This window comes from Panulirus ornatus, chromosome 12, assembly GCF_036320965.1.
Source record: "Panulirus ornatus isolate Po-2019 chromosome 12, ASM3632096v1, whole genome shotgun sequence".
Lineage (NCBI taxonomy): Eukaryota > Metazoa > Arthropoda > Malacostraca > Decapoda > Palinuridae > Panulirus > Panulirus ornatus.
Window position 1 is genome coordinate 62,105,730 of NC_092235.1, and position 144,179 is coordinate 62,249,908.

At 44.3% G+C, this 144,179-nt stretch overlaps 2 protein-coding genes and 1 long non-coding RNA gene across 4 annotated transcripts in view; 2 read left to right on the forward strand and 1 right to left on the reverse strand.

The window, feature by feature from the left end:
* LOC139752107 (cytochrome P450 2U1-like) overlaps window positions 1-11,442 on the forward strand; it is a 12,700-nt gene extending 1,258 nt beyond the window's left edge. Inside the window, exons 2-10 of one of the 2 annotated variants that reach the window (XM_071668002.1) lie at window positions 3,851-4,071; window positions 5,105-5,268; window positions 6,169-6,308; window positions 6,597-6,787; window positions 7,143-7,342; window positions 8,503-8,665; window positions 9,297-9,477; window positions 10,164-10,257; window positions 11,155-11,442. In XM_071668002.1, coding sequence (XP_071524103.1) covers window positions 3,908-4,071; window positions 5,105-5,268; window positions 6,169-6,308; window positions 6,597-6,787; window positions 7,143-7,342; window positions 8,503-8,665; window positions 9,297-9,477; window positions 10,164-10,257; window positions 11,155-11,348 — 1,491 coding nt within the window. In that variant the 5' untranslated portion in view covers window positions 3,851-3,907 and the 3' untranslated portion in view covers window positions 11,349-11,442. Of the gene's footprint in view, window positions 1-3,838; window positions 4,072-5,104; window positions 5,269-6,168; window positions 6,309-6,596; window positions 6,788-7,142; window positions 7,343-8,502; window positions 8,666-9,296; window positions 9,478-10,163; window positions 10,258-11,154 lie in introns of both variants that reach the window. The other variant, XM_071668001.1, reaches the window with a different exon arrangement.
* Window positions 11,443-18,982: 7,540 nt separating this feature from the next.
* On the forward strand, window positions 18,983-78,023 carry LOC139752116 (GTP-binding protein Rhes). Its single transcript, XM_071668027.1, has 7 exons — window positions 18,983-19,227; window positions 57,040-57,586; window positions 62,935-63,092; window positions 64,351-64,537; window position 66,419; window positions 66,878-67,059; window positions 76,022-78,023. The coding sequence occupies exons 2-7, from the start codon at window positions 57,240-57,242 to the stop codon at window positions 76,251-76,253; spliced, it is 1,107 nt and encodes a 368-aa protein (XP_071524128.1). The 5' UTR covers window positions 18,983-19,227; window positions 57,040-57,239; the 3' UTR covers window positions 76,254-78,023.
* On the reverse strand, window positions 33,071-106,920 carry LOC139752117 (uncharacterized). The gene is made up of 3 exons (XR_011713479.1): window positions 106,841-106,920; window positions 89,154-89,264; window positions 33,071-33,723 (listed from the first exon to the last, which is right to left on the reverse strand). It is a non-coding gene; the product is annotated as an uncharacterized lncRNA (long non-coding RNA).
* Between the last annotated feature and the right edge of the window lie 37,259 nt (window positions 106,921-144,179).

Genomic DNA, 144,179 nt, shown 5'->3' on the forward strand with positions numbered 1-144,179 from the left:
TGGTCTCGTGTTTTTAAGCGCTTGTATTGATTCACTCAAGTCCAATCCTGGCATGCTACTGTTGATGAAAATTTGTTTTTGCTTGTGTGATTACTGACTGGTTGTTTGGGGCTAAAGGCCTAACAACTGCCAGTCATTAAGGCCGTCAACGTCAACTTATAAACATCATTCGAAAAATCTTGAACACTCTTCAAGTGTACTATCTATCAGTCTATCCATATATCTATCTATCTATCTTATATCATACACCTTCTCACTGCTTCTACAGCCAGTCTTATATTTTTCACAACTTTATTGTACTTAAATTATCTTTTGATAGACCTTAACTCGCCTCTGCCTAGCAGGACTTACAACAGGGCAAAACTATAAAACATCACTAGCTTTCCAGTGTTTATCAGTTCTATTATGGATAGCAAGACAAGAGAATATGGACGACATCATACAGAAAAAAAAAAAAACTGGTACCAGCGTTATCCCTAACATACTCTCTACACCCCGGATGCCGCCTCGACCGAGCATCACCCGTCAACTTAAGAAATTCTGTATTCTGAGTATCAAATGATGGGTGGAGTGTTTCTGGGGAAGCTACGGCAATAAGACATATTTTCGTAGTTGAATGAGCCACGGGTCCTTTACTGGGCAGCTAGAAGGTAGGGTTGTGGGGAGACTGCTCTCTTCACTTTCAATATAATAAAAATATACCGTTTTCTATATAGCCTTTGTACCCATAAATATAGGCTGTGCTGGATAGTGCTAAAGTACACACTTAGTCTTTCGCTTGTTTCCCTTTCTCTATGAATCTTCTCGGTGTCATAACCTGAATTATATCTCGTGATATAAGCTACGAGCTCTGTATTCTCTGAAGAGACGGGACTAGGCATAACCTAGCGACAGCGATAGGTGTGAAGCGCAACCAGACGATTAAGCTCTCGGTTAGGCTATTTGGCAGACGCGTCGTCCGGGATCGGCGCCTAGTGGAGATTATGTCTATCATCCTCTCTCTCTCTCTCTCTCTCTCTCTCTCTCTCTCTCTCTCTCTCTCTCTCTCTCTATCTATCTATCTATCTCTCTCTCTCTCTCTGCATGACGAGACACACCCGCGATCCATGAGTGAATGACTGGATAATCCAAAATGACCACGAACGAGTCACATGAGGAGGGTTGGGAGTAAGCCTCAGTAATGGTGTATCTGAACTGATTCTAACTTGTAAATACGGCAATCAATTACACTGGTCGACAAAAGTGAACTTTTTCTCCTTTCCGAAGCAGATTACGCATTTTTGGTCCGTTTCAGTACAATATCTCATTTTCTTTCTACGGATACATCCTTTTTTTCAACTGCAGCTACATGATGCATGGGCGAAGGTAAAATGATAAGATTTGTACCAGTTCAAACTTTGTATTGTAGAAATTCAGTATTTCTAGGTAGAAGGTATACAAAGAAGATATTATCCAGAAGGACAAACTACAAACGTTGATCTTCTACCCTTCAATGGCGACCTTCACAAACTATAAGCGCTGAGCTCTGGACCTCCTGCGGTATTCTGACTCAGGTTCGTCCCTGTATACCATCTAGTAGTAATCTACAAGCATTCCCTTCATTCCAGAAACCCTGGTATCGATGCTCCAACGCGCTGATGACCTGATGAAAGCGTTCTCCTTCTTCGTCAGATGTAAGTGGAGGAAAGTTGTCGAGACGTGTGCTTAATTGGTGGTCTTTCAGGAGTTCCTTTATCTGCGAACCGACGAAGATGCCATCTTTCAACTTGGGCCTCCGTGATCTTCGGAAATTTTCCACCACATACTCGAATCCTTTCGAGCTCTTCTCTCGTGGCTAGTGTTGTTGCAAGTTGCTTCACGAGAACCAAGATTTATGTGGAGCAGCGGGGGGGAAGAACATCATTTTGTGGATCAACCAGAGGCTTATCCTGGACACTCGAAATTCCTGACTCGTATGATTTTCGTTGATGCCAGTTCGACTCCATATAATGCCTGGAAGTTGCTCGCCTATCCCAGACACACACACACACACACACACACACACAAAAGCAGTATTTCGTGAATCCTGACTGTATTCCTATCAACATGCCGATCCTTTTCAAGTCCCCACATATTTTCCAGGTGTAATTATTGTATTTAATGGCATCTAGGAGTGTCTGCATGTTCTCATAATACTCTTTCATTTGCAACGAATGCCTTACAGGAACGGAGGGGGTTTCTTGCTCCCACTGTGAAGCAGCACCGCTTTCAGACTTCTCTTAGACGAATGTAGGAACAAGCACCACTGAAAGGGATTTCATTTGTTATGGTAAGCGTATGTTATGGCACCTCCACTCCGGAGATTGCCGCTAGTAACGGAGGCCATTAGGGCCAGACGCAATAATACAGCTTTCATCACATCATGAACAGTTTAGACGTGATACAAGAAAACGGATTTCGCTTTCGAAATCATCGTCCAAAACTACATCAAGTACACCACAAGCCATGTGTGATGTAGATTAGTTGTTGACCAGCGTGATTGAATACGTGACTTGATCACAGGCATATGCGAGTATCTTCTTTGTATATTTTTTTTTCATCCGTTTGCCCAAGAAATTAAATCATGACTGTTACGAAATATAGCGCCACCCGTCCCTCCTCCCACACTTACTGCTGACTGGCGTTGATAATAATCCTCTGTTAAATGATTTGCGATTCGTCATAACGTCTCGTCCTTTCGTACAGGCACAACGCATAGATTCGAGTATCTATAAAACATTCGGAACACTTATTTTTTTTTTTCTATCCGACTTTTGGCTGTCATAAGCACACTTTCCCCGAGCCTTTTCATATCCTATAGATGGATGTTATGTCGTTTATACATGTGTTGACGTTGCGAGCTTCATTAGGTTACTTCCCAAATTACATCAGCTTCGTCTTTGATCCCAAAGAAACATACATTTACATTCCTGACTTTGATCATCGTCATGACAAGAGACTTGGATAACGCTCGGAAAGTACTTCGTTACGAAATAAAAAAAAAAATAAGCGGTCGCGACCCTGGAAGGTCGTATATGCAGGGATGGTGCTCATGGTCTTAACAAAAAAAAAAAAAAAAAAAAGATTAGCCTAGCTTGAAAATTGAAGAGTTGTGTTCGAGGTTTGTAACCTGACGTTGACGGCCTCAGTCACCTTGTCAAGTTAACAGACGACCTCAAAGCCCAAATAATCAACCAGAACAGCTCATATGAATGTTAACATTGAACTTCAGGTCATAAGATTCCACTGATAATCGAGCACCGAGGAATATTTTTGCCCCAATCAACAGAGAGAGAGAGAGAGAGAGAGAGAGAGAGAGAGAGAGAGAGAGAGAGAGAGAGAGAGAGAGAGAGAGAGTATTGATTACTATTCACTGAAGAGGGAACGAAAAACGCATGATTAGCCGTTTTCTGTTCGACGATGTGCGGCGAAATTCGACCAATATCCAAAATATTTTTAATATTTTTTAATGAAAGAAAAATTGATCTTATTACATGGACTGATATCAGTTAAATCCATTAGCACGACGGTACAATCCTATGGCCAAACTAGTAAGATAAACCAATGGAACCAACGTACGTACCAGAAGCTTCCACTCCAATGTTCCTGCGGACTTAGTGAAATCCTTGACACAATGTTACTATATATATATATATATATATATATATATATATATATATATATATATATATATATATATATGTCATTTATTAATCTAACGAGGCTCAGTTATAACAGTTCATGAATATATTACATAATTTGTTTACCGGATAACACCACCTTTTTTTTCTGTTGCAGAGAGAGAGAGAGAGAGAGAGAGAGAGAGAGAGAGAGAGAGAGAGAGAGAGAGAGAGAGAGAGAGAGAGAGAGGTTTCCCAAGTGTGTGGAGATGTCATGGCTGACGTTGCTCCTGCTGGGGTTGGTGGTGGTCTTGCTCTACATAGCTCTTAACCAGCCGGACGACCGAGGGATGCCTCCCGGACCAAAAGGCCTCCCGCTCGTCGGCAATCTGTTCGACCTCCTGTGGGAGGACTCCGTCTTCTTCTTCACCAGGTTGGTGTCTCGCTCACACTGTGTGTTTAGCAAGACCGACTCTTAAGCAGTTTACCTTACCTGAGGGGGTGTGCTTATGAAGGATATGCGGCAGCCACTGATTCTATGTAACAAAAAAGTAAAAAAAAAAAAAAAAGCTTCGACAATGCCTTCTTCAGGTGTTTTTGTCAAGTGTACAGATGGACTGTTGAGTGCCTACAGGTAGGTTAACACAGATGCTCTCTACGCGTGGGAAACGGCGATCTTGTGTCCTCCACTCGGAGAGCGTCTGTATAACACTTCTATGGCAACACGAACGATCTCAACTGAGGCAACAGCAAGCCTTACTAGAGTAAGGTAAATGCTACTATTGGTAAGCAACTCCTAATGTTTGCTAGGACAAGATCGACCATATTGGTTACGGGGTTAGAACTTGATATAGAGTCTCATTTGTCACTGTGGTAACTTTGATTAAAGAGTTAGTCGTGGCTGTTCATTATGGCAGAATAAAGGTGGGTTTATGATAATCACAGTAACAACTTTCAGACAGCCAGACACCATTCGTTATTCGTAGGGTTCACCAGAGCACTGCAGTAAGCAGGTGGGTTAGATAGTTGCCCCTTGAAGTCCAGGGCGACTCCCTTTGGTAAATCGTCATGGAATCAACAAATGTTTCTATCTGGTAACAGCTTCCCCCCCCCCCCCCCCTTTTTTAACCCCCGTTTTCTTTCTCCTTAATGTGATTTTTAAGACTCGCTTTAGGGAGTATTTTTAATTAGATCTACCACGTGAATTCTCACTAATAGTTACAGGTTATTTTGTTGTGAGGATAAAGCGAGAAAGACGATTTTCTCCGATTCAATATCTCTCAGTATAAGATTTCTAATCCCTGAGGTGCTATATTGATGACTTACTCCTGAAGCAATATATTGGAAATGGATCAGGGTTTCACGCGTTGCTGGTGAGGCGGAGCAGGAGGGAGACCTCCTCTTGCTATGGGCGTCAGTCTTACACTGAAATCGTGCAGTTTACGGACACATTTCTACCCGTGCAGGTTGGCTGAGGTGTACGGTCCGTTGTGCAGCGTGCAGCTGGGGATGCGACGGGTCGTAGTCATCAACTCGACCCACTGGCTGACTCAAGCCTTCGTCAGGCAAGGGGATATGTTCAACCACCGACCCAGGGGCACCGTCCTGAGCTTCATCATGGGCGGTAAAGGTGAGTCCCATAGTCAGGGAAGGGGTAGGGTGCTGGCAACGTCCTAGCCCTTCATCACGGAGGTCAAGAAACCATTCGTGAGTGTCCAGTTCTCCTTGTGGCAATGCTTTGCTCTCAAGGATGATCATTGATGATGATATGATTTAAGGTGATGAAGACAGGGTGAGCAACCGTTCTGTCAGACCCCTTTACCAAGAAGGTGTTGGGTGCTCAGGTTCTGAAGGAGATTAAATCTTTTTCTTCACACTGATCGACTTGGCACTGGACAAACACGTCCCGGCCAAGGCCATCTGGGCTGAAAAGATAAACGTGCGAGAAAAAGGATAATATGAAGACATTAATCAGGTCTATGCATGCAGGCGTTTGTAGATCTGACTCTTTGGGACAGAAATGTTATAGGAAGAGGGACACACGAATGAAGGGGGATCATGCCAATGCTACCCTGTTCGAGGAAAGGAGACATTATAACGGTTCATCCTCGTGTGGCTGGTCTCCACACAGGAGTAAGGAAGGCGCGTATCTCTGGTCTAATCCCTCCTTGGTGACAGGGACACATGTAGACCCCTTCACGCGAGCAGTGGTCAAAGTATTACCCGCAGAAGAGGGAGAAAACGGCCACATCACGGTGTGCAATAGGGATGGTTGAGGAAACGTGATGCCTGGAGAGGTAATGAGATGAATGGCTTTTGGATTCCACTCCCTCTTGCATTGGCTGTCGTCTTGGTGTCAAATTCAGGTCATCCGAGCATATATAAACAAATATCTTCACGTAGAAAGGTCAGCGAAATCATAGCAAGGCCATTAAATCGTTGGTCTAGCAGCAGTCATAAACTCCAGCAGTATTTCTGTCATTTAGCCTCGTCTAATAACAAATGCTTAAAGTGACGATCCCTCCCGCAGGCATCGCTGACGCGGAGGGCCAAGTGTGGCGGGAGTCGCGACGCTTCACACTGCAGGTGCTGAGGGAGTTCGGAATGGGCAAGAGCTCCGTGGAGACGTACGTCAACCGTGAGGTACACGACTTCCTCGACGTCATGCAGGTGAGCTAACTGCCCCTGCAGCGTAGTGGGGCGTCTTGATCCGTATGAGTGTCCACGTTTTGTGACATCTCTGTAGGTTCCATGCGAGTCATGGGTTACTGTAGGCTTCAGGAAAAAAAAAATCTTCGAATGCTACAGTTTCTATGAGAGTCCTAGATAGCTGTAGACTTCATATAAAGTCCTAGGGTGCTATAAATGCTATGAGAGTCCTCAATAGTTTTAGGTGCCGTGTGGGACCTCGTTGCTATAATATTGTTCATCACCGTAACCGTCCTTGATCATCGACAGAGGAACGTTGGTCGGGCATACAACTTACACTATGACCTGGCCACGTCCGTCCTCAACATTGTGTGGCACATGTTCGTGGGCAAGAGGTTCTCCATGGGAGACAAGACACTGAAATGGATCGTCGACTCCATGGAGAAATCCCTCACACTGGTGGAGCAGGGCGGCTTCCTCAACTACACACCCATGTTACAGTAAGTGGGAGAGGAACACCCCCTCCCCTCTCCCTCTCGACTTTCCCTTTCCCGTCGAGTTGATTGATTGGCCGAATCAAATTCTGTTGCGTGCTGACAACGAAGTCGTAGTACATGATTGTAAGAGAGGGCTGAGGGGAGCGGGAGCGAGTGGGCTAGAAATCGTCCTCCCCTTCTCTCTGTCGTCATTTTCTAAATGGAGGAACAGGAGGAGGAACCAAGTGAGGACTTCTTCCCCCCCACAAGAGGATTCAGTCGTATGTTCTTCGTGCTAAAAAAAAAAAAAAGGGGCGGCGGGCAAAAAAAAAAGTGGGCGGGCGGGCAGGTGTGAGAGGAAGAATGTTTTCCATTTCAGGTTCATGGGGACTTTCCTGAAGCCGAGGGGTTTCCAAGTGGGGAGGAATATATTTCATCGTCTGAATTACTTTACGAAGTTGATCAACGACCACAAGGCCACGCTGGACGACCCCGACCGGGTCTACGACTTCATGTACGAGTATCTCTTGGAGCAGCGGCGGCAGCTGAACCAAGGCAACACCGACACGGTCTTAACAGGTATGATCAGTCGCCCCCCCTCACCCTCACATCGAGCCCCACGACGTTCACACACCGCACTCGTTATCCACTTATTACTGGCATTCTAACAAGTGGTTACCGCCACAGTGGTAGGGATGTGTGTGTGTGTGTGTGTGTGTGTGTGTGTGTGTGTGTGTGTGTGTGTGTGTGTGTGTCAAGGTCTTCTGAGCCTAAGCCTAGCTAGAGAGACTTCTAGCTTCCTGTTATCTTTCAAATACCATAACTTCGGTCTTGATGACCTTCACTTTTCACTCCATCTTCATTCAGTACTCTCTGCCCTTATTTCCTCTGCATCCTGAAGAGATTTTCTCCTCGTTTCCCAGTGGCAATTACCATCACCTTGTGCAAGAGTTGTTGTGATGGGTGATTCTCGATGGTGATTCACTTTTCATGATGATCTTAGCCATCTATATTAAGAATAGCAGCGGGGACAATATACTTCCCTGTCTCACTCCATTTCTTTATCATATTTCTATTTTCAAAGGGAGTCTTTTACTACTATTTCAGAAATAGAAGTAATTTCTACTGATTTTAGTAGCTGGCCGAGTACTCCATATCCTGACAGTCACATCCATAACCTACGGACCCGTACATCATCATAAGCTTTCGTCAGATCTGCCAAAAAGATTATCCAACGTCGCGTCAGAATCCCTAGTCGAACATTAAGTCCGTCAATCCCCTGTTCTCTAGGAACCCAAGCTACCATTCTCCTAACTGTGGTTCTCTTTTTCAATTCCACTTTCTCTACTATTCTCTCGTCTATCTTGGGACACATGGCTTATCAGAGAGATTCTCTATAGTCCTCACATTTCGCTGGGTCCTCCACTTCTCATTTGATGTTTTGCCTCCGCTCCGAGCTGTACACATAACTCTCTGGGATTTCACATTCGCATTTGCAGTTCTGATTAATGTGGTAACTACGTACATCATGTGCACTAGTTGCTTTTTAATTACTATATATATATATATATATATATATATATATATATATATATATATATATATATATATATATATATATATATTCCTATGAGTCCACGGGGAAAATGAAACACGAAAAGTCCCAAAGTGCACTTTCGTGTAATAATCACATCATATGTCATATGTCATATTTCTCATCTTGCGTTACCTTCTGGCAGACAATCAGTTGAAGTGGTTGGTGAGTGACCTGTTCATCGTGGGTCTGGACACCACAGTCACGACTCTCCGCTGGTGTTTCCTGCTGCTGGTGCGCCACCCGGAGGTCCAGGATAAACTCTTCAGTGAACTGGAAACCACTATTGGGACGGACCGCTTCCCTATGTAAGGACACCAGACGTTGTCTTCCTTCGTGGTAAACAAGGCATCTAAGATTCATTTCAGAATTCCTGTGATTCTTGTGATGTTGGTGTTGCTTGCAGCTTTAGAAGTACTGATAACTTGTGCCTATACATTTCTTTTTTTACAAGTGGACTTGGCTTTACGTAACTTGTTACATGTCTCCATGACGGGGTTTTGATTTCTGGTATCATCATCATTTAACCAAAGGTATTTCATTAACCAAGAGTTGTACTTGTTATTTACACAGTAGATTAATGTACAGGAAGTGTGTTCAGATAACTCAAGGTGATCGGATCAACATTTCCGTCATTAGGGCCAATGTTCTGCTCGTGTCATGTCTTCCACTATGCATGGAACAAAAAAAAAACAAAAAAAAAGCCCTCTTATGTAACGTCCACGCCTGGGAACGCTATCCCATCGCCTGTACAAAGCTCTCACTTGTCTCTTATTTGGAAGGTCTACGTGACACTACACTTGCTGTCTAACATACGTGTGGCCCATCACGTCTCATGTGTGGCCCATCACGTCTCATGTGTGGCCCATCACGTCTCACGTGTGGCCCAACACGACTCATCCAAGACTCGCTCTTCTCCCTCCTCTCTCCTCTCCTCAGGTATGAGGACCGTCTCCGGATGCCCTACACCGAGGCCTTCATAACTGAGGTGTTCCGGTACGGGTCCATCACCCCGCTGGCCATGCACGGGAACCCAGAAGAGACCATCTTGGGCGGCTACCGCATCCCTAAGAGAACCTGGATCATCGGGAACATCTGGGGGATCCACTGGGATAAGAAGGTCAGTTAGGCAAGGCCGTTGCTCGAGGTAGTTAATGGCGGTTAGATAAGTTGTCTTTTGGGCGGGGATATGTATCGTCTGATAGGCGGGGATATGTATCGTCTGATAGGCGGGGATATGCATCGTCTGATAGGCCAGCCGAGCAACCCCAACTATATGTGGTTACTATTAGTTTGTTCAGAGAGAGAGAGAGAGAGAGAGAGAGAGAGAGAGAGAGAGAGAGAGAGAGAGAGAGAGAGCTCTACACTCGTGTTGCCCCCGTCAGACACCCAGTAGTGATCGACCAGCCCAGAGGGATTGGCTGTGGGCCGACTGCCGCCGCCCAGGATTCGATCCAGGGCGAATCCGTGCGTCACTCATGATCGGCGTTGCTATTCACTACACCCCGGAAACCCCGTGTGTGTGTGTGTGTGTGTGTGTGTGTGTGTGTGTAAAAATGTGCCAGATCCATGGCTGACACAGGCTCTTGTCAATACCCAGGTTGGGTGTGTGTTCCCGGGGTGCCAATATCGGCACAGGTGGGTCCAGCTGTGAGAACATGGGCCTTTAGATGTATACGTGTTGTGTGAACTGTGGATGAGGGATAATAACCACACGAGACAATGGGTGAAGCCAGACTGCTGACAGTATCGGGAAGGGAGACAAATAATGGGGGGGGTCAACTAATGGCTTCTGGTCTCCTGCAGGTGTGGGGTGACCCGGAGAACTTCAGGCCAGAGAGGTTCCTGGACGAGTCTGGTCAAGTGATCCGGTCGGAAAACGTGGTGCCCTTCTCCGTCGGTGAGTCTCTCTCTCTCTCTCTCTCTCTCTCTCTCTCTCTCTCTCTCTCTCTCTCTCTCTCTCTCTCTCTCTCTCTCTCCCTCCCACCTCTGGGTCCTCCCTTTCCTCCGTTCTATCTCTCTTCTCTTATATCCCATCAGGGGACTTTCAAAAGTTCAACGCATTCCCTCACTCAAAAGGGGGCGTCCCAAGAAGAATCTTCAGTGGTCTGACAAAATGGCAGAATGAACCCTGAAAAAATTTCTCCCAAACTGGGTCTTACGTATTTTTTTCCAGTGGGGGCGAATAGGCAGATAATTACTTCCAGTGCTGGGGGGTCAGGCAGGCAGGCAGGTAGCAGGGCCCCGATGGAGCAAATGCTATGCCACTCATTATATTAAAAGACATCCTGCAACCACTGCAGATGTCGCTAGTTATATATATATAACTAATCTTCATCGCCGTTTGTAGCAGTGGAATGAGATACACCACACACTACCATCATACAGGACAAAACATGAGTCAGTTTCTTCTGTGTTGATCTTCCTGGGAAACACTTTGAGCGGCGGGCCAGAGTCACCGAGTCGGTCTGGGAGAGGAAAGAAAGGTTCTTGGGAGTCGATGGCTGTCGGCGGGCTTTCTGGACGTCAAAAAGTTGAAGGGGTTAAGAGAGAAGCTGAAGAACATACAGCTGTAGGAACTGGGTACTGTTGTGTGTTTTTGACAGGTATGAAGAGAGAGAGAGAGAGAGAGAGAGAGAGAGAGAGAGAGAGAGAGAGAGAGAGAGAGAGAGAGAGAGAGAGAGAGAGAGAGAGAGAGGGAGAATGATTCTCAAGGCAAAGTCATTTCCAGCAACAATAAAGACCGGTTCATTATCTCTCTTCTTCTCTCATGTATATTTCTCGTATGTTTCGACAGGTCGTCGGAACTGTCTGGGCGAGTCCCTGGCCAGGATAGAGACCTTCCAGTTCCTGATGGGGACGTTGCAGAAGTACAGGATAAGCGTGCCTGAGGGCCATGCCGTGCCCACGACCGACTTCATCTGTGGTGTCACCTTGAACCCCAAGGAGTTCGAGGTCCTCTTGACCCAGAGAACTGCCAAGGGTGGTTAGGTCGGCTGTTGTTGGTGTGGCGTCACTAATGATCCTCCTGACAGTGCATGGCCGGATGAGGAAGAAGAAAAAAGAGAAAAAAAGGAAGAAAAAGAGGAAAAAGGAAGAAAAAAGAGGAAAAAGGAAGAAGAAAAAGAAGAGGACGACGAAAAAAACGAAGACGAAAGAGAGGAAGAATAAGAACGATAAGAAGACGGAGAACGAAGTTAGAATGAAAAGACAAAGAAAGATGTGTGTTTCGAGACAAAGAAAGATTTTTGTTTCAAGACAAGCTATGAACTGTAACCATGAAACTAAAACGATTTGTTTACGGAGGAAAAAGTCAAAGGTTTTGGTCAACAAACTTCGACAGGAGACATATAACTCATGATAACATCTTTGATATCGTGAGTACTGTTGCCCTAAGAAAAAAAAAAGATAAAAAATTAACTCTGGAGTCTCCTTGTATTCAAAATTACGTGCATGGGGTTGAAACAAATACCATTTGCCTGAAGACTAACTACACATCGAGAATCAAGTCTAACTGTTAATCTTCGCGGGACAATTTCTTGTTATGATCATATAATGGACCTGGCCCTTAAAACGAATATAACCCAACTGAAACAAATGATTATAATGTGATGAAATTAATCGATGTTATTTTCAGGCTACCTCATTATCCTGATGGAGGAGCAGTATTGATCGATGAACTAACTGACGTAGCCTTGTGTATTAAGGGTATGGCGCTGAGTAATATGTAGTGAGTGGGTATGACGTTGGGTGTATGTTAAAGCGAACAAACAGTGTGGAGTGTGGACGAATTGATTGAATAAATGGCGAGGGTGTGATAGGATGTTGGAGTGGACGAACTAGGTGAATATTACACTTAGGAGACGAATGTCGGTGTGTGTGTGTGTGTGGGTGTGTATGTTTACGTGAGTGATGTGTGTAGCTGTAGGATAATGTTGCTAGGGTAAGTTTTACATTTAACTTTGTATCATCTATTCTTTTTTTTTTCCTTGAAGAATCGAAAATAAGGTAATTCTAGGTTAATTAAGGGAAGTTAGACGAGGTTTCTAAGGGTTCTGTTGATTTCTGGAAGTGTTTCATGTATTTACATCCTTTACGAGAGCGACGCTAGGGGTATGAGGCAACTCGAATCGTCTGCTTTTGAACCTCGTAACCAAATTTAACGGTAATCCTCAAGCGCCGTCTACTCCATATCTATCAAATGCTCTTATTATTAGCACTTCGTCTTAGGTGTCTCGCCGAGACACAGTTGGACAACTTTGTGAGTTGAACGGTGTCATGATTTAACGTTATATGAACCATGTGGTTCTGGGATGTGTCACTGCACGATGGCAATATCCGTCATGATGCCAAATGTGGTTTAGGGTCGCTATGTGTTACCATTTTATGATGAGTGATGTGTACCGTGATTTAGACGTAGGTTATCTTTAGTTTAGCGGTTGTCAATGACAAGATAATTCTAGAAGATCTATCCCCAGGGATAATATTTTATATATATATTTTATCCCTGGGGATAGGAGAGAAAGAATACTTCCCACGTATTCCCTGCGTGTCGTAGAAGGCGACTAAAAGGGGAGGGAGCGGGGGGCTGGAAATCCTCCCCTCTCATTATTTTTTTTTAATTTTCCAAAAGAAGGAACAGAGAAGGGGGCCAGATGAGGATATCCCCTCAAAGGCCCAGTCCCCTGTTCTTAGCGCTACCTCGCTAACGCGGGAAATGGCGAATAGTATGAAAAAAGAAAGAATATATATATATATATATATATATATATATATATATATATATATATATATATATATATATTGGAGGCACGTCACAAACAAAAATTTACATCGAGGTCAGGCCTTAATTGAAATATAGAGAGGATTGTGAAAGGGGAAAAAGAAGAGACAAGGGAAAATATTTACGAATTTTGGCGGAAGTGGAAAAACCTGTCTTAAAAATGCGACAGGTCGTAGTTATTCCGAAAGACATGAGACGGTAGAGTGTTCCAAAGCTTCGTGACGTAGGGAAAGAAACAGTTATCAAAACAGCCCACCCTTGAGTTGCCAACAGCCACACAGTAACGATGTGAAGTAACATCCTGCCGAGTATCGCTTGGTCTAGCTAATGGTGCGCGGTAACACAAGAAGCCAGTTCTCGGGAGCAAAAACCAAAGTAATATCTATAGAAAAGGGAAAGTGAACCAACATTGCGTCGTAGGGCAAGGGGATGAAGTTTGGAACTTTGCCTGGGACAGTTTACAAATCGGACCGCTTTCAGCTGAACTCTGTCGAGTAAGGACATATAAACCCTTTTTATAAACGGAGCAACTGTTCATAAAAGAAATTTCATCTCAACAGGATACCTTCAAGTATATAAATATCTGATGGAAATGAGACCTGATGATGAAAAAATCCCTTGGTTTAACTATATGACTTTGAAATAGAACTAAAGACTGATTTCGTCCCTCAACAGATTGTCACGTGAAGACCTGGCACATTTACGTTTAAACCCCATCTGACCTTGTGAGTGAATCATTGCCACTTTGAACCTGTGAGAATACATTGGTTTGTACAACATCCAGCAACTGCTCAAGATTCCATTCTTTGGTCAACTGTAGCCTCAAGTTTTATGTCAAGCCCATGGAATACTGAAGTTTACTTCTTAATGATGATGAATTGTGTCACATTCCTTTATCATCACTGAAACATTGTAAAAGTCTTCACTTTTCACATTATATTCGTATGTGTCCTTACCCCACTGGGATATATCATTCTTCAGCGCCTGGACCTGGCGAGATGGTGGCGAGATTTAGAAAATGGGGGAAGAGATTTGAGGAGACGACGTCAGGTGATTCTGTGACGAAAAGGAGATTATAAATGAAACTGATGCAGGGTTTCTTACCTCCTCGGATCGTGGGGAGCAAGTGAGGAGTTATCACGGGCATATGGCTTGCTGCCTTTGAACTAGTTCTGTTCAAGCAAGTCGAGGAGAATAAGGGATAGAGGGCCTAACCGCATGACTAAGAGCTGCAAGCATATAAAAGAACTTTCCTGCAATTGGTCGTAATAGGATATCAAACTCCCACATAAAGCACTCCAGCCCAGATGCAGTGCCACTCACACATATCTTCAACAACTGCCTACGTAAAATCCTGACTATCTGGAAACTTGCCGACATAAAACCTATTCTGAAATCCTTGTGGTCCCAAATTTTCCCATCCTCCCATGGTCCTCTATCGCTAATATCATACCAGTATCAAAATTCCCCGAAAACTGGTCCACCAACTGAATATCGAGGATGTCATCCTTCTCTTGTCCACATAACACTGCTTCAGACACAGTTACTGCACTGCTACACTATACACGGACCTCACACAACACGTTCCAGATGGCTTCAATCATCCGCAGTCCCCTTCCCGCACTATACTAGTAGCAACAGATATCAATAACGCATTTGACACTTCTCATAGGAAAAAAAAAAGAAAAAAATCTCACCAATCTCCACAGAAATGATCAAAAAGAAAATGTATATACGTCCCACACACAAATCTTTCAGATAAACTAGGAACGAATATCCAAGGATACTCCAGAGCCATATATACCAAAACTTTCATATACCAGATATGATAAAATACTTTCAGGCTGGATTATTCCTTGACGTTCTACAAACACATTATTCCAGTAATATATATGTATGTATTTCTCCCGTGTAAGCGTTTCACCTGCCAACGTTCAGGAGAGAGAGAGAGAGAGAGAGAGAGAGAGAGAGAGAGAGAGAGAGAGAGAGAGAGAGAGAGACCTGGACCAGGTCCTGTAAGGTCTCTCTCTCTCTCTCTCTCTCTCTCTCTCTCTCTCTCTCTCTCTCTCTCTCTCTCTCTCTCTCTCTCTCTCTCTCTCTCATGTTCATGGCTGGCGCTCCTCTCCGCACTGTCTAGCGACTTCTAGAATCTATGTACGGTCCACGGCCCGTGCTTGAGTGCTCGTGTTTTCATAAGAAATGCCATGAAGGCGACGCCAGAGCCTGGAGCCACTCCTCCTCCTCCTCCTCCTCCTCATGACTCTCATGAATATGAAGGGAAGACCCGGCTCTAATCTCCAGCGAAACACCACATTTCGTCCCACCGGGAGAGAGAGTCCCAGAGCCCGAGCTGTGTGGCTGGGGGCTGAGCTAGCACCGGTGGTGGTGGTGGTGGCTGGAGCTGACGCTGGGGGTTAGGAACTGGTGGTTAAAGTGGCAGAGGCTGACGCTGTGGTTAAGGCCGCTAGTGGTGGTGGTGGTGGTGGCAAGCGACTCTACTTGGGCTGGGGTTATCGTGGTGGTAGTGGTGGTGGTGGCAGGCGACTCTACTTGGGCTGGGGTTAAGGCTTCTAGTGGTGGTGGTGGTGGTGGCAAGCGACTCTAATTGGGCTGGGGTTATCGTGATTGCCGAAAAAAAACAAAAAAAAAACAAAACAAACGCTTCTACAGCTGCCATGTCACTAAACGCACTGAAGACCACTTACCTTGAATGTGTGGACCGTCTTTGAAACGAGACAAAAGCAACCGCTCGAACGGTATAGAATAAAGATGACAAACTTCCACCCTTATCATTTTTCTTTTCCTCTATACTCACCACACCAAAGGCCGCCATTAAAGAGCAACAGAATGAACCAAGAGGGAGGCATATAATGCCTCGCTTACCTTCACACGCTCTTTTAAAGAGGAGAGTTTCAACAATGCCTTCCGTATTTGCTCTCCAAAAGTTCAAGTATCGGCTACGCTTTGTATGGCGGCGTAGCGCACACTCTTAGTGATCGAAATTGATGCCTTGATAACAGCTGGATATTTTCCTCGAGAACAGCGAGTGACAGGAGAGAGAAATCTGGAGCAGTGAGGGGAGGTCATGATGATTACAAAGAGACCAACAACTAGGGAGGGTGAAGAGTACTATTATTCGTGTACTGACCTTAAACAAAAGTGTCGTCCTCCTAGCTCCATTCTACACCGAACATACATACATACGTAACCGCTGTATCGCCCCAGTGGTAGGATAAACTGTAGAAAAACGTACAGAAAGCCATCCGGTCATATGCAACAATGACATTTATTTTCTTTCGTGATCTTATGTAATCTTTTTTTTCCTATCTTACGGAATTATTTTCATTTCTACCCTTATGTAAAGATGTTCGTTAGTGCTACGATTATTGGAATGTCTCGACTCCGGCTGTCTTGTTTGATCTTAATTCCCTCCCAGTCACACGAAAGCGATCGCATTCTGATTGACTGAGATACGATCGTACTAGCCTTTTCCCGCCAGTGGATGATGCCACCGTGAGCGAGAGGAGTCATCGTCGGTAAGGCTTTATAATCCACTGTCTGTGGACGGAAAGGAGTGTACACCCATGTTGACAACGTTGTGCGATGGAGTTCATCAATTTCTCTTACTCCTGTTCGCAGGAAGTTGAAACAAAAAATAATTGAGAGTACGTGGACAGGATAACGAGTGGAGGAGGTTGATGGAGAGGCCAGAGATCGACAGCCTTTCTTTAAGTCTACCCAGCTGGTGTCTAGTGAGAAAGAGTAATAGAAAATGTGGAGGTGAAAACCAAATCCATTAAGTGACACACACACACACATATAAACTAATTATACAGGATTATGCAGATTATTCACGTCACACATGTCTTTATGAATATTCACATATAACTTTAAATATTACGTAAACGAGGTCCCGGCAGCATTAACTTCCACCAGTAGCATATATACAGCAACAGTAGCAGCAGCATCTTCACAAGCTACACCGCTAACATTAGCAGCAGCACCTTCACAAAATACACCGCTAACATTAGCAGCAGCACCTTCACAAACTACACCGCTAACATCAACATTAGCAGCAGCACCTTCACAAACTACACCGCTAACATCAACAGCAGGACCTTCACAAACTATACCGCTAACATCAGCAGCAGGACCTTCACAAACTACACCGCTAACATCAACAGTAGCAGCAGCACCTTCACAAACTACACCGCTAACATCAACAGCAGGACCTTCACAAACGATACCGCTAACATCAACAGCAGGACCTTCACAAACTATACCGCTAACATCAGCAGCAGGACCTTCACAAACGATACCGCTAACATCAGCAGCAGGACCTTCACAAACTACACCGCTAACATCAACAGCAGGACCTTCACAAACGATACCGCTAACATCAACAGCAGGACCTTCACAAACTATACCGCTAACATCAGCAGCAGGACCTTCACAAACTACACCGCTAACATCAACAGCAGGACCTTCACAAACGATACCGCTAACATCAACAGCAGGACCTTCACAAACTATACCGCTAACATCAGCAGCAGGACCTTCACAAACTACACCGCTAACATCAGCAGCAGGACCTTCACAAACTACACCGCTAACAGTAGCAGCACCAGCATCAACTCCACCACTAACACAATGGACAGCAGCAGCAGCAGCAGCCTCACCAGCATCGACAACTGAAACGAGAGATCAAGACCTGACCGACTTGAAACACAAAAGGATGGCGCCATTTCTCCACACTCGTATGTCTGGCCGAGCAGTCGGAAGCCTAGCCCGCCCCACTGCTTGTGTGTTACGGAGAGACAGCTTTTTACACTCGTCCTGCCTTGTCTCGTAACTTTGTATATATAATGGACCATACCTTTACGCGTACTAAATACGCAAAGTCGAGATCTGAAGATTACGAATAACATTAATAATGAGGTATATCTTTTTTTTTCCTTCTATATAAGTTACTCCGACTCTTGAGTACATGTCAGTCACTGATTGGATCTAGACTAATTGGATCCAGACTTATTGGTAAAGGATTAGGATTTGCTTTAGCATCGAGTACATACAAGCTTCAGTCATAACGTCGATAACGAACTTCACTGTAAGATACAGGCGCACAGTGAACTCAGCTGTGGTAACAGAAGACATGCCGAAAAACGTTTAAAGAAGAAAAAAATGGGAGTAAAAATGTAGGGAAATATTTGTACAGCATCAGAGAAATGGACGAGTGGAAGCGTCTGGGGTAAACCATGGAAAGCTGTGTAGGTATGTATATTTGCGTGTGTGGACGTATGTATATACATGTGTATGGGGGGGGGGGGGTTGGGCCATTTCTTTCGTCTGTTTCCTTGCGCTACCTCGCAAACGCGGGAGACAGCGACAAAGTATAATAAAATAATAATAAAAAAAAAAAAATATATATATATATATATATATATATATATATATATATATATATATATATATATATATATATATATATATATCCAGGACCTTTTCACGAAGCTTCTGCATCTTCGGACCCACGCTTCACGCAGGATCAGGGTAAGGTGGGCTCCACGGGTAAAAATATCCTTGAAGAGTCTGTATATACTATTCCTATGGGAAAACAGAAGTCTCCCTCAGAGTTTTATATTTTTCCTGAGGATGAAGTGAAGCTGAAGACAGAGGGAGGGAGGGAGGTCTGGTTATGGGGAAGAGGGAAACCATGGAGGGAGGGAGGGAAGGGGTGAAGGGACAGAGAGGGAGGGAATGAGAGAGGGGGGGGCCAAACGCATGCGCGCGGCAACAAGTGTGTAGCGCGACTCCTGGCCCGTCAGTCTGGGCTCAGCCTACCCCCAACACGGAACATCTACCTTCCGCATCGCACGTCCATATACGCCACGAACCATTAATTGTAGATGCAACTCGTAGACTTTCTTGACGTCATAGTTCATTACTTACATTAGCGTTATTTTTCTTCTTCCAAGTGTAAATACGTCAGGAGATAACTGAAAAAAGTGATCGTGGCGATTGTAAAGCGCAAAGTATATATATATTCATCAATCGAAAACCAAGCGGTGTATTTACACTTGGGCCAAGGTAAGTCCCGCTTGCATGTTACACTCGTGTTCATTAGCTTCTTACGATAGGGGTGGAGGAGATAACGCGCGAGACAAGAGTTATGTGGTGTCCAATACTATATCCATGTTATAGTAGAATTAAGGTGGTGTCTCATACCATATCCATGTTATCATGGGTGGGGTGGTACTTATGATATGGTGACACTATGGTGGTACTTATGGTATGGTGACACTATAAGATAACTGCGGTGTGAGGCAGGTAGAGTCGGCATGCTACAACAGGTTTGTGATTCGGTGTGATGTGGTCTCCAGTTCGGCTCTCATAGCAATGATATATTGTGATAATAGTGCGAGGTATTGTAGTGCGATATGATACAGGGTGGTGTAGAGCGAGTGTCACTGTATGGACTGAAATGGAGTCTATTAAACTTAGCGTAATCGCCTAAGACGCAAAGTGACGCGATGGGAAAAAGTTTAGAGTATATGCAAATTACGGCATAAGATTTAACATTGGATAGAGACAGACTGGTTGGAGGGCGAGTCTGAATGGAGAGAACCTGAAGGAGGTTGAGTGTTTGAGATACCTTGGAGTGGACACGGCAGCGAATGGAACCATAGGAGACGAAGTGAGCAATACTGTGGGGTGGGTGAAGGGGATAAGGTCCTCAGTGCTCAGAAGTGTGTGTGTGGAAAGAGGTCAAGTGTCTGTCAGGATAATGATGGGTATGTTTGATGGTATAGTCGTTCCGACGGTGTTGTGTAGATGCTACCAGTTGGGCTTTAGATTAAAGAAATAAGTACGGTAGAGGGTGGTTGGGTTGGAAATGAAATGTTCGAGGAGAATATGTGGTGTGAGGAAGGCTCATCAAGGTGGTAGGAAGAGGAGTGTGGTTGAGAGAGCGGAATAGGGTGTGGCGAAATAAGGTGAAGAACATATGGAGAGGAGGAGTGAGGAGAAGTTGACTAGGAGATCGTACATGTCAGAAGTGGAGGGGACAAGGAGATGGGGCCGGTGTCTAAACATGCAGGCTTGAACGAGATAAGAGTGAATTGGAGCGATGTGGTATACAGGGGGCGACCTGACTGCAGATAGAGGAGGGAGGGATTCTGGTTTCGGTGGATTACACGTGACGGAGAGCGAATGAGTCCATTTCTTCGTCTGGTTCTGGCGCTACCTCACTAACGCAGATGGCGAACATGAAAAGGTGTAATCAAATATGTGTGTGTGTGCGTGTGTGTGTGTGTGTGTGTGTGTGTGTGTGTGTGTGTGTAACCCCACGACACCTTTCATGGGGCTTCTGTAGCTTCAAGGCTGCGCTGCTCCGATCAAAGTCAGTCAGCTATGGACCCCCTCTGCTGCGAGAAGGTTCTCGATATGGCTACGCTCATTTCCGTAATCTATCGATGGTACTGCTTTGTCGGGGGGGTGATTCCCACATTTGCTGCGCCATTAGAAGCAGGCGGAGTCCCAGAGAGAGAGAGAGAGAGAGAGAGAGAGAGAGAGAGAGAGAGAGAGAGAGAGAGAGATTGCTCGAACAGTCAACCACGATCTTCATCAAAGTTACCGAAGTCATGCTTCAATATGCAGTCTGTGTGTGTGTGTGTGTGTGTGTGTTTCTGAATCATCTTGAACACCCGGATAAAATGTTCATGGATCACTCGACGAGTAATTCAAGTTAATTTACTGAGCGTAAGGGCCAACGACCTATGATGAAGGTCATTAGGCCTGCAGAATTGTGGGTTATATAACTCAACGCTGGCAGCCTTAACCAGGGCAGGCTGTGTAGGCTGTGTAGGTATGTATATTTGCGTGTGTGGACGTATGTATGTACATGTGTGTGGGGGTGGGTTGGGCCATTTCTTTCGTCTGTTTCCTTGCGCTACCTCGCAAACGCGGGAGACAGCGACAAAGCAAAAAAAAAAAAAAAAAAAAAAAAAAATATATATATATATATATATATATATATATATATATATATATATATATATATATATATATATATATATATGTGTGTGTGTGTGTGTGTGTAGCGCTGCCTCGCTAACGTGGGAGACAGCGACAAAGTATAATAAATAAAAAAATATATATATATATTTTCCCTGGGGATAGGGGAGAAAGAATACTTCCCACGTATTCCCTGCGTGTCGTAGAAGGCGACTAAAAGAGAAGGGAGCGGGGGGCTGGAGATCCTCCCCTCTCGTTTTTTTTTTTTTTTTTTTTTTTTTTTTTTTTTCCAAAAGAAGGAACAGAGAAGAGGGCCAGGTGAGGATATTCCCTCAAAGGCCCAGTCCTCTGTTCTTAACGCTACCTCGCTATCGCGGGAAATGGCGAATAGTATGAAAAAAAAAAAATGAAAAATAACTCAACGCTGGCAGCCTTAACCAGGGCAGGTTGATGTAGGCTTACGGCGTAAACTATCCCAAATGATCGTAACAAGAACGACCTACTTAGTGAATGGATGAACCCATTTACTTCGACCCTTGACCCTTTTACATCACACGAGATAACACACCACGGCTGGAGTATATCGCTGGAATATATCGCTAAATATATATATATATATATATATATATATATATATATATATATATATATATATATATATATATATATATATATATATATCGACCTAGTGCGCAGTGCGAACACAACGAAGGTTGATCACCGAATCATTACCACAAACATGCGATTCTATAACAGAGGCTCCGAATGCTGCACAAACCAATGACGTGAGGACTCTCACCACAGCGTCACGCATAGTGCCGCTCTGGACGGACGTCTGAAAGACGAGAGGAAATCAAGTGGGAGGAAAATCGTAGCGTAATTGCTCGTGGCTAAATGTTTCTTCCTAAATTATTACCGCCACTCCAATTTGGTAATGGCGCGAGGTAGTTTAATTTGCCAATTAGAGCAATGAAACGTGTTTAACACACACACACATTATATATATATATATATATATATATATATATATATATATATATATATATATATATATATATAAAGGTGTCACCGGAATCCACCTACATGAGGATATACCGCGAGTGAAAAGTCACCTTTGGCAAGGCCTTATCACTGGGAGCACAGTCTCTCGACCGACCTTATCATTCTAAAAGGAGTCCACATTTCCCAGACTAATCTTAAGGTAACCATAACACGCCTCTTAAAAGAAGCTCCTGCAGCTTCGGAGATGCGCTCCACTTCGGAGCACCAGGGTAATAGTGAGCAAACGTAAGGACTTCGATGACGGTGTGCGTCATCTCATCTGTTGACGATGGTACAGCTTTGTCGATGATGATGACACCCCCCTACCCCTGGAGTACTCTCGACCACCCCTCCTCCCTCCCCTGGAGTACTCTCGCACGTACTACCCTCGCCGTCAGAGAGCGGATAGGAGGAGACACTCGTCCTAAGTCGTTCCGGCCAGAAAGGAATGATACGAAACAGCTTTATGAATACAGAGTAAGAAACGTCTATCAATTATACGTGCGCTGATTCTATGTTATTGGTGGCTTTTAAGATGATTGACCTTACGAGAAGGTCATTCACCTGGTGCATACACGGGCCGCCCAGGCTCAAGGGTAAAGGTTCGAGTCCTGGTTGCGGCAGTCGGTCCACAGTCGACCCAGCTGTTCCGCCACTCCTAGGAGTTGGTCGATAAAATGGAATGCAACTGCATGTTTACCAAATGGCGTCCTAGCTTCGTCTCTTCGATGTATATCAACTGTGTCTCCCCTGATGATGTGATTATTACACGAAAGTGCACTTGGGAATTTGTGTTTCATTTTCCACGTGGATTCACAGGAATATATATATATATATATATATATATATATATATATATATATATATATATATATATATATATATATATATAGCGAGAGAGAGAGAGAGAGAGAGAGAGAGAGAGAGAGAGAGAGAGAGAGAGAGAGAGAGAGAGAGAGAGAGAGAGAGTCGCTCGAAATATATTATATGTCATGCTAAAAACATTCTTGAAAAACATTACTAATTACGACACACTAACGAGACTGGAAAAAAAAAAAAAGGCGAGCCAATGACAGCTACTGCGGAAAAAGAAGATATCGTACAAACAGACAAGTTCACGTACCTAACTCACGCAAGATAACAAATTTCCAAAGTTAACCTAAGGAGCAGTTTTTCAGACAATGCTAAACACATACCCGGTCTTATTCATGACCCTGTTATAGGATAAAGATCTTTATCAACCCTACGTATATTTTCAGCGTTAATGAATACTTAGAGAGAGAGGCTCACACGAAATATTAGATCAGTGTTGGTGTATTATCGTTATTTCGAAATCGTGTGTGTATGTGGCTTTGGGTACGCGAGAGTTATGATAACCCTTTTGAGTTGCTCGTTATCGTACAATTAATAACCTTGAATTATTGACCTCTAGACTTTGATAACCATTAAATTATTGACATTTATGATTTTTTTGAGGGTTTGGGGATCATTATCATCATCCGCCGGGGTTATTACTACTGAGTGGTAAGGTACCACATCGACCAATTGATAACCGTAAACACCTTCCCCCAGCAGGTATGATTCGAAGGTGAAGCTCTCGCTGTTTATGGCACCTCGTTGACCATTGTATTAATGACCTCCAGACGATTATAACCGTTAGATTATTGACCACCTGCAGACGATGACAGCCGTTAGATTATTGACCACCTGCAGACGATGAGAGCCGTTAGATTATTGACCTCCAGACGATGAGAGCCGTTAGATTATTGACCACCTCCAAACGATGAGAGCCGTTAGATTATTGACCTCCAGACGATGAGAGCCGTTAGATTATTGACCACCTGCAGACGATTATAGCCGTTAGATTATTGACCACCTGCAGACGATGACAGCCGTTAGGTTATTGACCTCCAGACGATGAGAGCCGTTAGATTATTGACCACCTGCAGACGATGAGAGCCGTTAGATTATTGACCTCCAGACGATGACAGCCGTTAGATTATTGACCTCCAGACGATGACAGCCGTTAGACTATTGACCTCCAGACGATGAGAACCGTTAAATTATTGACCTCCAGACGATGCTAGCCTTTAAATTAATGACCTTTATAAGACAGCCATTAAATTAATGACCTTTAGACGATGACAGCCTTTAGGTTTATGACCTCAAGACAATGCTAGCCTTTAAATTAATGACGATGGATAGCCGTTTAAGTTAATGAGTAAATGATGACAGCCATTGAATTAATGACCCCTTGACGATGATTGCCATTGAATTGATGACCCCTAGAGACGATAGCCATTAAAGTAATGACCTGTAGACGAGGACACCCATTAATTTAATGACCCCTTGACGATGCCAGCCATTACATTAATGGCCATAGACGATGACAACCATTAATGACCTCTACACGGTAATAACCCATTGAATTATTGACTCCTACGCGATGAAAAGCATTAGAGCAAACAAAAAGTTTTGATCTTCATTTTCCTCGTAACAGAACATGGGTTCCCCATTGATACTTTGGTTGGTTAAATCTAATGAATACTCGATTTCTTAATTGCTCTCCGTACGTATAAATTCTTAATATTTTTCCCATTGGCGTAAGTCCTTTCCTTATTCCTTACTTGAACGATACGCATTGCAAAAGACAATCTTTTTTTTCGTATTGTTTCCACTAACAGTAGCCTAATTTAACCCCGCGTACCGTAAACTAAATCATTTGACAAAGAAGATAATAAACTCGAAATCGCCCACCGGCATTCGTCCTTTCCTGCCAATTTAGTGAACATGTATTGCAACTGGTTCAACAATGTCTCTCTCTCTCTCTCTCTCTCTCTCTCTCTCTCTGGTCACACAGGGGAAAAACAAAAGTTTTGTTGTGTGTGCAAGCCAGACACACACACACACACACACACACACACACACGCGTGCATGCAAAGCAATTATTCACTACAGTTTCGTTAACTTTACTGAAGCATTTACGTAGGGGTGATCCATGAAATGACGTCGAACGTCTGCCAATATGTACATACACAAGCACTGTGAACTGCTTGTTTCATAAAAGAACTTGTTGAAACAAGTAATATTGTTTCATATATATCCAGATGGCGCAGGAGTGCTAACTTATACACGTGGTGACGTAATGTAGCGCAGGAGTGCTAACTTATACACGTGGTGACGTAATGTAGCGCAGGAGTGCTAACTTATACACGTGGTGACGTAATGTAGCGCAGGAGTGCTAACTTATACACGTGGTGACGTAATGTAGCGCAGGAGTGCTAACTTATACACGTGGTGACGTAATGTAGCGCAGGAGTGCTAACTTATACACGTGGTGACGTAATGTAGCGCAGGAGTGCTAACTTATACACGTGGTGACGTAATGTAGCGCAGGAGTGCTAACTTATACACGTGGTGACGTAATGTAGCGCAGGAGTGCTAACTTATACACGTGGTGACGTAATGTAGCGCAGGAGTGCTAACTTATACACGTGGTGACGTAATGTAGCGCAGGAGTGCTAACTTATACACGTGGTGACGTAATGTAGCGCAGGAGTGCTAACTTATACACGTGGTGACGTAATGTAGCGCAGGAGTGCTAACTTATACACGTGGTGACGTAATGTAGCGCAGGAGTGCTAACTTATACACGTGGTGACGTAATGTAGCGCAGGAGTGCTAACTTATACACGTGGTGACGTAATGTAGCGCAGGAGTGCTAACTTATACACGTGGTGACGTAATGTAGCGCAGGAGTGCTAACTTATACACGTGGTGACGTAATGTAGCGCAGGAGTGCTAACTTATACACGTGGTGACGTAATGTAGCGCAGGAGTGCTAACTTATACACGTGGTGACGTAATGTAGCGCAGGAGTGCTAACTTATACACGTGGTGACGTAATGTAGCGCAGGAGTGCTAACTTATACACGTGGTGACGTAATGTAGCGCAGGAGTGCTAACTTATACACGTGGTGACGTAATGTAGCGCAGGAGTGCTAACTTATACACGTGGTGACGTAATGTAGCGCAGGAGTGCTAACTTATACACGTGGTGACGTAATGTAGCGCAGGAGTGCTAACTTATACACGTGGTGACGTAATGTAGCGCAGGAGTGCTAACTTATACACGTGGTGACGTAATGTAGCGCAGGAGTGCTAACTTATACACGTGGTGACGTAATGTAGCGCAGGAGTGCTAACTTATACACGTGGTGACGTAATGTAGCGCAGGAGTGCTAACTTATACACGTGGTGACGTAATGTAGCGCAGGAGTGCTAACTTATACACGTGGTGACGTAATGTAGCGCAGGAGTGCTAACTTATACACGTGGTGACGTAATGTAGCGCAGGAGTGCTAACTTATACACGTGGTGACGTAATGTAGCGCAGGAGTGCTAACTTATACACGTGGTGACGTAATGTAGCGCAGGAGTGCTAACTTATACACGTGGTGACGTAATGTAGCGCAGGAGTGCTAACTTATACACGTGGTGACGTAATGTAGCGCAGGAGTGCTAACTTATACACGTGGTGACGTAATGTAGCGCAGGAGTGCTAACTTATACACGTGGTGACGTAATGTAGCGCAGGAGTGCTAACTTATACACGTGGTGACGTAATGTAGCGCAGGAGTGCTAACTTATACACGTGGTGACGTAATGTAGCGCAGGAGTGCTAACTTATACACGTGGTGACGTAATGTAGCGCAGGAGTGCTAACTTATACACGTGGTGACGTAATGTAGCGCAGGAGTGCTAACTTATACACGTGGTGACGTAATGTAGCGCAGGAGTGCTAACTTATACACGTGGTGACGTAATGTAGCGCAGGAGTGCTAACTTATACACGTGGTGACGTAATGTAGCGCAGGAGTGCTAACTTATACACGTGGTGACGTAATGTAGCGCAGGAGTGCTAACTTATACACGTGGTGACGTAATGTAGCGCAGGAGTGCTAACTTATACACGTGGTGACGTAATGTAGCGCAGGAGTGCTAACTTATACACGTGGTGACGTAATGTAGCGCAGGAGTGCTAACTTATACACGTGGTGACGTAATGTAGCGCAGGAGTGCTAACTTATACACGTGGTGACGTAATGTAGCGCAGGAGTGCTAACTTATACACGTGGTGACGTAATGTAGCGCAGGAGTGCTAACTTATACACGTGGTGACGTAATGTAGCGCAGGAGTGCTAACTTATACACGTGGTGACGTAATGTAGCGCAGGAGTGCTAACTTATACACGTGGTGACGTAATGTAGCGCAGGAGTGCTAACTTATACACGTGGTGACGTAATGTAGCGCAGGAGTGCTAACTTATACACGTGGTGACGTAATGTAGCGCAGGAGTGCTAACTTATACACGTGGTGACGTAATGTAGCGCAGGAGTGCTAACTTATACACGTGGTGACGTAATGTAGCGCAGGAGTGCTAACTTATACACGTGGTGACGTAATGTAGCGCAGGAGTGCTAACTTATACACGTGGTGACGTAATGTAGCGCAGGAGTGCTAACTTATACACGTGGTGACGTAATGTAGCGCAGGAGTGCTAACTTATACACGTGGTGACGTAATGTAGCGCAGGAGTGCTAACTTATACACGTGGTGACGTAATGTAGCGCAGGAGTGCTAACTTATACACGTGGTGACGTAATGTAGCGCAGGAGTGCTAACTTATACACGTGGTGACGTAATGTAGCGCAGGAGTGCTAACTTATACACGTGGTGACGTAATGTAGCGCAGGAGTGCTAACTTATACACGTGGTGACGTAATGTAGCGCAGGAGTGCTAACTTATACACGTGGTGACGTAATGTAGCGCAGGAGTGCTAACTTATACACGTGGTGACGTAATGTAGCGCAGGAGTGCTAACTTATACACGTGGTGACGTAATGTAGCGCAGGAGTGCTAACTTATACACGTGGTGACGTAATGTAGCGCAGGAGTGCTAACTTATACACGTGGTGACGTAATGTAGCGCAGGAGTGCTAACTTATACACGTGGTGACGTAATGTAGCGCAGGAGTGCTAACTTATACACGTGGTGACGTAATGTAGCGCAGGAGTGCTAACTTATACACGTGGTGACGTAATGTAGCGCAGGAGTGCTAACTTATACACGTGGTGACGTAATGTAGCGCAGGAGTGCTAACTTATACACGTGGTGACGTAATGTAGCGCAGGAGTGCTAACTTATACACGTGGTGACGTAATGTAGCGCAGGAGTGCTAACTTATACACGTGGTGACGTAATGTAGCGCAGGAGTGCTAACTTATACACGTGGTGACGTAATGTAGCGCAGGAGTGCTAACTTATACACGTGGTGACGTAATGTAGCGCAGGAGTGCTAACTTATACACGTGGTGACGTAATGTAGCGCAGGAGTGCTAACTTATACACGTGGTGACGTAATGTAGCGCAGGAGTGCTAACTTATACACGTGGTGACGTAATGTAGCGCAGGAGTGCTAACTTATACACGTGGTGACGTAATGTAGCGCAGGAGTGCTAACTTATACACGTGGTGACGTAATGTAGCGCAGGAGTGCTAACTTATACACGTGGTGACGTAATGTAGCGCAGGAGTGCTAACTTATACACGTGGTGACGTAATGTAGCGCAGGAGTGCTAACTTATACACGTGGTGACGTAATGTAGCGCAGGAGTGCTAACTTATACACGTGGTGACGTAATGTAGCGCAGGAGTGCTAACTTATACACGTGGTGACGTAATGTAGCGCAGGAGTGCTAACTTATACACGTGGTGACGTAATGTAGCGCAGGAGTGCTAACTTATACACGTGGTGACGTAATGTAGCGCAGGAGTGCTAACTTATACACGTGGTGACGTAATGTAGCGCAGGAGTGCTAACTTATACACGTGGTGACGTAATGTAGCGCAGGAGTGCTAACTTATACACGTGGTGACGTAATGTAGCGCAGGAGTGCTAACTTATACACGTGGTGACGTAATGTAGCGCAGGAGTGCTAACTTATACACGTGGTGACGTAATGTAGCGCAGGAGTGCTAACTTATACACGTGGTGACGTAATGTAGCGCAGGAGTGCTAACTTATACACGTGGTGACGTAATGTAGCGCAGGAGTGCTAACTTATACACGTGGTGACGTAATGTAGCGCAGGAGTGCTAACTTATACACGTGGTGACGTAATGTAGCGCAGGAGTGCTAACTTATACACGTGGTGACGTAATGTAGCGCAGGAGTGCTAACTTATACACGTGGTGACGTAATGTAGCGCAGGAGTGCTAACTTATACACGTGGTGACGTAATGTAGCGCAGGAGTGCTAACTTATACACGTGGTGACGTAATGTAGCGCAGGAGTGCTAACTTATACACGTGGTGACGTAATGTAGCGCAGGAGTGCTAACTTATACACGTGGTGACGTAATGTAGCGCAGGAGTGCTAACTTATACACGTGGTGACGTAATGTAGCGCAGGAGTGCTAACTTATACACGTGGTGACGTAATGTAGCGCAGGAGTGCTAACTTATACACGTGGTGACGTAATGTAGCGCAGGAGTGCTAACTTATACACGTGGTGACGTAATGTAGCGCAGGAGTGCTAACTTATACACGTGGTGACGTAATGTAGCGCAGGAGTGCTAACTTATACACGTGGTGACGTAATGTAGCGCAGGAGTGCTAACTTATACACGTGGTGACGTAATGTAGCGCAGGAGTGCTAACTTATACACGTGGTGACGTAATGTAGCGCAGGAGTGCTAACTTATACACGTGGTGACGTAATGTAGCGCAGGAGTGCTAACTTATACACGTGGTGACGTAATGTAGCGCAGGAGTGCTAACTTATACACGTGGTGACGTAATGTAGCGCAGGAGTGCTAACTTATACACGTGGTGACGTAATGTAGCGCAGGAGTGCTAACTTATACACGTGGTGACGTAATGTAGCGCAGGAGTGCTAACTTATACACGTGGTGACGTAATGTAGCGCAGGAGTGCTAACTTATACACGTGGTGACGTAATGTAGCGCAGGAGTGCTAACTTATACACGTGGTGACGTAATGTAGCGCAGGAGTGCTAACTTATACACGTGGTGACGTAATGTAGCGCAGGAGTGCTAACTTATACACGTGGTGACGTAATGTAGCGCAGGAGTGCTAACTTAGGTGGTGACGTAATGTAGCGCAGGAGTGCTAACTTAGGTGGTGAGGTAATGTAGTTCAGGAGTGCTAACTTATACCCGTGGTGACGTAATGTAGCGCAGGAGTGCTAACTTATACACGTGGTGACGTAATGTAGTGCAGGAGTGCTAACTTATACACGTGGTGACGTAATGTAGCGCAGGAGTGCTAACTTAGGTGGTGACGTAATGTAGCGCAGGAGTGCTAACTTATACACGTGGTGACGTAATGTAGCGCAGGAGTGCTAACTTAAGACAGGTGTTAGGTAACGTAGCGTAGGACGTACGACAGACACAGAGAAATAAAACAAGAAAAGCAAGATAGGAAGGCACAGGTAAACACTGTGGTCGGGTACACTGCCTCACCCCTTCCTTCCTTCCTTCCTTCCTTCCCTCCTCACGTGAGCTCCCTGCATCACTCCCTCACACGAGCAATCACGTAGTTAAGACCATTCGTCAATGATGTGAACAAGTGATACCGCAGGCAGTGCTGGAGATGAAGGCTTCCTCAGGTTGAAGACCATCCATCGCTCAGATCTCTCTCTCTCTCTCTCTCTCTCTCTCTCTCTCTCTCTCTCTCTCTCCCCCCTCCGTTGCTGCTGTAGCTTATGGTAGCTTATGGACAGATCACTGTACTCATCGTTCGATGATCTATCGTAGCGATAGCTTATGGATCGATCGATCCAAGGCGAAGTGACCCAACCTCGTATTGACTCAAAAGGTAAACTAACATCAGTGTGGGTTTTTTTTTAATCCGAGCCGAGAATTCGAGAGGCTTCTGAGGTTCGAGTAAGAAGAGTGTGGGAACACCGTGAATCATTATCGTGTCGGCCACGGTCTTCAGGGAGGGAGGGTGCGTGGGTGGGTCTGCAGGTCAAGCAAACGTCTCTCAAGTACCCACTTCAGCCATCACCGCCCACCGGCGGGAGGCACACACACACACACACACACACACACACGCACGACCTTACCCTACTCGCCATTGACGTGTCCATGTCACCTGCAGGTGACCAGTAGATGTGATATGAATTGTCTTAAAGAAAGAAGGAAAAAAAGAATGATTGAATTTGTTTCGGATGAAGCAGATCGAATCATTTTACACCACATCACGCAAACTTGTACCTTAAAGCCTACTGCATTGTTGTCACCTCCTACATTGCTGTCACCTCCTACATTGCTGTCATCTCCTACATTGCTGTCTCCTGCTACATTGCTGTCATCTCCTACATTGCTGTCACCTCCTACATTGCTGTCTCCTGCTACATTGCTGTCACCTCCTACATTGCTGTCACCTCCTACATTGCTGTCACCTCCTACATTGCTGTCTCCTGCTGCATTGCTGTCACCTCCTACATTGCTGTCACCTCCTACATTGCTGTCTCCTGCTACATTGCTGTCTCCTGCTACATTGCTGTCTCCTGCTACATTGCTGTCACCTCCTACATTGCTGTCACCTCCTACATTGCTGTCTCCTGCTACATTGCTGTCACCTCCTACATTGCTGTCACCTCCTACATTGCTGTCACCTCCTACATTGCTGTCTCCTGCTACATTGCTGTCACCTCCTACATTGCTGTCACCTCCTACATTGCTGTCACCTCCTACATTGCTGTCTCCTGCTACATTGCTGTCAGCTACATTGCTGTCTCCTGCTACATTACTGACACCTCCTACATTGCTGTCAGCTACATTGCTGTCTCCTGCTACATTGCTGTCTCCTGCTACATTGCTGTCTCCTGCTACATTGCTGTCACCTCCTACATTGCTGTCACCTCCTACATTGCTGTCACCTCCTACATTGCTGTCACCTCCTACATTGCTGTCTCCTGCTAGATTGCTGTCACCTCCTACATTGCAGTCACCTGCTACACTGCTGTCACCTCCTACATTGCTGTCTCCTGCTACATTACTGACACCTCCTACATTGCTGTCTCCTGCTACATTACTGACACCTCCTACATTGCTGTAACCTCCTACATTGCTGTCACCTCCTACATTGCTGTCTCCTCCTACATTGCTGTCACCTCCTACATTGCTGTTACGTGCTACACTGCAGTCACCTGCTACACTGCTGTCACCTGCTACACTGCTGTCACCAAGGAATGACTTGTGTCTGTACTGACACCCCGGAAACACATACACACCCGACCTGTGCCAGTAATGGCATCTCGAGAATGGGCTGTCATTGACGACAACCTGGGCCAAGCTTACTCTTGGCAAATCTTAACACACACACACACACACACACACACACACACACACACACACACACACGGGTCCACTGCAACGTGTACGGTTGACGGAAGGTAAAGACTGAGACTCAAATGAGTAACTGCTAGTATGTGGTGGATCCAAAAACCTATATATTCATTTTACCAAAGATACATCAGGCGTGTATGGTCTGGATTCTCGATGAATGACTTAAACGATAATACATTCATTCCTACATCACACACACTATCATTCCTCTGATCATGAGTTTCAACTGTAATACCTTTTCGTCACCTCTTCGTCTCTTCGATGTATATCAACTGACTGTTATCTTTCTTGTGTCTCCCCTGATGATGTGATTATTACACGAAAGTGCACTTGGGAACTTTTCGTGTTTCATTTTCCCCGTGGACTCATAGGAATATATATATATATATATATATATATATATATATATATATATATATATGTATAGTACGAGTCCACGGGGAAAATATATATTCATTAATTGTTCACTATTTCTATTGTCAACAAACAAAGACCAGCTTAAGAGGCTCACATCCGCTCCTCATCAACAATTAAGCTTCTCGTACACATCCGCGTGATCGCTTCGTGTGTCTTGGCTCAACCCAGTGACAGGACGTCGCCCCCTGTATATCACATCGCTCCGAATCGTTCTACTGCATATGCACGCGTCACCTTCTAATGTATGCTTGGTTCCTGATGTGTGTGTGTGTGAGAGAGAGAGAGAGAGAGAGAGAGAGAGAGAGAGAGAGAGAGAGAGAGAGAGAGAGAGAGAGAGAGAGAGAGAGAGAGAATAATTCTTCGTCATATTATCCAGAGGGGTCACGTTTTCATTAGTCCCATCTAACACGCCACAGGCCCCTTTAGTGAGCCGACCTTGTTAGGGTGGGGAGCGGGGCCGACTTAACGAAACTAATCATTAAGACATTGTCCCGCTAGTCTCCAGGAGGAAGCCAGTGGAGGTTCTTACGCTACTCCACTGTGCCAGTGGTAACATGTCACCGGCCCTCAGCTCTGACCTACTTTTGGATCGCCCAATTCCTGTGCGTTGGATCGCCCAATTCCTGTGCGTTGGATCGCCCAATTCCTGTGCGTTGGATCGCCCAATTCCTGTGCGACAAGAGGATAAACGTCAGTAATTACATAACGCCTTTCGATTAAAACTTATGTCGGGGAAGTTGACGACTAACAACTTCCTCTTTTTCTTGTCCATTGAAGTTGCGTCATTTTTGAGTGTGTGTGTGTGTGTGTGTGTGTGTAGCAGTTTCTTGCGACAGATCTCGTTCAAAGTTTCCGAATTACGTGTGGTGGACGGACGCATTGAACGCGTCGTTATTAACTCACAAGTCAGTCACCCGGCAAAAGTTACTGACGTCACTCTATATATATATATATATATATATATATATATATATATATATATATATATATATATATATATATATATATATATATATTATCCCTGGGGATAGGGGATTAAGAATACTTCCCACGTATTCCCTGCGTGTCATAGAAGGCGACTAAAAGGGGAGGGAGCGGGGGGCTGGAAATCCTCCCCTCTCATTTTTTTTTTTCCAAAAGAAGGAACAGAGGGGGCCACATGAGGATATTTCAAAAAAGGCCCAGTCCTCTGTTCTTAACGCTACCTCGCTAACGCGGGAAACGGCGAATAGTTTAAAAGAAAGAAAAGATATATATATATATATATATATATATATATATATATATATATATATATATATATATATATATATATATATATATATGCACCACATCCTAAGCCAGGTAGCCCCAATATTCGAACCCAGTGTTCAAGTGTCTTGGTGAGAGATGTTAACAACTACACCACGGTAGTGTATCTCTGCGTTACTGGACATTTGTCTGCAAAGGGTTTCACCGCGAGATTGGAAATGGCGAGGCTAAATATTATCATCGTCAGTGAACGAAAAGGAGTAGAATCTCAACGGAAATTTATTCTTTTATCCTCCAAACTTCGGTCTCCTGGTTCAAATGCAGTTCTACCAGTCTTACGAAGTCCAATGATGTTCATCTTCATACTAATCCACAGGGTGTGTGCGTGTGGTGCCCCTAAACTAGAATCTCGCCGGAATGGTACAGGGAAGGCGCGTTGGAAGCGAAACTGACAAGACATGGCAAGAATACTGCCAAACCCGAGTCTCAAGCAGGAGGCTGAGTGGCAGGAGTAGTATGTGTTCCTGGTGTACAGTTGACTGTGATAGTAAAAGCGATAAGGAAGTGAATTGCGGTAAGGTTTCTGGAGTGGGCGAGGCAAACAGGAGGGAGAGAGAGAGAGAGAGAGAGAGAGAGAGAGAGAGAGAGAGAGAGAGAGAGAGAGAGAGAGAGAGAGAGAGAGAGAGCGTCAGGTCGAGGGAGGTGAAGTGGTTTATAAGTGTTTTGTTCTCAGTATGTCTGATGCTCTCGGGGTTGGAGAAGGTGCAGGAGAGGGAGACAGGTGCAGTAACTGTGCCTTGGTATAAAGGCAAAGGTATTAAGAATGGGCGCAAGACGTACAGGTGGGATTAAATCATAAATGTTACCAGGGAATGTCTTTGAAAGGACATTGTGTAAAAGATTTCAAGGGATTACGTGAGATGAGAAATATACAGGGTAGATTTATACGTGGGAGGGGGAGGGACTTATATGTATATCAAAAAATCTACTGTCATAACAACGAGGGAAAAAGAGTTATGATAAAAAAAATCACTGTAGCCTTTTATAGGAAGGATGTGTGTCATATTCACAACCTGTTATATCTATTTCTGGACTGAGCATTTGAGGAAGTTCATGACTGAAAGTATAGGCAAAGGAGTAAATGAAATTAGAAAAGACAACACAGCGTTAACTGGATGAACGAGAGAGGGTGTGCAAGACCTGTGTTAGCGTTCGAATTCAGAACTAAGCGTTTCGGGTGGATGATGAGACGCAGGGCAAGGATTCATTCAAAGTTTCGAGTACCTGGGGAGTTTTCTCAACCACTTGAACTCGATGATACGACCTGTGGATATAGTGGCTTGGCCTCTGACCTGAACCTTAAAGGTTAAGGTCAAAGGCCCGGCCTATGTACCTTCGTCTTCAGTAGAAGAGGACTGGGGAATGCCCTCGTGCTCAAAGGGTTCAAGAACGATGGAGCAATGGGTTCCGAGATGTCAGAGAGAGAGAGAGAGTGAGAGAGAGAGAGAGAGACGTGAGGTGGTTCATCCGTCGTCAAGTGTGGCAGAGCTCCTGAGAAGGTACACATCACTCCCTCTCTTCAAGACAAATGGGAGACATAGGCTTCCAGTAAGAGGATGACAACAGAGTTCAAGAGAGGGGGAGAGATCTGAGTAGCCGATTAGCGTCAGATCAGGATACGTGTGTGTGTGTGTAGTAGTAGTAGTAGTAGTAGTAGTAGTAGTAGTAGTAGTAGTAGTAGTAGTAGTAGTGGTGTTAGGATAACGGGATTGCTGTAATAGCAGGTGTTGGCTGTGCAACTGCCGATAGGAAGAGAGGGTGGACGGTGATCCTCTACGATTAAGGAACAGTAGATAAGGATGTAGTACCAGCTTGTCACATCAATAATGGTTGCGATACAGCAGTCTACAACGGGAGGCGTTTGTCGTAATGTAACCAGAGGTGGGAGACAGCGACAAAGTATGATGGTAATATATATATATATATATATATATATATATATATATATATATATATATATATATATATATAGTTTATTTTATTTTTTATTTGCTTTGTCGCTGTCTCCCGCGTTAGCGAGGTAGCGCAAGGAAACAGACGAAAGAATGGCCCAACCCACCCATATACACATGTATATACATACACGTCCACACACGCAAATATACATACCTATACATCTCCACGTATACATGTATATACACTCACAGACATATACATATATACATGTGTACATAATTCATACTGTCTGCCCTTATTCATTCCCATCGCCACCTCGCCACACATATAATAACAACCCCCTCCCCCCTCATGTGCGCGAGGAAGCGATAGGAAAAGACAACAAAGGCCCCATTCGTTCACACTTAGTCTCTTGCTGTTATGTAATCATGCATCGAAACCACAGCTCCCAAAATAAAAATAGAAAAAAAAAAAAAAATATATATATATATATATATATATATATATATATATATATATATATATATATATATATATATATATATATATATATATATCCCTGGGTATAGGGGAGAAAGAATACTTCCCACGTATTCCCTGCGTGTCGTAGAAGGCGACTAAAAGGGAAGGGAGCGGGGGGCTGGATATCCTCCCCTCTCGTTTTTAATTTTCCAAAATAAGGAACAGAAGGGGGCCAGGTGAGGAAGGATATTCCCTCAAAGGCTCAGTCCTCTGTTCTTATATATTTTTTTTTTTTTTTTTTTTTTTTATACTTTGTCGCTGTCTCCCGCGTTTGCGAGGTAGCGCAAGGAAACAGACGAAAGAAATGGCCCAACCCCCCCCCCATACACATGTACATACACACGTCCACACACGCAAATATACATACCTACACAGCTTTCCATGGTTTACCCCAGACGCTTCACATGCCTTGCTTCAATCCACTGATAGCACGTCAACCCCTGTATACCACATGACTCCAATTCACTCTATTTCTTGCCCTCCCTTCACCCTCCTGCATGTTCAGGCCCCGATCACACAAAATCTTTTTCACTCCATCTTTCCACCTCCAATTTGGTCTCCCTCTTCTCCTCGTTCCCTCCACCTCCGACACATATATCCTCCCGGTCAATCTCTCCTCACTCATTCTCTCCATGTGCCCAAACCATCTCAAAACACCCTCCTCTGCTCTCTCAACCACGCTCTTTTTATTTCCACACATCTCTCTTACCCTTACGTCACTTACTCGATCAAACCACCTCACACCACACATTGTCCTCAAACATCTCATTTCCAGCACATCCATCCTCCTGCGCACATCTCTATCCATAGCCCACGCCTCGCAACCATACAACATTGTTGGAATCACTATTCCCTCAAACATACCCATTCTTATATATATATATATATATATATATATATATATATATATATATATATATATATATATATATATATATATATATATATATATATATATATATATTATCCCTGGGGATAGGGGATTAAGAATACTTCCCACGTATTCCCTGCGTGTCGTAGAAGGCGACTAAAAGGGGAGGGAGCAGGAGGCTGGAAATCCTCCCCTCTCGTTTTTTTTTTTTTTTTCTTTTTTTTTGATTTTCCAAAAGAAGGAACAGAGGGGGGCCAGGTGAGGATATTCCACAAAGGCCCAGTCCTCTGTTCTTAACGCTACCTCGCTAATGCGGGAAATGGCGGATAGTTTAAAAGAAAGAAAGAAAATATATATATATATATATATATATATATATATATATATATATATATATATATATATATATATATATATATTAGTATCCACTCCACCAGCGGTCATCCTTTAAGTGGAACCTTTAAAACGCACATCCACAACTTAGGATCCTGCAAGTGGAGTGGCCACCACAACTCCACCTGTACTTCAAGGCCAACTGTTCAACCTCCAGACCAACCCTGCATCTCTACCCTCCTCTCTCTCTCTCTCTCTCTCTCTCTCTCTCTCTCTCTCTCTCTCTCTCTCTCTCTCTCTCTCTCTCTCTCTCTCCCACCTTCATTTCCTCAGCGTGTAGCGCAACCCAAGTCGAGGCTCTTCCTGCATCAAGTTCACCTCCCGATGCTCAGGCCGCATTTCACCTTACATCAAGCCGCTGCGCCCTGCCACACCCAAGCCACCTCCACATCACCCTTCTCTAACCTCCTGAACCGTCCCTCTCCCTCCAAGCAACCTTTAACACCCCTATCCACCCCGTCAAGCAACCTTCCATCATCATCTGGTCGCTCCCCTTTCGACCGGTTGGCTGCCCTCCGCGCTCTCCCCCCTCCACCTCATACAACACCCATTTAATCACCATTTCTCCCTCCCTCCCTCCCTCCCTCCCTCCCGGCGCCTCCCTCCCTCCCTCCCTCCCGGCGCCTCCTCCGCCCTTACAGTCCTCAGCGTCCAATTACCACCTGATGGCCGCCTACCTCCAGGTGAGTCGACTTGTATTGAGTTTCACTGACGCACCTGACGGAGGGCTGGCACACCGATAGCTCTGGTGTGATATAACACTTCAGGGTGACGGCACAACCCTCGAGCACGACGGTACAACCCTCGGGCACGACGGTACAACCCTAGTGAACGACGGTACAACCCTCGAGCACGACGGTACAACCCTCGGGCACGACGGTACAACCCTAGTGAACGACGGTACAACCCTCGAGCACGACGGTACAACCCTCGAGCACGACGGTACAACCCTCGAGCACGACGGCACAACCCTCGAGCACGACGGTACAATCCTTGGGCACGACGGTACAACCCTCGAGCACGACGGTACAACCCTAGTAAACGACGGTACAACCCTCGGGCACGACGGTACAACCCTAGTAAACGACGGTACAACCCTCGACCACGACGGTACAACCCTCGAGCACGACGGTACAACCCTCGAGCACGACGGTACAATCCTCGAGCACGACGGTACAACCCTCGAGCACGACGGCACAACCCTCGAGCACGACGGTACAACCCTCGAGCACGACGGTACAATCCTCGACCACGACGGTACAACCCTCGACCACGACGGTAGAACCCCCAAGCACGACGTTAACAACCCTCGACCACGACGGTACAACCCTCGAACACAACCAGACACCTGCGTAGTTTTGGCTCCCGTATGTATATTTTTTCAGGGGGAATCAAGCGCCATAGACCTGGTATTGGTCATTAGATCGGATGTGTAATATCCACATCAAAATACGTACGTGTAATGAATGAGGTATGTAGTGAAAATGAATGTTTGATAACACACGTCTGTATAGAGTGGTTCTTTTTGTTAAAAGTAAATGGCCCTTGGCTGTTGAAGGTCGTCACCCGAGCATCCATCACACACCAATGAAATATTCCGTTTGACGCTCACCCGACTTCATAAATATTGCGGAGTGAAGAGAAAAAGAATAGTTTTTGATAACGGTAAAGCTCTTTGTAGGGGCTGGAGGAGAGGGAGAGATTAAGTGGGAAGATAAAGTGACACGGAAGTGAATATCTTTTTACCAGTGGTGGCCACAACACCAACCAGTGGTGGCCACAACACCGGGTGGGTGGTGGCCACAACACAGGGTGGGTGGTGGCCACAACACCAGGTGGGTGTGGTGGCGTTCCTCATCCCATCAACAGTTGACCTCACCCTCCCACCCACACATCATCACCTCCGGCAGCAGCCTGGAACATTTACCTCCCCTCACTACCTGTCAACACTTCAGCAGACGTCGAGTTTGCATCAAGAAGTTCATCTCTACAAAAAAAAAAAGAACCTTTCTCCTCGACAGTATTCAAGATCAACGCAAAATTTTCCCGAATTATATAACTCAGTCTGTCTTTTTATCTTCCATCAACATTTACGAAGCCCAGGGTCAGACGAGCGAGTCTGCAGTATAGGAACACATCTCCCACGACGATAGAGTCTTCCATGATGCTTCCTCCTCGTCTTCGTCCTCCTCCTCCCCTGGTGGTAGGTGGTGAGCGGAGGAGGAGGAGGAGGTATCAGTGCGACAACCTCTTCATGGTGAGATATGCCAACCATCTGTGGAAAGGACGTGAATCATGATGCACTGTGTTCCTCACCTACCTCCCGCAGGAGGGACAGACGCCATAGCCTGATAATCAAATACTGCATTTTGTACACTTAAACGGTCAGAAACGTAAGAGTGCCGTTTTATATCAGTTTGCGATTCGCAAGACAACACGTCACGTGCATATCGTAAAACACGAACCGTAGCGAGAGAGAGAGAGAGAGAGAGAGAGAGAGAGAGAGAGAGAGAGAGAGAGAGAGAGAGAGAGAGGGGAAGTGTTGAAACTGACGCATGACATCCGGAACCCCACAAGCGAAGCGACCAGGAAATGAACCAGTCAAAGCGGCTTCGAAATCAGTGAGGCCTGAGACACTTTCATAACTCTTTGACGAGTTCGAGTGGAGTATAATTTGTAGTCGCGACTCGTCATCTAGAAATAGGTATCGAGACTTTTTAAGGTCCGTGGTAATAAGTTTGGCAGCAAGTCTGGAGTTTAATGAGTTGATGGCGAGGCGCAGGGGCGTTGAATCCTCCCCTCTTCGAGGCTACGTGGTAGTAAGAAACACGGAGGTTAACAACAGTACGTTCCAGTATAATACAATACGGAGGTTGTCTCTTTGGGTAGCGCGGCTCACCTATACGTTTCCTGTCTGTTGTTGTCTTACAACCTACCAACATGGCTGCGAAGAGAACAATAGTAAGTCTACATTCACAGGTCTCCCACCTCCCTATTGTGCACCGAAGGTGTTTTTTGTGATGTTCCTTCGAACCTAGTAATATATATATATATATATATATATATATATATATATATATATATATATATATATATATATATATATATATATATATATACACATATGTGGAAAGGGATCCGTGGTTTCGGTGCATTACACATGACAGCTATAGACTGAGTGTGGCGGGGTGGCGACGGGAAAGGATGAAGGCAGCAAGCATGAATATGTACATGTGTATGTAGGTATATGTCTGTGTATGTATGTGTATGCATACGCTGAAATGTATAGGTATGCATATGTGGGTGTGTGGGCGTTTATGTATATACATGTGTATGATGGTGGGTTGGGGGCAGTCTTTCGTCTGTTTCCTTGCGCTACCTCGCTAACGCTAAAGACAGCGATTAAATATAATAAATAATCATAAAATATATATAATCGAATAAAGTCGAACACCACAAACCAGAGAAGGTCTGCGAGTCGTGACCTTAGTCTCTGGAACATCAAAGTCTCTCTCTCTCTCTCTCTCTCTCTCTCTCTCTCTCTCTCTCTCTCTCTCTCTCTCTCTCTCTCTCTCTCTGAAAGCTTGACACCTGACCCTTGTGGCGATTACCCCCGACAGCTTCAGTGCTGTAAGTGCGATCAGATCCCGGGAATCAGAAGAGAGTTAAGTTCTGAGCAGTGAATAACAAGCTGTGTAACTGGTGGCTTATGATGCCAGAGGAGAGGCGGTCAAGGAGCCTACAACGCAGGCTTTTTTACCGGGATCCAATAGTGAAATGTTGGTCGATCCTTCTTCTTTTTTCTTTTAAACTATTCGCCATTTCCCGCATTGCCGAGGTAGCGTTTAAGAACAGAGGACTGGGCCTTTGTGGAAATCCTCACCTGGCCCTCCTCTGTTCCTTCTTTTGGAAAATTAAAAAAAAAAAAAAAACGAGAGGGGAGGATTTCCAGCCTCCCGCTCCCTCCCCTTTTAGTCGCCTTCTACGACACGCAGGGAATACGTGGGAAGTATTCTTAATCCCCTATCCCCAGGGATAATGTATATATATATATATATATATATGGTCGATCCTTAAACAGAATATATGGGTTGTGAGACACACACGGGGGTGATGTATCATAACAGAAGCCTTCGGTCATGAATAAATGTTCTCATGAAGTTCTGCCAAACCTGAAATGAAATACAAAGGCTCGAGAGACAGCGAAGCAGCGCATGAGAAAATGTGGGAATAAAACTGGTACGAGTGAATGTCATGGCGACTGGAGGATTATATCAGGGAGTATGTCATAGTTCTCTGAGATGCAAGGGGCGAGCCGCATTCGTTCATATCCATTCTCTAGTTGTCATGTGTCATGCACTGGAACCACAGCTATCCCTATCCACAACCAGACCCCCACAGACCTTTCCATGGTTTACCCAAGACAGCGAGTCGACCCCAGTATACCGCATCGTTCCAATTCACTCTCTCCCGTGCACGCCTTTCACCCTCCCGCATGTTCAGGCGCGGATCACTCAAAAAAGAAAAAAAATCGCTCTATTTTTCTATCATTAATTTGGCCTCCCCGTTCTCCTTGTTCCCTCCAATTTTGACAAATATAACCTTTTGGTCAAATTTTCTCACTATAAGTCTAAGTATGATAATAATAATTATTATAAAAAAAAAGTCCAAACCATTTCAACACTCTTCTGCTCTCTCAACCACAATGTTTTTATCGCCACACATGTTTCATACCCTTTCATTACTTACCCGTTTAAACCACCTCACACCACATATTGCCCTCAAACATTTCATTTCAAACACATCCACCCTCCGCACAGCCTTATCTATAGCCCAGGCTTCGTATTCATTTAACATAGTTGGGACTACTACACCTTCAAACATACCCAGTTATGCCACCTCAAATAATGTTCTCTCCACACATTCCTCAGCGCTCCCAGAACCTTCGCCCTCTCACCCATCCTACGACTCACTTCAGCTTCTATATTTCCATTCGCTGCCATGTCCACTCCCAGGGATCTAGAACACCTCACTTCCTCCAAGTTTTCTGCATTCAGACTCTCATCCCAACTAGCCTGTCCCTCAACCCCTCTAAACATAATAACCTTGCTTTTATTGATAGTAACTATCACCTTCCTACCTTCACACACTCTTCCAAACTCAGTCACCAACTTATTCAGTTTCTCATTCGAATTCTTCCACCAGTGCTGTATCATCAGCAAACAGCAACTGACTCATCTACCAATCCCTTTCCTCCCCTACAACCTGCTTACTCGCAGTAGTTAACGACGTGCACAATTCAGCACAAATGAGCCTCCCAGAGCCGTAATGATGAATGACTTTGATTACAGCAAAAGCAATACAAAGAAGAGAATAGGATGTCAATGGAAATATACTTTGCAGCTGTCTACGTATCTATCTCTCCATCATCATCATGATAACAAAGGTATATGAAGGTGTGTATATCAAAAAAGGCAGACAGACAAGATACGTGACAGACTAGACATGGCTCAAGTGAAAGTGGTGGTTGATACAGAACAAATCAAGGATCATTTCAGACACGTCCGAGAAGATGGAGGGAGGAGTACAACAGCTAAGAACACATACAAGAGAACAAGGAAGGGTTGTACCGCACTTATGATAAAAGAGAGAACAGACGAAACACGACCACACATACAGTGGACAGAGTCGGTGGTAAACAGAAGAGAAACAGTTCCATTAGATTAACGGTAAAGTAACTGAAAATTGTCCGCGCAAGTTATCATCAGACCCTGGAACTCTAATGAGGATATCAATGTCACAGTTAGAAAGATCACGGGAGTTCTAGGGAAATGTTTCAAAGCAGTTTTAAAAATAGCCGCTTGAAGTCATTCATTTTGTTCATTTCATCTATAGTTTTGTCAACTAACCGACAGGGGAGCCTTTACAAGGGTGAGTAGTGTGTGTGGTGTTCAACCCGAGTCATGATGGAGAGGATCTTGACCTCAGTTTGTTTGCAGATGATGCTCAGCTGGTAGACTATAAGCAGCACCCACGAAAATAACCGTCTGCAAGAACTGACGACGCGAGGATAGCAAGGATGATTCAGAGTACGTAGGGTGCAAAGAGAATCAAATGGCCTTCAGCATCAGACAGACAAATGGTCAGAAAAAGAAAGAATCTTAATTCCAATCAGATGGAAAGGAAAATGAAGAGATAACCAGGGAGACTCGAGGTATGGAAAATCTACTCGTGAATCTGATTCAGGATAGATTTCTCATCTCTATTCCGATGATGCCAGAGTTACAGTTAAATGGATCGTAAATAGAACCACCCATTCCTTTGCTCTGCCATCTCCCAGATGATGGTTGAAGACGCGTGATGGCATCTGCCAATCGAAAACGAGGAGGTCATATGCAGTCTTACGTCTCGTCCTTCCCCTCAGGCGAAGGTGTGCATAATGTCAAAGGGATGATGGAGTGAAATGCATCGCAGGACACAGAACCCGAGAGCTGTGTCAACAGAACGAAAGTGCTGAATATACAGAAGCCTTTGTGGAGAGGGAGGGAGAGAGAGAGAGAGAGAGAGAGAGAGAGAGAGAGAGAGAGAGAGAGAGAGAGAGAGAGAGAGTTGATGGATGATCTTATGTTTGCATGTCATTTTAGAGGTCGTGAACAAGAGGGAGTTAACGGATATGAATGACGTCACACGACTGGAGGGGAGGGTGGGGTCATCAGAGTACGGTACGACCGAACGTAATCCCTTGCGCACGACGGTACGACCCTTGCGCACGACGGTATGACCCTTGCGCACGACGCTATGCCCCTTGAGCACGACGGTGCGACCCTTGCGCACGACGGTATGACCCCTTGCGCACGACGGTATGACCCTTGCGCACGACGGTATGACCCTTGAGCACGATGGTGCGACCTTTGAGCACGACGGTATGACCCTTGAGCACGACGGCACGACCCCTTAGTGACTAAGTCTTTGATCTTACCCTTAAAAGTTCAGATCTATGGTCACGTCAGTGTACCCAAGGGTCGTAGTACTGTCGTGGCGAGGAGTCGTACCATCGTACCCAAGGATCGTGCCTTCGTGGTGAAGAGTCGTACCGTCGTGCCCGAGGGTCGTACTGTCTTGCTCAAAGGATTAATGAGAATGTTGGAATATGTATAACAGGTCAGTGGACACCTGATACACGTAAACATCAGCAAGGAGATGCATTAGGCACTGTAACGAATGTATTCACAATTTGCAAAAACATCAACTATACACTCGAATCTTAGAAAGCACATACACACACACACACACACACACACACACACACACACACATACATGCTTCTTAACTTGCCAACGACGATCTAATTCAATCAAATTGATGGTTTTAAGTTCTACTTCTAATTCTACTTACCACTCAAAAGGAGTAAGAGCCCAGGAGTATTTATGGTTAAATGTACGAGAACAACCAGGGTTGATGCCGAGACGACTGACGTGCAAACGAGGCCATTTTCTCGTTCTTCCTGACGCTACCTCACCAAAGCCGAACGAAGTCATGTGTATTAGAAGGAGCTCCCAGTCTGAGAGTCTGCTTGTCAGTCTTTCATTGGACATTGCTTCATATGGCGATATACTAAAGTAACATCAGATCTCTGGCTTGATGATCGCGATTTTTAAGCTACCTTTCGCTACATAATGCATAACCCCGATTTACGGAGAGGTTCCGAAGAAGGGCTCGTCTGTTCGTGGCTATATGAGCCATTGGCCAGGCCAGGTCGGGGCCCTGCCGCCCTTCCTCCCTGCGATTAGAACGTGAGCTAATGTATCATAAGGATGTTTGGACGAGCCAGGGGTTGACGGGCGGCTCACATTAGTATGTTGGTCACAGAGCAACGCTTCTCTGCCAGTGATGGCTTTAATTAAACACTGACACGTTGGTGTGTGTGTGTGTGTGTGTGTGTGTGTGTGGCAGGATATATCAGAGGTGTAAAACACACTCCACTTAGTATTAGGTTTACTGATAACGTCATAAAAACTGAAGGTCTAGAATCGGCAAATATGTTCGCTGGTTTTGAATACTATACCACAAAGGCCACAGCGCTGGTCTTTATATACGTTTGAATTCCCTCTGTGTAATCAGCGAGAGATCTTATGGTTATCCAGGCCTTCCTGCGACCGACCAACGTCAATAAATCTCCTTTTAACGGCTTGATATCATTTATTTATTCTACTTTCGTGACCGTCGAACTATACCTTTCGAAACGATATGTTCGTCCCGCGTCGGGTTGGGGGGGAAGACTCGGCTCTCAGTCGCTCCTGGCCATAAAGCAACGTTTAAGTGGGTCTGGTCTTGAGATCGAGTCACTCCGAGTGTGTCAGCGAAGTTTCAGATGGCCCAGCCCAGCCCAGCCCAGCCCAGCCCAGCCCAGGCCAGCCCAGCCCCGCCCAGCCCAGCCCAGGCCAGCCAGCAGCCGGAGGATACACGGTCTGTTTTCGTTGGTGAGCCGCTCCTCTCACAGGTACTTAGCCTGATCCCTGACGCTTTCTGGCCGGGGAATGAATATATATACACACACACAAACAGCCCCGCCGAGGTATGAGGTAGCGTGATATTCACCAATGAAGTGATCGGGCTGGGAAAGGGAAGGGGGGAAGTAAGCAGCACCATCATGGCCCGGGTGAATTGACTGGAAGGGGGGATTTAGTGAATGGGTTGACTCGCAGAGACTGGCGATGAGGTGAACCGAGCGATTGGGTGAGGTAAGGTGGCCAGAGAAGATGGGTGATGAGGTGGGAGCAGGTCGTTGCGACAAGAGCGAGGCAAGTGAGAGGGTAAAGTAGGCGAGTAGGAGAGGCCAGGTGACCATATCCTACAGTTGGTAACATGGTAGGTGAACGGGTGAGGACGTGGGACCGTTGTGTGGAGGTGAACAGGTGAGACAGTCGAGTGGGTGAACCAGGTGACTGATGAAGTTAGGTGACCGGGTCGGAAATAGTGCCTGATCAGTATAGGGGTTACCTGATCGTATAAGGCAGGAGAGTAAGTGAGGTAGATAAGTAGATGAGGTGGATAAGTAGGTGAGGTAGATAAGTAGGTGAGTTACGTGACCGAGTAAGGTGATGAGGGTGACCTAAGCGAAGACAGAAATGCTCACCGAGAAGATACAAACCACCTTAACTACCAAAACCTTAACTACTCATTTTCCTTAAATACATTTTCCTTTTAGCAAGGACGCCGGATCAAGAGTCTGGGAAAGACTTACGCTAAAGACCATATATATATATATATATATACATACATATATATATATATATATATATATATATATATATATATATATATATATATATATATATTTTTTTTTTTTTTTTTTATTTGCTTTGTCGCTGTCTCCCGCGTTTGCGAGGTAGCGCAAGGAAACAGACGAAAGAAATGGCCCAACCCACCCCCATACACATGTATATACATACACGTCCACACACGCAAATATACATACCCATACATCTCAATGTACACACACACACATATATATATATATATATATATATATATATATATACACGAGGGGAAAACATCGATGATGAAGGGAGTCACGAAACGAGTCTAATTAACAGACTAACCCTTTAAGGGGAAGACAGTGGTCTAGATAGAGGGAAACATGTGTACTAAAAGGTTATTCAAGATGATGAGGTTGACCTGCTCCTGTATCAAGCTTTCCCAGCTGACCACACGTCACAGATGACCTCACCTCAAAACAGTCCTGAAAATGTGCTTCTTTTTATTTATAAAAAAAAATAAAAGTAAAACAGTTTCTCAACTCGATAACCTTCTCGTGCCTTCACCAACACCTACAACATGACTACTTTTTTTTTCTTCTTTTTTTTTTCATTCATTTCCAAAGGGCAGGATCTCCACACCCTGCAAAAAAAAAAAAAAAATAAACTTCCATGGGTAGATTCTCTCTCTCTCTCTCTCTCTCTCTCTCTCTCTCTCTCTCTCTCTCTCTCTCTCTCTCTCTCTCTCTCTCTCTCTCTCTCTCACACACACACACACACACACAAGAATATTCTCTCTCTCTCTCTCTCTCTCTCTCTCTCTCTCTCTCTCTCTCTCTCTCTCTCTCTCAGATGCCAACTGTTTAATGACACAGGGAGGAGAGAGAAAAAAAAAAGAAGAGTCGTGACGGAAGTGATTACAGATTGTGTGATGGTGGCGGAGGTTATTAAGCGTCGCTGGGTACAAAAATAATATGGTTAAGGGGAGGGGGGAGAGACGTGATTAAACGCTGGATGTTGTTGTACGCAGTCAGCCATGTCCTTGGGGGAGAGAGAGAGAGAGAGAGAGAGAGAGAGAGAGAGAGAGAGAGAGAGAGAGAGAGAGAGAGAGACTGCAATCCGTTGCCTTCAGCGAAGGAGTGATTATCGCCGACCTAAATAAAAAAAAATGAGGCGATTATGACTGTGAGAATTACCAACAAAATCAGGACAAGTATAGAGCTCTCTCTCTCTCTCTCTCTCTCTCTCTCTCTCTCTCTCTCTCTCTCTCTCTCTCTCTCTCTCTCTGTATCTACATTAACACTATCTATCTATATCTATCTCTAGCTATCTCTATCTATCTATCCGTGTCAACTGGCAGGATGGGCAACAGATCCATGGCTACCTGTCCCAGTCTCACGTAAGATTGAGCCCATTAGCCACGAACCCGAGTGATGCCCTCCACCTACTGCGCTGTGATGCCCTCCACCTACTGCGCTGTGATGCCCTCCACCTACTGCGCTGTGATGCCCTCCACCTACTGCGCTGTGATGCCCTCCACCTACTGCGCTGTGATGCCCTCCACCTACTGCGCTGTGATGCCCTCCACCTGCTGCGCTGTGATGCCCTCCACCTACTGTGCTGTGATGCCCTCCACCTACTGTGCTGTCCTCCACCTACTGTGCTGTGATGCCCTCCACCTACTGCGCTGTGATGCCCTCCACCTGCTGCGCTGTGATGCCCTCCACCTACTGTGCTGTGATGCCCTCCACCTACTGTGCTGTCCTCCACCTACTGTGCTGTGATGCCCTCCACCTACTGTGCTGTGATGCCCTCCACCTACTGTGCTGTCCTCCACCTACTGTGCTGTGATGCCCTCCACCTACTGTGCTGTCCTCCACCTACTGTGCTGTGACGCCCTCCACCTACTGTGCTGTGATGCCCTCCACCTACTGTGCTGTCCTCCACCTACTGTGCTGTGATGCCCTCCACCTACTGTGCTGTCCTCCACCTGCTGCGCTGTGATGCCCTCCACCTACTGTGCTGTGACGCCCTCCACCTACTGTGCTGTCCTCCACCTACTGTGCTGTGATGCCCTCCACCTACTGTGCTGTCCTCCACCTACTGTACTCACTGTACATTACCTGCTAACTTGCTTATGTCCTCCTGTAGCTATACTCTGTCATAGCTGATATACCTTATAGCCGTCCTCCGTCTAACATAGTCTTACCGTGTCTGGATCAAAGTTCTGTCGTGTCGGATACATTGACGATTTATGACGATAGATCTTGCTCGATCTACGAGCACAATGGAGGGAGGTGATCTTCAAGACGGAAGATGGAGGAGGAGGAGGAGGAGGAGGAGGAAGGGGAGGTGGTCCTCAGTCATCTTCCTCAGGGAGGAGGAGGAAGAGGTCCTCAGTCATCTTCCTCAGGGAGGAGGAGGAAGAGGAAGAGGTCCTCAGTCATCTTCCTCAGGGAGGAGGAGGAGGAGGAGGAGGAAGACTAAGACAGGTCATCTGCGATATCTTTTTTTTCCTCCCCACCACCGACGGTAGGAGGCTGGGCCAGGCCCTGTGAGATCTCATATTGGCCGTGTCTCCCGTGCAGGACGTAACCAAGGGATCGGAATTCCAGCTGGCTTATATGACGATCCAAAAGTGGCAGTGTCGGAGGAGGGAAGAGAGGAGGGGGAGGAGGTGATGGTGGGGAGGGGAGGAGAGAGAGGAGGTGATGGTGGGGAGGGGAGAAGAGAGAGGAGGTGATGGTGGGGTGGGGAGAAGAGAGAGGAGATGATGGTGGGGAGGGGAGAAGAGAGAGGAGATGATGGTGGGGTGGGGAGAAGAGAGAGGAGATGATGGTGGGGAGGAGAGAGAGAGAGATGATGATGGTGGTGGGGAGGGGAGACTAGCTGCAGTGGGGGAGGGCAGACTGGCGGTAGTGGGGAGGAGAGACGATGATGGGGAAGGGGGTGACTGACCGTGGTGGGGAGACGAGAGGGACCTAGATCACATGATGTTGAAAGAGAGGTGAGAAATCAGAAAGAAAACGGAAATAATCTTGTGAGGGGGGGGAAAAAAACGTTAAGAAATATGGTAAAATAAGGAGAGGAGAAAAAAAAAAGTCATAGGTGCCAGCAAAGAGAGAGAGAGAGAGAGAGAGAGAGAGAGAGAGAGAGAGAGAGAGAGAGAGAGAGAGAGAGACAGACAGACAGACAGAGTAGAACGCACATACACCAAAGCATAAGTACAGAAACATGTAAAGGATCTTATGACCCACTCGTGGTTTTCAAGGTGTGTCACGTCAAGGGAGGAGGAGAGAACGCTGCAAGAGAACCTCTTGCAGGAGCAAACAGTTTCATGGTTCCGAGTGATCGACTCCTACACTACTTGTGGGAGGAGGGATCAGGAGGGGTGTGGTGCCGTGCTGTGGGAGGTAGTGATGGTGGGCAGTGTCAAGAGGCCATGGCTACCGAAGCCCTGGTACCCTGGCACTGTAACCCTGGTGCCTTGGTACTGTAGCCCTGGTACCATGGCACTGTAGCCCTGTTACCTGGCACTGTACCCCTGCTACCTGGCACTGTAACCCTGGTACCCTGGTACTGTAGCCCTGTTATCTGGCACTGTAACCCTGGTACCTTGGCACTGTAGCCCTGGTACCTTGGTACTGTAGCCCTGGTACCTTGGCACTGTAGCCCTGGTACTTGACATCGAAGCCCTTGCGCTATAGCCCTGGAACTGTAGCTCTGGTAAGTAATACTGTAACCCTGGTACCTGGGGCACTGCAGCCGCGGTACGTGGCACCGTAACCCTGGCACTGTGGCCCTGGTACCTGGCACAGAGATATCTTGGGCGGGCGCCCATCAGCACATCTGTTTCTACACTCTGCCTTCTCTATCCGACCCCCTCTCGCGCCACACTTATCAACCAATCAAAGAGGAAAGGGGGGAAAAAAAAATTCCTCCAGATGTTCTTAATAATATAATGTACGTACGTGTGTGTGTGTGGGTTACTTAGTTTTAGTGGGGGACGTGGGCGACGGAGGAGGAGGGACGTGGCAGAGCGTGGTGGAAGATGTGGCACACTGGATGAATATGCATAGTGGAACGATCATCATTCTTGCAGCGACTCAAGATCTGGAGGTGAGGTCTGAATGCACACTCAGAAGATGGAAAGTTTTTCCAACTCTTGACATAACAAATGGCCTTGATATAGGAATGGTCGCGCCGCGAACTGCGAGAGGAGATAAGTGTTTAGAGGATGAGGGAAAATGTCAACCTCAGCTGACATGTTACGCAAGCGAGACAGAATCATCGCCCGAGGAGAGGACATAATCGTCCAATGAACAAACGAGGAGGCATGATCGTCATTCTCAACCAGTTATCACATACTACCAGACTGGCGTTCAGCTGGAGCTCCGACATAATGCAAGTGTCCGTGGGCTGATGGCCTAAAATGATGCACGATTACTGTAGCTGTCGTGCGAAGAACAAAGAGGTGTAAGAACAGTTCCAGACTGCATGAAGATTGGTCGTGACAGCCTGGCGTATGGATACGGTGTATGTTGACAAATGACCATCTGTGTACGAATGTACGTTGTAGTCTTCTTAAGAAGCGGAACTCAGCCTGGGCGTGGAAGGACGTCACGGCTTCGTAGGTGTAATCTACGAGTAAAGTTACAGGACTTAAGGCGTGAGAAAAGCAGTACGAGGAGAAAACAGAGGAACACACAAGTACTTGGGAGGCCAAACCTCGGGCAACATGACATCAAAGTTCAGTGGCTCAAGGTCTACGAGACGTGCATCCGATGGACACGTCCCTGAAGAAGCGCAAACGCTTTCTTTGGAGTGGAATCGTAAGGGAACGTCAGAACTGATAAGGCGAAGGAAATTATATATATACATAAAAAAAGGAAACAAACCATTGGACTGCTGAGTTTGCGAGAGAAGCAAGACACTTGGAGAGGTACGAAGTAGATGGTGTTCGACAGTGGAAAAGTTAGTGGAGTGACTTCGAGAGTTGCCGACATGAAGAAGAAAAAAAAGAAGAAAGAAATGGGGGTGTGGAGGAGGAGATCCAGTAGCGGGTCTATCAATCTATTTGGGTCTGGGTGAGACAACCACTTCCTGGGACCTCCCACTCTTTGGCACCATTGACAGGGGACTCGATGCCGTCAATATATATATATATATATATATATATATATATATATATATATATATATATATATATATATATATATATATATATATATATATATATTCCTATGAGTCCACGGGGAAAATGAAATACGAAAAGTTCCCAAGTGCACTTTCGTGTAATAATCACATCATCACATGTGAATGTTTACCAAATGGCGTCCTAGCTTCGTCTCTTCGATGTATATCAACTGACTGTTATATTCCTGTCTTGTGTCTCCCCTGATGATGTGATTATTACACGAAAGTGCACTTGGGAACTTTTCGTGTTTCATCTTCCCCGTGGACTCATAGGAATAGCTTGATCACGCGCAAAATTGTGATCCTTTCCAATATATATATATATATATATATATATATATATATATATATATATATATATATATATATATATATAACGTCGATAGTGACAAACATACATCGCAAAAATCTGGCCTGTCGAGGTAGACAGCGTTGGGGAATATATCTCTTCGCTTCAGGGTGGAAAAAAGAAAAAAAAAAATCATAATGTTCATAGGAAAACTTGGACAAAGAAAATGGGACGTCTCATCTGTTATTGGATGTCTCCAGGAAATTCCAATAACACCCCCGAGGTTTTCCAGTTCGTTTCATGCCCGTGGAATTATTTTTTTTTTCTTGAAGTACGAAATCTATTATATAGGGTGTAACTTTTTTTTTTTTTTTTTTAATCTCCTGCTGTCCTCTTTTACACAAGTTTACATCACTGACGCGCGGGGGAGAGAGAGAGAGAGAGAGAGAGAGAGAGAGAGAGAGAGAGAGAGAGAGAGAGAGAGAGAGAGCTTGTAAACTCCCGTCATCCGTACCAATAACGTAAGAAAATAATCATATATCTTTTTTCTTTTTTTCTTTTAGGTCATGACAACACGGCTGTCATAAAGACTTGGCGCTGACGTGTTTCAAATACGTCACATGACACAGTAGCTCGTACGCCACGTTTGGAATTGACAGTCCTGTCAGGTGGGACGACCCGGGAGGGATGGGGAGAGAGAGAGAGAGAGAGAGAGAGAGAGAGAGAGAGAGAGAGAGAGAGAGAGAGAGAGAGAGAGAGTGTACATTTCGTGACATGCCGTCCTTTCTCGGGACGATGGTTACTGTAACTCTCCCTCAGGGAGGGAGAGAGTGTGTCAGGAGAGGGAGTGAACAGCGCTTCGTCGTCCCTCCCTCCAGGGTGCTTCACAAAGGGGTGATAATGACCCACCTGCATGTCCGTGTTTGATTTATTTTGTCCCTTATCTCTCTTACCTGTTATCATTATCAACATGATTATCATTATGAGTGTGACTTCCATTATCATTATCAATACTAGCTTCTTCGGCGGGCCTTGCACCTCGCTTCGATCAAGTCGGAGGTCGGGTTAAAAAAAAAAAAAAAAAAAGGCCATCTTCACTATTCTCATCTTCACTAACTTACATCTTCACTATGCGCTCATATTCACCACACCGTAATCTTCACCACACCCTCACTTCACTACAACCTCATCTTCACTGCAACCTCATATTCACTACACCTTCATTCACATTACCCTCACTACACCCTCACCATAACTGCATCTCTATTTTTTTTTTAATGGTTTGCAGTGTTGTTACCTGCGCTGACCTTAAGCTATGTAGATGGTCCACACCATTATTATTAGCATAATCGAATTCGACATTCACCACAAGCTCCCGTGAGACACGTTCCTCTGTTCCAGTGTCCACCTTGAAGATAAGTGTTGTCACCCTGTTCCACTGATGAGGTTGCCGCGTCCCGTTCTACATCACCAAAGAGAAATGGAGAAAAAGAAAAAGATGAATCGTCCTTCGAAATGTCTGGCAAAGATTTGGGGCGAATGAACGAGTCGATGAAGATGAGTTAAGAGGAAACCGGGGAAAATGATGAGAGATCCGAATGAATTGAAATACGAGGAAAGTTAAAGACTAAAGTGTTGCAATCAAAGGATCTGCGAGGTTGAAAGGAGAGAAGAAGAAGAAGAAGAGCACAACAGTTGTAGATTATGGGCGGAACTTTGAGGAACCAGAGTAGGTGTTTAGAAGGGGATGTAGACAAGGCTGGTTAGGACAGATGGGTGTAAAGAATAAAATGTAGAATTGATACGACGTAGGTAGAAGTCAAGGGTGTAGAAGTCAAGGGTGTAGAAGTCAAGGGTAGAAGTCAAGGGTGTAGAAGTCAAGGGTGTAGAAGTCAAGGGTAGAAGTCAAGGGGGTAGAAGTCAAGGAGTATAATAAGTTCATAGACGATTTCAACAAGATGGTTTAGAAAAAGGAGCAGTTCGGGTAGGGGAATTGAACACGCTTTCCCCCATCGTCTAAAGCAGGGACTGTCACCACCTCGGACTACGATCCCAAATGGGGTTGATGGTTGTTGTTAACCCTCGGGTCGCGACCCTAAATGGGGTTCGCTCAGAGTTTTTCTTGGGGGTCGTGAAGTCATCAAGACTCCTCCACGGGTGTCAAAACACGTCTGTTCTAATTCCACCGTCGGGAGCCTGAGCTGTTTGGTGCTACTGAACTAAGTAGCCCTCGTCCTCGTTAGCTACTATAGTTTTCCCATCTTGGTAACTGTCTAATCGCATTTAAGCCTCTCTTCGTTCTTGGGGTGGAGGTCATAATAGCCTTAGATGACCTGAAATGGGTTGTTATGGAATAGTAACTACTGACCTAAGGGTTGGAAATTGATTGCCTCAATGTCGCATATGTCTCCAGCCGTCTGTACATCCCAATTTTTCCATTCGTCCATCCCTATTTCACGAACAGTAACGCCGCTCCCAATTACACGGGGGAGGGACACTTGTATACCGCCTCTTGAACTGCACATGCGCATTCTTCGTCCTTCCTTGGTACGTTGAACGACTCGTGAACTTCAGCACATATATAAAAGTGCTTCAAATTTTTTCCTTTTTTTTTCATTTTGCTTACAAAAATAGTTCGTGAAGTGCGAACCACCTCGTCGTTTCTCCCCCCACCTGATATTTCTCTTTCACTTTTTCCCCCAACCAATTTTATTTTCCAAACCGCTTGGAACGTATCTCCACACCGTGAACGGTTGCAGCCAGCCAGCCAGCCAGCCAACTGGTGCCAGCTGTCTTCCACTCGGTCCCTTCGACCACTTGTTTGCCACCCAACCTCCCCCACTTTTTGGCACCATGAGCTACAGGTAGGTAGGTACCAAGCTAACCTGCAGTCTCCCGACCTAATCATTATTCTGATGTCGCTTCAAGATGACTCAAGGCCATCCTTCTTGGTGCCCCTCTTTATCCTTTTTTTTTTTCGTGTTGGAGGTTCCAGTCACGGACAGAAATCCACATCAAGGCCAGGCTTTAATTGATATAGAAAGAGAAGTGTTGAACTGAAAAAAAGAAAAGACATGGGGAAATATTCACGAGTTTTTAAGAAAGTTAAGAACCTGTGCTTTGAAATGTCTCAGGTCATAGTTATTGGGTAAGACACGAGAAGGTAGAGAGTTCCAAAGCTTCCACATGTAGGGAAAGAAGCAGATGTCAAAACGTCCCACCCTGGGTAAGACACGAGAAGGTAGAGAGTTCCAAGGCTTCGACATGTAGGGAAAGAAGCAGATGTCAAAACGTCCCACCCTGGGTAAGACACGAGAAGGTAGAGAGTTCCAAAGCTTCGACATGTAGGGAAAGAAGCAGATGTCAAAACGGCCCACCCTTGTGTTGTCTGATGTCGTCCATACCAGTGCCTCCTATTCCATGTACCTCAGTCATCAGGTCCTACATAGTTTTTTTTTCTTTCTTCCCAGCTCGACCTATGCATTTCGCTTACCCTTTCTCCTCTCCATCAGCTTCTGTCTCTCTCATACCCACCTCCACCCACAGTCTCTATGTTAAAGCTAAGCCTCACCCTCTAGTCTGATCCAACACATAGCCGCACACGCCGTTGAAAAAAAAAAAAAAAGATATTTGCATGCAAAAAAGAAAATGAGAGCCACAAGCTGCCGCTAATCAAAACCTCCATCAGCTAATTTACGACAACAAAGAACTTGATTAGTTCACTTTTAAGACGACCCAGACTTGGTGGGGGAAGATCAATACTTCCTGGACTAGCTTGGGGTGGCAAGTGCCTCTCCTCCAGAGTCTCCAGTTCTAGATCCTCCTCCTGTGGGTCGTGGAAATGGTGAAGTTATGACAGATGTCTCCAGATCCCTCCCTCTCCCTGGGTGGTTAGGTGGTCAATACATATGGTCGATTGTTGTGTGTGTGTGTGTGTGTGTGTGTGTGTGTGTGTGTGTGTGTGTGTGTGTGTGTGAATAAACGTAAACAAAGGGGATAATGACCTCCATGTATTAGCATACGTGGACTGTAGACCTGAATATATGCATGTGTCCAAATGATATAAAATCCACGTTAACCCACACAGAGGGTCTAAGTAAGGAGTCTCCCCACTGAGAGGCATACAAGACAATTTGTACCGATTTCATTTCACATTTCAGGATAGATAACACAGGTATGCATATCTATCATGCACGGTCGGCAGTTCTTATCTATCAATCATCCTTTTTTTTCCCCCTTCTTATTCACAGATTGTGAATGACCCCAACATGCCTGTTGATTCGAAGGCCATCGGATCCATCCAGCAGCCCAGGGTATACGGGAGGGTGTAAACTCCACGCCAGACAGCCGAGTGTAAACCACCAGGCACACGCCACATCCGCTAACCACCAGGGACCCTCAGACATGCAGCAGCACCACCACAACCCCTGAAGGTCTCGAAGCAGCCGCTATGGACGAGATAACCTCCGAGAAGATCTACGAAGTCGATGAGACGGACGACTCCATCTGTAACGGAGGGGGAGGAGGAGCCGACGAGAATGGCGTTGGCGGACGGGGAGAAGGAGGCGAGGTCGTCGTCTCATCCTGCTCCTCCGAACAGATTGATGGTCCAAACGGCGGCAGCAGCAGCAGTAGCAGCAGCAGCAGCGAAGGCGACGGCATCGGCAGGACGAAGGCTGTGGTGCCCTCGTCGCTGCCCGTCCTCCCGGACAAGAACATGAAGCCGCGCGCCAAGAACTGCTTCAGGCTGGTCATCCTCGGCTCTTCCAGGGTGGGGAAGACCTCCCTCGTGTCCAGGTGAGGCGCTACGTCATAATGCACTGGGTGGTGTGTGATACGCCATCGTGAAGCTCTGTGGGTCCTGGCTAAGTCTCAGGATTCTAGGAGCTCTGAGAGAGTGGTCTAAGGATCACTAGGATCAGGATCTCTCTCTCTCTCTCTCTCTCTCTCTCTCTCTCTCTCTCTCTCTCTCTCTCTCTCTCTCTCTCTCTCTCTCTCTCTAATCTACAGAGTGTCACACTAGCAGAAGTCAACCACCACAACTCTCCTCTCTCCCCTTCACCCACCACCACAACTCTCCCCTCCCCACTTCACCCACCACCACCACTCTCCCCTCCCCACTTCACCCACCACCACAACAACTCTCCCCTTCCCACTTCACCCACCACCACAACTCTCCCCTTCCCACTTCACCCACCACCACAACTCTCCCCTCCCCACTTCACCCACCACCACAACAACTCTCCCCTCCCCACTTCACCCACCACCATAACTATCCCTCCTTCACCCGCCACCAACACAGCTCCACCCCCAACCTTCTCCTGTGTTGTTGCCTCCAACCTTCCCGAAGGTACAAAAAAAAAATCAATATGATACAAATTGAACTCAAGTCGACCTTTGGACGGCACAATATTTTGACAGTCTTTTGGCCGATGTTTTGATAGATATGTGCCTTAATAGACAGGTGTTTTGAGGGAGAGATGATTCGGTAGACAGGTGTTTTAATAGAAATATGCTTAGACGGGTAGATATTTGAGAGAAATATGGTTAGGCGGGTGGATATTTGAAGAGATAGCTTAGACGGGTAGATATTTGGAGAGATAGCTTAGACGGGTAGATATTTGGATAGCTTAGACGGGTAGATATTTGGAGAGATAGCTTAGACGGGTAGATATTTGGAGAGATATATGCTTAGACGGGTAGATATTTGGAGAGACATATGCTTAGACGGGTAGATATTTGGAGAGAAATATGCTTAGACGGGTAGATATTTGGAGAGACATATGCTTAGACGGGTAGATATTTGGAGAGATATATGCTTAGACGGGTAGATATTTGGAGAGATACATGTTTAGACGGGTAGATATTTGGAGAGATATATGCTTTGACGGGTAGATATTTGGAGAGACATATGCTTAGACGGGTAGATATTTGGAGAGATGTGTGCTTAGATAGTTCGATATTTGGAAAGGAGTGCGCTTTGACAATTCGATATTTGGAAATACCCAGAAGCTCAAAAGCGCCAACGACGTGCGTGGCAGGAGCTATTCTGGGTCCGACACGCGTTTACAGTGATGTTTAGAGACGGAGAGAGAGAGAGAGAGAGAGAGAGAGAGAGAGAGAGAGAGAGAGAGAGAGAGAGAGAGAGAGAGAGAGAGAGAGAGAGAGACGTACTTACATCCAGAACATCACATGACCACAGGATCTCCCTGGTCGGCACAACTTAAAAAAAAAAAACAAATAAAAATAAAAATAAAAAAAAGGGGGCGGGGGAAGCAGAACAGAAAAATGGCCGCTGGGAACGATGGATGGTTGGATGGAAGACGAGATGTAAATCCTCGTTGTGTCCGGGCTGGCAAGCCACAGGTAAACTCGGAATGGGAGGAGGAGGAGGAGAGGGAGGAAGAGAGGGATGGAGGTGGGGGGATGTGGGATGGGAAGTGGGTGGGGTGAGGTGAGGAGGGAGGAGGAGGGGGAGTATCCACTCGTGCAGAAAATGGATATGATGGTAACCTTCGCTATTGCTTTTTTATATGTATTCTTTCTTTTTTTTTCTTTTGTTTCCCTGGGTGATTGGGTTTTATTTCCACAAATCTCTCCCCCCCCCCACGCCCGCCCCCCTTCCCACACCCCCCTCCAATGAAATTGCTTTCCTTTTATTCTATTTTATTTCTTTTTAGTCGATTATTTTTTTCTTTCCTTGGTCGTGCGCGATGTAGGATTTTCTTGTTTTCTTCCTTCGTTGACAAATACTTTGTCTTGTGGGGTCAGCGTAGATCCTCCAGTCGTCGTTTATATATATATATATATATATATATATATATATATATATATATATATATATATATATATATATATATATTTTATTATTTTTATTATACTTTGTCGCTGTCTCCCGCGTTTGCGAGGTAGCGCAAGGAAACAGACGAAAGAAATGGCCCAACCCCCCCCATACACATGTATATACATACATCCACACATGCAAATATACATACCTAAACAGCTTTCCATGGTTTACCCCAGACGCTTCACATGCCTTGATTCACTCCACTGACAGCACATCAACCCCGGTATACCACATCGCTCCAATTCACTCTATTCCTTGCCCTCCTTTCACCCTCCTGCATGTTCAGGCCCCGATCACACAAAATCTTTTTCACTCCATCTTTCCACCTCCAATTTGGTCTCCCTCTTCTCGTTCCCTCCACCTCCGACACATATATCCTCTTGGTCAACCTTTCCTCATTCATTCTCTCCATGTGCCCAAACCATTTCAAAACACCCTCTTCTGCTCTCTCAACCACGCTCTTTTTATTTCCACACATCTCTCTTACCCTTACGTTACTTACTCGATCAAACCACCTCACACCACACATTGTCCTAAAACATCTCATTTCCAGCACATCTATCCTCCTGCGCACCACTCTATCCATAGCCCACGCCTCGCAACCATACAACATTGTTGGAACCACTATTCCTTCAAACATACCCATTTTTGCTTTCCGAGATAATGTTCTCGACTTCCACACATTCTTCAAGGCCCCCAGAATTTTCGCCCCCTCCCCCACCCTATGATCCACTTCCGCTTCCATGGTTCCATCCGCTGCCACATCCACTCCCAGATATCTAAAACACTTTACTTCCTCCAGTTTTTCTCCATTCAAACTCACCTCCCAATTGACATGACCCTCAACCCTACTGTACCTAATAACCTTGCTCTTATTCACATTTACTCTTAACTTTCTTCTTTCACACACTTTACCAAACTCAGTCACCAGCTTCTGCAGTTTCTCACATGAATCAGCCACCAGCGCTGTATCATCAGCGAACAACTGACTCACTTCCCAAGCTCTCTCATCCCCAACAGACTTCATACTTGCCCCTCTTTCCAAAACTCTTGCATTCACCTCCCTAATAACCCCATCCATAAACAAATTAAACAACCATGGAGACATCACACACCCCTGCCGCAAACCTACATTCACTGAGAACCAATCACTTTCCTCTCTTCCTACACGTACACATGCCTTACATCCTCGATAAAAACTTTTCACTGCTTCTAACAACTTGCCTCCCACACCATATATATACATATATATATATATTCAGGTTGTATACATATTCCGATGTCTCTTGTCTTTTCTTCGATTCTGAAGACTCCATTACCCCCACTTTTTTTCTAAAGATGCAACCCTTTTGTGTGCTAATTATGCTACCCCTTTGTTTACTAAGATATTACAACTTTGCTAAAGATGCTACCCCTTTGTTTACTAAATATGCTACCCCTTTGCTTACTAAATAGGCTATCGTATTGTTTACTAAAGATGTTAACCTTTGTTTGCTAAAGATGTTACCCCAATGTTTGCAAAAGATCCACGTTGTTTCTATATTATTCTTATGATCCTTTCCACATTTTTTTTTCTTCTAAACATACCCTCCGTCCACAAAGGCATACATAGTCCATATCCACAAACACTTCGTCAGTCTCCACATGCAACACGTTTTCAATCTTCATAAAACACGTAGTCAATCTCTTTACAAATATATTCAATCAATCTTCAATCTTAAAGACCGACTCAGTCTCCACAAAGACTTAGTCCATCTCCAAAAAAAAAATAAAAAAAAAAACCCACACATACTCACTCTCAAGTCAATCTCAACAAACGCTCAGTTAATCTTCACACGGTGTAAAGTTCATCTCCACAAAGGTGTATGTAATCTCCACGTACAAGGGAATTACACAATAAAGCAATATCATGTTGCGACACCAAACTGGTTACAAAGTTTCAGGATAAGGACGAGGAAATTACCCCCTTTCTTTTTGAAACGTCTTGTGTCACAACGGCATCATTGTAACCAGGAGGAGGAGGAGTTTTCCACCAGTGTGCCAAAAGAACGTCTCTCTCTCTCTCTCTCTCTCTCTCTCTCTCTCTCTCTCTCTCTCTCTCTCTCTCTCTCTCTCTCTCTCTCCCCTCACACACACACACACACCAGCCACTTACATCATTACACAATTTCCAATGACTGTATCACTCGTAGTGCATGTTATTACCCGTTGATCTAGTACCGGAAGGGAGTTATACGCTCGCTGGGGGGAGGGGGAACATCTCTCGTATAATCTCAACCATCAAACAACATGTTTCAACCTCGCGCTGTTGTCCACATTCCCAGTTCTTTTTTTTCGGTCACTTATCTAATTCCAATTTATCCCCGAGTCTTATACTATGAGAGGACTTCCCAACATCTTCCCTAAACAGGTTGTGTGATTAATTTCACGTAGTGGCCTCTGGTTGTTCTGTCCCTGCATCTAGTCTAGCAACCGCGCGTGTGTGTGTGTAAGGTTAACTTACTGTCTCATATGCTACACACGCACACACACACACACACACATATATATATATATATATATATATATATATATATATATATATATATATATATATATATATACATATATACCCAGTATATCATCTGCTAACTAGTATCCCTGTTACTCTACGTGTTACACACACACACACACACACACACACACACACACACACACACACACAGGGTCAGCCTCACCACTTTAAGTCAGACCCAACAGAACAGCGATGTGAGCGGAGGGGTTGGTAATGACCGGCACTCGCTGGCTGCCCTCCATTACCACCCACCAGAGGCACAACATGCACGTTTAATGATGACACCACATCATCATCTTCCTCTACAACACTATATATATATATATATATATATATATATATATATATATATATATATATATATATATATATATATATATATAAAGGGTATTGCAAAGTAATATGTAAAGTCAAAAATCAGTCCCACATATGCACTCACGTTTTAGAGGATTACTGACCAAAAATATGAAACATTTCATTGTTGTATGAATATTCTTTTTACCGATTTAGTTCTTCACAGCTGAAAAGTAAAATTCAGCATAAAATGGTATTCAGCATAAACTGATGTTCAGCATAAACTGATGTTCAGCATAAACTAATATTTAGCATAAACTTATATTTAGCATAAACTTGTACTTAAGTAACAGATGCGCGAGTTCATTTTAGTTAGGTCGTCTTCGGCATACCCCTTCGTCAGGAGGAGAGTCACGTGAAGCTCATCTGTACTCTTCATCTCCCACACAGGTTCCTCAACAACAAGTTCGAGGACACGTACACCCCGACCATCGAAGACTTCCACCGTAAACTGTACAAGATCCGGGGTGACGTGTACCAGCTGGACATCCTCGACACGTCTGGCAACCACCCTTTCCCCGCTATGCGTCGTCTCTCCTTCCTCACAGGTGAGTCCTGACACAAAGCCACGCCCAGGTTGGCCGACAGCAACGGGGTCATTCGGGGCTTTTGGCGTGGAGGGTTGCGAGACAGTAGAGGAGATCAGAGAGAGACGGAGTTTTGTGTGGAGATGATATAAAAGGAAATGGTGGATGACCTGACGAGAAATATCCGATATATATATATACATACATATATTTATATATATATATATATATATATATATATATATATATATATATATATATATATATATATATATATATATATATCCACCCATCCTTTCTTCTTTTTACTTTGTATCTTCACGCCATTCATCCTCCTCCACCTCCTCCTGTTCTCTCACTGTGAATCAGGAACTTCAAAGCGGTTCGTGATGAGGGAGGGAGACAGGAGGATGGGGTGAACATTTTATGGCTTGTCTTTACACACTCATTCTCACCCTCTCTGGCCCACGCCCCCAACTCTCCTCTTTTATTTTCCTCCTCCACCTTTTTACTTTGCTTCACTAAAACTGGAGCAGGAGAAAGCGGAGAGGGAAAGTTACGCTTTCTTTTCCTTTTTCTTTTTTAGCTTTTTCATCTTGTTTACCTCAAGGCCTGAATTTGGCCTTCGACACAATAAACTTTTTCTTAAGTCTTAGAATTGTAGGGATGTTTGTGTCTTTGTCTCTCCAGATTTTCTTGGAGTTTGAGAGACGCTCTTTTGACTTCTTCATGTCTCCTTATAGTGTTCAGGATTAATGTACTTGTAGTTCATTACAATCTTCAACATTCTACCGAATCTTTTCTGGTACGATGCAGCAATGGCCCTCCTCCCTACTTCTTGTCATTCCTTCATTATAACTCACAGTTTGTTGCCTCCGTCCAGCTGAATGTTTTACTATGCTCTCTCCATCTGAATCAATCAAGAATTGAGGATAACATTACTGTACCTACGTAAATAACCTCATGACAGACCATCAGGTCTTCTGTTACCTGCCCTTCCCATTTCCTGTCCTCCAGCAGACGATCTCATCATAGACCATCAGGTCTTCTGATAGTTGTCCTTCCCATTTACTGTCCTCCAGCAGACGATCTCATCATAGACCATCAGGTCTTCTCATAGTTGTCCTTCCCATTTCCTGTTCTCCAGCAGACGATCTCATCATAGACCATCAGGTCTTCTCATAGTAGTCCTTCCTTTATTTTCTTTTCATTCCTCAAATCGTCCATCATTGTCCTGGTCCCCCATATTGACTTATCTCTCTCTCTGTGTCCACAACAGGCGACCTCTTCGTCCTCGTCTTCTCGTGGGACTCGAGAGATTCGTGGAACGAGGTCTTGCGGCTCCGGGAGCAGATCCTCGAGACGAAGCAGTCGGCGACCGCGAACTCGACCGGGAGCCGGAAGAAGCGGGCGGCCACGAGGGTGCCCATGGTGATCGCGGGCAACAAGTGCGACCGAGAACAGCGGTAAGGACCAAGGGGCTGGCTGTTACCCTGACGTGCTGTACCCTGACGTGCTGTACCCTGACCCTGACGTGCTGTATCCTGACCCTGACGTGCTGTACCCTGACCCTGACGAGCTGTACCCTGACCCTGACGTGCTGTATCCTGAACCTGACGTGCTGTATCCTGACCCTGACGTGCTGTACCCTGGTCCTATCGTCCTTTAACCTGGCCTTATCGTGCTGTGCTCTGGCCCTAACGTACTGTACTGTACCCTGACGTGCTGTACCCTGGTCCTAACTTACTGTACCCTGACGTGTTGTACCGTGACCCTACCGAACTGTACCCTGACCCTACCGTACTGTATCCTGGTCCTAACGCACTGTACCCTGGCCCTAACTTACTGTACCCTGACGTGCTGTACCCTGGCCCTAATGCCCTGTACCCTGACCCTACCGTACTGTACCTTGACCCTACCGTACTGTACCCTGACCATATCGTACTGTACCCTGACCCTACCGTACTGTACCCTAGTCCAAACGCACTGTACCCTGACCTATCGCATTGTACCCTACCCTAAAATATTGTAACCCACCTTACCGTACTGTACCCTGTACCTATCGTACTGTAACCTATCCTGGCCCTATCATATCGTACCTTACTAATGATATACTGTGCCTGGCTCCTGCATATTGTTACCGGCCGAAGCATAATTACCCTAACCACCTGAATGTACCTACATGGCGCCCATAATACAGTACGAAGAACAAACATACTGTGTGATCATGGCAACCATATATAATACCGTCCACATACTATTATACCCAGCAGCAACATACAGCACCTAGCAGCAACATACTGCACCCAGCACCAACATACTGCATCCACCTCCAACATAATACACCCAGCATCAACATACTGCACCCAACTGGAACATAATACACCCAGCAGCAACATGCTTCACCCAGCACCAACATATTATACCCAGCAGCAACATACTTCACCCAGCACCAACATACTATACCCAGCAGCAACATACTTCACCCAGCACCAACATATCATACCCAGCAGCAACACACTTCACCCAGCACCAACATACTGCACCCAGCACCAACATACTTCACCCAGCACCAACATACCGCACCCAGCACCAACATACTGCATCCAGCAGCAACATACTATACCCAGCACCAACATACTTCACCCAGCACCAACATACTGCACCCAGCACCAACATACTTCACCCAGCAGCAACATACTATACCCAGCAGCAACATACTTCACCCAGCACCAACATATTATACCCAGCAGCAACATACTTCACCCAGCACCAACATATTATACCCAGCACCAACATACTGCACCCAGCACCAACATACTGCATCCAGAACCAACATACTTGACTCCACGGGTTCTTTGCCTCACACAAGCTCATCATTATACGGAGATAAACCTTGACGTCTCTTTCCTTATTCCCAGAAGAAAATTAGCCTTCCCCAAACACCACCTCAACCTTTTACACCATATGATGAAAGGAAGATACTTCAGAACTGATCTGCATTCAGCAGAGGCATCGTTACACACACTCTGCCTCCGACGAAATACTTGAAATTAATTCCAGGTCGCTTTACCGCTGTTTGTCCAGGTTATGTTTTCCACGGCACAAAAGCCAGTACGGTTTGCTCTCCTTGGGGTTTTGTCTCCCCCCTGCATGCCATTTCGAGGTTAACAAGCGATTATCCCCGAATGAGTGATTTGCTTCGGGAAAGCAAAACAGTGGTGCGTTTGAGTTCATTCTTTTTTTTTTCCCCCTTTTTTTTGAGACTGGCTGGCTGGCTGGGCTTGCAACTGCTTACATTCACCTGTGTTTGAGGCAAGTTTGTTTTTTCTAATTTCTTTTTTCAGCGTTTTGAAACCTGGACGAGAGTTGGACGATCGGTCTCTGGAATGGCATTTGTTCTTGGCAGTAAGGTTTCGAATCTACATGGGTTCGAATCCTGGGTGTGGCAGTCAAACCCAGATGTTCATCCTTTCTTTAGGGCTGGTCAACGAATGGGTACCTGGTTTATGCTGTGGTTGTGTGTGTGTGTGTGTGTGTGTGTGTGTGTGTGTGTGTGTGTGTGTGTGTGTGTACAAAGGAGTAAAGACATGATACATACATGAAAGGTAACGAGACGGGGTAACACGAACGTAAAACACTACCCTAGTAACATCCCAACATTAACCACACTCACACCTTCGTCAGTCAGCCTCCATTTCTCCATGAAGACCTTATTCATATTCCCTTTCACTCATAAATTCACTTTCTCCTTTCTCATCCCCTCATCCTCACCTTCTCTCTCTCTCTCGCTCACCCCTACAGAGGGCGTGGCCCTGGAGGAAGTGCAGAAGTTCGTCTCATCCCTGAGCTCCTGCACCTACGTGGAAACCTCAGCCAAGAAGGATAACAACGTCGACAAACTCTTCTACGAGCTCTTCGTGCTGGCCAACCTGCCCATGGAGATGTCCCCAGCACTGCACAAGCGCATCTGTCCAGGACAATACTCGTGAGTAGCGAGGGAATTACGCTAACGTGTGTGGAGGGAGTGAGGGCAGGGAGTGAGGGAGGGAGGTATAGCGAGATGAACTAAAACTAGGGAGGATGGAGGGATGACGAAGGAATTGAAACCAAGGGAAATGAGGCAGTGACTGAGAATAGGGAAGGAGAGGGCAAGGACTGAAACTGGAGGTGGGGGGGGGGCCAGGGACTGAAACAGAGGGAATGAAACTGGGAAGATGAAGGCAATCACAGCGGGTGAGATTGGCGAGAGAGACCAGAGAGATGGGAAGAGACTGACGCTAGAGATCTGGTGGAACTGAAATCTGTGGACGTGAGATCAATAAAAACGACAAAGAGACGGAAAATCTAAAATGTACAGATGCGGAAATATACTGACAGAAATAGAGGCACTGGATAGACAAAGATGAAGGGTATTCAGCTTTATGTAGGAGTATCAAAACCAAATAAATGAAGGAGCTAACACCATCGAGATGAACGAACTGATGCTATAGACGAGGAAAGATAACCATGGAAATGCTGAAGTGGAACTGAACTCTTTGAGGGCATAAATCTTTTGGTTGCAGACGCTGTCAGTGAAGACTGATCACAGTGGCACTATTGAGGCTAATAATGTAGAGGTGATAAGTTATGAACAAAAATGAACTGGAAGGTGTAAATGGATAGGTCCTAGGGAACTGGATGATAGAGCTATGGTATATCTTCCTCCTTCGTTGGCTGGAGGAACGAGTATTGGGAAGTTGGAGACTTTGAGACCCAGTTTGTTGGAGGGTTGCTATGAGTGCCGACTTTGGGGAGGGGGGAAGACAGGTTTGAGAAGTTGAGGAGGGCTTTCAGGAGGGAGAAATCTATTAGAAGGTTCTTAGGAGTGCGAGGGGTCAATAGAAAGTTAGCAGAGCGGTAGAGAACTGGAAGCGCAATAGACCCTTGGGCTGGAACGCGATGCCATATTGCCTATCAATCATGTATTGATCTAGGTCGGTCCAGGTGGCTGGACATCACACCTCCCTACCTCAGGTACCCCTTCTGCTGGAGCTCCCACACCTCTCAGGAGGCTAGGGTACGTCCGAGGGCAAGACCACAGGTGAGGTGTTGTTATGTTGTGTGTGTTGTGTGTAGTGTGAGTGAAGGGCAAGTGAGGGATGGGTACTTGGTGTCCTCAAGGAAGGAAGGAAGGAAGGAAGGAAGGAAGGAAGGAAGCTGCTGTCTTGGATGGGAGGGGTGTGGGGGTGTGTCTCGTGTGTTGAATCGATGTTTGTGATGATGGTTACGTCTATCTTCTTCCGAGGACTAAGTGGAGGGACGGGTGGAGGGAAAATGACGGGTTCACTGGAGGGAAGGGGGTGAATGAAGAAGGGACGGAGTGAATGAAGGGGACGGAGTGTAAATGGAGGGACAGGGTTGAACGGAAGGGACGGGTATCTTGAAAGAACGGGTTTACCCGAGGGACGGGATGAAGCGAAAGGACGAAAAAGTTTATTAAAGGGACTTTTTTTTCTTCCTTTTTTTTTTTTTCAGGCGTTGAAGACTATGGAAGAAGTTTGTTGGAAGGTTCTCGAGAGGAGCGGTGAGGGAGGGCAATACAAGAGAAGGGGAGGAGGGGAGTTTGAAGACCTGAGGACTCAGCGTAGCTACTCTATTGTCAGGCGAACCAGATGTGGCTGATCGTCCTTGTACTGACGTCGCCCATCTGGGCTGAGGGGTTTCAGGTGCTTATAACTATCAATAGAAAATGGTAACTTAACAGAAAATGGTAATTTAATAGAAATTGGGAACTGTTGATAGAACTTGGTAACTGTTAACAGAAATTATGAACTTAATAGAAATTGGGTTGTCGGAGTATTCATACTTTCATTTTTTTTTTCTTTTTCAATTAAGTTTGAGAGAATGAAGAGAGAGAGAGAGAGAGAGAGAGAGAGAGAGAGAGAGAGAGAGAGAGAGAGAGAGAGAGAGAGAGACTCGGGTCATTGTGCTCTCATATGACAGATGTTCCCACACACACACACACACACGCGCGCGCGCACGTCAGCCATGGCAGAATAATGATAATGGATAAAAAAAAAAAAGATAAACGATTGGAATATAAAAAAAATGAAGGGATCTAGTATCTAAAGTATAATTCGGCTGACTGAAACTTCGCTCGAGAATTCTCCTTAATCACTCGCACTCAGCGAGATTGGATCCTCTAAAATTAGAAGTAAAGGTCTTCATTTTTTTTTTTTTTCTTTCTCTCTCCCTTTACGGAAAGCAATGCTACGATTACTGGTAGGTATTTAAAGTGCGATTTAGGATTTTAGGTGAAGCAAAAGGTAAAAGTTTCGACGCTCTACAACCCTGTTTTAGAAAGATGGATAAATAAGCAAGAGTGTCGCCGTCAATATATGAAATAAATGATAAAGAAATAAAGGTTGTTTATGTGTCAGTAAACCAGATACACAGAAGGCTGTAACAACAAAACGAGATACATGGATTTGTAAGCCCATTTTAATTTGCTTTTAAATTACGATTACTGAATGTCTATACACTTAAATACACATCAGGGCGAGGAATTATTTTAAGGTCTATAGAGCACGATGGATTACGACACTAATGACCGAATAATAACAGCTTCCATAAAGGTTTTTGAGATTGAAAATTCAAAGTAGAGAAGATTCCCATTCACGAGACGAATGTGAAAGATGCTCATGAAATTGCAGGTCATGTGCCAGTTCATTGAACGCTTTGCCACTATTATCATACATCTTTGCGTGTATATAAATATATATATATATATATATATATATATATATATATATATATATATATATATATATATATTTTCTTTTCTTTTTCTTTCAAACTATTCGCCACTTCCCGCGTTAGCGAGGTAGCATTAAGAACAGAGGACTGGGCCTTTGAGGGAATATCCTCACCTGGCCCCCTTCTCTGTTCCTTCTTTTGGAAAATTAAAAAAAAAAAAAAAAATGAGAGGGGAGGATTTCCAGCCCCCCGCTCCCTCCCCTTTTAGTCGCCTTCTACGACACTCAGGGAATACGTGGGAAGTATTCTTTCTCCCCTATCCCCAGGGATAATATATAAACATATATATAATCATTATTATTATTATTATTTTGCTTTGTCGCTGTCTCCCGCGTTAGCGAGGTAGCGCAAGGAAACAGACGAAAGAATGGCCCAACCCGCCCACATACACATGTATATAAATACATGTCCACCCATGCACAATATACATACCTATACATCTCAATGTACACATATATATACACACACAGACATATACATATATACACATGTACATAATTCATAGTCTGCCTTTATTTGTTCCCATCGCCATCTCGCCACACATGGAATAACAACCCCCTCCCCCCTCATGTGTGCGAGGTAGCGCTAGGAAAAACACCAAAGGCCCCATTCATTCACAGTCAGTCTCTAGCTGTTATGTAATAATGCACCAAAACCACAGCTCCCTTTCCACATCCAGGCCCCACACACTTTGCATGGTTTACCCCAGACGCTTCACATGCCCCGGTTCAATCCACTGACAGCACGTCGACCCCGGTATACCACATCGTTCCAATTCACTCTTCCTTGCGCGCCTTTCACCCTCCTGCATGTTCAGGCCCCGATCACACAAAATCTTTTTCATTCCATCTTTCCACCTCCAATTTAGTCTCCCACTTCTCCTCGTTCCCTCCACCTCTGACACATATATCCTCTTGGTCAATCTTTCCCCACTCATTCTCTCCATGTGACCAAACCATTTCAAAACACCCTCTTATGCTCTCTCAACCACACTCTTTTTATTTCCAAACATCTCTCTTACCCTTACATTACTTACTCGATCAAACCACCTCACACCACATATTGTCCTCAAACATCTCATTTCCAGTACATCCACCCTCCTCCGCACAACTCTATCCATAGCCCATGCCTCGCAACCATACAACATTGTTGGAACCACTATTCCTTCAAACATACCCATTTTTGCTTTCTGAGATAATGTTCTCGACTTCCAAACATTCTTCAAGGCTCCCAGAATTTTCGCCCCCTCCCCCACCCTATGATTCAATTCCGCTTCCATGGTTCCATCCGCTACCAGATCCACTCCCAGATATCTAAAACACTTCACTTCCTCCAGTTTTTCTCCATTCAAACTTACCTTCCAATTGACTTGACCCTCAACCCTACTGTACCTAATAACCTTGCTCTTATTCACATTCACTCTTAACTTTCTTCTTTCACACACTTTACCAAACTCAGTCGCCAGCTTCTGCAGTTTCTCACATGAATCAGCCACCAGCGCTGTATCATCAGCGAACAACAATTGACTCACTTCCCAAGCTCTCTCATCTACAATAGACTGCATACTTGCCCCTCTTTCCAAAACTCTTGCATTCACCTACCTAACAACCCCATCCATAAACAAATTAAACAACCATGGAGACATCACACACCCCTGCCGCAAACCTACATTCACTGAGAACCAATCACTTTCCTCTTTTCCTACACGTACACATACCTTACATCCTCGATAAAAACTTTTCACTGCTTCTAACAACTTTCCTCCCACACCATATATTCTTAATACCTTCCACAGAGCATCTCTATCAACTCGATCATATGCCTTCTCCAGATCCATAAATGCTACATACAAATCCATTTGTTTTTCTAAGTATTTCTCGCATATACTCTTCAAAGCAAACACCTGATCCACACATCCTCTACCACTTCTGAAACCACACTGCTCTTCCCCAATCTGATGCTCTGTACATGCCTTCACCCTCTCAATCAATACCCCCCCCCCCCATATAATTTACCAGGAATACTCAACAAAATTATACCTCTGAAATTTGAGCACTCACTCTTATCCCCTTTGCCTTTGTACAATGGCACTATGCAAGCATTCCGCCAAGCCTCAGGCACCTCACCATGAATCATACATACATTAAATAACCTTACCAACCAGTCAACAATACAGTCACCCCCTTTTTTAATAAATTCCACTGCAATGCCATCCAAACCTGCTGCTTTGCCGGCTTTCATCTTCCGTAAAGCTTTTACTACCTCTTCTCTATTTACCAAATCATTTTCCCTAACCCTCTCACTTTGCACACCACCTCGACCAAGACACCCCACATCTGCCACTCTATCATCAAACACATTCAACAAACCTTCACAATACTCACTCCATCTCCTTCTCACTTCACCACTACTTGTTATCACCTCCCCATTTGCCCCCTTCAATGAAGTTCCCATTTGGTAAACATGCGATTATATATATATATGTGTGGACAATCGCATGTTTACCAAATGGCGTCCTAGCTTCGTCTCTTCGATGTATATCAACTGACTGTTATATTTCTTGTATCTCCCCTGACGATGTGATCATTACACGAAAGTGCACTTGGGAACTTATCGTGTTTCATTTTTCCCGTGGACTCGTAGGAATATATATATATATATATATATATATATATATATATATATATATATATATATATATATATATATATATATATATAACCACAAGGAAACGGAAAATACAAGGTGTCAAGCACTTTCGCAACAGAAACTCGCAGCTGTATAGCCGAATCTAAAACACTGTATTAAACTATCATCAGTATTATATAAACGAGTTACAGTGGACTCACACATCCGTCACCGCTCGTTGACCAACCACGACGCTCAATGAATGAACACCGGATGCAAGGTCTTAGCAAGGGCTGACGTACAAATAAGGCTCACGTAGGAGTAAATAATAAGACTAAATCATAAGACTTCCCTACGAATAAGGACCGACACACAACACACAATTATCACTGAGCTTACCCAGCGAAGAGTCGAGAGCCCTCTTCAAGCCGACCTTTCGTCTAGACTTGAAATATGGCCTGGAGCTTCCTCATCCACCCCTGTTGCGATGAGGTAGGCTAAGGGAATGCTAGCAGGCGAGACGGAGTGGACGAATGGGTGGATAGGAGGGAGAGGATGTGGCACGCTTGTACCCAATGGTAGTATGAGAGCCGCGGAGGGAGGAAAGGTGTGGGGGGATGTCTACGTGATCCGACCCTGATGTCGAAACAAAGAGGAGATGGCACGGGACGCGTCGGCCCAATGGGTTTAGCACATCGGGGAGAGAGAGAGAGAGAGAGAGAGAGAGAGAGAGAGAGAGAGAGAGAGAGAGAGAGAGAGAGAGAGAAACTGAAAATGTAAACAACCACTTCCACGATCTGCACCTTAGCTTCCAAAGTCGACATTGCTGATTAAAACGTCATGCCATTTTAGGTCAATTGTGAAGACTAGTAGATAACGATACACTCGGTCGCCTACGAGAAATTAACCGTTTTCTCTTTCACTCGGTCGCCTACGAGAAATTAACCGTTTTCTCTTTCACTCGGTCGCCTACGAGAAATTAACCGTTTTCTCTCACTCGGTCGCTTACGAGAAATTAACCGTTTTCTTTTTACATTCAGGACTTGAAATGAAAGAGGTAAAAAACGTGTAATGCCTCTTGCTTGCGTGACGCGCCGCAGGAAAGCACTCACGCTCTAAGTTTGCTTTAGATGCTTGAAAGCACTTCAGTGCCTGCATCATACTTTAGCCTCACACTCACTCAATCACATATTCATGTGTTTGAACTTATTCATTCACCCACTTCAACTCTCTCTCTCTCTCTCTCTCTCTCTCTCTCTCTCTCTCTCTCTCTCTCTCTGGTCATTAAGGGCACCAGCTAATGCCATGTAAACTACCCTCATCAACAGTCTAATGGTTAGTTAGCAGGATGGACTGACGTCACGAGAGCTTCTCGTTCCCAAATGGTCCCGACTTTTCTCATTGGCTCCGCTTGAGTGACTGGCCATTGCACGATCACTGTATTTGGTCCAGCGTGTGTGTGTCGGGTTGTAGACGATGACGGAATGGCTATGTGCTGTGTGGTCACTATTTTGTGTGACGAAGAAAAAGATGTTTTTTTACTCGTGTTGCCCCGTCTCTTAACCATGTGTGTATGTACAGTGTGTTTACTGCTACGTACACACACACACACACACACACACACACAGGCCTACGCCAGGTACCCCCATTCATCGGCTAGCCCCGTGGGGAGGATGAACACCTGGGTCGGGTGTAGGCCGAGTGCCACGCCCAAGTTAACGGACATATGTGGGCTGGCCCATGATTATTCATAGTCAGTAACGCTGACCACTACACCACGAAGTCCCGTGTGTGTGTGTGTGTGTGTGTGTGTGTGTGTGTGTGTGTGTGTGTGTGTTAACCTAAGTCCTCTAAAAAAGTTTGATAACTATATGCTATTTATAACTGCCTGTTTCGGTAACCGAGTTATATTCATTTATTTGATAATCAATAGCCACCTCCATTTTAACTCCAGGTCTTGACCTAATCACTCTCCTTTGTGCTTTCTTCCACATACTTCCACCGTAACGCCATACACTACACACACCCAGAATCAGGGGTAAAAAGGAACACCCCCTCTAACCAGGGGAAGGATATCTTCCCAGGAGGATTGGAAGCAATCCTTCCAAGATGAGGGAAACCAGATCCCCCCCCCACACAATCAGATAAAGACCTCATATCCCTCACTCTCCCCACTCATTCCTCATAACTTATATCCCCAACCTCATACATCATTCCTTACACCACATACCTTACAACGTACCCGACACCATATACTTTACCCCGCATGCAACACAGACTTTACACCACATACCTTACACTACATACCCTACACCACATACCTTACACCACATACCCTACACCATATACTTTACACCACATACAACACAAACTCTACACCACATACCTTACGACACATACCATACACCACATACCCTACACCATATACTTTACACCACATACAACACAAACTCTACACCACATACCTTACAACACATACCATACACCACATACCCTACACCATATACTTTACACCACATACAACACAGACCCTACACCGCATAACTTAAAACATACCTTACACCACATACCTTACACCACATACCCTACACCACATACCTTTACATGTACAAACTGACGTTTATGCCTTATTTCTGAGAACTAATCCCCTATCCAATTAACCTCGACAGCTCGTATGCCTTATACCTAACACCTTATACTCAACGTACCTGATACTTTACATGCCTTATATCTAACACCTTATACTTAACGTACCTGATACTTTACATCTTTGTAACACAGACTATCTCATCTCATATGCCATACCTGATACTTTACATCTTTGTAACACAGACTATCTCATCTCATATGCCATACCTGATACTTTACATCTTTGTAACACAGACTATCTCATCTCATATGCCATAATGTATTCTAATTCTATTCTCCATTCTTGAAACCCATTCACCGCTTCATGATCACCTTGTCCACAACAGAAATAACACCAGGAAAGCCCTCCTCCTCCTCCTCCTCCTCCTCCTCCCCCGAGTGGTTATTTTAAGGGGCGAGAGTCGTGTTTGCCCGTGCGTCAAGGACCCATGGTGTGTGTGCGTGTGTGTGTGTGTCCTTTGCTTGCGTCACGCACTGGGGGGATGGAGGGACAGAGAGAGGTGGATTCATCTGAGGTGGTTATTATGTCTGGCGAGAGAGAGAGAGAGAGAGAGAGAGAGAGAGAGAGAGAGAGAGAGAGAGAGAGACGGATGCGTTGCTGGAGATTTTTCGGGGGAGGTGTCTGGTATGTTTAGTAGCTGTGGCGGTGGTGACGACAGCTACAATTTCCTTGCTCCTGAAGGGAGCGTAGCCTCTGGCCTGCTGCACGAACGCCTTTCGAAAGGAATGTCTTTAGGGATAACGCCAGGACGCTGACCAAAAATGGATCCTGGAGTAATTATGAAAAAATGACTAAAACCTTTTTTTTTTTTTTCCTTCTCTCTGTTACGGTATGATCCTGTGTCTAACGAACCCATCCATCATGTCTCCCGCAGGCAAGACGGCAGCGGCGGCAGCGGCGGCGGGACGCGGCACCGGGGTCTCTCCAGTCTATCCATCCGCAGGCGGCTCAGCGAAGCCTACGGCATGGTGGCGCCTAACGTCCGCAGGCCCTCCATCCGCACGGACCTGCTCATCCTCCGGGCCAAGACCAGTCTCCACCTCACCGGCTTCGACACCTTCTCGGAGAAGAAGCCCCGGAGGGAAGTGTCCTGCGTCATCCAGTGAAGACGCGGCGACGGTCATCCAGTGGCTACGTCAGGAGGCGTGTGTCTGGCAAGATGATCGGTCCCTCCTCCACGCTAAAAGTTACGGCGGGTCGGGTGCCAAAGGCAGGCGTCTGGCAACCCCTAATTACCATGACTGACCTGCCTCAAGGCATTAAAGGAGTCGGCTGGTTAATTGGGATTGAGACTCAACACCTGCCTGTGCTCGTTACCGGCCGTCGGGTTAGAACCGCCAATGGACGAAAACCCGACATGATTCCTTCTTCAGATATCCAAGTTGATTCCGACACCGTACGCGATCTCATTCCATATACTGACTCACTCAAAGACGTCCTATATCCGTGTCAGGTTGTTGTCAGTAACCCCCGACCACACACACACACACATACACACACGTTCAGCAAAGGAGGAGGAACTCGAAATCAGACTCTTGTGTACTCGAGTGGCGGCGTCTGGTGCATTTTCTATGGTTATGACGACGCTTGAACAAGGACACTTTCAGGTATTCGTGCTCAGATGAAGACATCTTCTCTCGGTTTGGGTTAGCGAGTGGAGAGTGTTAAACAAAAGATGATGTTATGGTTGTGTCATCTATAATGTTCACTATGGAAACGAGAACATAAACAGACGTACTCAAGATGGTATCATATGATGTTCCGTCATTTTTGTGGTGTTGGGGTAACTATGGAAACGAAGACGATTATAAGTAAAAAGTCAAGTCTTGTGTCGCGCACAGTGAAAGAACTCAAGAGACGATGTTTGACGTGGTCGTAGCCCCTGCTGCTGCTGCTGCAGGAACTGACAAATGGGTTTCGCCAGTGAACGTGTTTTGGCGGGATTTGTTGACCAATTTGATGACCTCCTGCCGAGGAAATAATTGGGTCGCCTCCGATCACCTGTGTTTATATCTATTACGTTAATCCCCGCCCCATCCGAATTCATATCAGCGTTTTACACCATGTGTAAGTGTACAATATAAGTATGTGATATATCTATACGGGGATTTAAGAATCTCAGTCAAATTACCTCATGGAATAGGTGAATTTTTTTTCTTTTGTTTTTTATATTGATCCATAGCGTTGTGTAGCCTGTTCCGCCATGAGTAAGGGGAAGGACTCACCACTAAGCCATCCGAGGGAAAGAAAGAAAAAAAAAAGACAGGATTATAGCCATTGTGTTGTAAACTATTTTCATTACATCCTCCCTTCATTATGAATGGATCGTTTGCATACATCTTCAACAGCAGAGTCGTATGTATCCTTTCATTATATACATATATATGTGTGTTATGTGACGACGCGATGAAAGTCTTCCCACATATATCCAAAAGCTCATTATAACTATTACCCCCTTCTATCTTCCCCCCCTGCTGAGATATATGTCTAAATAAAACAAAAAAATATAAATCATATTCTCCTAAATTTTCTTCCATTGTTTTACCAGTATCCTCAAAGAACAAGAAATATAAGCATAAACAATGGAAAGAAACTACTCACCAACTGAGCCATTATCTAGTTTATGTAACCAAAAACACACATGATTACGAAGCGATACACATATACATATATATTTTTTCTCAACACTACCGAGGTTAAATTGTAAAGACGTAAGCAAATCTCTTAAGTGTGACATTCTCTACAGGACTTGGTGGTGTTGTCCTCTTTGTGGCTGTGGCCTCTCGTGTTTTTTTTTTTCTTTTTTTTTCCAAAGCTGGAAGCCACCGGACAATGTCAGAATAAATAAATGTCGTTTATATTTATAATAAATAACAAAACTATATAAGACTAAAGTTTCATTATCCTCGTGTAGTCAATGTTTCAACCACGCAACACATGCCTGACTGAAATTGTTATCAAATACGCTTATTTTCGAGGCACTTGTAGACACGATGTAAGTCATACCCCAGAGGAAACCTTCATCGGATATTGGCCATTATATTTACTGTACTTTAGTCATATATCTATATCATACAGTCTTCATATCCAATCCATTTTAACCTCATACTTTAGTCATATATCTATACCATACCGTCTTCATATCCTATCCATTTCAACCTCATACTTTAGTCACACATCTATATCATACAGTCTTCATATCCAATCCATTTTAACCTCATACTTTAGTCACACATCTATATCATACAGTCTTCATATCCAATCCATTTTAACCTCATACTTTAGTCACACATCTATATCATACAGTCTTCATATCCAATCCATTTTAACCTCATACTTTAGTCACACATCTATATCATACAGTCTTCATATCCAATCCATTTTAACCTCATACTTTAGTCATACATCTATATCATACAGTCTTCATATCCAATCCATTTTAACCTCATACTTTAGTCATACATCTATATCATACAGTCTTCATATCCAATCCATTTTAACCTCATACTTTAGTCATACATCTATATCATACAGTCTTCATATCCAATCCATTCTAACCTCATACTTTAGTCACACATCTATACCATACCGTCTTCATATCCTATCCAGTTCAACCTCATACTTTAGTCATATATCTATACCATACCGTCTTCATATCCTATCCATTTTAACCTCATACTTTAGTCATATATCTATACCATACCGTCTTCATATCCTATCCATTTTAACCTCAAACTTTAGTCATATATCTATACCATACCGTCTTCATATCCAATCCATTTTAACCTCAAACTTTAGTCATACATCTATATCATACAGTCTTCATATCCAATCCATTTTAACCTCATACTTTAGTCATATATCTATACCATACCATCTTCATATCCTATCCATTTTAACCTCATACTTTAGTCACACATCTATACCATACCGTCTTCATATCCTATCCATTTTAACCTCAATCTCCGAGAGAAAAAAATCCTCATCGTCTGCCTAAGCGTACTCGACTCAGGTAGGCCAATGATAAAGTTCGGCTATACATTACGATGGGAGCTCTCACACAGACGCTATTGGTTACATTAGTTTATAGCCTGGAGCCACAGCGACGGGGAACGTTGTAGCACTGCAGACTTAGGGTTATTTTGGGAGAGATGAAGGGGGGGTCTGGTGGCCACTTCAGCTTGAGAGAGTCGTCATGTCTGGAGGGGAAAAGTTTGACGTGATTGAAGATAACCAGTTACCGAGACCAGGGAAGGAAGTATGATTGGCTGGTTATTTTTAGCTTTAAACCTATCGACTGTCATCAGAGCCGTGAACCACCAATGGATTATTCTGCAACACCTTCTGCTGCTGTTCATCTTCGTTCGAAGACCATACACATTCACGCTAGCCAGCTTGAATTGTGTCTAACATTAAGCAATTTGTTAGTATGGACGCAAAAAAAAAATGAAACTTGGTCTATATTCACGCTATGATCCCCAAACAGTTTTCAGAAATACTGTCACCAAGAAATAGTCCTGGGCGAGTTTTTGCAGCAATTTCAATTGTTTGATGTAATGAAAAATCCGTGGTATAGTGTGTGTTCAGTGTCCCACCAATATTATTCCTCCTTGTGAGCGTCACTGTCGTACTATAAATCTTTTTAGTTTACATTTCGCCTTCTTTCACCTCCCCCCCCCCCCGCCCCCCCGCCCCCCACGAGTCTGAAGATTAAGTCTGTCCACACACGACTGCCATGTTGCCCCTGACCTAAGTTACATACGTAGGGCAAGGGAAAACCTTCAGCGAGCAGGTCATCAAAGGCAATGACAACAATCAGCTTCATCCTGGGATGATGGAAGCAGCATTACGTGGCATCACCTTTGAAGTGTGTGCGGCTCTCCAGACATCCTAGGAAGTCAAATTTAGCGCCCAGTCTCTAGGCTGGGCTGAGGACACCTGAGGTTGGGGAGGGGAAAGGCTTTGTTCTCGTGGAGGAAACAGACGTCAAGGTCGCCATCACCTGACTTAAGGGACAATTCTTAGGGTCTTGAGTGTAGGAAGAACATCATTCTTCAGATAAAAGGCACTTTCAGGTTTCCCTTAGCCTCCCTTGGAGGGGACGGGAGGCTAAAACAATGACAATCTAGTTTCTGTTGATCGACAGTGAAATAAATATTGATGTTTCAGTTAGTCGCTCATTCAGCAAAGTCTTGCACTGTCGTTGTCCAATTTCCCTAAACAGACGACTGCAGAGATGAGAATGTAAATATGTATACAAAATATTAAAAGTGAAATTCACTTCACAGGGTTTGATGGATGCGAGGGTTGTGTATGACGCGGAAGGTTTATATGTGACGATCCTTTATCAGACTTACACACTGAGGACAGGCCATCACTATGAAAAGGGTTCGTGGCAGGTAGAGAACAGGCGATTCTATAACTGCTACAACTACAGTTCAGGTTCTGTAGTGTCGTGGGACATATCCAACAGCGGGTGATTCAACTCCAGAATCGGTCGAGAGACTGAGAATCGATGGAGTAATCAAACTTAAGAAGTTTGATCAAACTCCAACATGACGTAAAGACGTTAATACAAATGTATATAAATCGAAACGGATGATGTATTTACTACATACGGACTTGGGTAACGATACATTTGTCTCTTTCAACGTGAAATTACGTTGGATGAACTCAGCAACCTCAGCCACCTGCATGAAAACTCAGCTCGAGAAGTATGTCGAATTTTGGATGGGAAACTAAAGTCAAGATGTGTTTACGAACGACTCCGTTCCAGATCGAGTATCAGCGAGTGAAAAAAATCCTGTGAAAATAAGGCAAAGTTGCGGAGCTTGATCAAGAGCAGCAAACGAGACCACAAAAGCTAAAAAGGAAACAAACACAGGAACGTAGTTGTAAGTGTGCATGATTTAAGTTCCTCATCACTCAAGACATGCAAGTCTTAACCTGACGATGAACGAAGCAAAATTGCAGATGCCTGGCGTGACACGTTCGCAAGACAGCAGCGGCTAGATGTAAACAAACGCTGCGTCCTCGGAGCATCACGTTGCTCAGATAAACTGAACAACGTGATGCTTACATATCCCCCACCACTTCGACTTGGTGTGGGGTGGGGGATTAATATTGATCAACAGTTTCGCCTTCCGAGATTACTTTCAACGTCTCCAAGTCCTCAGGTAATCTCTCCAATCCTGACATTATCGGGGAAGAACAAAACGTGGAACTTATAATAAGACGAAAGTTAGGATGTTCAAAGCCTTGACATTCAAGACATATGAAAGGAAGAGAAGCCTTTGCTTGTAGCAGAAGGCTTTATGTTACCCGTAAATTAAAAAAAAATGAAAAAAGTTTTCCAAGGGGGGACCTTTTCATGTCCCAGTGGTAATTGAAACCAGCTTTGATACACTCCGGGGCAGAAGTTAATACCGTACCTCAACTTTAACTTAGTGACAGAAGAAAACTATGGTAATAGGCTTGGACTATCTGCATCAGGCAAATTAGAAATTAACGTGATTGCAGTGTAAAGGAGCGATGCTGTTAAGTGCTGTCAAGGTGGAGCTATAGCTAAGGATGGAATGAAATAGAAAATAAGAAAAAAAAAAAAAATCTGTTAAAACTTGATTATGGTTTCGCTTTGGTCTGTCTGACCCACAGTCGCGTTATTTGTTCGCTATAATTGATTTCGTTATCTGGATGTGGCAAGGCTTCCAACTCGGCAGCAGCGGGAGCAAGAAATGGTAGAACTTCTGGATGTCAGACAGGAATTTGGATGACATTCTTCACAACTTAGCCATGGCACAAATCATAATTACCGCTACAGACATACTTCTGGTCGAGTGGTATGGATGGTATCCCCAGATTAATCCAATTTCTTCATCTGATTATCCACAATCGTCGTCGAAAACGGATATTTTGTCTTTATGGATTATTTTCCCACGTGTAGAAATATGTTCAGCATTCTCAAAACCTATCTGCTCCTTCATAAATCCTCTATAAATGCTTCAAATCAACCGGATTACCCTACAGGCGAATGCAACATTCGCACCAACTAATATAAATGTCTGAATGAATTAAGACACGAAACCTGAATCTTTAAATGAAACCTCTTGAAACACTTGTAGAGTATAAGAAATAGAATTTAATCAGAATGAAGTATTTCGACGCATTTGCTAAAATTCATATAATTACACGAAAAATTGTTCGCTTGGTCTATTTTTTCATTTTACTGAAATTTGAATTTTAAATGAATGGTTACTAAGAACTTTCAACGAGATCTCCGACATTTCTAGAGCAATTATTACGGTGTGATACAAGTCTTTGATAGTTAACACTTACTTCCTTTGACTTTCTCAACTTCTCTGTTCTCTCATGCATGTTTCATTTTCCAATCTTCCCATCCCATTTCCAGTGTGGGAGAACCACCCCATCTTTTTCAACAGTGGTGTTCTTCAGGGTTCTGGCTTTTCGCCTCCGATTTTTCTTTTACCCGTAAATGATCTTTCTCTTCAACCTTCACACCCTATTCACTGATAATGCCGGAAATGTCACTCTACGCTCAGCTCAATTTTCCCTCCCTTCCTTACGCCAGCACTCGTTTTTATACCCATGCTGAACATGTTTCTTCTCTGAATTCAGACCTGGTGTCACATACCTGGCTCGGCTTGTCTTCCATTTCTCCCTCAAGTCAAGGTGGAGTCATAAAAGCAATGCAGCTTAATAACCTTCTTGTTGTCAAGTTTTAATCACCCAACACTATCCATCCTTCGCGATCTCTCTCTCTCTCTCTCTCTCTCTCTCTCTCTCTCTCTCTCTCTCTCTCTCTCTCTCTCTCTCTCTCTCTATGTTACAGTCACCATTCTCGTAACCCGTCTGTGTCTCCCAGTCCCCTGCGAACTGGCTGCTTCTTCCCATAGCTTATGTGTGGAAGCACCAGCCAACCGAGGCCTGGTCGTTATAGATCCTGTTTATATCCTCGTTCAGCAGCGGAATTCTCTTTACTCTTTCTCTCCCTGATCATTGCCTTTTTTTTTTCATTCTCTCTCTTTTAAGCCCACTGATTTACCGTCATCTGCAATAAACCATGACTGATGCATGGCACTGCTGTGCCATGTCGACTGCGTACGGAAAATAGAACAGTCACCGCCAATGTGAACATGGAGCATATACGACCAAATTTGAAATACTTATTGCAAGATGTACTTACGAGAATTATTTAGCCAAGAACTGCATTCAGGCTAAGCGGCTTTCCTGGCATGGAGCGCCCTCTGATATGTGTTCTAAGCGGCCTGCATTTGTTAGCATGTTAAGCTCGCTTATTCAAACAAACCTCACCACACGTCTGTCCCCTTCAGTACAAAATCATTACTACAGTGGGCGAAACAGACGCCGGACACAACTAGAATGAAAATAATCATTTACCAACTTCTGTCATGATTCAGTGGCTCCCGGCAACATAATATTGATTATATACGACCATAACATTATGTCTGACTAGGCTTCACAACGTAACCAAAGATCAAGTTCCCAACTGAACTAAGGGACGAGTTATTGATCTTCAGGAAGATGAATTAATATTCAGTATTGTAACCAATATTGAGCCAAATATTCATAAAAGCAATACTAATATGTTAGAACAGTATATATCTGCCAATGACAATCTGCAAGATGCCTAATGCACGAATCTATCTAGGATTTTCGCTAAGTTAAAGTAGTTATAATATAGCATTTTACTAATAAAGGCAATGAAGTAAATATTTGGTAATGAGACTATTTCATGCCACTTTTTTTTTTTTAATTAGGAGAAATAGATCTCAAGACTCGCAAAGTCCATTAGACAAAAATTATAGGCAAAGAAAAAAAAATGAAATGCAAAGGTGCAAGCAAGAAACAGTTTGAAATATTCTACATGTGTCACCGACGTGTTTGATATTTTGACATTCATACTCAATGCAACCTTTGCGTTGTAATAATACCTTATTTTTTTTTTTTTTTTTTTTTATACTTTGTCGCTGTCTCCCGCGTTTGCGAGGTAGCGCAAGGAAACAGACGAAAGAAATGGCCCAACCCCCCCCCCCCATACACATGTACATACGTCCACACACGCAAATATACATACCTACACAGCTTTCCATGGTTTACCCCAGACGCTTCACATGCCTTGATTCAATCCACTGACAGCACGTCAACCCCTGTATACCACATCGCTCCAATTCACTCTATTCCTTGCCCTCCTTTCACCCTCCTGCATGTTCAGGCCCCGATCACACAAAATCTTTTTCACTCCATCTTTCCACCTCCAATTTGGTCTCCCTCTTCTCCTCGTTCCTTCCACCTCCGACACATATATCCTCTTGGTCAATCTTTCCTCACTCATTCTCTCCATGTGCCCAAACCATTTCAAAACACCCTCTTCTGCTCTCTCAACCACGCTCTTTTTATTTCCACACATCTCTCTTACCCTTACGTTACTCACTCGCTCAAACCACCTCACACCACACATTGTCCTCAAACATCTCATTTCCAGCACATCCATCCTCCTGCGCACATCTCTATCCACAGCCCACGCCTCGCAACCATACAACATTGTTGGAACCACTATTCCTTCAAACATACCCACTTTTTGCTTTCCGAGATAATGTTCTCGACTTCCACACATTTTTCAAGGCTCCCAATATTTTCGCCCCCTCCCCCACCCTATGATCCACTTCCGCTTCCATGGTTCCATCCGCTGACAGATCCACTCCCAGATATCTAAAACACTTCACTTCCTCCAGTTTTTCTCCATTCAAACTCACCTCCCAATTGACTTGACCCTCAACCCTACTGTACCTAATAACCTTGCTCTTATTCACATTTACTCTTAACTTTCTTCTTCCACACACTTTACCAAACTCAGTCACCAGCTTCTGCAGTTTCTCACATGAATCAGCCACCAGCGCTGTATCATCAGCGAACAACAACTGACTCACTTCCCAAGCTCTCTCATCCCCAACAGACTTCATACTTGCCCCTCTTTCCAGAACTCTTGCATTTACCTCCCTAACAACCCCATCCATAAACAAATTAAACAACCATGGAGACATCACACACCCCTGCCGCAAACCTACATTCACTGAGAACCAATCACTTTCCTCTCTTCCTACACGTACACATGCCTTACATCCTCGATAAAAACTTTTCACTGCTTCTAACAACTTGCCTCCCACACCATATATTCTTAATACCTTCCACAGAGCATCTCTATCAACTCTATCATATGCCTTCTCCAGATCCATAAATGCTACATACAAATCCATTTGCTTTTCTAAGTATTTCTCACATACATTCTTCAAAGCAAACACCTGATCCACACATCCTCTACCACTTCTGAAACCGCACTGCTCTTCCCCAATCTGATGCTCTGTACATGCCTTCACCCTCTCAATCAATACCCTCCCATATAATTTACCAGGAATACTCAACAAACTTATACCTCTGTAATTTGAGCACTCACTCTTATCCCCTTTGCCTTTGTACAATGGCACTATGCACGCATTCCGCCAATCCTCAGGCACCTCACCATGAGTCATACATACATTAAATAACCTTACCAACCAGTCAACAATACAGTCACCCCCCTTTTTAATAAATTCCACTGCAATACCATCCAAACCTGCTGCCTTGCCGGCTTTCATCTTCCGCAAAGCTTTTACTACCTCTTCTCTGTTTACCAAATCATTTTCCCTAACCCTCTCACTTTGCACACCACCTCGATCAAAACACCCTATATCTGCCACTCTGTCATCAGACACATTCAACAAACCTTCAAAATACTCATTCCATCTCCTTCTCACATCACCGCTACTTGTTATCACCTCCCCATTTACGCCCTTCACATAATACCTTATGTCGACAGGAATTCGTAGGGCTTCGCCTTCCCCTTTACTCACCCACCCTAAGAAAAGAATTCGCTTTGCCTACCCCCATGTAACAGCCCCCCAATCGCCTCCCTCAAGAAAAGGCAGAAAATCAATAGGTCTTCGCTGTGTGGGATGAGAAGACGTCCCAGGGATTCGCACAAATTTTCAATATATATATATATGTGTGTGTGTGTGTGTGTGTGTGTGTGTGTGTGTGTGTGTGTGTGTGTGTGGAGATAAAGCCACGAAAATGTCTCGCTGTTGATAGGAGAGAAAGGGTTCAAGGAGATGAAGAATCTGAAAGGGCTTTGTTGAAGGGTTGTTGGGAGTGGGAGGAGGAGAGTGTTGGGAAGAAAAGGATTATATATATATATATATATATATATATATATATATATATATATATATATATATATATATATATATATATATATATGAATGTATAATGCTTGCGCAAGTGGGCGTGGGTTACCTAACAAATATTGTTAGCACAAATAACGCACATTCCTCTCTCCCTCCCATTTATTCAGTATCAAAGAGATGTTTGCGAGTCTACATGATATTCATTATCGGTCTACCAAATCAAATGCACTCTTAGTTTATAATTATACATAGGAAATACATACACCAACTACATGGGGTCTACCAGAAACGGGAGCCAAATAGACAATATCTCGTACATGTGTAAATACTTATATGTATGTAAAAGAGAATGAGTTTAACACTTACATGTATGTGTATTTGTGTATGCGTGTATCTACGTACATGTACACCTTTAAGACATGTACACCTTTAAGACTATGTTTATATATGTGAATATAGTGTTTATTCTTGACTTCATTGGAGAGACTGCAGCCTCGTCCAATACAAAGGAGCCAGGTTTTGTATTTTTCCGTTCGCCGTAACATTCTCGACTAATCTTATCATTAATCAAGAAGTTAAATTGTACCTTAAAGCCGAATGGAAAACACCCATTAAATCTATAAAGGTCAAGGGGGTTTATTTACCTTATTAGAATACTCCAGAATAAAAGAGCATCTGGCAGCCCCCCTCACGGGGTCCCTATAGAATTCTGGAGCAAAAATACAAAACTATTGGTTTTTGGTGGTTCGCCAAGGGGCCCCCACCGCAGCGGAGCTTATTAAAAAATTCACAAGTATTTTTATTTCGTGGGCCGTGGGTTCCCGGACCAAGAAGAACGATACACTGTCTGTTGTTGCTCTGAGTCGTCATCAACCACCGACCGGTACGACGCAACGCCATCTCAACGTTGATCAGATCTATTCAAGGCTGTGCGAGTGATGCTGTGTTTAATCCGAACACTAATTATGATTAATCAGGGTTCAGATTAAGGGCAGCATGTCATTATAAACGCCATTTTCAGCTCTGCTGGTATCAGCCGGTAATTGTACAGTGGTGGCTAGGCTTGATCAACCTTTGAACGGAAACGCAAGAGGATTATCATGGAAGCCACGGGCTCTTTGTTAGCCACCAGTGGCCAGATAATTATGTTAGATATTGCACACAGGACTCATTACATTAACCTAAACACGCCTCACAGAGCACGTAATTTCACTCTATGCGAAATGTGGATGCGATCTCTTGATGGCAGGTATCTTTTCATAAATTGATATGTAAAATTCTTGCAAAAATTTTATAGAATTATTAATAAAAAGATAAATTTTCTCACAACCGAAAGGATAATGTTTCACCGAGTATTTCTAACTCTGACGACAGATTTTACATAAATTCAATGGATGTTCCTATGGGAGCTGGGTACACGTGTACGTTACCAGCGACTTTCTGGCAAATAAACTAGTAGATGATGTGATTGGATCACCAATGCTAACCACAGACAAACTTACAACGGAAGGTGCAGGAAGTAATGATGTCTTCCATGTTTCTAATAACCCTGGATCATGATGAACCGATCCCTGAGCAAGCCGGTACGACCGACCCTTCCCTACGAAAATACGAAACAAGAGAACGATGGTACGATCGTTGAGCGCGATCGTTAACTGATCACAAATACTAGGAAGTCACCACCCGCAAGGGAGTGTCATAGCATCATGCTTGAAGGTCGCATCCTCGTGCTCAAGAGTCGTGCAACGTTGTGTGTAGGGTCGTGCCCAGAGATCGCACCGTCGTACTTAAAAGGGCTGAAGTAATAGGTTTGCGCGACTCTTCGAGCCACAACCGTATTGTTGGATATAATGACCAACGATATATATATATATATATATATATATATATATATGTATGTATGTATATATATATATATATATATATATATATTTATATCTCTGCTTATCACATATAAGTAGAATAGTTTTTTGTTTATTCTGGCGCTTTATTTTCAAATTTCTGTTTTTAATTTCGTCGTCTAATTTACATTTTCCTCCTATGTTCCCTCTAAAAGATGCTTGTCATTTTGACAGCTTTGTAGAATATATGATTTTTTCCTAATCGTTTGCAGGCATCTCTTTTTTTTTTCACACGTGAGTTAGTCTACTAATATTTTGTTTTCAACCACAGTGGATATTGTGTACACGTCTTCTATTTAAGAGGGATTTACCCTACGCCTAAAAAAAAGAAATAAAAATCACCTGGTTAAGGTCCGTGCCTCTGCTGAGTTAACGCCACCTGCCTTGCCAGTTAGCTACGATAGGGGAGTTAAGTCACACCTAACCCTCCAGCACAACAAACCTCGTCTGCTTACAGCGCACTTTAAGACGAACATATGGACGAAAGGAAATAATTGGTTCAATAGATGTAATAACGAATAATTAACAAAATTATTCCTTCGTTTTAGTCTTGAACAAAGCTGCATTAGAGTAGAGTGTTATGAAACGTTGCTGAATATGATCTCAATAGTATTATTACTATTTTATATACATGTGCATAGCGAATATGACCACATCGTATTTCCCGTATTGACCTGGCGGTAATGATTCATCGAACTCTTAGTTTTCCTATTATTCTTTTCTATCATTTCATGGTCAAATCTCCGTAGAACATACATAGAAAAAAATACATATACATATATATACATAGATGGAAATCATCGCTAGTAGCTAGAAAGTTAAATAAAACAGCGTGACAACATACCTTTATCCAATCACAAGTGCTGGGGAAATGCTCAACAGCAGCTAGGATGTGCCTTGGATGGTGGCCGCGTATCGGCTCCGGCTGCAGGTGTTATGGACGTAGGCGACTCACCTGTGCAAATATCGACTCAATTAGTTCTCTTTATTCTACCAAGGTCACATCAGTTTATGGTATTCATCGCATACCTTATAATGTAAAGCCTAGCTCGTCAATTTCTAAGAACGTTTCTTCTAGTATAGGAATTATGTAAGTTACACTTCAATTGATGTTGTTAAATCATGTTTCGACGTATCAAACTATATGTTCAAACTGGTTCTGACCTAAGTAACACCTCTCGCTCCTACAGCTGAACATTTGGGAAGAAATAACATACAGCTCCAGTCATGGATAAAAGTCCACATCATGGCCAGGCCTTTATTGAAATATAAATATGTTAAGGAAAGGGGGGGGGGAAAAGGAGAGAACGAAAAGTATTTACAAAATTTGGAGAAAGAGAAAAACCTGTCTTTCAAAGCGTGTCAGGTTCTAATTATTGTGATACACGAGAGGGTAGATAGGCCAAAGTTACTGTGATACATGAGGGGGAGAGAGAGAGAGAGAGAGAGAGAGAGAGAGAGAGAGAGAGAGAGAGAGAGAGAGAGAGAGAGAGAGAGAGAGATGCGCTTTTCAGGCAGCACGAAAAGAGATCAGGGGGGAGGAGCGTAGGATTAGCAAGAGAAGCACCAGGAGTGAAGGAATGTTAGTCAACCAAGGTAGAGTTAGAGGAAATACAACCGAAGAGTTGCTTGATCTACGGGAGAGACAGCTATAAGTACCGTCAGAACGGTAAAGTGTAGGAAAAATTGTGATCCTTTCCAATATATATATATATATATATATATATATATATATATATATATATATATATATATATATATATATATATATATGATACGTCAGGGAACCTATGAAGCAATAAGAGAAGGCCAGACGACCACAATATACCGATACCTTTGAAGACCGACCCTTTGAACTTAAGACCCACAAGGTTGGTTTTGCTTAGGCTTCAAGAAAAATTCTTTTGACACACGTATATATATATATATATATATATATATATATATATATATATAGAGAGAGAGAGAGAGAGAGAGAGAGAGAGAGAGAGAGAGAGAGAGAGAGAGAGAGAGATGCTCTGTGGAAGGTATTAAGAATATATGGTGTGGGAGGAAAGTTGTTAGAAGCAGTGAAAAGTTTTTATCGAGGATGTAAGGCATGTGTACGTGTAGGACGAGAGGAAAGTGATTGGTTCTCAGTGGATGTAGGTTTGCGGCAGGGGTGTGTGATGTCTCCATGGTTGTTTAATTTGTTTATGGATGGGGTTGTTAGGGAGGTGAATGCAAGAGTTTTGGAAAGAGGGGCAAGTATGAAGTCTGTTGGGGATGAGAGAGCTTGGGAAGTGAGTCAGTTGTTGTTCGCTGATGATACAGCGCTGGTGGCTGATTCATGTGAGAAACTGCAGAAGCTGGTGACTGAGTTTGGTAAAGTGTGTGAAAGAAGAAAGTTAAGAGTAAATGTGAATAAGAGCAAGGTTATTAGGTACAGTAGGGTTGACGGTCAAGTCAATTGGGAGGTGAGTCTGAATGGAGAAAAACTGGAGGAAGTGAAGTGTTTTAGATATCTGGGAGTGGATCTGGCAGCGGATGGAACCATGAAAGCGGAAGTGGATCATAGGGTGGGGGAGGGGGCGAATATTCTGGGAGCCTTGAAGAATGTGTGGAAGTCGAGAACATTATCTCGGAAAGCAAAAATGGGTATGTTTGAAGGAATAGTGGTTCCAACAATGTTGTATGGTTGCGAGGCGTGGGCTATGGATAGAGTTGTGCGCAGGAGGATGGATGTGCTGGAAATGAGATGTTTGAGGACAATGTGTGGTGTGAGGTGGTTTGATCGAGTAAGTAACGTAAGGGTAAGAGAGATGTGTGGAAATAAAAAGAGCGTGGTTGAGAGAGCAGAAGAGGGTGTTTTGAAATGGTTTGGGCACATGGAGAGAATGAGTGAGGAAAGATTGACCAAGAGGATATATGTGTCGGAGGTGGAGGGAACGAGGAGAAGAGGGAGACCAAATTGGAGGTGGAAAGATGGAGTGAAAAAGATTTTGTGTGATCGGGGCCTGAACATGCAGGAGGGTGAAAGGAGGGCAAGGAATAGAGTGAATTGGAGCGATGTGGTATACCGGGGTTGACGTGCTGTCAGTGGATTGAATCAAGGCATGTGAAGCGTCTGGGGTAAACCATGGAAAGCTGTGTAGGTATGTATATTTGCGTGTGTGGACGTATGTATATACATGTGTATGGGGGTGGGTTGGGCCATTTCTTTCGTCTGTTTCCTTGCGCTACCTCGCAAACGCGGGAGACAGCGACAAAGCAAAAAAAAAAAAAAAAATATATATATATATATATATATATATATATATATATATATATATTATCCCTGGGGATAGGGGAGAAAGAATACTTCCCACGTATTCCCTGCGTGTCGTAGAAGGCGACTAAAAGGGGAGGGAGCGGGTGGCTGGAAATCCTCCCCTCTCGTTTTTTTTTTCAATTTTCCAAAAGAAGGCACAGAGAAGGGGGCCAGGTGAGGATATTCCCTCAAAGGCCCAGTCCTCTGTTCTTAACGCTACCTCGCTAATGCGGGAAATGGCGAATAGTATGAAAGAAAGAAATATATATATATATATATATATATATATATATATATATATATATATATATATATATATATATATCGCTACCTCGCAAACGCGGGAGACAGCGACAAAGTATAATAAAAAAAAAAAAAAAAACATATATATATATATATATATATATATATATATATATATATATATATATATATATATTAGCAAGCAAAAATGAAATTGTTTTTTTTTTTTTTGCCCATATACTGGAAGTACCCATATTTTTTTCTTCCACATTAAAAGAGTCGTATACCCCCCACGGAAACCGTGCGCTGATTAAAAAATGCAACGACTGAAGACACCTCTGTTCTTTTACGATTGTGTAACGAGATGTGCATTGAGAAAGTGACATCAACATACACTATTTTATGCACTATTTCAACTAAATGCTTTCTCGAAGGTCATTAGGAAAGTAATCAGTGTAATTTGGAAAAAAAAAAAAAAAAAGAAAAATGTACCAGAAACGACCCCGGTGATCGCTACTATCCTTCAGTCTTTTGGGTTGTTTGGGCGAGGGAGAAACGCCAGGAGAAGGCAGCTACAGCTTGACTGTCCACTGATTGTTTGTAACCACTTGATGTAATTGGCTACGGTCAACAATCAAGTCTAGGAAAGGTCAAGTGGGGGTTAGTTCTGAGGTCCAGCTGCTCGATCGGTTGAGGGTTTGGAGTGTGTGTGTGTGTGTGTGTGTGTGTGTGTGTGTGTGAAACTACGAGGGCCCTAAACAATTTTATTCGTGGCCAATGATAAAATAACAATAAAAAGATAATTTAAAGTAAAGGCTGTGTACACAAACTCAGACCTACCCACGCTATAGAGCGATCTTAATTTACAAAAATGTATGTAGTGCAAAGTATAACAAATTTGCATACTTTAAGTACGTAGAAAACGATAACCGTGGGGGAAAAAATATCAAAAAACAAAAATTATATTCGTACCTTCATAATCATTAACGCCGGAGTATATTAGATATTCTTGGGAGGGTCATGACGTCATGGAGCGAGTGTGTTTCAGAGGTTGACAATGTCAAATCATCTCATTAAAGAACGTGACGTCACTCCAATGGAAGGTAGGCGTGTAGATCAATAGCCTTACGTCAGTGAAGCAACGAATAAGACAAGACAGTTACAGGTGAAAAATTGAGAAAAAAAAAAACTATTATTTCGACGGGTAACTATATTAGAAAATCATGGTAAAAGTGAGGGGGGCAGAATGTGTGGAGGTTTTCAGTCTACACAAGAAGAAAATTCCTAAAATTATATTTTTGTTTCTAGGAACAACTACAATACAGGCATGATGACCCTGTTAATTGATGGGTCCTAAGTTCATATAACCAATCAGCCTTTTTTCTTATTCTGTTTGGTGTGTGTGTGTGTGTGTGTGTGTGTGTGTGTGTGTGTACGAAGGGGAGAATTTGGCCGGGAAGACAGACCCTTGGCGTCCTAATTTGCCAGGGTCGTTAACCCAACAGACGTAAGAGTTGTAACCACCACTCGAAAAAAAAATCTAGACCAATTTCAGATGTCAACTCCTCCCATCAGGGCGATCGGGCCTCGAAGAAAATGGAAAGAAAATCGCATTTTGTCATCTTCAGGACAGCGGAACCTTCCAGGCTTTCCCATTACCCTCCACTTATGTAGCAACATTCCCTCATTATGGGACAGATTGGCATGATGTGCTTTAATATGTGCATCAACCTAGAAGCTTTTCTGTCGTTAGGATTTGGGTCTTTTCAAGGAGGTTATTACGTCAAAGGCAACCAAAGTCGAATCACAGGGTGACATCACAAGTATTATTGGGGGCCCAACCTATCATATGTACTGCACGAGTGAATGGCCGGCACGCGAAGTTATTGATGTCTCGCCTCCTCACTGCTCCATCCCCTAATTAATATCGAGAAGACTTACAGCAGAAGTTATGCGAGGGAGAATGTACTCCAGCGATTCAAGACAAGAGTAAAGAAGAGAGGGTAATGAATACTGAATACCAGATAGCGGAAGGGGGATAGCAGGAGAGAGAGAGAGAGAGAGAGAGAGAGAGAGAGAGAGAGAGAGAGAGAGAGAGAGAGAGAGAGAGAGATGCAGAGAGCGGATAGATCATAATGTGTTTAGTAAGGGAAGGCCTTGTCAGGAAAGTGTGTTACTAGCAAAGTAGTTCCCCCTATCTTATACGTTTTCGGTTTCGTGGAAGCTTCATCGGGTCACTGCTTGTCTGTTAGAGTGGCATTCATCTTTTATATACTAAGAGTTTCTGGCGGTGTTGGTTGGTTCGTTATTGATCAAAACCGTCGAATTATACCACCAGTCGAATAAAACACTTTTCACTTTTCTTTTTCCAACTATTCTGGGTAATTATAAGACCATATAATACTCTCACTGCATGTGGCCATTGTTTGTGCCCAGACGATTTAATTTTCCCTCTTTTTTTTTTTTTTTTACGGCGCTAAGAGCAGGTCCTCACTGATATGAGGGTCTGTGCCACACTGTGGTCTGATTAAATCTCCCAGAATTAAAAATAATATATTACAATAGTGATAAATGGTGTGTGGTACACTGGAGCAGGATTCAACATACCCAACTAGTGACGCTACTGAAATCTAACAAAGTATTCGTGCATTCTAATTGTGCCTTGTTCCCAATCATGACCATGAAGTATTGATATAGTCATTACATGTAACATCATATACACATACTGCAGAGCAATCATTCCCCCCCCCCCCCCCCCCCCCGCCTGGCAATTAACCAAACAAACAAGACCAAAAAGAATTCCGGGTTCAGGACAAGTGTTTTTCACTGACTAAAACTCCCTACGTCTCTTTCCTCCTTCGAGTAATTACTCTCTGGTTGCATGCAAATGGCTCTTTCTTCTCATTTACATACGTCACAAAGTACCTTAGCAAACACTTGTTTCATACTGAATGCTTAATGTGAAATGGGGTTTGTGTCATTATGCTAATTGTCTCTATGAGAGATATTAGGATATAAGTAATCATTTATGTGTTTTATGAATGTTATGATTTTTTTGAGTTGAAGGTAATTCATTAAATACAGTGATTTACATATGCTACGCAAATTATCACAATGTAAACTTAGTCAACGTGTTTTTGCAGGCAATTACTAAAAAAAAAAGCGAAAATTGAATTCGACATCAAACACGCACGAATTTCTTAATTGCCTTTTGGTTAATTGCCCAAGAGAGTAGCTATGCAAGCGCGCTTAGTGAAAGCAGCTTTTTCGACTCTTAACTTCCCTCTCAAGTAATTTTATTTTTTCGTCCCAGATCCACGACGTCCACATCCCTGCACAGGAGTCTTTCCTTACATGCTAACAGCTATGATATATTCTGGTGTGTATATTTCACGTATATGCCATAGTCTCAGGGTAGGAGACATCTGTAGATGCTGATGGTATTAAATTCCTCAACCTCGTGAGCATCATCATTTTTGAGCACCTTTTGGGCAGTACACTAGAGTACCCAATCCTTAATTCAACCCCTTTGTAATCTCCTTTCTTCTGAATCGCCATTTACCATCTCCTCTTCCCCACTGGATCATCCAACACAGCTCAGCGCTAATACTTTTGAGTTATTTTCCCAATGGGTGTTGAGCCGTAGGGAGTGGTGGGTGGGGATATGATTTCCACTTTGCTGTTGAGCCGTAGGGAGTGGTGGGTGGGGATACGATTTCCACTTTGCTATCATGCTAGTCTCAAACAGTTGAACAAATGAGGATCCTATCACTGTAGTGCAACAAGTACCTTCATCGTGGACCATGTATGCCTCAACCTCTCCATCATTCTCCACCTCCCTCTCCTTCCATCAATCTCCCAACAGCTCGAACCCCATCCCATTTATCTCCCAACTGCTCCCTGTCTCTCCATTTATTTCCCAACTGTGTCTCTATCCTCTGTCTCTCCTATTATTACTCTCTTAGGCTCTCACATTCATCCCTCTCCTTCTTGCTCTCACCTCCAACTTCACCACCAGCCTCTTTCCAACACCTGTTTACCGTCACATTCAAAAAATGTCACCCCTCATCCATACCGGACGGTAATCTATTATCAACCATTGGCTTAACCTCTTGAATTCCTCGAGTCTACCCCATATCGCCAATTCCATTTAAACTAAAGAGTGTTCCCGATGAATCTACGTCAACCAATTTGATGTTGCACGTTAGGGAGTTTGGCTTCGTAAGCGACACAGCGTCAAGCAAACTTGCTGCTGCCACTCGACCCACGACCTGTTTCCTCATCCTCCACCATCCGTCCTCAGTTTTACCTCCCGTCCCTTACAGACTTCACTTCATCCTCACTGATCTCTTCATACTCCTCTTTCTATCTGAGCTGCGCACTTCTTGCCCCACGTCTCTTCCCACTCCTGCTATCTGCTGCGCTTTATCACCCCCAACTCCTTTTCTCCCTTGACTCCTTCCTATCCCGCACGGCCTCATTGTCTCTTAGTGTCTGTTTTCCTCTTCTTATCGACACTCACTGTCTCCTTCGGGCTCTCGTATATCCTCATTATTTACCCGCTTCCTTTACTTCTAGCCTCGGTAATAATCAACCTCTAATTTCGTGTTTCTCTCTCGTTTCTTCCCGCCTCCTCCTTACCTCAGCCACTCCTGCTCCATTCCTCCTCTCCCCCGCTGTCTCAGGTAACATACGAACTTCCAGCAAAATGTTGTGGTATTTCAAGTGTGGTGTACGAGCCGTGAGCAACTGCCTCACTGTGTATTTGTCTGCTCGTCCGTTTTACAGATATATATATATATATATATATATATATATATATATATATATATATATATATATATATATATATATATATATATATAGGGGATAGGGGAGAAAGAATACTTCCCACGTATTCCCTGCGTGTCGTAGAAGGCGACTAAAAGGGGAGGGAGCGGGGGGCTGGAAATCCTCCCCTCTCGTTTTTTTTTAATTTTCCAAAAGAAGGAACAGAGAACGAGGCCAGGTGAGGATATTCCCTCAGAGGCTCAGTCCTCTGTTCTTAACGCTACCTTGCTAACGCGGGAAATGGCGAATAGTATGAAAGAAAAGAAAATATATATATATATATATATATATATATATATATATATATATATATATATATATATATATATTCATAAACGCCCATACACGCACATTCACATATATTTACATATAAACATACAAGTATACGTACATACACATACAAAGACAGATACACAATTGTACTTATTCATATTTGCTTCCCTTCATCCATTCCTGGCGCTAGCTAGAAAACAGCATCGCTACCCTTGCTTCAGGAAATCAATATATATATATATATATATATATATATATATTTGTATCAAGTGTTACAAAAAATGTATATGTACATTCGCTTCGCTTCATCAAACAATCAATTTTTTTTTATACCACTTCCGTCTCTGCGTCATTCCTTTCTCCCCATCATCCATGCTGGGCAGCGTTCAATACACCAGAACTCTCCCGTGAGCTATTAACTGTCGTTGGAAAGCGTTCAATACACCAGAACTCTGCCGTGAGCAATTAACTGTCGTTGGAAACACAGTCGAAATTCTAATGACATGCATATGCATTTCGGGCGACCTAGGAGAACAGAGAGGCCAACTATACATTGTGTGGGGACGACTTACAATACACACATCTGCCTTTCCTGAATATTCATGAATATCTTTACGCAAACTGAACTTCGAAACGTGCGTAAATTTGACGATGGCGAAAGAGGGTGGTGTGAGAAGAGTTCCACTGCCATTCGTTCGAAAAAAAAAAATAGGAATAGTGATAACAAATTTTTGTATATCAGCGATTCGTGATGGAATATATTCTCGATGTTGTGTTATGGTTCGATGCGTCCCTTTGTTTACCATTTGTGTGTTACGAGAAGAGAGTTTTACACTCGTGTTGGCCCGTCTATTAACCTTGTGTACGTGTACTACATCTTTACACACACACACACACACACACACACACACACACACACACACACACACACACACACACAAACATCCCAGAGTAAACCAAATACCCACTTGTCGAACAGCTTCGAGGGGAGGATGAACACCTGGGGTAGGTGTAGGCTCACTCCCCTGCCTAAGATTCGAACTCACGCTGGCCCGACCACAGGCAGGCTTTTAGGTGACTCATGGTCAGTAACGCTACCCATTACACCACAGAGCTCCGTGGTGTAATGGCTATCTACTTCATGCTAACCCGAACCTCTACCTAAGTAAATTTTTTTTTAATCGAGTAGTTATGCGGGCGTAGGAATTGGCCAGACTGAAGATGCAGTTTAGATATGAACAAAATGAATAAATGTACGACATTTTCTTGCCCTCAACCAAGCCACTCCAGCCGCCACTTCCTCTCTCATTCTCACGTCCGTGAGGCTGTAGGTCAAGCTTGTGACCCTCTGGCCTACGTGGGAGGATGCGAGGCAAGCAAAGCGACGCAGCTTGAAAGGGAAAATGGCTTAGATAACAGGGAGGCGAGCCGGACTTACAGGTAGGTGTTCCGCATTTACAGGCAGGTGGGTCGAACATACAGGGAGGCGAGCCGGACTTACAGTGGGTAGGGCGGATATACAGGTAGGAATTTAGGGGACGGTATCATACTTACTGGGAAGTAGACCAGACTCAGGGATAAGTAGGCGGGACTTACAGATAAGTGGGTTGCATACAGGCTGGGCTACGTGCACAGGGAAGAGGACTTACATATAAATGCACTTTAAAGCAGATGTGCCACACTTAGGAGATATGGGCCACATCTCGCTGACGCCTTACATTATTCTGGCAATGGTGTTCAGCAGTGGTGTCATATTTACAGATAGGTGGGCCACATCTCCCGAAGAGAGGGAGGGAGGAGGCGCCACATCTTCAGATGACTGGCCACAACACACGTGCACTACTTAAATGAAGAATGGTGCCCACGATTCCAGAATAGGTGGAGGAACTCACTGCAAAGCACATTGGATCACATCTAAGGGACTTGTTCATATCCAAAAGCAAGACAAGATGGAACCCGGAAAATGTTTCCCACAAAACCATTAGTTTATTTATTTTTTCTTTTTTTCTTACGTATGCGATCGTGTTTCCATTTACGCTCCTCTGATTCGTCATCAGGATACACATCTACACAAGCTATCGATCATAGCTCGGGTATGATGAAAGAATTATCACTGAAGGTGGACCAAGCAAAGGTTCCTACGGCACTACTCCTTGCTGGTCAAAGGTGACAACAGTTGTAACACGGGACAAATTGGAAGGTTAGAAAAAAAAAAAAGTAAAAAGGGTGAGAGAAAATTCTTCAAAGAGATCAGATCAGGGTTGTCCACTTAGCAAAGACTAAGTTGTGACAATGTATAAGAGATCACATCAGGGTTATCCACTTAGAATAAGTTGTGACAATATACAAGATTCACCAAGACTAAGCTACGCCTCTGTCTTTTGGAAATGACAGACCTCTCGGGGGGTGCCATTCCATACGCAAGTCAGGTGTGTGTGTGTGTGTGTGTGTGTGTGTGTGTGCTTTAAAACGAAAAAGAGAAAAAGAATCAGTCTTCCAGACCTGGTTAGCAATGTATACACCAGCCATGACACTCAAAGCGAACACATCAACCAATCTAAAAATGATGAGCGGACTCAGCATTTGGCCGTCCCACAGTCTTTTCCGATTTCATTCGGAATTCTTTGAAATAGCGGAGTGTTTTCTGTCGTGTTTTACAGTCTCCCTTCCCAAACAGTTAACTGGATTCTGTATTTTCTTTATCACTCGACCGTCCAATCTTTTGCAAAGTTTATTCTGCTTTTGTTTAAAGAAGATATGCAACTTCAAGGACGGTTATGCATATATAAAGAACGGAATTAAAAATTAGAGATAAGGTGTAATTAACATAATTCGTCTAGTCTTGAATTCATAGATTTTATATAAATTTACATAAACTTTACGAAGAATGAATAAGGAGAAAGTGTTTCAAGATACTGGAGCTGGTGGTCATACCTTGACGTGGATGGAATCAGCGACCCTGGCAATTCAGACACCCAAAGAACATACAAACCTCCAACCAATACGTATGATTCTTCTTTTTCTCAATAGGTCGTCGTAATCTTATGTAAAATCACCACAGACATACTAATAATCCTTTTCGTGATATATATATATATATATATATATATATATATATATATATATATATATTTTTTTTTTTTTTTTTTTTTTTCTTTGTCGCTGTCTCCCGCGTTTGCGAGGTAGCGCAAGGAAACAGACGAAAGAAATGGCCCAACCCACCCCCATACACATGCCTTGATTCAATTCACTGACAGCACGTCAACCCCGGTATACCACATCGCTCCAATTCACTCTATTCCTTGCCCTCCTTTCACCCTCCTGCATGTTCAGGCCCCGATCACACAAAATCTTTTTCACTCCATCTTTCCACCTCCAATTTGGTCTCCCTCTTCTCCTCGTTCCCTCCACCTCCGACACATATATCCTCTTGGTCAATCTTTCCTCACTCATTCTCTCCATGTGACAAAACCATTTCAAAACACCCTCTTCTGCTCTCTCAACCACGCTCTTTTTATTTCCACACATCTCTCTTACCCTTACGTTACTTACTCGATCAAACCACCTCACACCACACATTGTCCTCAAACATCTCATTTCCAGCACATCCATCCTCCTGCGCACAACTCTATCCATAGTCCACGCCTCGCAACCATACAACATTGTTGGAAGCACTATTCCTTCAAACATACCCATTTTTGCTTTCCGAGATAATGTTCTCGACTTCCACACATTCTTCAAGGCTCCCAGAATTTTCGCCCCCTCCCCCACCCGATGATCCACTTCCGCTTCCATGGTTCCATCCGCTGCCAGATCCACTCCCAAATATCTAAAACACTTCACTTCCTCCAGTTTTTCTCCATTCAGACTCACCTCCCAATTGAATTGACCCTCAACCCTACTGTACCTAATAACCTTGCTCTTATTCACATTTACTCTTAACTTTCTTCTTTCACACACTTTACCAAACTCAGTCACCAGCTTCTGCAGTTTCTCACATGAATCAGCCACCAGCGCTGTATCATCAGCGAACAACAACTGACTCACTTCCAAAGCTCTCTCATCCCCAACAGACTTCATACTTGCCCCTCTTTCCAAAACTCTTGCATTCACCTCCCTAACAACCCCATCCATAAACAAATTAAACAACCATGGAGACATCACACACCCCTGCTGCAAACCTACATTCACTGAGAACCAATCACTTTCCTCTCTTCCTACACGTACACATGCCTTCCATCTTCGATAAAAACTTTTCACTGCTTCTAACAACTTGCCTCCCACACCATATATTCTTAATACCTTCCACAGAGCATCTCTATCAACTCTATCATATGCCTTCTCCAGATCCATAAATGCTACATACAAATCCATATATATATATATATATATATATATATATATATATATATATATATATATATATATATATATATATATATATATATTATTTTTTTTTTTTTTTTTTTTTTTTTATACTTTGTCGCTGTCTCCCGCGTTTGCGAGGTAGCGCAAGGAAACAGACGAAAGAAATGGCCCAACCCCCCCCCCCCCCATACACATGTACATACACACGTCCACACACGCAAATATTCATACCTACACAGCTTTCCATGGTTTACCCCAGACGCTTCACATGCCTTGATTCAATCCACTGACAGCACGTCAACCCCTGTATACCACATCGCTCCAATTCACTCTATTCCTTGCCCTCCTTTCACCCTCCTGCATGTTCAGGCCCCGATCACACAAAATCCTTTTCACTCCATCTTTCCACCTCCAATTTGGTCTCCCTCTTCTCCTCGTTCCCTCCACCTCCGACACATATATCCTCTTGGTCAATCTTTCCTCACTCATTCTCTCCATGTGCCCAAACCACTTCAAAACACCCTCTTCTGCTCTCTCAACCACGCTCTTTTTATTTCCACACATCTCTCTTACCCTTACGTTACTTACTCGATCAAACCACCTCACACCACACATTGTCCTCAAACATCTCATTTCCAGCACATCCATCCTCCTACGCACAACTCTATCCATAGCCCACGCCTCGCAACCATACAACATTGTTGGAACTACTATTATTATATATATATATATATATATATTTTTCTTTTTCTTTCAAACTATTCGCCATTTCCCGCATTAGCGAGGTAGCGTTAAGAACAGAGGACTGGGCCTTTGAGGGAATACCCTCACCTGGCCCAATTCTCTGTTCCTTCTTTTGGAAAATTAAAAAAAAACCGAGAGGGGAGGATTTCCAGCCCCCCGCTCCCTCCCCTTTTAGTCGCCTTCTACGACACGCAGGGAATACGTGGGAAGTACTCTTAATCCCCTATCCCCAGGGATATATATATATATATATATACATATATATATACATATATATATACATATATATATATACATATATATATATATATATATTGAGAGAGCAGAAGAGGGTGTTTTGAAATGGTTTGGGCACATGGAGAGAATGAGTGAGGAAAGATATATATATATATATATATATTTATTTATTTATTTTGCTTTGTCGCTGTCTCCCGCGTTAGCGAGGTAGCGCAAGGATACAGACGAAAGAATGGCCCAACCCACCCACATACACATGTATATACATGCACGTCCACACACGCACATATACATACCTATACATCTCAACGTATACATATATATATACACACAGACATATACATATATACACATGTACATAATTCATACTATCTGCCTTTATATATACTGAAATCATGGTGGTTTTTATCCGGATCTGTGTGTTTAGCCTCGATTCATGTGAAGAGCTGTTACAGCCAGTCATATACAACAGACTTAACCAATCACAGCCCCTTAGTAACCCCGTACAGGTAATTATCAACCCGGGCCATTCTACGGATGTATGGTAATCCATCAATACAAAATAATGTATCAAAATCTGAAAATGGATTATTTGGATGTTTAATACATCCTACTCATGTACTGACGATTATCCATTATACACGGTAAGATAACGACCGGGTTATTATTCTATCCTTAAATTTCTATGTAATTTTGCAAGGAAATGTCATGTTAGATTTAACGCAAGAACTGGTATTATCAATCGCAAAATGCCATCAAAAATACGCGCAGTGAATTCATTATCATATAGGCCATTTCTGATAAACGAGTTACAGTGAACTGCAGTTACTTGATTAAGTTTATCTCTGGATAAGAGGAAAAAGTAATACGTAATTGCACTAATGCCGAGTATTCTGAGTCGGGCAGTTATTTCTTTTTTTTCGTTTGACTTCTAATTTAGATCCAATTACCTCCGCCTCTGTACTCGTTAACTTCAACAGAGTTGCTGGCCCAAACTTTTGACTGAGAGCGTGTGGCTGAGGACGACACGGGTCGGCTGGACTAGCCTAGTCCCTCTCTTGACGCCTTTGCGAAAAGCCTCGCCCACAAAAGACGACAAAATTGATTCGCTTCTCGGAGATCTATCTCCATCCTTGATACCACAGTAAGATTAAAAAAGGGGGGAATTAGAGTGATGCGAGGATAAGGAACTGAGAAAGACGGAGGTGGAAAAATGAGGAGTCCTGGTGTCTTGTTGACAGGAAAGGGAATTATCTTGCCATCTGGCAGCGGATGCTTGATGGAAGACGTACAAGAAACATGTTTATAAAAATTCCCACCGCCAAGTTATGAAGACTCTTTTTAACTGCAATTATTTGAACTGAAATCACAATTACACAACTCCCAAGTCTGTGGTTCCAAGGTTGTACTCCATGCAGAAGCAAGGAAAGTAATGATAGACTCTTGGAGCGAGAAAGGATACATATATTTGGGCGTTCAATTATGTTTTTACCCATCCTAAGCATCAAGTGTCACGACGGATGATCATATCACACAATGTCACATCTGGGAACACCCGTCACCTATTTACTAAACAACAGGTGTCGATAAACGTCAGGTAAACGTCTGTCTTTGAAAGCCAAGGACAGATGCATCCACCACCACGACGCAAAATAACCCCGTCACCGTTGGGCCGGCCCAGCCGGTCCTCCCTCCCTCCCTCATCCTCTGCAGCAACGCTGCCAGCCGTAAGCTCAGCTGACGTCAACCTTCCCGTGATACACACAGTGCTAAATTAAGCGGAAGATTGCATGAGGATTTCACTAGGAAAGAATTCCTTTCATCTGATAAAGAGATTTCGAAGATGCTCGGCTCGTACCCATCGCTACGGAGAAAATCTTACAAGGAGGACGCGGAAATTTCCCCGAAGAGGACAAGACTTGGGGGGGGGGGAAACCTTTACGTATGAATGAAATCATTTTTCACTCAGCTGCACAGATTTGGTTGCTTGTAATGGCCGTGCATAAGGTCAAGAGGAAAACGCTTTCAACGTCGATTAGTTTCAAACAATTTCCTTATGTGCGTTGGATTTTTTTTTCCTTTAATAAAAAGAAATGTTTCAGAGAAATTCGTGAACGATCGTTAGAGACGCGTTTCCTTTGATAAAAAGCTTTCACAAAATACTTGTGAAAAGAGAGACCAATTACTACATCCTTACGGTGAAACTAACCTACAATTTTATCATGTATTACCGATACTGGAGGAACAAACTCTAATTTCATATTTCTTTCGTCTACTTCGATCAGGATTGTTGACGAATGCCAAGTGGGTCGTTATCAATTTCTTTAATGATAAGTAACACGGTACGATATATTTCCTTACGAATCCACTGGGAAAATGAAACGCAGCAAGTTCCCAAGTGCACTTTCGTGTAATAATCACATCATCAGGGAAGACACAAGAAAGAAATGTCAGTTGATCTCCCTTGATGATGTGATTATTACACGAAAGTGCACTTGGGAGCTTATTGCGTTTCATTTTCCTCGTGGACTCGTAGGAATTGGGCCAGGTGAGGGTAGTCCCTCAAAGGCTCAGTCCTCTGTTCTAAACGCTACCTCGCTAATGCGGGAAATGGCGAATAGTTTGAAAGAAAGAAAGATATATATATATATATATATATATATATATATATATATATATATATATATATATATATATATATATATATAGGCAATTGCATCCAGGTGCAGTAAGGTACGACCCTGCAGGTACGAGGTACGAGACAATGTACGACTCTCGAACACGACGGGACGACCCTTGGTTGTGACGTGATTTTTTTTTACCCTACCCCGTAATGGCCGGGTCAGAAACCAGACCACCAAACACTGAGGTCGTACCGTAAAGAAGGGTACGACAGAAGATATTACTCGCCTAATCAACCATCTACCTGGATGTTGTCTTTCTTTGTTTGTCATCATTAGTGGTACCTCCAGCCACCTGACGCTTCTGGTACGACTTATTATCCCCGTAAAACACACACACACACACACAGAGGAAGTCATCTGCAGCTGTCACCCCAGTTTACCCACAGTGTAGTCAGTCCTCAACCTCTCACATCCCTGGAGGCACCAATTAACACACGCTCCTCCCCAGACTCCAATCTTTCCTCCTCCAACCTTCTTTTTCCCCGCATCAGTCCATAGCGCTCCACATCATCTATATCGTATTTTCTCCCGCGACTTCCAGAAACTTCTGTCTGCCTCATCGTCTGTATCTGTGTCCGACTGTGTGCTCTCTCTCTCTCTCTCTCTCTCTCTCTCTCTCTCTCTCTCTCTCTCTCTCTCTCTCTCAGTGAACGTTCAGATACCCTTCACGAGTTAATCTAGGGGACGGAATCGTACGAAATCCCACGAAAGACTGAAGGAACTGGATCTGTACAACATTGGAGGAACGCGAGAAAGATAAGTGATAATAATCTTTACGTGGCTATAAACAGGTTATAGAAAGGTAATTGGAGTACAAAGACCTTGAAAACTTCTAAACGAGGAAGATACAGTTTTTTAAAATCGTTAGACTACCGTGGATCATCACCGAAATGAAATCAAGCCCAGGCAGGATGCTATAATATAAGAGGTATTCAATACAGGGAATGTGTACAGAACTACAGAAACATTTTGAAGACTACGTGACACTTTGACATCTGTCCAGGATGAACCCAGAGTAGATGATTATGTAATGCCGGCGACAGCCGACACAAACATTATTCATCTAGTAAAAGGTGCGGTGAGCGCCACGCGCTAGCATTTTAATGTCAAGTCGCAAACCTTCCCTCCGTCTCCTTATCCTCCATTTTTTGTCTCACAACAAAAACCTCCGTTCATTCCCTCTTTTGACAAACATCCTAAAACTTCCTCAATCCTCAACCTCCAACCACACATCACCCACACTTCTTCACCTCCTTTTAAAAATCCCCTCAAAGCATCCCAAACCACCACCTCACAAGCAAAAACAACGAAAAACTCATTCACCTCATCAAGAATGAGGCGACTTCCATTCTCCACACACACACACACACACAACGTACAACGCCTGACGGAATTGGTTCGTAACTAATCGACCTAGATTAGACCTAGAATTTTACCCCCTGTGTGACGATACGTCAGGATTTCCTCAAGCTCCAACCTCTAGGGCGTTGACCTATACCCTCCCCCAGCAGGATACCAGGAGACTCTTGGAACATCAAACACGCAGTTTTTTTTTTAACTTCCACTTCGACAACGATGGAATATTCTTTTAAACGAAAAAAAAAATGTTTATGATTATTCATAAATGTTTCCATTTGATAAGCTCCTCATATGACAGTTCTATGACTAATTCTTCAGACTAAAGGCACCGTAACTTTAATATCATTCATACATAAGTAACAATATATACAAAAAAAAAAAAGATAATCTTTCGTCAACAACTCCTAAGGTTCACAACAAACAATAACAGAAAACATTCCAAACAACTGGACCGACATCACCAAAATCTAATAAAATTCACTTAAAAGAATATCTCATATTCACCTTATAATTGTGCGTTGGACTTACTCCTGTTGGACAGAGCGACCTCCTACGGTTATCACAACGATGTCTAAGGGGCGACTGGTCATCACAGAGAAAATCCTCTGCCGACGGAGCGGTGGTTGGTGAATGTAGCGAGGGTATGATTTCTCAAAAAGGTAGTTTGGAGATTCGTCTCGCTGAAATATGAGGCATTAAATTTACTGTATTAGTCTCAATAAACAGTAAACAACTATAAATCTCAAGGAATAACGTCCTTGTATCTTAATAAGACTGAATCGTGTTTTTTCCTCTTTTTAAAAGTACGTTAATGTGAGGATAAACTATTAAATAGCAGTCACTCGTTTACGGAGTGAATAACTCTCTCCCTAGTGAATCGAAGAGGAATATCCAACACAGTACTAGGCATAGGACGACAGTTATCTTCACCATAAACGCAGTAATAGAGGTATGAAGGAATACTATAAATCGCTCAGGTTCTTAGCAAGAATATAGTCTTCGTCCGCTAACAATGGGCAGCGCCATCTCGCTCGCGATGTAAACACTAGCAGGCGAAAACCTGGAGCAATCGCACACACACATGCACACACACACACATACATACACACACTTTTATGGTAGTTCCAGTGTCCTTTGGGGTTCAGATTTAATAAAGATATATAGAGATAACCTAAGCCAGTGTTTGATGATACAAATGGATGCTACACCTCAAGCCCCGCGCTCCGAACTTACGGGTAAAAAATCGACTTTGCCTGCTTTACGCTTACATAGGTTAGATAATTGCCTAAATAAACCTCTCGCACTCATTATGACCTGAGGGAAGTGGTGTAAAGGCCTGGAAGTGTCCAGCCTTCTGGTAACTGCGATTCTTTTGTGTACGCAAGGATTCACAAACGCCCTGGCTATTCTCATTTAGATCATGGAACACCACACGATTGCCCTGGGGTGTCTGAATTTCGCCAGTCGTATCCTAGTAACTTGGAGGTGTTTATAGAGTTTCACTCGTAGGTATCTGCGTCCTTGTAAATCAATACACATATCAGTAAATATATATAGATCTGAATAGATGGTGTTGCCTGGCGAGTGAAAACTTACTTTGGCGAGGCTATCTCCTGTCAGCGGACGCAAGGGAGATCCTTTGCTCCAAAGGAGTCCATTGATTTCCGTGTTACTGACTGTGGTGCAGCCTTGAAGCTGCAAGAGCCCCGTAAAAAGGGCACTAAGGATTTACGATAAAGGCAATGGAAGCGTCTACTCGCTGTATGTACATTCGTGTATGTGTGTTCATACAGTAAATCTTCCTTTACATTGACCAATATATTGGTCTATGTTTCTCCATATATGTATAAGATTAAGGCAGTTGGGATCAACTTTACCCGCCGTTTGCTTTATTTTTTTTTTTCTCTTAGAGTTTCACACACGATCCGAGGGCGTTTCAAAGCCTAGTCATATTGTCACGCAGAAGCCGCGCTATCTCCCGCGATCCACTTCCCACATTAAATGGCTGCTTATTGCTGGGTGGATGAAGGCAGTCGAGGTGAGAGAGAGAGAGAGAGAGAGAGAGAGAGAGAGAGAGAGAGAGAGAGAGAGAGAGAGAGAGAGAGAGAGAGAGAGAGAGAGAGAGAGTGTGTGTACATCGTACTTGTAAATCACCAGAATTCTCAAATACACTCACTGTGATTGGTTGCAAGGCCATATGTTGCTTCGCTGTGATTGGTTGCAAGGCCATATGTTGCTTCGCTGTGATTGGTTGCAAGGCCATATGTTGCTTCGCTGTGATTGGTTGCAAGGCCATATGTTGCTTCGCTGTGATTGGTTGCAAGGCCATATGTTGCTTCGCTGTGATTGGTTGCAAGGCCATATGTTGCTTCGCTGTGATTGGTTGCAAAGCCATATGGTGCCTCACTGTGATTGGTTGCAAGGCCATATGTTGCTTCGCTGTGATTGGTTGCAAGGCCATATGTTGCTTCGCTGTGATTGGTTGCAAGGCCATATGTTGCTTCGCTGTGATTGGTTGCAAGGCCATATGTTGCTTCGCTGTGATTGGTTGCAAGGCCATATGTTGCTTCGCTGTGATTGGTTGCAAGGCCATATGTTGCTTCGCTGTGATTGGTTGCAAGGCCATATGTTGCTTCGCTGTGATTGGTTGCAAGGCCATATGTTGCTTCGCTGTGATTGGTTGCAAGGCCATATGTTGCTTCGCTGTGATTGGTTGCAAGGCCATATGTTGCTTCGCTGTGATTGGTTGCAAGGCCATATGTTGCTTCGCTGTGATTGGTTGCAAGGCCATATGTTGCTTCGCTGTGATTGGTTGCAAGGCCATATGTTGCTTCGCTGTGATTGGTTGCAAGGCCATATGTTGCTTCGCTGTGATTGGTTGCAAGGCCATATGTTGCTTCGCTGTGATTGGTTGCAAGGCCATATGTTGCTTCGCTGTGATTGGTTGCAAGGCCATATGTTGCTTCGCTGTGATTGGTTGCAAGGCCATATGTTGCTTCGCTGTGATTGGTTGCAAGGCCATATGTTGCTTCGCTGTGATTGGTTGCAAGGCCATATGTTGCTTCGCTGTGATTGGTTGCAAGGCCATATGTTGCTTCGCTGTGATTGGTTGCAAGGCCATATGTTGCTTCGCTGTGATTGGTTGCAAGGCCATATGTTGCTTCGCTGTGATTGGTTGCAAGGCCATATGTTGCTTCGCTGTGATTGGTTGCAAGGCCATATGTTGCTTCGCTGTGATTGGTTGCAAGGCCATATGTTGCTTCGCTGTGATTGGTTGCAAGGCCATATGTTGCTTCGCTGTGATTGGTTGCAAGGCCATATGTTGCTTCGCTGTGATTGGTTGCAAGGCCATATGTTGCTTCGCTGTGATTGGTTGCAAGGCCATATGTTGCTTCGCTGTGATTGGTTGCAAGGCCATATGTTGCTTCGCTGTGATTGGTTGCAAGGCCATATGTTGCTTCGCTGTGATTGGTTGCAAGGCCATATGTTGCTTCGCTGTGATTGGTTGCAAGGCCATATGTTGCTTCGCTGTGATTGGTTGCAAGGCCATATGTTGCTTCGCTGTGATTGGTTGCAAGGCCATATGTTGCTTCGCTGTGATTGGTTGCAAGGCCATATGTTGCTTCGCTGTGATTGGTTGCAAGGCCATATGTTGCTTCGCTGTGATTGGTTGCAAGGCCATATGTTGCTTCGCTGTGATTGGTTGCAAGGCCATATGTTGCTTCGCTGTGATTGGTTGCAAGGCCATATGTTGCTTCGCTGTGATTGGTTGCAAGGCCATATGTTGCTTCGCTGTGATTGGTTGCAAGGCCATATGTTGCTTCGCTGTGATTGGTTGCAAGGCCATATGTTGCTTCGCTGTGATTGGTTGCAAGGCCATATGTTGCTTCGCTGTGATTGGTTGCAAGGCCATATGTTGCTTCGCTGTGATTGGTTGCAAGGCCATATGTTGCTTCGCTGTGATTGGTTGCAAGGCCATATGTTGCTTCGCTGTGATTGGTTGCAAGGCCATATGTTGCTTCGCTGTGATTGGTTGCAAGGCCATATGTTGCTTCGCTGTGATTGGTTGCAAGGCCATATGTTGCTTCGCTGTGATTGGTTGCAAGGCCATATGTTGCTTCGCTGTGATTGGTTGCAAGGCCATATGTTGCTTCGCTGTGATTGGTTGCAAGGCCATATGTTGCTTCGCTGTGATTGGTTGCAAGGCCATATGTTGCTTCGCTGTGATTGGTTGCAAGGCCATATGTTGCTTCGCTGTGATTGGTTGCAAGGCCATATGTTGCTTCGCTGTGATTGGTTGCAAGGCCATATGTTGCTTCGCTGTGATTGGTTGCAAGGCCATATGTTGCTTCGCTGTGATTGGTTGCAAGGCCATATGTTGCTTCGCTGTGATTGGTTGCAAGGCCATATGTTGCTTCGCTGTGATTGGTTGCAAGGCCATATGTTGCTTCGCTGTGATTGGTTGCAAGGCCATATGTTGCTTCGCTGTGATTGGTTGCAAGGCCATATGTTGCTTCGCTGTGATTGGTTGCAAGGCCATATGTTGCTTCGCTGTGATTGGTTGCAAGGCCATATGTTGCTTCGCTGTGATTGGTTGCAAGGCCATATGTTGCTTCGCTGTGATTGGTTGCAAGGCCATATGTTGCTTCGCTGTGATTGGTTGCAAGGCCATATGTTGCTTCGCTGTGATTGGTTGCAAGGCCATATGTTGCTTCGCTGTGATTGGTTGCAAGGCCATATGTTGCTTCGCTGTGATTGGTTGCAAGGCCATATGTTGCTTCGCTGTGATTGGTTGCAAGGCCATATGTTGCTTCGCTGTGATTGGTTGCAAGGCCATATGTTGCTTCGCTGTGATTGGTTGCAAGGCCATATGTTGCTTCGCTGTGATTGGTTGCAAGGCCATATGTTGCTTCGCTGTGATTGGTTGCAAGGCCATATGTTGCTTCGCTGTGATTGGTTGCAAGGCCATATGTTGCTTCGCTGTGATTGGTTGCAAGGCCATATGTTGCTTCGCTGTGATTGGTTGCAAGGCCATATGTTGCTTCGCTGTGATTGGTTGCAAGGCCATATGTTGCTTCGCTGTGATTGGTTGCAAGGCCATATGTTGCTTCGCTGTGATTGGTTGCAAGGCCATATGTTGCTTCGCTGTGATTGGTTGCAAGGCCATATGTTGCTTCGCTGTGATTGGTTGCAAGGCCATATGTTGCTTCGCTGTGATTGGTTGCAAGGCCATATGTTGCTTCGCTGTGATTGGTTGCAAGGCCATATGTTGCTTCGCTGTGATTGGTTGCAAGGCCATATGTTGCTTCGCTGTGATTGGTTGCAAGGCCATATGTTGCTTCGCTGTGATTGGTTGCAAGGCCATATGTTGCTTCGCTGTGATTGGTTGCAAGGCCATATGTTGCTTCGCTGTGATTGGTTGCAAGGCCATATGTTGCTTCGCTGTGATTGGTTGCAAGGCCATATGTTGCTTCGCTGTGATTGGTTGCAAGGCCATATGTTGCTTCGCTGTGATTGGTTGCAAGGCCATATGTTGCTTCGCTGTGATTGGTTGCAAGGCCATATGTTGCTTCGCTGTGATTGGTTGCAAGGCCATATGTTGCTTCGCTGTGATTGGTTGCAAGGCCATATGTTGCTTCGCTGTGATTGGTTGCAAGGCCATATGTTGCTTCGCTGTGATTGGTTGCAAGGCCATATGTTGCTTCGCTGTGATTGGTTGCAAGGCCATATGTTGCTTCGCTGTGATTGGTTGCAAGGCCATATGTTGCTTCGCTGTGATTGGTTGCAAGGCCATATGTTGCTTCGCTGTGATTGGTTGCAAGGCCATATGTTGCTTCGCTGTGATTGGTTGCAAGGCCATATGTTGCTTCGCTGTGATTGGTTGCAAGGCCATATGTTGCTTCGCTGTGATTGGTTGCAAGGCCATATGTTGCTTCGCTGTGATTGGTTGCAAGGCCATATGTTGCTTCGCTGTGATTGGTTGCAAGGCCATATGTTGCTTCGCTGTGATTGGTTGCAAGGCCATATGTTGCTTCGCTGTGATTGGTTGCAAGGCCATATGTTGCTTCGCTGTGATTGGTTGCAAGGCCATATGTTGCTTCGCTGTGATTGGTTGCAAGGCCATATGTTGCTTCGCTGTGATTGGTTGCAAGGCCATATGTTGCTTCGCTGTGATTGGTTGCAAGGCCATATGTTGCTTCGCTGTGATTGGTTGCAAGGCCATATGTTGCTTCGCTGTGATTGGTTGCAAGGCCATATGTTGCTTCGCTGTGATTGGTTGCAAGGCCATATGTTGCTTCGCTGTGATTGGTTGCAAGGCCATATGTTGCTTCGCTGTGATTGGTTGCAAGGCCATATGTTGCTTCGCTGTGATTGGTTGCAAGGCCATATGTTGCTTCGCTGTGATTGGTTGCAAGGCCATATGTTGCTTCGCTGTGATTGGTTGCAAGGCCATATGTTGCTTCGCTGTGATTGGTTGCAAGGCCATATGTTGCTTCGCTGTGATTGGTTGCAAGGCCATATGTTGCTTCGCTGTGATTGGTTGCAAGGCCATATGTTGCTTCGCTGTGATTGGTTGCAAGGCCATATGTTGCTTCGCTGTGATTGGTTGCAAGGCCATATGTTGCTTCGCTGTGATTGGTTGCAAGGCCATATGTTGCTTCGCTGTGATTGGTTGCAAGGCCATATGTTGCTTCGCTGTGATTGGTTGCAAGGCCATATGTTGCTTCGCTGTGATTGGTTGCAAGGCCATATGTTGCTTCGCTGTGATTGGTTGCAAGGCCATATGTTGCTTCGCTGTGATTGGTTGCAAGGCCATATGTTGCTTCGCTGTGATTGGTTGCAAGGCCATATGTTGCTTCGCTGTGATTGGTTGCAAGGCCATATGTTGCTTCGCTGTGATTGGTTGCAAGGCCATATGTTGCTTCGCTGTGATTGGTTGCAAGGCCATATGTTGCTTCGCTGTGATTGGTTGCAAGGCCATATGTTGCTTCGCTGTGATTGGTTGCAAGGCCATATGTTGCTTCGCTGTGATTGGTTGCAAGGCCATATGTTGCTTCGCTGTGATTGGTTGCAAGGCCATATGTTGCTTCGCTGTGATTGGTTGCAAGGCCATATGTTGCTTCGCTGTGATTGGTTGCAAGGCCATATGTTGCTTCGCTGTGATTGGTTGCAAGGCCATATGTTGCTTCGCTGTGATTGGTTGCAAGGCCATATGTTGCTTCGCTGTGATTGGTTGCAAGGCCATATGTTGCTTCGCTGTGATTGGTTGCAAGGCCATATGTTGCTTCGCTGTGATTGGTTGCAAGGCCATATGTTGCTTCGCTGTGATTGGTTGCAAGGCCATATGTTGCTTCGCTGTGATTGGTTGCAAGGCCATATGTTGCTTCGCTGTGATTGGTTGCAAGGCCATATGTTGCTTCGCTGTGATTGGTTGCAAGGCCATATGTTGCTTCGCTGTGATTGGTTGCAAGGCCATATGTTGCTTCGCTGTGATTGGTTGCAAGGCCATATGTTGCTTCGCTGTGATTGGTTGCAAGGCCATATGTTGCTTCGCTGTGATTGGTTGCAAGGCCATATGTTGCTTCGCTGTGATTGGTTGCAAGGCCATATGTTGCTTCGCTGTGATTGGTTGCAAGGCCATATGTTGCTTCGCTGTGATTGGTTGCAAGGCCATATGTTGCTTCGCTGTGATTGGTTGCAAGGCCATATGTTGCTTCGCTGTGATTGGTTGCAAGGCCATATGTTGCTTCGCTGTGATTGGTTGCAAGGCCATATGTTGCTTCGCTGTGATTGGTTGCAAGGCCATATGTTGCTTCGCTGTGATTGGTTGCAAGGCCATATGTTGCTTCGCTGTGATTGGTTGCAAGGCCATATGTTGCTTCGCTGTGATTGGTTGCAAGGCCATATGTTGCTTCGCTGTGATTGGTTGCAAGGCCATATGTTGCTTCGCTGTGATTGGTTGCAAGGCCATATGTTGCTTCGCTGTGATTGGTTGCAAGGCCATATGTTGCTTCGCTGTGATTGGTTGCAAGGCCATATGTTGCTTCGCTGTGATTGGTTGCAAGGCCATATGTTGCTTCGCTGTGATTGGTTGCAAGGCCATATGTTGCTTCGCTGTGATTGGTTGCAAGGCCATATGTTGCTTCGCTGTGATTGGTTGCAAGGCCATATGTTGCTTCGCTGTGATTGGTTGCAAGGCCATATGTTGCTTCGCTGTGATTGGTTGCAAGGCCATATGTTGCTTCGCTGTGATTGGTTGCAAGGCCATATGTTGCTTCGCTGTGATTGGTTGCAAGGCCATATGTTGCTTCGCTGTGATTGGTTGCAAGGCCATATGTTGCTTCGCTGTGATTGGTTGCAAGGCCATATGTTGCTTCGCTGTGATTGGTTGCAAGGCCATATGTTGCTTCGCTGTGATTGGTTGCAAGGCCATATGTTGCTTCGCTGTGATTGGTTGCAAGGCCATATGTTGCTTCGCTGTGATTGGTTGCAAGGCCATATGTTGCTTCGCTGTGATTGGTTGCAAGGCCATATGTTGCTTCGCTGTGATTGGTTGCAAGGCCATATGTTGCTTCGCTGTGATTGGTTGCAAGGCCATATGTTGCTTCGCTGTGATTGGTTGCAAGGCCATATGTTGCTTCGCTGTGATTGGTTGCAAGGCCATATGTTGCTTCGCTGTGATTGGTTGCAAGGCCATATGTTGCTTCGCTGTGATTGGTTGCAAGGCCATATGTTGCTTCGCTGTGATTGGTTGCAAGGCCATATGTTGCTTCGCTGTGATTGGTTGCAAGGCCATATGTTGCTTCGCTGTGATTGGTTGCAAGGCCATATGTTGCTTCGCTGTGATTGGTTGCAAGGCCATATGTTGCTTCGCTGTGATTGGTTGCAAGGCCATATGTTGCTTCGCTGTGATTGGTTGCAAGGCCATATGTTGCTTCGCTGTGATTGGTTGCAAGGCCATATGTTGCTTCGCTGTGATTGGTTGCAAGGCCATATGTTGCTTCGCTGTGATTGGTTGCAAGGCCATATGTTGCTTCGCTGTGATTGGTTGCAAGGCCATATGTTGCTTCGCTGTGATTGGTTGCAAGGCCATATGTTGCTTCGCTGTGATTGGTTGCAAGGCCATATGTTGCTTCGCTGTGATTGGTTGCAAGGCCATATGTTGCTTCGCTGTGATTGGTTGCAAGGCCATATGTTGCTTCGCTGTGATTGGTTGCAAGGCCATATGTTGCTTCGCTGTGATTGGTTGCAAGGCCATATGTTGCTTCGCTGTGATTGGTTGCAAGGCCATATGTTGCTTCGCTGTGATTGGTTGCAAGGCCATATGTTGCTTCGCTGTGATTGGTTGCAAGGCCATATGTTGCTTCGCTGTGATTGGTTGCAAGGCCATATGTTGCTTCGCTGTGATTGGTTGCAAGGCCATATGTTGCTTCGCTGTGATTGGTTGCAAGGCCATATGTTGCTTCGCTGTGATTGGTTGCAAGGCCATATGTTGCTTCGCTGTGATTGGTTGCAAGGCCATATGTTGCTTCGCTGTGATTGGTTGCAAGGCCATATGTTGCTTCGCTGTGATTGGTTGCAAGGCCATATGTTGCTTCGCTGTGATTGGTTGCAAGGCCATATGTTGCTTCGCTGTGATTGGTTGCAAGGCCATATGTTGCTTCGCTGTGATTGGTTGCAAGGCCATATGTTGCTTCGCTGTGATTGGTTGCAAGGCCATATGTTGCTTCGCTGTGATTGGTTGCAAGGCCATATGTTGCTTCGCTGTGATTGGTTGCAAGGCCATATGTTGCTTCGCTGTGATTGGTTGCAAGGCCATATGTTGCTTCGCTGTGATTGGTTGCAAGGCCATATGTTGCTTCGCTGTGATTGGTTGCAAGGCCATATGTTGCTTCGCTGTGATTGGTTGCAAGGCCATATGTTGCTTCGCTGTGATTGGTTGCAAGGCCATATGTTGCTTCGCTGTGATTGGTTGCAAGGCCATATGTTGCTTCGCTGTGATTGGTTGCAAGGCCATATGTTGCTTCGCTGTGATTGGTTGCAAGGCCATATGTTGCTTCGCTGTGATTGGTTGCAAGGCCATATGTTGCTTCGCTGTGATTGGTTGCAAGGCCATATGTTGCTTCGCTGTGATTGGTTGCAAGGCCATATGTTGCTTCGCTGTGATTGGTTGCAAGGCCATATGTTGCTTCGCTGTGATTGGTTGCAAGGCCATATGTTGCTTCGCTGTGATTGGTTGCAAGGCCATATGTTGCTTCGCTGTGATTGGTTGCAAGGCCATATGTTGCTTCGCTGTGATTGGTTGCAAGGCCATATGTTGCTTCGCTGTGATTGGTTGCAAGGCCATATGTTGCTTCGCTGTGATTGGTTGCAAGGCCATATGTTGCTTCGCTGTGATTGGTTGCAAGGCCATATGTTGCTTCACTGTGATTGGTTGCAAGGCCATATGTTGCCTCACTGTGATTGGTTGCAAGGCCATATGTTGCTTCGCTGTGATTGGTTGCAAAGCCATATGGTGCCTCACTGTGATTGGTTTATGCGCCTCCATCTGTTCTCGTTAATTTTCGGGTTATCTGAAACTGCCATTTACATATATTATTTATGTACAATAGAATGCCTCGTTGTGATTTTATGTTCGTGTGTAACTATGATGTGAGTACTTTCATTCTAACTTAATAATATACGATGCAAAACGTAGGTTTACCATAGGACACGATAACAGTAGACAGAAACATGTCGCATCAAGATTAATTATTGCGTTTAAAAGACTAGTTCAACGACAAACTAACGTAGGACAATATAACAGGTGTTTGAATAATAAGAATATATAATTTTTCAGTTGTAAGTATATCATCCATCTAATTTATAAATGATATATATCGCACGCATGAATTGATGGTGTCAGTCTCGCCCAAAGGAAGTTTTCACTTGTGGTGTAGCATCAGTCAGGCGGAGACCGGTAACACACACACACACACACACACACATTATTACAGTCATGTTATAGCAACGTGCGACCCTAGCATGTACATCACATGACGTATGACAGGAATCATGACATGGCATGACTTAGGTAGGGTATGACCCAGCATATGACACCGTATGACATATGACCACAGGCATATAACACCATTTGATGCCTGCCAACCAGCACATATGACACCATACACCGAATAATGTCGACATAAGCGCCACATATCCCCTGGCGGGCAGTCTGAAAGAATAAATTAAATCGCATCAGGGAGAACACGACATTAACGTCGCATTTCAGGGTTTGTGTATTTAAGCGAGATTTTAGAAAAGCCGGAGTTGTGTGAGTGTGGGTTGTACAAACAGCTTTAAGTCCACATAGTGATGGATTTACTGGAGGAGTCGAGATAAATTTTTAATTTGCTCCCCAAATCGGAATATCAAGACTCTTGAATATCAAATCCCATGCGATTTCGTAAAGCGAATGATTAAAGGTTAATTTACCCAAATGAGCTGGAGACCAGTTACAGGAATGTGTCAGCGTATATACCCAAGTGCTTCAAACATTTTATTAAATTTGCTCCCTTAAGCCGCGCGGAAAAGCCGTCCTTTATGGAAAAATTCAAAGGTTTTCCCCGGGAAAAGATTTATGGGTTTTTTCGTCATTTTCTTCCATGAATCGAGAGGTCATAACTTTTTCTCTTCAACACACACACACACACACACACAAACACACCACCCAAAACCCCTTTTACCACCCTTCAAAAAAATCTCTCCATTTTTCCTCCAGACTAACATTAAATTTGTTACTACATTTTTTCTATTACCCCATTTCCTCCTTTCCCTTTTTTTTCCCATTTTTCTTAAGTTCTCCGCAGTATTTATCCCCTTCCCAAAACCCTCTTTTTTCTCCTTTAAAATTTACTGAAACCCCGCGCCCCCAACTCACTTTGCCCTTCCCCCGTTTAAAACTTCCTGGCTGCTTTTTTCTTTTCTTTTCCCCTCTTTTCCCCTTCCTTTAAATATCCCCCTTTAAACCCCCTTTTCTTTTTTTTCACAAACAGTTTACTTCTTAACCACCCCTCTTTTCCCCTTTTTTAAATTTCCCACCCAACCTTTCTCATGACAAAAAGTGTCTCGCATATTCAGCACTGCTTTCCCCCAAAAACCTCCCATTCCCCCACCCACTTCCCGGGGCTTTTATTTACTATCGATTTTTTTTCCCTTTTTTCCCCCCAAAACTCTGCTCGTTTTTCCTTCAAAAAGTCCTTTCCAACTCAAAATTACCCCTCAAACAAACCCCTCTCTTTTCCGAAAACCCCTTAAATCTTTACCCTCAAACCCCCAAAACGTTGTACCCCTCAACCATTTACATCCAAAAGTCCCGTCTTTTCAAACCCCATAAATTTTCAAAAAACTTTTTTTTTATATAATTTGGTTCCTTATTTTAACCATGCCTTCCCAAAAAACCAAAAACCTTTTTCCACAAATCCTCAACGGGGGCATCAATTTTTGGGCAATCCCGGATGCCTTACCTCCCCCCGTTATACCCTCATTCCACATTAAATCAACCCTTTGCATTTGGGAAAACACCCCTCACGAATAACCCCCCGGCCTTTTATCAAAACTGCGACAAAACCATTTCTGTTTTGGGGCCCAATCGATGGGGGCGTTGTTTAAAAAGATCAGAGAAAAAAAAAGGGACTAAAGAGGAAACAAGGAAACTGGAAAAGTGGAAAAAATATTTTTAAAGGGCTGTTAGTGGGGAAAAGGGAAACCTAGGGCAGAAACTTTATGCAAAAGGGGGGTAAATTTGTTCAGAAATTTATTTAGTGAAAAACAGAAAGTTCAAAAACAGGGGGCCCCATGCCTGTAAAACACAAATTGCGAGCGCCCACACCCATTCAAAGAAAGCCCAAAAAGGGGCCTTTTTTTGGGTTTTCTTTTTTTACATTTTTAAAAGGTCATGAAGACCCCCAATGGTTTTTTTTTCTGTTACACCGATTAAAGAAGCGGGGGTTTTACGTCTGTTCTTTCCATTACCTAAAATGCCGATTTTTTTAAGAATTAACTTCAGGGGTTGGATTCATCTTGTTTTATAAAAATACAGATTTAAACTTTTTTTATCAGTGAAATGGAAAAGATGAAAATTAAGGTAAGTCCCTTTTTACTGGTTTTCCGACGGGAACCCAAACGATGGGGTTCTTTTAATCTTGGGGAAAAATTTTTATTTTTTTCTCAACTTTATGGGGGTCAGCTGAATTTTTCTTCTTTTAAATTTTTTAACGGGAAACAAATTCTTTTTTTTTTTTTCCACATCCCTTGGGCCCTCGTTGATTAAATTTCGTTTGATTTTTTGTTTTTCATTTATACGTTTTGGTTTTTTTACACCTATTTCACCTTTTTTTGGGTTGGGTGAGGTTAAATGGCGAGGGCCCACAGCTTAACTTTGTCTTAAAAAACCACATCGTCGGGATGTTTCCCGTATTTAAAAAGGGTTTTTCTTCAACCCCGGGAAAAATTTCCGCATTTTAACAAACTGGGGGTTTTTATCGTTATGTTTACTGACCATTTAAAAAAAACCCCGGTTTTCTTGGGTTTCCCTCCGCCCTTTGGGGTTTTGAAAAATTGGGGGTGGGGATCGGCCATTTTTTGTTTATTTAATTTTTCGTGCTTTTTAAAGGGGTCACCGTCGTGCTCGTGGCATTAACCCATAGTTTAAACCCGTTTTCTAACGATAGTTTAACCCGCTTTTAATGATAGTTTACCTTTTTTAAGAATTTTTCCCGTTTCTAAAGAAGTTTACCTTTTCTAACGTTTGTTTACCTGTTTTTTAAAAAGTTTAAAAGGGTTTTTAAAAGATAATTTACGGTTTTTTTTATAGTTAAACCGGGTTTCAATGTTAGTTTCCTGTTTTCTAAAATTTTAAACCTGTTTCGGGCGAAAATTTTTGGGAAACAAAAACAAGTTTGGTAACCCCCCCGTGCCCAAAAATTGGGTTTCAAACTTAACCCCTATCCGGGCCAAAAAAACTTTAGTTTTTTGGGTTTTTCTTTTTTTAAACTTGGGGGCCCAGTCAGGGGAAAAGGGCCACATCAACCGGGGCCCTACCAAAAAAACAAAAGGGGTTAATGAGGGGGAAATTTAAAGAGACGGGGGAAGAATATTGAGGAATCTTTAAAGGGGGGAAAAAACTTTTTTTTCCAAAAATTTTCCATCATCGCTTTTGGAAAGGGGAAAATTGAGGGGGAGAGGGTTTCCCAAAAAGTTTCGAGGTGAAAGGGAAAAAAACGGGTTTATAAAAAGGGCCCACCCTTGAGTTGCCAACCCGTGCATAATTTTGTGACCAGCAGTTTCCAAGTATTACACGGTCAGTTAAGGGGGGGCACACAAGAAAGCCACCTCGGGAGCAAAACCCAAAGTAAATTTAGAAAGGGGGAAAGTAACCAACATGGGGGCGACAAAAAATAGTAAATTTCTGTAGGAAGCCCTGGGGGATTTCCCAAAGGGCCAGACCACTTTTTAAACCCCTTTCCCAAGTAAACCAGACTAGGCCCAAAACTGCCTTCTTTGCATTCTAGGGCTTAAAAATCAATCTTTGCGGTAGAAAAGGCACCACTGTTAGCCCTGCGGGGTGGGATTGGGGAAAAGTCCCCCAAAGGGCCAATTTAGTATGTTTAAAAACCCTGAAAAGGGTTATATAGAAATTATACAACACTAAGAAAAGTATAAACTTTAAAACATATGCCCCAAATTTTTCCTTGAACTGCCCTTTAAGGACTTTTTTCAAAAGGGTGGGTCAAAAGGTGTAAAAAGCTGGTCTCGAGCCCCGGCGTGAGGCCCAAAAAGGACTTTATAATCCTTGGGAGGGGCCGGCCGGAAATCCCCGGGATTTAAATAGGCCCACCCTTTACCAAAAGGGGGGGCCCGGGGCTCAGGGTGTTTTGTGAGGGCCCGGGCCGCGGGGGGGGAGGGGGGGGTTCCGAGGCCTCAAGGGTGCCTAAGGAAGTCGAGATCAGGGGGAAGCTCGGGGTCGACTGACATCGTGGTCACACACACACACACCTCCCACGGACAACACCGGGCTGAAACCCTTTCCCCCTTCAAAAACGTCGGGGTTTTTGGGTAGCCCCGCCCGAAGCTTATTCGGCATCACCATTTGGGCCCTAACTCAAGGATAGTGTTTATATTTATTTTTTTGTTTTACCCTTTCCCCAAGGGAAAATTTGAAATTATTTTTTTCCCTTTCTTTGCTTTTTCCTTAAAGGGAAAAAGTGTATATTTTTTACGATTTTTTTGGCTTTTTCCTTAAAGGGATATGGGGATAAAATTTATTCATTTCTTTGTTTAAACCTTAAAGGGATAAGTTAAATATTTTTTTCCTTTTTTTTGTTTTATCCTTCAAGGAAAAAGTTAAAATTTTTATTTCTTTCTTTGTTTATCTTTAAAGGGGATAAGTGTATAAAATTTACGTATTTTTTTTGCAAATCCTTAAAGGGAAAAGGTTATAAAAAAAATTTTAATTTCTTTCTTTTTCTTTTTTTTCCCTTTTTTTTTTTCTTGTACGTACCCTTTAAACAGCTTAGGGGCCCGGGGGATAACGGGCCGTTTGACCTATAACTTTTTTGGGTTTTCGAAGCTTCAAAGTTTGCTTTGCAACACCCATCGTTTAAAGGGGCCACGCCACAAAACCACACACACACACACACAAACACACCATCAAACCCATTCACCACTCCTTCAAAATAATCTCTCCATTTCCTCCAGACTACATTATTTCCTGTTACTACATTTATCTATTACCCCATTTCCTCCTTTCCCTTATGTTCCCATTTGTTCTTAAGTATCTCGCGCAGTATTTATCCCCTTCCAAAACATCTTATTCTCCTTAAAGTTTACTGATACTCGCGCACCCCAACTCACTTTGCCCTCCCACCGTTTAACTGCCTGCTGCTTTCTCTTGTGCATCTCTCTCATTTGCACTCCTTCCTTGTAAGTATCGCCTTAACGCCTCTCTCTTTTCTTTCACTAGCAGCTTCACTTCTTCATCCCACCACTCTCTGCCCTTTCTATTTGCCCACCTCTAACCTTTCTCATGACACATGTGTCTCTCGCATATGTCAGCACTGCTCCCCTAAATACCTCCCATTCCTCACCCACTTCCCGAGCTTTATTTACTATCGATTTTTTACCATTTTCCCCCAAATCTCTGCTCGTTTTTCTTCACACAAGTCTCTTTTCCAAGCTCACTTACTCTCAACACTCATCTCTTTTCCGAAAACCCCTATAAATCTTCACCCTCACCTCCACAGCGTTGTACCCTCTCAACACATTTACATCCAAAAGTCTCTCTTTTGCACGCCTATCAATTAACATACCATCTTTCTTATATACGTATACATATGTGTATCCTTATTTCTAAACCATGTCTTCCCAAATACCAGTCCTTTTTTGCACACAACTCCTCAAGCTGTTCATCATTTCTGTTCATTATACCGGTATGCCTTACCTCCCAGTTATACCCTCAGCTTCCACATTACTCACCTTCGCATTTGAAATCACCCATCACGAATACCCCGGTCTCTTGCATCAAAACTGCGACACACTCATTTCTGTTTTAGCCAAGTCGATGGTGAGCTGTTGTTTAAAATGATCATGAGAAAGTATCGTACTAAAGAGGAATACAATGGATCTGGAAGATGTGGAAGAAATATTCTTATAGGTCGTGATGTAGTGGGCAACTGGAACACGCTGAGTGCAGAAGAGCTTCCTGCAAAGAGCGGTAAATTAGTTCTAGAAATTTAGTGAGTGAAAAACAGAAAGTTCAAAGACAGGGCCTCATGCCTGTACACACAAATAGCTGAGCGCCCACGGACACATGCACGAAAGCAAAAGGCCTTTTTCAGGCTTTTCTTCTTTACATTTTTAAAAGGTCGATGATGAGCGCCACTGTTTTTTTTTCTGTTACACCGATTAAAGACAGCGGAGTTTGACGTCTGATGCTTTCCATTACCTGGAAAATGCCGATTTTGTAAGATATATCTGACAGGGTTGTCGATTCATCTTGTTTTATACCTACAGATTAAACTGTTTTTATCAGTGAAATGGAAAAGATGAAATTGAAGGTAAGTCATTTTTACTGGTTTGCTCTGACGGTAATCGAAACGATGGATGTTCTTCACATGCTTGGAAAACTTTGATTTTAGTCGTCATACTTGATGGCGGTCAGCTGAATCTCTTCTTCCAAAGTTATTAACGGAAGCAAATTCTTTTTTTTTTTTTTCCAGGCATCTGTGGCCATCGTTGATGAATTACGTGTTGATTGTTTGTGTTTTCATTTATGACGTTGTGTGTTTACACCTATGGTGCACCTTTTTGGCTTGATGAGGTTAATATGGCGAGGTCTACAGCTTATACTTCGTCTTAAACACCACTATCGTCTGTATGTTCCAGTATTTAAAAGCTTTTTCTTCAACCCAGGAACAATGCCAGCATTTTAACATCTGGTGTGTAGTCGTTAGTGTTACTGACCATGAATCACCACGGGCTAGTCTTGGGTTCCATCCGCTTGGGGTTCGAAACTTGGGCGTGGCAGTCGGCCATTTTCTAGTTTCATTTAATTATCGTGCATTTAAGGGGGTCACCGTCGTGCTCGTGGCATTAACGATAGTTTACCTGTTTCTAACGATAGTTTACCTGCTTCTAATGATAGTTTACCTGTTTTTGATGATAGTTTTCTTGTTTCTAAAGAGAGTTTACCTGTTTCTAACGATAGTTTACCTGTTTTTAACGATAGTTTACCTGTTTTTAACGATAATTTACCTGTTTCTGAATATAGCTTACCTGTTTCTAATGATAGTTTACTTGTTTCTAACGATAGTTTACCTGTTTCTGCTGAAAAGCTTTGGAAACAACAAAGCTAACGCTTGGTAACCCCACCGTGCCCTTACATTGTTTGCAAACTTGAGACCTATCCTGGGACCGAGCACAACTTTGATGATATTTTTGTTTTTCTTATTTTACGTTGGAGGCTCCAGTCACGGGCGAAAGGCCACATCAATGCCGGGCCCTACCTAAAAATACTAAGAGGTTAATGAGAGGGAAATAGAAGAGACGAGGGAAGAATATTGATGAATCTTTGAGGATGTGGAAAAACTTCTTTTCAGAATGTTCCAGGTCATCGCTGTTGGAAGGGACATGAGAGGGTAGAGGGTTCCAAAGCTTCGAGGTGTAGGGAAAGAAACAGTTATCAAAACGGCCCACCCTTGAGTTGCCAACGGCCGTGCAGTAATCTTGTGACGCAGCAGCTTTCCAAGTATTACACGGTCTAGTTAATGGTGGGGGCACACAAGCAGCCAGCTCTCGGGAGCAAAACCCAAAGTAAATTATAGAAATGGGGAAAGTGAACCAACATGGCGGCGTACGGCAAGTGAGTCAAGTTCTGTAGGAAGTCTAGGGGAGTTGCCAAGTCAGACCACTTTCAACCCTGTCAAGTAAGGACACAGAGCTAGGACCACTGCCTTCTGTTGCATTCTATGGCTTCAAAATCGAATCTTTGCTGTAGATAGAGGCACCACTGTTAGCTCCTGCGAGTGGCGAGTTGTGGAAAGTGCAACCCAAGGCAATTAGTATGTTTCATATCCCTGAGAAGTTATATAGAAGATTGATACAACACTAAGACAGTATGAGACTTTAAAACATATGCCCTCAAATTGTCCTTGAACTGTCCTTAAGGACGTTTTCAAAATGTCGTCAAAATGGTGTGAAAGAACTGGTCTCGAGCCCCGGCGTGATGACGCAAAAGGAGGCGTTAATAATACGTTAGAGTGGCCGGGCCTGGAAAGGTCACCCGGATGTCAATAGGTCATCATTACCACGGGGGGTCACGGGCTCAGGGTGTGTTGTGACGGCCGGCGCGGGGGGGGAGGTGGGGGTTCGCGAGGCCTCAAGGAGTGCCTAAGGAGAGTCGAGATCACGGGGATAGCTCAGGGGTGCGACGTGACATCGTGGTCACACACACACACACCTCCAGCAGCGGACAACACCGGGCTGTAACTTCCTCTTCAAAAACGTCGAGGATTTTGGTAGCTCAGCCCGAGAGCTTAGTCTGCATCACCAGCTCGTCCCTAGACTCAAGGATATGTGTATATATTTATTTATTTGCTTATCCTTCAAGGATATGTGTATATATTTATTTCTTTCTTTGCTTATCCTTCAAGGATAAGTGTATATATTTACGTATTTCTTTGCTTATCCTTCAAGGATATGTGTATATATTTATTCATTTCTTTGCTTATCCTTCAAGGATAAGTGTATATATTTATTTCTTTCTTTGCTTATCCTTCAAGGATATGTGTATATATTTATTTCTTTCTTTGCTTATCTTTCAAGGATAAGTGTATATATTTACGTATTTCTTTGCTTATCCTTCAAGGATAAGTGTATATATTTATTTCTTTCTTTGCTTATCCTTATTTTTTTTCTTGTACGTAGCCTTACAGCTTAGGGGTCGTAGGGATAAGCTGCGTTTGACCTATAACATTTTGTGTGTCGTAGCTTCAGAAGCTGCGTTGCAACACACCATCGTTGAGCGCCACGCCGGACGCAAGAACATCACAACGTCTGTATACAGATGTGGTCCCGAGGGACTGAACACCTTATTCATGTGTCATTTCTCGATTGAAGGAGATTTAACCCCCCTCCCCCTCCCAGCCTACGCTGCTCCACGACATTCCAGCAAGAGGGAAGGGCAACACGACGCGACCAACAGAAGCTTCATATATCTTATCATATCCGAGAAGCAACACTGGCATCCCCTTCAAAGGCGTCAGGTAACAGGGCAGACAGCACGGTTCGTCCCAACGCTCACTGTTCTTCCTTTGAGATCAGAATCATGAGAGGCTGTCTGATTGATCCTCTTTTAACCTTCCCTGCTCCTTCTGTCTCTCTGATCCTCGTTTTCAGAGAAAGCCTGGCGCCCCTCGGGTGGTGGCCTGGGATGGGGCAGGGCCTGGGTGTGAAAACAAGCTCAACCCTCCACCTAGGACCACTGCTTAGGCGGCGCCCCTCCCCACCGGCGGGCTGCCCTAGAGCACAGAGCCCTCATCTACTGAGGTGTAGGGAGGTTTCATCTCAAAAAAACAAACAACAGCGTTGTCGTTTTAAGGCTTTTGATCCACCAACGCGCGGTGGGCAGGCCTAGGACAGGGCGCCCGGCCCTTGTCCTCCGGGGTAACGACTCCCAGAGACGAACCCCCTCAGGGAACCCAGCAAAGAGAGAGAGGGGTGGCAGCTGGTGATGTTCACCGTGTTCTAAAGAGATGCGCCATTTAAGGAGGGAATCAGTCTGTGACGAATGCTTCTTCGTCAGCTCAGACAGACTCTCTCACGATGGTGGTGGTGTCGTCCTACTCTCTCTCTCTCTCTCTCTCTCTCTCTCTCTCTCTCTCTCTCTCTCTCTCTCTCTCTCTCTCTCTCTCTCGGCTCTTTCCTCCTCCTGACTACTTTTCTCTCGACTTGCCTGGGTCATATCAACTGCTTGAAGGTCATTTCTCTCTTTTTGTTTGACTGGTTTGTTTTAAGGTCGAACGCAGAAGAGAGAACACACACGCACACACACACACACACACACACACACACACACACACACACACACACACACATAACGCATGACACAGGACCTTCGACTCTACAGACATCTGATGCCACACGTGATCCAGCCATGTCAACAACCTGTCCTATCAACTAACCCCCATGACTTTGACCCTTGAACTTTTGGTCCCTCCCTGCGGGACGCAGCAGGGCAGAACTTATATCCTAAATAATATATAATCAATCCCTGTTCAGGGGATGAAAATGCAGACCTAAACCATTACTAAGTAGCTCGTTGGACAGATGCCCTGATAGACAGAGAGACAGACACACAGAAGGGTGCTTCCCAGCCTCCTCTCTACCGCCTCTCGTGGCTAATATATGACACAAGAATTAATTGCACCTCTCGAGCTCTGGGTTTCTCTGCTCGTTCCCTTGATGCAGCGACGAGAAAAAGAGAGAAAATAAGACGAATCCTGGGAATATTGTCGTCAGATCAACGGTCTCAAAGCTTGTTATATATATATATATATATATATATATATATATATATATATATATATATATATATATATATATATATATATATATATATAATTGTCTTATCCTTCATCCTTTCTGTCCCCCTTTCCTATTTCTTTCTCCTCTTACCCCTAAGCACCGTGTGGTCATCACCCCACTTCAGCACACGACCGAATTCGCCCTCCGCCCATCCCTACACCCTCACCCTACACACACACACACACACACACACACACACACCGAACTAGCAAGGTGGGGGGAGAGCCGGCGGACGCATCAGTTCGAAACAATAGCTGTCATCTGCACCACTTCTCGCTTGGGGAAGTTTCTCTTTCCAGCTGAGAGGAAAAAATGGTAAAAAAAAAAAAAGAAAATAATGTCAGGTTTGGTTTAAGATGCTTTGTGTGTTCGTGAGACGAGGAGCGCTGTTGCAAAGCATCAGTGAGATCTTAACAAATGAAGCTCCGAACTCAGAGCGCCATGGATGAAGAATTCCCGGAGACAGAGATTCTGAAACTCTCAAAAAGGAAGACTGAACTAAAGTAACCAATAGGTCAGAGAAGCCAGAGCCAAAATAACAATAGAAATATTCTGAGAAAATCATAGTCATTCAAAACATGGAGGAGTCAGATTCATGCGAAAATTCAAGATGTATACGAACGTAGAGACGTGAAAGTCAAAGCCACGGTAACATGGACAATTCACTGCTGTATGGAAGACGAATGATGGAAGATCAGAGCCACTTTTACACGAAGTCAGAACCATAAAATGATGAAGAAACAAATTCAGATCCTAATTTTCCTCGCAAAAAGCCAAAGTTACAGGAAGACGGATGTAGCCGAAGTCACTGTAACAGACGCGACCTCAAAAACTTGGAATGACAGAGAAGCCCGAGGAAAGTTAACACAGAAAACGAAGCCAGGAGGAGACAGAATTTTAAAATGAAAACCGTGATCGTAAAAAACAAATATATGGCACTACCACTTCGTACAGTGAAATTCCTTCTCTGCACAAGAAAGGAAAATATAAAACAAGAATAGACAACGTGGATCTGACTGTGTGTGAACAATAGTTTGATGGAATGTTTATTCAGCGCTTGGTAGTAGGAGTTTTGAGCTCATCATCGAAAACGGATACCTTCGTGATGACATATATTCACTTTTTAAAGTACATTTCATCATTATTCTTGATACAACATATTATTATTATTATTATTATTATTATTATTATTATTATTATTGTTATAATTATTATTATTATTATTATTATTATTATTATTATTATTATTATTATTATTGTTATAATCATTATTATTATTATTATTATTATTATTATTGTTATTATTATTATTGTATCATTATTATTATCATTGTTATTATTATCATTAATATGATTGTTATTATTATATGACAACGATTAGTTCATTTCCCCCGACCTAAGATCGTTAGGTGTGGTTAATTTCTTAATATCATCTTTTTCTTCTCTTTTTTGCGAAGATTCCTTAATCGCATTTTTGGTTTCCTCTTCGAATGAAGGCCACATAACATCTTTTGTCGGACAGGCGATTCCAATTTAATCCTCCTTACTGAACCTGTAAGATTCTTTTTTTTTCTAAATCTCCCATCCTTGAAGATCATTGTACCAGAACCTGTAAGATTAATTTTTTCTTATGAATCTCCCATCCTTGAAGATCATTGTACCAAGTTCATTAACATTTGCGAGGATGACGAATTTTACTCCGTATTTACATGATTTTAATCGTATCAAAGTCGGAAAACTTTGTATTTCTCATTCATACGTGGTGGACTCTCATGGTTTCATTTAATGGAAATTTAGTCTCGAGTGTGATGGCGGACTCGCATTTAATGACCTGGACAAACAAATTGAGCTTTATTATGTCTGTTTATTGTTGGACAAACATACGATCCCCCCCCCCCCCAACCCTCTTCCCCCATTGTTAGGCTATTGACACACCTCCAAGATTGTGTGTTCGGAACACAGAGGAAGCCAGCGCCCGCGCTTAATGGAACACTGACATAGTGCCTCGTGAAGGTGGAAAGAGTCGAAGTATTTTCAAGACTGTGGTGGTAAGTTGAGAGGCGACACCCTCCACACGCTACCACGAGCTGCTATCCGCCGTCAGATGTGTGTGTGTGTGTGTGTGTTGTGTGTGTGTGTGTGTGTGTGTGTGTGTGTTGGATTTGCTAACAAAAGCTGCGAGTCAGTAGGTCAAAACCTGTTGATTACTTGGTTATTTGGCCTCACAGTTGCCATAGTCATCAAGGATTCTCACCCATATATATATATATATATATATATATATATATATATATATATATATATGATCCCTGGGGATAGGGGCTTAAGAATACTTCCCACGTATTCCCTGCGTGTCGTAGAAGGCGACTAAAAGGGGAGGGAGCGGGGGGCTGGAAATCCTCCCCTCTCGTTTTTTTTTTTTTTTCCAAAAGAAGGAACAGAGAATTGGGCCAGGTGAGGGTATTCCCTCAAAGGCCCAGTCCTCTGTTCTTAATGCTACCTCGCTAACGCGGGAAATGGCGAATAGTTTAAAAGAAAAGAAGAAAATATATATATATATAAATATATATATATATATATATATATATATATATATATATATATATATATATATATATATATATTGCACTGCACACTTCCCTGTAAGTGCATACCTTTACACACCATACAACTTACTTTGCCTGTCACATCACACGTATATATGTACCTCACGCCAACACCGGGCACTAAAATTCAAGTAAAAAGTTATTTTTATACAAGAAAGACGTCAATACTTTTCCACCTGTAATAGGAAATAACTTACATAGTTGCGGTATATTGTTACAGAGACTTAACGAACATTACACCGTTTAAACTCTTTTCACACCCATGAAAAAAAAAAGAAATCGATCCGTTTTCAAAAGATTTTATTAGAAAATAAGCGAAAATCCACAAAATACGATGAACGTAAAAGGCATCTACACACACACACACACACACACACACACACACGACATTTCTAAATGGTTTTCGGGGTTCAAAGCTCGAGAGCCGTACCGGGCTTGCTTCACAGGTAAAGTTACCAGATTTCATTACAGGTCAGGAGAATCAAAGGCCAAACTGGATCATTCCCCTCGTTATTTTACGTGGGTTTGCGAGCTCACTCGTCCTCCTCTTTCGCTGGCCAGCTGGCTTGCCTCTCTCAGAGCGCCAGGGAGAGAGAAAAAAAAATTATTTATTCTTATGAGAGAGAGAGAGAGAGAGAGAGAGAGAGAGAGAGAGAGAGAGAGAGGTGGTGATGGTGGAAAGGCTGTGTGTGTGTGTGTGTGTGTGTGTGTGTGTGAGAGAGAGAGAGAGAGAGAGAGAGAGAGAGAGAGAGAGAGAGAGAGAGAGAGAGAGAGGTGGTGATGGTGGAAAGGATGTGGTAGAGAGAGAGAGAGAGAGAGAGAGAGAGAGAGAGAGAGAGAGAGAGAGAGGGGGGGGGTATGGTCACTTCCTTTTCATGTAATACGTTAATGCACACAGTGTGCTCTTTTACCGGAATGTTTTTCTACCCCCCCCCCCCCCGAGTCGGTTAATTCATTATGACATTTTTTCATTTTTTTTTTTCTAAAGTTATTATTTGCTTTGTAGTCACTCCTTCCACGTAGAGTGAGGTAAAAGACACGTACACAGAGTAAGCGAACATCCTCATGTCATATTCGTTCTTGAAAGGATGTCAAGGCCTTATGCATCGGTACCTTTCTTTTTTTTTGTATACTCTTCTCAGAGTAGACTCAGTTGGTTTGATTATGAAATTTTTAAAGCAGTTAAGAGAAAAAAATTCAAACATTTTTTGAAGAAAGCTTAATTTTTTTTGGATTATATGGTTTTACTGTATCTATCTATCTATCTATCTATGTCTATCTATCTATCTTTCTGTATGTATATATATATATATATATATATATATATATATATATGTATATTTTATATTTATTTATTTATTTTGCTTTGTCGTTGTCTGCCGCGTTTTAATATACATTCGCCATTTCCCGCGTTAGTGAGGTAGCGTCAGGGACAGAGGACTGAGCCTCAGAGGAAAAAAACAAAACAAAAATCCTCACTTGGCTCACTTCTCCGTTCCTTCTTTTGGAATTGTAAATTCTGGAGGGGAAGATTTCCAGCCCCCCCCCCCCCCCCCCCCCCCCACACACACACACACACACACACACACACACACTCTCTCTCTCTCTCCTCTATTTCCCGAACCTTCTCTTGATCACGACAGTCCAACAGAACCCCTCCCACCATTTTCTTTTTCCCTGCTCATAGACTCGTTCCCGTACAGGTCCTCCTAATAATTATAGAATAGTGAAATATGGTACTTGATTTCCAGTGTCCTTATGTCTTTATTAATTTCTCTTTTTTTTTTTTCCATCTTTTTTCTAATGAGAATCGGGCCGCTCGCACGCGTACCTGTAGTAACTGCCTAACCACATACACACACGCTCCCTTCATAGAAAACACACTAGGGGAGTCACAACGCTCCACTCAGTGTCTGGGTAGATCGTACTCCTCCCCAGCGGCCGGAGGGTTCGAGAGGGTCGTCTGCTGAGGTGTTGGTACGTTTCGTGCAGTGGCGTGGCGGGGGGCGCGTATTTCGTGCAGTGGCGTGGCGGGGGGCGCGTATTTCGTGCAGTGGCGTGGCGGGGGGGGAGGGGCGTATTTCGTGCAGTGGCGTGGCGGGGGGAGGCGCGTATTTCGTGCAGTGGCGTGGCGGGGGGAGGCGCGTATTTAGTGCAGTGGCGTGGCGAGGGGGCGCGTATTTCGTGCAGTGGCGTGGCGAGGGGGCGCGTATTTCGTGCAGTGGCGTGGCGGGGGGGCGCGTATTTCGTGCAGTGGCGTGGCGGGGGGGCGCGTATTTCGTGCAGTGGCGTGGCGGGGGGCGCGTATTTCGTGCAGTGGCGTGGCGGGGGGAGGCGCGTATTTTTTGTTCTATGCACTTCATTCGAGTTCGGATGACCTCTTGTGTCGTCAGTGAACTCGGATGAGGCCCCTTTTGCTGGGGCTTGGCAACCCGACGTTCGACAGACGCACGACGAGAAAGGCAACCACTTGATGGATCCATCATACTCGACCTGAGATAGAAGGGCAACCACTTGATGGATCCATCATACTCGACCTTAGATAGAAGGGCAACCACTTGATGGATCCATCATACTCGACCTTAGATAGAAGGGCAACCACTTGATGGATCCATCATACTCGACCTTAGATGAGAAGGACGCGTGTAGCCGAAGCATTGGAATCAGCGTGATCCGTAATCCCGATCCCTTCCACACTCGTCTGGTCTAATACCTCTCTTTCCTCTCCTTTTTTTCCCTCCCCCTCCTTTCTTTTTGCTCCAGTTCTTTTCTCCTTTTCTGTCCCCCCCTTTTTTTTTTTTTTTAACCCTGGAGTTCTTTGAATTTGGTTCTGTCTCGTCTCTCTCTCTTTTTTTTTTTTTTTTTTACGAGGTTCTCTTTGTCCAGAGGGAACTACCATCATCAAAGTCCTTCTCCAACACACTCTTTTCATCATTATTATCTCCCCGACCTTGTTTTCCTCCGAGGCTCCACCTCCACACAAAGACGCGCTCCGCACCTGAGCCACACGGCCGCTCTGTAGCTGACGTGGTAGTGACGTTGCTGACGAAGACGTCAGCGACAACGCCGAGGGAGAAACAACAACAACAACAACAACAACAACAACAGCATTTTGATTAACTTCACCGATCGATTTTTATGGGTAGTCTCAGCCGTGACGAGCGCCTGCGTAGTGTAGACCTTGTAAGACTTAAGAGCGTCGACAGCGTCATGAGGCAAGACTTAGTTCAGTTTGAGGGCTGTATAGAGGCAAGACTGAGTACAGTTTGAAGGCTGTATAGAGGCAAGGTTGAGTTCAGTCTGAAGGCTTTATAGAGTCAAGACTGAGTTCAGTTTGAGGGCTGTATAGAGGCAAGACTGAGTACAGTTTGAAGGCTGTATAGAGGCAAGATTGAGTTCAGTTTGACGGCTGTATAGAGGCAAGACTGAGTTCAGTTTGAAGGCTGTATAGAGGCAAGATTGAGTTCAGTTTGAAGGCTGTATAGAGGCAAGATTGAGTTCAGTCTGAAGGCTGTATATAGGCAAACTGAGTTCAGTGTGAAGGCTTTATAGAGGCAAGACTGAGTTCAGTTTGAAGGCTGTATAGAGGCAAGATTGAGTTCAGTATGAAGGCTGTATAGAGGCAAGACTGAGTTCAGTTTGAAGGCTGTATAGAGGCAAGATTGAGTTCAGTCTGAAGGCTGTATATAGGGAAACTGAGTTCAGTGTGAAGGCTTTATAGAGGCAAGACTGAGTTCAGTTTGAAGGCTGTATAGAGGCAAGACTGAGAGCGGTCTTAGAATGGTGTCAAGTCTCTCGGGATCGTATTTTGAAGTCTCACGGTCGCGGAGAGTCTCAGAGCTGTGTATTACTTCGTTGCTGTGTATAGCTTAGGGTGCTGCTGAGACTTCGGATGGCCGCTGTAGAATCTTACGGCTGCGCTGAGTCTCAGGGCTGAGTCAGCGACTCTGAGGGGCCGCGTATAGTTTCAAGAGACGAAGCTTGCTGTGCCGTTCAAAAATTTTCTTAAGATAGTGTGAGGAAAGTCTTTGGGCTGCCTGGGGCTCTGGGAGTCTCAGGGCCTTAGTCTGTCGCATCTCAAGGCTGTGGGGTGTCCTAGGGCTTGGTCGAGGTCTCAGCTGTTTGTGAATAAAGTCGTCGCTTTTGTCACTCGCTTGATCAGGGGGGAGGCCCTTCTGTCCCTCCCGCCTTCAAATGCTGAGTAATTGGGTCCCAAAGGACGAAGGACGAAGGCGATATTGGAGGGGGAAAATCCTTATCCTCAGCCAGACCATAATTTTTTTCCCCCTTTCAGAACAATTCCCCACGATTTATATCCTTGTACACACACACACACACACACACACACACACACACACACACACACACATATCCGTAGGGTACAGCAAAACCCACGATTTGTACGTTTTTTTATGAATACAGACATGATAACGCACGTAAGATATAACAAAAGATTCACAGTTTGTACACTTGTTTACATACAAGTATAAACACGCACAGAACATGAGAGGCAAAACATATAGTGGATACGAAACCTTGCGTATTTGAACTGTTGTACACAACACGTTCGAAGATGTGCGCTATACAGATGTACAGCTAATACAGACAGACACAGGGTATGATGCACACATACACAACACAGAACAAATCTAGAAAAACACCACCAACAACAACAACAACATGTTAACAAAAACGCAAACGCGGATTCAAAACCTCGCCGAAACTACAGTGACACAAAGACTCTTGAATACACAGATCACATCAGCGCATCTAGATCAAACGGCATACTTATACTGAAGTCTTTTTTATCCTTTTCCTCTGGCAGAGTCCTGCAACTCTCTCTCTCTCTCTCTCTCTCTCTCTCTCTCTCTCTCTCTCTCTCTCTCTCTCTCTCTCTCTCTCTCTCTCTCTCTCTCTCAGGCACATAGAAACTACCCCTAAACAAACACCCCGCTCTCCCTGGCGGTTCGGAGAACCCGGTGCTGTGAGGTAAAGCCGAGGAATATCTCGTTAGGAGAGAGAGAGAGAGGGAGGGATCTTTCCCCCTGGGTAAAGGGCGAGCACAGAGCTCCACGATCACGGAACAATACGTCCGCAGAGGAGGCCGTTCAAGAGCGGCTGGTCACCACGCTCCACCATCACACAGAGAACGCCCCTCACAACGTAGACGCAACAGTGCCCTTCCTTCACACCCCCTTGCTCATCTAGGATTCCCCCTCTCATCCCACGGCTGCCCTGGACAATCACAAGGACCTCCTCTCCTCCCCTCACCTCCCTCCTCCTCATCAACAATGCGCAGACAGGATTCTCATATACCCACCCACCCCCACATCCAGACGGGACTCGTCGCACACAACAGACCATTTTTCCACTCGCCAAGGCCTCGTGGCACACGCTCCCCCCAACGCCTCACACCCAATCATAACTGCAGTGCGACGCAGGCGACGTGTCCCGGAGACCTGTTGAATAAAACCACCAAAATCCCAGACGGGAGCTCGCTAAGGGCACAGAGCAGCCCCACACACACAACACAGATCATCTCCTTAGGGTCATCACAACCTCTCCCACCACAGCTGCAACCCGTCAAGAATTCGCCACAGGAAGCTCTAGGCTGCTTTTTGTGTGCGTGACGGTGGCTTTGTTTATTCGCACTGATACGTGTGAATTTATGATGAGTGCTTACCATGGTCTTCCACGCCCGCGTACTCACGTTTAGCAGTGGAGGGAGATTCTCAGACTACACCCACCCACCCCCTCTTCCATCACACCGATATCCATAAAGACGTAAAGCTTTGTACAGGGCTCTGAGTTTGATTTCTAAAGACTTCAGACGTAGATGAACTTGTAGATAACACTTTTTTGAGACCCCGATCAGCCCTTACTGTATTATTGTGGTTATTCGTTGGAGACGAACCGCTCGAGCGTCTCGACACGAAACAAGTGACACTCTCATCCCGACCATGAACCACCAAACCCCACGAGCCTCGACGACTCCCCCATATGTATGTATCTCTTTTCCCCTTGCATAGCCTCGCGGTCGGGCACATCCTCCTGACCCCGAGGTGTCGATATATTGGTCGAGAGACTTTTACTCACATCCCAGTCGTGCGGTTCCATTCGAACGGCATCTGGCAGACTTCTAAATCTAGGTTGGTACTGTTTGGACTCGACCTACTTCGTCGTCATGGTGCGAGACGTTCTGGTTCGAACTGGTTCACGCGTTCGGGCGCGTGTGAATCCCGGCGCTCTGTTCTCTGGTGTTGTGAGTGTTGACCTCCTTCATAACTTCTCCGTCAGGAAGGTACATACATATTCGTAAACACGCTGTAACTCCCACCGCCTCGTAGAGGGAACTTCCTTCCGTTCTACCACCGCCTCACAAGGTGAAACTTCCTCCCGTTCCACCACCGCCTCACACGGGGAAACTTCCTCCCGTTCTACCACCGCCTCACAGGGGAAACTTCCTCCCGTTCTACCACCGCCTCACAGGGGAAACTTCCTCCCGTTCTACCACCGCCTCACAGGGGGAACTTCCTCCCGTTCTACCACTGCCTTACAGGGGAACTTCCTCCCGTTCTACCACCGCCTCACAGGGGAAACTTCCACCCGTTCTACCACCGCCTCACAGGGGGGAACTTCCTCCCGTTCTACCACTGCCTTACAGGGGAACTTCCTCCCGTTCTACCACCGCTTCACAGGGGGAAACTTCCTCCCGTTCTACCACCGCCTCACACGGGGAAACTTCCTCCCGTTTTCCATAACGACAGACTCGGAAAGGTTCAGCAGTGGTCGTGACACGAATGAAGATTGAAGAGAGAGAGAGAGAGAGAGAGAGAGAGAGAGAGAGAGAGAGAGAGAGAGAGAGAGAGAGAGACTTCTAAAAGTCATAGTGTTGTGACATAATGAATATGATCAAGCGATAGACTAATGAAGGCCAGTTTTGTGTGATATGACGTACACGAACAATTACATCGATAAACGAAACTATTCGGAATTGAACTGTAAGTTGTTGATGGTCGAGCAATTCATCACAAACTTCGATCACCTCCAGTAGAGCCAGTCAGACCAAACTTCACCAGCAGCGTCACATCAAACTTCACCAGCAGCGTCGCATCAAATAAAAGAAATAACGTATGGACTGCGCAGACCAGATCTTCGTCTTTGACGTAACAGTTCGCAGGAGTGCATGGGAGGAGCTGACAGCAGAAGGCCTGTTGGCCTTTTGACTTTTCGCTACATGTCGTGTTATGATAAGTCTGGGTTGGTCTACATAGCTGAGGCGTGGCTAGAACTCAATCGAAAAAAGGGGTCTCTCTCTCCTCCACTCACCCTTCCACCCCCTACGGCAACCAACAGCTGGCAGGAAGTAGAGCAGATGCGGAAATTTACAGGAGAGAATCAGTTGGAATGCTCATATTGGATAATGTCTCTACTACAGCACTAATGGTGTTGGACGCTATATTCCATCTTGCGGGACAGTCTGACATTTGTATCAGGCTCTTAAGCTGTGGCTATCTCCCACACAGCAAGAGATTCAGTCCTCTTAAGCTGTGGCTATCTCCCACAAAGCAAGAGATTCAATCCTCTTTAGCCTCTCTTCATACGGCAGCTTTCTCAGAGTTGGAATTTAAGCTTTGTTGCCTTTCTTTTTTACTCGTTCCAGTTTCTCTTCGCCCATCGCGAAGTTCCGGGACCAGAGCTGGACCGAGCGTCCAAACGTTTGATCTTACGAAGGCATTAGATAGAGTTTGAAACATTTCTGGTGTCGTGTGGTCGATGTTCTCACCTATAGAACCTAAGAATTGAGTTTTGCTGTGTTACTTGCTCATCAAAGGACTGTACTTTTAGTGTGTTATTTTCCAAAGCGGCATATTTTTATTATATATTTGTCAACGTTTGTACTCCATTGGCTACATGCAAATGGAAAATCTGTCAAGATCTTTATATATATATATATATATATATATATATATATATATATATATATATATATATATATATATATATATATATATATATATATATATTAACCCCTGGGGATAGAGGAGAAAGAATATTTCCCACGTATTCCCTGAGTGTCGTACAAGGCGACTGAAAGGGGAGGGAGCGGGGGGCTGGAAATCCTCCCCTCTCGTTTTTAATTTTCCAAAAGAAGGAACAAAGAAGGGGGCCAAGTGAGGATATTCCCTCAAAGGCTCAGTCCTCTGTTCTTAACGCTACCTCGCTAATGCGGGAAATGGCGAATAGTATGAAAAAAAAAGAAATATATATATATATATATATATATATATATATATATATATATATATATATATATATATATATATATATATTCCCAGTCTTGTCTGCAGAGTTTGAGGTCGTAGCTTGGAGGCCAGTTGTTGGTCGTTTAAAGTGAAGAAAAATAATGGGCTTAGGACTGATCCTTCAAGGATACTGTTTGGAGTTTACCAGTGATTCAGTACAACGGTTCGTTTCTTGCTGTCACATACGGGCTTCGAGACGATTTCCTGATAGGATTCGGATCAGAAGAGTTCGAAGCACGCGTGAGATTTACAGTGCCCAAACAGAACCCAAGGCCAAGCAAACCTAAGCAAAACCAAAAGCAAGCAAAACCGAGTTCTTTAATTGTGAATGTTTTTGAAATTGTTTAGCGTGACTCCCTCCAGCGCCACGTTTCATTCGCTTCGCGAAACTGTCAATAAACGGAACAATTCCGAAACACCCAAAGGACTTTTATGGGTAGGAACACGTTTGTGTCTGTATACATGAATGTGCGCGCGTGTTTATGTGCGTATTTCAATGCCCGCGTGTAGGTTAGGTGTGTGTATATGTGTGAGTACGAATGTAAATGTTTGCAGGTGTATGTATGTGTTTATGTTTGTTTGCATGCTTGTGTACGTATGAGTCTGAGTGTGTGTGTGTGTGTGTATGTTGTTTATGCATGTTTTGTTGTACACATGTTTGTCTGCATGCTTGTGTACGTATGAGTCTGAGCGTGTGTGTATGTTGCTTATGCATGTTTTGTTGTACACATGAACGTACCTGTGTGTGTGTGTGTGTGTGTGTGTGTGTGTCATTACCAGTATGAACGGTCGTGGGAGTGAGGTCTACACTCGTGTGAGTGCCTGTGTTCGCCGTCTTCGCCGGCTGGAAGGTTTTGAGAGAACGACTCGACCGTAGTCGATAACCTTTAAAGAGACAATATCCTCCCCTCCCCCACAAGGCCGGATCAACACCGTAACCCGGTAATGTGAGGCTGTCAGCTCCAGGCCGGCCTTTCTGGGTTCCCTTGATACTGAACACCCCCCCTTCCTTTCCCATCCTCATCCTCTCTCTCTCTCTCTCTCTCTCTCTCTCTCTCTCTCTCTCTCTCTCTCTCTCTCTCTCTCTCTACCACCGCCGGCGCTGCTGCTCTCCCCCCCTTCACCGTCCACCACCACCACAACCATTGCCGCCACCTCCCTCACCAACACTGCTGCTTCCCCGTGTTTGCCCACCATCGCCAGTTTGGCGGAATGTGTCCCTCTCTCTCGTCGGGAAGTTATTCTGTCGTCATGTTCCCACATCACGTAGTCGTGTGTCGCCTTCGTTGTATAGTTTATATTTCTGATCTTGGAAACCCGTGGCTCTTGTTTTCTTTTCTTTCCTTTACCTAATCAAGTGCAGTATATCTGATATCATACGTTTAGAATGTCTTGGTTTGTGAACAAAGTCTACTGGAAAGCTAGGAAGACATTTTATGTTTCTTGTGATAAAGATGGGACAAATAAGGATAAGTCTTAAATGTTTAGTGTTGCCCTATTCTCCCAACTTAGCTGATTTAAGACATGTTCTAAAGAAGCGGTTCTTGTAATGTTGCTTTCCAGTACAATAACACCATTAGCAAGACCTTACTAGATTGTAGGCCAAATCATGCAACAATTGGGAGTGTTTAAGCCCTCAAAGGCAAGGCATGTAAATATATTCATGTACGCCAGGACAGTAAGACTGTAACGGAGAGGTGTTATTGGCACCGTCATGCAGTACGCAGGGATGACCACAAAAATGCCATCGCTAAACATTGTCATGAAAATGATCGCCCCCATAGAGCTTGAAAATCTCGTGTTATTTCATACCCCACTGCTGATTAAGCCACACGTAGAGTCATTGAATCTTGTCTTAATTGCTGACACTGAGAACTTTAACTTCTCCCCAGGCAGTTGTAAAGCCCGTCCTACCATCAGCCAAATCATTATGAGAGAATTGACAAAACACGAAAACATATAGTTGTTCATGACACTCCCAGCTACCCAGGTCAACCCCTGCCACCTGACTCTCCTTAATCACTCTCCCTTACAAGGGTTACGACCAGACATAGCTGACGGGGCTTGGCCTAGAAAGATTGGTGTTGGACGGCGGGAACCAAGTTTGATGTTGGGATTTAAATAACTTTTTTAAGCACTGGCACCTGATGAGGTGGATTGTCTCCACGAACGTGTCGTGCCACGTGTATGGAAAAATTGCATGTTAAGTAAAGTTGTATGAACCCCTACTGAAGTGCGATTTCACCAAATGGCGTCCTAGCTTCGTCTCTTCGATGTATATCAACTGACTCTTATATTTCTCTCTTGTGTCTCCCCTGATGATGTGATTATTACACGAAAGTGCACTTGTGAACTTATCGTGTTTCATTTTCCCCGTGGACTCATAGGAATGTCTTGATTACGCTCAAAATTGTGATCTTTTCCAATATATATATATATATATATATATATATATATATATATATATATATATATATATATATATCTCAGTATCGTAATCCAAGCAAGAGCATTTCGTATACACTTCAGCGCCTGCCGTCTTCAAGCCACTGCTCCTCCCGCTGTCGATGTTAGCCACATACAGACGCCTGATCAAGAACCACCATCTACCGTCTCAAGGGTCCAGTCCTCCTCGTGACCTGCCCCTTATCTCCTCCTCCACCCCACTGTGGAGGGAGCGACGGGTACGTGCGCGCGCGCGTGTGTGTGTGTGTGTGTGTGTGAGAGAGAGAGAGAGAGAGAGAGAGAGAGAGAGAGAGAGAGAGAGAGAGAGAGAGAGAGAGCGAGCTCTGCTCCGGCCAGGCGACGATGATGATGGTGAAGCTCCCGGGCAACGATCGCGGGAGACGGTGGTGGTGGTGGTGGGTGGGTAACATTGTACCTGGCTGGTGGTGCTGGCCGGGTTGTTACCACGTCCGGACAAGTTGAGAGAGAGAGGACGCCTGGACCGCGCTAGCTGGCTCTCTCTCTTCTTCTTCCTCCTTCTCTCTCTCTCTCTCTCTCTCTCTCTCTCTCTCTCTCTCTCTCTCTCTCTCTCTCTCTCTCACACCCCATCACCACCCAACCTCGCCCCTTCCACCCACCCTCGCCCGCTCCACCCACCTCCCACTTCAACATAGAACACCGACAGTAACTAACTTACCCTCCTTCCCTCCCTCCCTCCCTCCGTCGCTCGCTCGCCTCCTGCTTGACCAGGATGTCCTGACGATGATTGTGAGGGGAACCAGCTTTTCCCCTCCTCACCCGTGCCTCTGCATACTCAGTATTTCCCCCTCACCCGTCCCGCCCGTAAGTAGACCTCATTTCCCCTCGATGCAAGACCGACCCCCATTTGGTGGTAGGAGGTAAGGCAGGTGCGTATAGTGTGTGTGTTTTCCCCCCCTTATCAACTGTAGTAGGCATTGCCTTCTTCTCACCCCAGGCAGGCGCCCCTCTCCCCACTTCATCCCGTGTGCCCTACCTCCTCATCCTAGGGTATCATCCATCCTCCTCCTCCTCCTCCTCTTCCTCCTCCCCCTCCTCCTCCTCCTCCTCCTCCTCTCCCCTCCGTGCTCTCTCCCCAACCTCATCCTAGGGTATCATCCATCCTCCTCCTCCTCCTCCTCCTCCTCTCCCCTCCGTGCTCTCTCCCCAACCTCATCCTAGGGTATCATCCATCCTCCTCCTCCTCCTCCTCCTCCTCCTCCTCCTCCTCCTCCTCTCCCCTCCGTGCTCTCTCTCCAACCTCCTCCTCCTCTCCCCTCCGTGCTCTCTCCCTCATGAAGAAGACGACCCCTGTCCGTGTTGTTGTTGGGTGGGGGGGGGGGGCAAGTGCTGGCGGTGGACGCCACCCTCCCCCCCTCACCCCCCCTTCCCCCTCCTCCTTCTCCAACAGGTAGTCTGTCTGTGTCAACGACTGGTCTGTCTGTCCCAGGTGAGGGGGGGGAAGAAGATTTTGCTTTTATTTCCATCACATCCGGGCCTTCTGGCATTATATTTAAATCATATATAGATAGATAAGTTGATAGATAGGTAGATAGGTAGATAGATATAGATAGATAGCTAGATAGATAGCTAGATAGATATCCATCACATCCGGGGCATTCTGGCATTATATTTAAATCATATATAGATAGATAAGTTGATAGATAGGTAGATAGATAGATAGATAGGCAGGTAGATAGTGAAAGAGGCCTGATGACATCTGTCTCCGGGAAATGATCCACGGTGTGTTTGTGGTGTTTCTTCCTCGCGGGGAAGTATACGACTCCCTGAACCCGGGTGCTCACCACTGTTGCGAGGTGGTCATGATATAGCTGTCACCTGTGTGTGTTGATCCTGTGGCGTGTCTCCCACACTCGTAGTTACTCTGATCTTGACATCAACCCATGAATTGCACGATTATATATATATATATATATATATATATATATATATATATATATATATATATATATATATATATATTTATTTATATTTATATTTCATTATACTTTGTCGCTGTCTCCCGCGTTTGCGAGGTAGCGCAAGGAAACAGACGAAAGAAATGGCCCAACCCCCCCATACACATGTATATACACACGTCCACACACGCAAATATACATACCTACACAGCTTTCCATGGTTTACCCCAGACGCTTCACATGCCTTGATTCAATCCACTGACAGCACGTCAACCCCGGTATACCACATCGCTCCAATTCACTCTATTCCTTGCCCTCCTTTCACCCTCCTGCATGTTCAGGCCCCGATCACACAAAATCTTTTTCACTCCATCTTTTCACCTCCAATTTGGTCTCCCTCTTCTCCTCGTTCCCTCCACCTCCGACACATATATCCTCTTGGTCAATCTTTCCTCACTCATTCTCTCCATGTGCCCAAACCACTTCAAAACACCCTCTTCTGCTCTCTCACCCACGCTCTTTTTATTTCCACACATCTCTCTTACCCTTACGTTACTCACTCGATCAAACCACCTCACACCACACACTGTCCTCAAACATCTCATTTCCAGCACATCCATCCTCCTGCGCACAACTCTATCCATAGCCCACGCCTCGCAACCATACAACATTGTTGGAACCACTATTCCTTCAAACATACCCATTTTTGCTTTCCGAGATAATGTTCTCGACTTCCACACATTCTTCAAGGCCCCCAGAATTTTCGCCCCCTCCCCCACCCTATGATCCACTTCCGCTTCCATGGTTCCATCCGCTGCCAGATCCACTCCCAGATATCTAAAACACTTCACTTCCTCCAGTTTTTCTCCATTCAAACTCACCTCCCAATTGACTTGACCCTCAACCCTACTGTACCTAATAACCTTGCTCTTATTCACATTTACTCTTAACTTTCTTCTTCCATACACTTTACCAAACTCAGTCACCAGCTTCTGCAGTTTCTCACATGAATCAGCCACCAGCGCTGTATCATCAGCGAACAACAACTGACTCACTTCCCAAGCTCTCTCATCCCCAACAGACTTCATACTTGCCCCTCTTTCCAAAACTCTTGCATTTACCTCCCTAACAACCCCATCCATAAACAAATTAAACAACCATGGAGACATCACACACCCCTGCCGCAAACCTACATTCACTGAGAACCAATCACTTTCCTCTCTTCCTACACGTACACATGCCTTACATCCTCGATAAAAACTTTTCACTGCTTCTAACAACTTTCCTCCGACACCATATATTCTTAATACCTTCCACAGAGCATCTCTATCAACTCTATCAACTCTATCATATATATATATATATATATATATATATATATATATATATATATATATATATATATATATTATCCCTGGGGATAGGG

Excerpts from the sequence above, each read along its gene's own strand:
- LOC139752116 (XM_071668027.1), top strand. The coding sequence starts at position 57,240 with ATGGACGAGATAACCTCCGAGAAGATCTACGAAGTCGATGAGACGGAC. Across the intron at positions 63,093-64,350 it reads TCGTCTCTCCTTCCTCACAG|GCGACCTCTTCGTCCTCGTC; the intron begins GTGAGTCCTGAC and ends TGTCCACAACAG. Across the intron at positions 67,060-76,021 it reads ATCTGTCCAGGACAATACTC|GCAAGACGGCAGCGGCGGCA; the intron begins GTGAGTAGCGAG and ends TGTCTCCCGCAG.